Below are 123,647 nucleotides of genomic sequence, written 5' to 3'. Positions count from 1 at the left end.
TCTGTTCAAGATGTTACCGTGGTTGCCAGCACGTTCGTCCTTGCATCTGGTATTGTAGCTCAGGCTAAGACGCTGCGGCTTGCTGAAGAAGAGGAAAGCATTGCTGTCCACTGCACTCGGATAGACTGTGAGAGACGACCTTTAGACTAATAAATCTGTATAGCGTTCTCACACTGGATAGAATTGATTGCTGTTATAACATTTTATGTTTATTATTTGTTTACTTATTTTGAGACAGGGTCTCAATCTAGTCCTGGCTAGCTGAGAATTCTCTATGTAGAACAGGCTGGCCTTGGACCTGCCTCCATTTAAAGGCTCATACTCTGCTTTTTTTTTTTTTTTTTTTCCAAGACAGGGTTGCTCTGTGTAGCCTTGGCTGTCCTGGAACTTGCTCTGTAGATCAGGCTGGCCTCAAACTCAGAGCTCCAGTTGTCTCTGCCTCCTGAGCACTGGGATTATAGAGCAGGTACCTCTACCCCCTGGTTTCTCTAGTTATCTTTATGTTCTTATGTTCCTCTTTTATTTATGTGGGGAGGAGAGAGACCTATAACATGATTTTAAGTAGTTTGCATAGTGTCAGAATTGTAAAGAAATGATGTTTTGAGGATGCTGGGGATGAAACCCAGGGCCTTGCAAGTACTTGAAGCAACAATCGAGGCCCCAGAAAACCCAAGATTTTTAGGATATCCTTGAGTGGGAAACTTCAGATATACAAGACGAGAATCTTAAAGCTGTTTTGTGCTACCTGCAGATCATGGACTGAGGCAAGCATCACACCACTGGGTAGAAAATAAGCCGCTGTACAGTTAAAGGACCAAATGCTGGGCTTCATTCACGTTGCCTATAGGTCTTTCAATGTTTAAAAATAGGACAAAGTTAACAAAAACAGCTGTGTGCAGCAGAAACACCCACACAGTGTACTTTCAAATGTAGCAGTTTCTCATAGAACTACTGGCAGATGTGGGTGTGAAAAGAAAGGGAAGCATGCTCTATGGGCAGATGTGAGAAGATCCATGTCTGGAAGAGACCTTTGTGAAGGGACTGCAGAGCTCAGAAAGGTGTGTAAGACAAAGCAGCAGCAATCTGTGCCAGGCGACCCTGGAAGCTGTATGTGCGCCCTCCCCCAGAATTCATACAATTGCTTTCTTGCTTCATTCACTCAAGTATTTCAAATCATTTTTCTGTAGCTGTACTTCCCTAGGGTTTTCCTGAGATGGAGTAGTCTTCATAGTTAATAAATCATAACTTTCATTCTGGTAACTGTTAGCTTTTAATATATTTGTAATATTTATATTAATATTTAAAAAGTATTCCCAGCTGGGTATAATGACACACATTTTTAATTCCAGAATTCAAGAGGCAGAAGCAAGGGGATCTCTGGGTAGCCAGGGTTACCTGATGAGAACCTTTCTGAAAAAGAGCCAGGCCTCTTGGTACACCCTTTTATCCCCAGGACTTAGGAGGCAGTGACAGGCAGATCTGAGGTTGAGGCCAGCCTTGATACATAATGAATTCCAGGACAGCGGACTACATAGAGGCTGTCACCAAAAAAACAAGGAGGAAGATGATTAGGATACCAGGGACAGGTAGCTGGGTCTTTAAGAACACTTGCTGCTCTTAAGGATGGGTTCAGTTCCCAGTACCCAAAATCATACCTTCAGCAAATGACACCTTCTGACCTTGGGTCCTGCACACACATGTGCATGCACACACAATTTATTATGTTAAAAAAAAAAAATCTTTCTGAAAACTTCCAGGAGAAGTTATACATATGAATAGTATGTGTGTGTATAATATATACCTTTCCTTATTTGTTTATGGAAATACATGTATAAAATTCCTGTCTAGGTACTGCTGTGCCAGACTGTCCCTTCTTGTTGTGATGTACATTGACGTATCTACTGTGAGCTGCAGAGGTCTCCAATGGTAGTGCTTCTCCTGGCCTTTTAGTTCCTCCTCCAGTCCTCTGGCCACAGACTTGACTTTGGCATAAGAAATGGCCTTGTGGATCCAGGTCCCTCTTGTCACTGTTTTGATGCAGGAACCACGATGCCAGCTGTCCATGGCCCGCTTCTTATACTCAGCCTTGGCACAGGAGCAGTTAACTTGGTATGCTGGCTGAATTCAACTTCACTCACCATTTTCCTAGAGCTACCTGAGAATGCCTTCTTGGCGCATTTGCTGTGACACAGACCTAATCCCATAGAACCAAACTATCCTTTTTTTTTTTTTTTAAAGATTTTTTTTTGTGTATGTGAGTATTCTTGTCACTGTCTTCAGACAAACCAGAAGAGGGCATCAAGATCTCTTTACCGATGATTGTGAGCCACCATGTGGTTGCTGGGAATTGAACTCAAGAGCAGATGGTGCTTTTAACCACTGAGCCATCTCTCCAGCCCCTGAACTATCCTTTCTTAATTTAGATAAACACTGCCAAACCTAACCACCAGGAAAGTTGTGGATTGGCCAACAATACAGGAAACTTTCTATTAATCCTCATAACTATTCATTTTGTAGTAAATGTAGACTTATCATGTAGTAAGATTTAAAACCAGTTTTTTTAGGCGAAGAGCCTGTGTAGCCTGGAACCTACATAGAAGCCTGTATAGATCAGGTTGAGCTGCAAGACCAACCAGTGCTGTTGTTGGTCCAGTGCTGCTGCCTCACGTGTAGACAGGTGTCACCACACTAGGCTTCTTCGCTCAGTTATGTGAACATGTGTCTTGGTGGTGAAAAGCAGGTGCAGGAGCCCTGGAACTGGAGTCCCAGGTGTTCTGGGCCACCTAATGTAGGTGTCAGGATATGAACTCAGGTCCAGTAGAGGAGCAGCGAGTGCCCTTCTTACCTCTGATGCATCTCTCCAGCTCCAGGTTTATATACACTTTCGATAATACTTCTGTGAGCGCGAGATGAGGTTTAGTACAGCACTGACCTAGCATGCACAAAGCCCCCGACCATCCCCAGCACTATAAAAACTACATGACAATGCATGCCTGTAATCTCAGCACCGGGTTAGGCAGGAGGAGCCGAGGCTCATTCATCCTCAGCTACCTGGTGAGTTCAAGGCCGACACCTTACTGGTGACAACCCAGCTCAGGCCAGGAGCATGGGCACGTTGACATGTGGTAGGTGACTACAGTAGGTAGAGCTGCGACCTGCCCACCACCATTCACAGCCAGGATCACTGTTAAATATCACTGCTTATTTCAACATGTAAGAATCCCCGTTAGCTTCCCAGAGCAGCAGACGGACAGAGGACCTGCCTGTCACTTGTGGCCTAGTACAGTGGCTGCCCTAGGCCCTGGGAATAGATGCATGCATGACCTGGGGAATTTGGAGACAGAACCACACAGGATGTTTCTGTGACTTTGCTTGGTTCTTAGACTCAAATGCCTGTCCCTGATGACTGAACTGCACTCTAGATTAATATACTGATGAGGGTGAGCCCCTCAGAATGAGATTAGTGATCATTCTGGAGCTTTGTTGGAAACACAGGATGTACTGAAAAGATCAGAAAGGATGAGCGCCTGCCCACCTTCTGTGGACAGAGGTCCTAAGTGCCCATCTAAATTTAAGGTGAACCTTCTGTGAAACATCATTCTGTCTGGTCTTCAGCTTTCACAGCCCAACAAATAAAAGCCTGTGTTGAGGCCACGGATTTATGGCTTTTTTCTCTGGTGACCCCAAGAAGCCATGTGAGACAATTCTCTCCACACATCCACAGTCCTTTCCTCTATCACCCAGCCCCATCCTATGACATAGGCCCAGTGATGCTGGGGTCACAGGTCACTCACAGAGTGACTTCTCTTCCAAGTACACTCAAGGCATATCTCATAGGCATCTCTTTGTTGCAAACACTCTTGTTTAGTTCAATTTGTTAATAAGACCATTGGGTGTAAAGTTTAAAATAAACTAGATAATTTATTACACACTTCTGTCAAATTTGCACTTGTTTGAGGTAACATAATAAAAGTAAAAAGATATCGGTTGAGTCCCTTATCCAAAATAGTTATGCTGGAAGCGTGTCAGAGTTAAAGCTTTCCTTTGTTTAATAAGGACAGTTTGTTGACAACACTGACAAAGAACAGTGAGCTGGCCTGCTTTTTAGATTTTGGAAGGTCTGCTTATCGAAAACAAAATGTCCTAGAGCTCTGAGCTGATCTAGACACGAACTTGCTTTGTTTTATGTACACCCACCGGTGACACAGCGTTCTTAGTGCACCTGTGTTTTGACTGGGACCCTCAGGGAGCACAGCAGAGAACTCTGCACTCTTGCCATGTTCCCGCTCCCAGCTGCCGGCTGTGGTTGGGAACACTCACCGGTGTCCCTTCTTCAGAGCACAGATAAGTAAGTGGTCAGTGCTGCTGCTGTACTATACCTTGTAAGTCGGCCTGAGCGTGGAGTAGGTGTGGGAAACTGAGTGGCAGTGAACGGGGAGGAGCTTGAGCTCTGCTGTCCAAGAGTGTTTTCAAGACTGCTTTATTTGACAACACACAGTGACATGAATGCCGGCCGGCAGCCATCGTAGTGGGAAGGCCACACCAGCCAGCAGCCATCGGTGGGAAGCTCACACAGACACTCCCATGCTCTCCTCCTGGCAAAAGCACGGCTCACAGGTCTCAAGCAGACAGAAGTCACATCTTCCTCTCAGTGCCCATTTGTGGCAGAGTAAGTCCTTTGTGACTGTCACTGGAACTGTGTTTTCTACAACTGCTCCATGATTGTCATAGTTTTGCCGTGGCTGGCTTTCCTACTGGCTTCTTACCTCCTAGGACAGAGGCAGCTCATGAGATACTATGGTCTTGAGCACTGTCCACCCACTCATCACTCAGCTGGCTCCCGTGGGCTCTATTAGCCTGGACAAAGCCAGGGCCCACCTCTTCTAGATGCTCCTTTTTCTCAGGCTACAGCATCCAGACAGCTCTTAGCCCCATCATGTACTAGGACATTGAGATTAAGAATCCACCACAAGTTCTCACCCAGAGGGAGGGGTAAATGTCACCACAGCTGAGTGTGGCTGAGACAGGAGGGTTCTGAGTTTGAAGCACACCCCCTGCAATCCTCTCCCGCCCCTCCAGAGCCACAGAGTGAGTATGGCAAGGGCCTGGCTAGATCAATCTGGGACACAGTGTAAGTAAGATCTTGTCCCAGAAAATGAAAACAAGGCCAGATGTGACAGCACTAGGAGGAGGGAATAGGGTAGAAGCAGGTGGATGTCTGAGAGTTTTAGACCCTACATTAAAAAAAAAAAAAAAAAAAAACCAACACCCAAGAAGAAGAAAAAGGGGTGCTGGAGATAGTGCAGAGGTTAAAAACACCTGTCATACTTGCAGGACTGGGATTCCATTCCCACTACCCACATGACAGCTCTCCAGTTCTAGGGTATCCAATGCCCTCTGCTGGCTTCAGTGTACACTGCACACAGTAGTGTATATAATTACATGCAGGCAAAAATACTCATAGACTAAAAGAAAATCTTTTTATAAACAAACAAACAAAAAAAGGAAAAAAAATCAAAGACAGAACAGACCCTCCTCAGCCCAGCTAAGCACAAAGGACTGCACGCAGGTTCGGGCGGGGCCTGTGTGGCTGGCTGCGCTGTAGGACCGCCCACTCTGTCTGCTAGGATACTCTTTGCTGCACTTTCTGCTCTTGCCCTAACCCACCCTTGTTAAATCTCTCCGCCATTTCTCTCATGCCTCCCCTCTTCCTTCCACCTGCTTTGTTTTCCCTCCTCTCCCCTATGTGTTTTGCTTTTGAAGACAGGGTCTTGCTTTGGCAGGCATGGTACTCATTAGGTAGCCTAAAGCTGGCCTTGAACTCATGGCTGTCCTCCTGCCTCACCACCCAAGTATTATAAGTGGCACTTTTCCTTACCGCCACTCTGGCCTATGCCCAGCCTATACACACTAGAATCTACAGCTGCTCCTCCTGCTAATACTCTGATGCTTACACAACAGGGGGCGGGGTCTCAGCCTATCCCAGCGCACTTACCGAGTGTTTCTTCTAATTTGCTTGTGGCAGGCCCGTTCACATAATACACATACTTACTATCTCTAAAGAGAAGAAAAGCTGTGTTACTGTGTGACCTGCGGCAGAGACAGCTTCTCACTATAACGTCCAGGCTGCTAAAGGCCTGTGGCATGCATGGAGCTTGCTTTTTATCCTTCAGGCCTAGGGACAAAATCCAGACCCTCAACATGCTAGGCTCTACTGCAAAGGCACGACCATGGCCCTGAGCTCAGGGAGCTGAAAGGCCACCTGCTCCTGTTTTCAATGGAGGTGATACACAACTGTGAGAGTTTGGCCTCAAATGCTTGTTCACTCAGGAGACTCTAGACCAGTGGTTCTCATCCTGTAGATGGTGACCTCTGAGAGTCGAACAACCCTAACAGGGGTCATATATCAGATATTTCATAATGCCACCAAAACTATAGTTATGAAGTAGCAACAAAAATAGCTTTACAGTTGGGGTCACCACAATAGAAGGAACTATATTTAAGGGTCACAGCATTAAGAAGCTGAGACCGCTGCTCTACACACACATACACACTCTTATCACACAAGATGCAACTCAGAGTTTGGTTTCAGCTTTATCCCTGGGACTCTTGTTCAGTTAGGAGAATCTGTCCATGTCTCTCTGTCCATACCCTATACTTGTTGCTGTAATTAATCTATGAAATTCAGTCTGAGGTCATGGCAAACCTAGGCTAGAGTATGTTCTTGACTTTGGGCAGTGTGGGTCCCACAAGGGAAGCCCGGTGCTGCACTCCTAGGCCTTGCTCGGCTCTTGGGTCACACTTGTTACTCCTCATCTTGAACCCATCAGCATCCGGTACTTACATCTTCTTCTTTTCTACCACCCCGAGTCTCACAAAAGCTGCTAAGGCATTTTTCTGCAGTTCAGAAGACAACGCATCGTAACACTGAGAGGTACCTGTAAGGAGGAGAAGAGGGTAAGTGATCTTTCTATTGCTAGCTGAGAAACTACTACCCACAGAGATATGACTGACCTTGATCCAGAAGCTGACGGGTGAACTTCCTGGCTGCAACCAAGTATTCCTTCTCACTGAAGTAGTCCTCTTCATGCAAGAGGTATTTGGAAAGTAACTGATTTCAAGAGGGAGAATGAGGAACATAGAGAACAGGGGATAGGCAAAGGAGCACAGTGGCCACACTGCCTTCCTCACAGACACACACCCTCCACGGTCTGCACAAGTAACAGATCTCTTCAGTTTCCAGCAGCGTTTACAATCAGAAAAGGACAGTTGGAAATGACATTTGTTAACAGTTTAATTTCTCATCTCAGCTGATGGCAAGACAAACACTTCCAGCTCTCTCTATATTTAGTACTGCCTGGGGGGAGAGGACCTTCTGTCTCTTTGTCTTTCTTTTTAAATCAGAGTGCCAGGTCCTCAAGCATTGGCTGATTCCCAGTTCATCAAGTGCCCATGAAGGACTCTGAGGGTAGAGGTGGACAAGGTCGCCTTCCTGATTGCATCACCACTGCCACCACCATCAAAGCCAGTATATGAACAAAGAGCTGACAGACACCGAGTGCTCTCATCTGAAACGTCTGCACAGCCTACTATTTGCTGTTCAAATTCCCTCTCTCCTTAAAATCTGCATCACAGTGTCCCAAGCCTGTTGTGTCCTCCCCTGGGTGCTCTGAGCAGGACCCTGCTCCTGCTCTTCTCGGGATCACAAAATCATTACATCCTGTGCTCACTTAGTGACCAATATGTATCAATGCCAGCCATACAAACATGAGGCTGTCCCTGAGCAGACATGGATCTTCTCTATCGGGGCCCACTGTTCACTGACAAATGTTCACCATTCACACAGGAAGAAAGTCTTACAATATTGAAATGGGGGCACACAAAATTTGCAAGTTTTAAGTACCTGATATGATTCCACAAAAGGCTTAAAGAGTCCTGTGAGGAATTGTAATACAGCATTCCCTTTGTCTGTGAGGATGATGTCCTTTCCAGTCATCTGTATAACCTCAGTTTTACACAGCAAGTAACAGCCTTCCTCAAAATCCTGGAAGGGGAAAGGGAGGCCACACATACACGCTGTCTGTGCACCCTCAGCATCATTCATCCCACGGCTCCTCAGAGCCACCTGACTGTGCACTGAAGTAAGGAGCATTGGTTCCAACACTTTGGTGCCAAAGCTCAAACACAAAAACACAGTTTGTGCAACTGTGCCCTGGGATGTTCAGACAGATATCCCAGATGTTCTTCGTTTGCACTGCATACTTCCTTAAATTTAATAGCAAGTCTAGAAATACCCACAGGTAGACTTAGACTCAAGCTCTGCCTGCCCTCACTTCCCCTGCCCCAACTCCCACAGAGCACAGGAAAACCCTCTCCTTAGCAAAGACACAGAAACCTGTTGTACCTTCTTCTGTGGGCCTCTGCCCATGCCAGCAAATGCACAGAGCAGCTATGGGAGCTTGACACAGCTGCCCCACTGCCAGGCAGGACCACCACCACCCACTCTGAACCAGCCCAACAGGGAAGCACGGCAGTGGCAGGCTGCACTGACAGCTCAGAGAAGAACCCTCCTCTCCCAAAAGGGTCTCTAAGTCACTGATGAAACCTGACAAAGGACAAAACTAGTGTCTGATGAATTGAAGGCCCAAGAAGAAAAAGATGGGCCTCATGTGTCACCTCTGGAACATGCATGTGACATGGCGCTCTGGCTGTGAGAACTTACCCTGAGTGTGTTTCCTGGAAGGAAGATGAACTCATCTGAAAACACGTTGCGGAGGAAGGAGAAGCAGCTGAAGACATCCTCTAGAAAGAGGCCATTTCACAACATTAGCACAGGGCTTTCATCTTGCAGCCCTTCAAGTGCGCGCACGTAACAAGGGAAAACTGAGTCCTTGAAGTTTATCTCAAAGACAGACTACAGTCCAACAGTTTAAAAGGGCCTTGACTCCCTCAGTCCTGAAATGAGCACAATGCAACCATCCTCAGAAGTGCTTCCTTCTGAGCAAAGCGGGAAGGGAGCTCACCTCCCAGCTACCTCACTCTCCTGTCTCCCACTTCTTCACAGTAACTCGGCCACCCTATCTGAAGTCACTGCAGAAAACCAAACCCAGCAAGGAACTTGCCCAGAATACATGAAAGCTTGGGTTAGTCACCAGAACCCAAAGAGAGCAAGAAAAGAAAAAGCCAAAGTGTGCCCCCCGAGACCAACCCTAGGTCAGGCCCCACGATCCTCAGGCAGATCTGTTTGGATCCAGTCTGTATAACCTATTCCGGCCGTGATCTGATACCACTATGCACTGTACAAGGATGGTACCGGTATCTTATTGGCCTCATGTAGGTAAGGAGCTGTCACCACAGAAACATCATCATACCAGCACCTGGCAAAGGTGTTCCCAATGCAGAGCCTCTCTAGTAATGACATGGCTCCCTGGACATGTGTAAACCCTTCTGTATAAAAGGCACTGAATGTTAGATTGTTGTGCTTATGATTGACCGAGGCAACATGCTGCCACAAACGTGCGCATGGGAGATCAGAGGGCAGCTTTCAGTGGTGATTTCCACATTTGTGGAGGCACAGCCCCTCTTGACTGCTGCTAAGCTGCACACTCAAGTGTAGCTGGTACACACATTTAGGGGCATGTCTCCTGTCTCTGCCTCTTGTCTCACTGCGGGAACGCTAGGGTTTCATATGCATGCCAGCACACCTAGCTTTGTACCAGGTCTAAGAATCTCAACTCAGCTAATCACACCTGCCTGGCAAGTTTCCCACTAAGCCGGCTTCCTAATCCAAAGGTGCAATACGGACGAAGCAATCATTAGGTCTTTTTAGTTCCCAAGTTTCGTTTTTAACTAAAGATTTATTTTCATTGTATTCAATGTATATGTGGTGTATTCCCCATGTGTGCAGGAACCCATGGAGGGTAGACGAGGGTGTTGGGTCCCTAGAGCTAGAGTTGTAAGCAATTGTGAGCTTCCTGAGACCGGTGCTGGAAACCTAACTCCACTCCTCTGGAAGGCCAGACACACTCTTAACCACTAAGCCATCTCTTTTGTTGTTGTTTTGAAACTGTAGTCTGCTCTACACCCCTGGCTGGCCCTAAACTCCTTGAAGCTTCTACTGCCTCACCCTCCTGAGTAGATGGGGCTAAGCCACATGCTACTTTACCTTCCAACTCTAGACCTGTAAGTGGGCAGGGCAGCCTCCTTTTATAGAGAACAGACATGGTGGTACTACTCCTTCTGGGACCAGAGGGTCAGGCCTCTTCTGACACTGAAGGCCACACACCTACGTTACCTTTCCTGAGCCCAGGTGTCATGTGCAGAGCCACAGCTACTAAGGAAGGCCGGGCAAAGATGTTGAGCAGCTGGTTCCTGTAGGCCGAGCACATGAGGAGGGTGATGTGCTCGGGCACAATCCCATTGACCATTTGTGAGCTTCCAGAGTCCACTTTCAGAACCACTTGGTCCTTGACGAGGCCGGCCAGGTTAGAGTGCAGGAGGATGCTGGACTGGACCACTTCCTCAGGAAGTTTGTTATCTACAGAGAGAGCAACAGAGTGAACTCAAAAAGAAGGCAGCCACACATCCCAGAACCTACAGGCTCCAAGGCAGAATATATGATCTACACATCCTGTCCCTCTGGAACACGCCCAGCGAGCGATCTGAAGGTCACCTGGTGGGCAGGGCAAGCGGCCCCTCCTGCCCAACCACTACTCCCCCATCCATGAGCCAAGTTCCATTCAGTCCTCACCTTCCTGATAATCTCCTTTCCATCAAAGCCACACTCCAAAATCCCAAAGTATTCTCCATAACCTGGGTTTGTCTGCAGCTCTTGGGCCTCGACCCCAGCACTATTACCGTCACCCAGGCCTCAACCCCAGCACTATCACCGTCACCAGGGCCCTTCCCTCCAGGAGGCAGGAGAGCCCCAGATCAGCTTGTCCACCTCTGAGAACTGGGAGGCGCTTGGCCAGGTCACAACCTGGTCTCTCAGTGATCACACTCAAGTCATCATCCTTATGATTCTCAACTTACACCAATTACTGTCACAGACTCCTACCCCCAATTCTCCAGCACAGTATACAGAGTTCAAATGAGGGGTGTGCGTGACACACTGTGTGTGGAGAGGTCAGGGGACAGCTTTTGGGACTCGCTTCCTGTCTGCCAACTTTATTTTAAGGCAGGATCTCTCTCTTTTTAGAAAATATTTATATTTTATTTTAAGTGTATAAGCATTTTGTCTGTTTATAAGCATATCACACGGGTGTAGTCCCTGAGGAGGTCAGAAGAGGAGGCCTAGGCCCTTGGAACTAGAGTTACAATGCGTGTATGCGGCACATGGTGCTAGGGGTGAACGGGATCCTGTGTGAGAGCAGCCAGTGCTCCGAGCACTCAGCATCCTTTCTTCCAGCCTGACTCTGCAGAGGCCACCGTGCACTGCAGACTCTCCCAATGCTGAGCATCCATCCTGCTGCCTGGCCTGTGAGCTTCTGAGCAATTCTCCTGCCTCCCCACCCCACCTCCCCACCATCTGCCGATATGTACATAACCACGCCCATTTGTTTCCCTGGTTCTGGGGACTTAGCCCAAGTTATGCCAGACTTGTGTGGCATACACCTTCAGCCACTGAACCCTCTCCCTGGCTTTCAGTGAAGTGTTTACTGAGCTGCTCCTTTTCCTCCCCCCAACCCCTTTTTGAGACAGGGTCTCTTCATGTAGCACTGTCTGTCCTGGAACTTGCTATGTAGATTAGGCTGGCTGGAACTCACAGAGATGTGCTTGCCCGTCCGTCCGTCCGTCCGTCTGTCTTCTGAAATGCTGGGATTAAAAGCTGTGCAACACTATAGCAACTTCTCTTGTGGCAGCAGCGGCTTCTTCTTGTTCTTCTTTTCCTTCTCCTCCTTTCTTCTCTTCTTCCTCCTTCTTCTTTCTCCTCCTTCCTCCCTTTTTCTTCCCCCTCCTTCCCTCTTCTTTCTTATCCTCCTCCTCCTCCTCCTTGGTTTTTCAAGACAAGGTTTCTCTGACATTCACTGATGTCAGCCTGCCTCTTCAGTGCTGGGATTAAAGGTATGCACTACCACCACCCAGCTTTTCTTTTTTAAAAAACAAGATCTTATGTAGCCATGACTGGCCTTGAACTCTTGACTTCCTGCTTGAGTACTGAGATGATGGGAAGGCTTGCTCAATGAACTGGTATCAGAGCTACAGAAAGCCCTCAGCTGCTTACTCTACAGCAGAGTCTATGCACACGAGACATAGTAAAGAGGCTCAGGATGGAGCCTGGGGTACAGAGCACATACAAGGCCTTAGGTTCAATTTCCTGTACGAAAAATAACAAAACAAACAATTCTGGGGCCTGTGAGGTGGTTCAGTGGGCACAGGCTCTGCTATGCAAGCTTGGTAAACTTCAGCTCAATCCCAGAGACACACAACGGTGACAGGAGAGAACTGACTCCACAAAGTTGTGCTCTGGCCTCAACACCTCCTGTCACCCCAACAACAATTTTAAAAGTAACTACACTGTAGCAAATACTACACGTGCTGGGTATGGCGGCTCATGTCTGTAATCCTGACACCGGATGGCTGTTCCAAATTTTAGATGAGCCTGGGTTATACAGTGAGGTCTAGGCGAGCCCGGAGTGAGATCCAGCCTCAAACGAATAAAATCTGAGGCTACAAAGACGGCCCAGTCAGTCAAGTAGAACCTGCATTTGAAGAAGTGGCACACACCTGTAACCCAGCTGTGATCACAGAGGAGGCAGGGATAAGATCAGATTTGGGACTTGCTGGCTAGCCAGCTCAGCCAGATTGGGAAGTTCCACATTCAGTGTGGAGGCAGGAAGCAAGAACTTTGCCTCAAAATATAAAGCAAAAGCAAAACCTCCGTCACCAACTGTTGGCCTCCACAGGCTCATGTGAACACACACCAGTGCACACACAAAACACACCACAGGCTCATGTGAACACACAATTACACACACTAAACACACCACAGGCTCATATGCAACACACACCAGTGCACACACAAAACACACCAAAGGCTCATGTGAACACACACCAGTGCACACACAAAACACACCACAGGCTCATGTGAACACACACCAGTGCACACACAAAACACACCACAGGCTTATGAGAACACACACCAGTGCACACACAAAACACACCACAGGCTCATGTGAACACACACCAGTGCACACACAAAACACACCACAGGCTCATGTGAACACAGGATTACACACACTAAACACACCATAGGCTCATATGCAACACATACCAGTGCACACAAAAACACACCACAGGCTCATGTGAACACACACCAGTGCACACACAAAACCCATCACAACTCTTTAATTAAATGACAGTGAGTGTGGAGGGGAAGGTTCATGTTGTTCATGTCTGGTCTGTAGCTGCCAAGGCAATGGCACTGTAATCCAGGTTTACTCTCTAGAGTGAACTGGCACAGAAGCAACTACTCTCAAGAAGCCTCCTCACAGAGGTCTACTTTCTGCACTAGTGTGTGCCACTTCTACCTTGCTCAAAGCTCCGTGGGTGTCTCACCTCTAAGAACATTCCTAAACTAGGAAATGGAAAGACTTCCCTATGGACGTGGGCATCCCATTTACATACCAGGCCAAAGCAGGAACCCTCCAAACGCCTGGGTTAAGCCCTTCAGCCACAGAGTCTTCTCCACCAGGGCATCAAAGTCCATGGATAGCTGGTTCTGAAGTAGAATGGCGACTACCAGGAGCCACGGGCTCAGAGCCAGGTTCTCAATCTGCAGAAGCTGCATCTTATAGGCCACTTCAGTGACAAAGGCTTGCACAGCCTCAGGCTGCTTCTGAGGGATGCATCTGAAAGAAGGGGCAGAGCAGGTTGTAGGGTGGCCACACATACTCTGGGTGGGAGAGGATCGCAATGAAGACCTGTCATGGTTCTGCCACCAAAGTCTTTGAGAGCACATGCTGGCAGCACTCTCTGGCTTCACAAAGGGACCTGCACATGTCTCCAGAATATGCAGGCAACTGATATAAGAACATTTATTCCCAGTTCTAGGTAATAAAGGGAAAAGAGCAAACAAAGGCCCTTATCTTGCTTTACAAGGAGAGCGCGTCACTGGGACAAGCACAGCTGCTTGGACACAGATCTGTACTGAGAAGCCACATGGCTGCCTCCCACACTGCTTCTTCGGGGAGGCTGCAGAACTCCAGGAACTAGCCCACCTTCATCTGGGAGCAGGGGCTCCACAAACAACTATGAAAGAAGCTCTGGGCTCTGTGGCTTCTGGAGTAATAAGTGAGACTGCCTGCCAGGCACCTCACAGTCCAGGAGGCGCTACAGCTCCAGAGCCACTTGAGGGCTGGCTGGGCAGATGGTGTGTCTGCCTTTCTTCCTCTGGAGGACTCCTCTAAGTTAAAGAAAACACAAATGCTTGGGCTGGTGGACTGGCTCATTAGGAAAAGGGGCTTGCTGCCAAGCCTGACAACCTACATACACCCACACACATACAAAATCAATCAATTAATCCAACTAAAAGGAAATTGCAAATGTTCACCTGTGCCGTGAGCCTTAAAGAGCCAGTGTGTTTGAGAGCAGGGCACTATCCTGAGCACTGCCAGCTACTCTGTGCTCCTCCCAGGGTGTAAAGCACCGCTCTGGACACATGAGCTGGCCTGCTCATAATTTCCACAATCTCTGTGTGTGCTTCTAAACCAGGGCGCTGCTAAGCTGGCGGCCGAGGAGGATGACAAATCCTCTGGTTACACGTTGAAACACACAGCTATCTTTCTTTGTTTTAGGGAAGAGCACTTTGGGGGGAGGGGCAGATAATCCTTTTGTGTTTGCTTGTTATTATTTGAGACTGGGTCTCAGGTAAACCAGGCTGGTCTCAAACTTGCTATGTAGTTGAGGATAACCTGAATTCCTGCTCCTACTGCCTCTAATAGAACTCCTGAGGGCTAGGATTACAGACTTGCCCCACCATGCTGGCTTCAAACAAACATGAGGCTCTTTAACCGAAGCTTCTGCTGATGAACACATAAGCCAGGGCTCCCTAGCACCTGCTGGGAGGGCCCAGGCAAGATAAGGTTTGATCTCAGAGGCCGTCACCTCAAGAGTCTCGATTCACACTTGTGGAATTTACTTCTCATTTGTGTCAGGCATTAAAACACAGGCCTTGCACCTTGGCACCAAGTTATACGTGTTCCGACTGAGCCGGCCTGCAGCTAGAGAGCGCAGGGATACGGGGTCTCCAAAGTACACATGGATGCTTCCAAAGTTCTCAGAGAGAATCCGTCTAGCTTTCAACAATCCCTGGTGGCATCACAAGATGGGAAAAGAAAACAGGAGTAGATTTATAAATTAGTAGTGGATGTGTAAGCCAGGGTATTCTTTACACTCAAAGAAAATCAGATTTGGCTATCCTCACGTACAGTGGTGGATTCCTTTGGCTTGGGAATTCCTAGGAGCTCATAAGCATAAAGACTTTCTTCCAATATTTTATCATAACTGATGCTAATTGGGACAAAGTAGGTATCAAAAACTTCTCTTTTAAAAAATGGTTCCATCACAATATTCAGGAGACCTGTAAACACAGGAGAAATGTTTTGCCATGAATAATGAAGATCAGGGCACACAGGGCTTATAATACACCAGCCTCCCTCTTTTCTTCTCTGTACCCACAGCCTCCCACCCCCAGGGCTGAGAAGGGAATCCTAAGTCTGTGTCCAGCATCTCCCATCGTTGGCCAGTCTGTTCTGGCCCCAGTGAGAGAATGGCCCTGTGTGGAAGTCAATCCAGCAGCAGTTATGCACCCAGCCTTCCACACCCACACCTGAGCTGCTGCCCCTCACTAACTCACACCAAACTAACAAACTGGGCACGAGAGTTTACACTTGTCTTCTCAGCACTCAGGAAGCTGAGGCAGGAAGATGCCAGCAAGTCTGGGGCCAGCTAAAGCTATACAGTGAGTTCCAGGCCAGCCTGAGTTTCTAAGTCAGAAACTACTCCAACCATGTATGTGTACACATGAAGATTACAACAGCAGCCCATGTTTCCAGAGGAGCCCAAACTCCTTTAGTGATGCCATGAAGGTCTTCTCTTACTGCTTGTGCCTGGTACTCTGATTCTCTAAGCTTCTGCTCTATCCATTCCCAGCCAGGGGCCAAAAAAAAAAAAAAAAAAGACATCCAAAGTGCCCCAAACAGCTGTACAGGGAACAGTTCTAATCTCATCAGAGAAGTGAAGAATGTGAGTTCTGTCTGGTAGCTGCAGCAGCACCACACTGAGACCAGGGTCTGTCTGCTTCCAGTATATGAGAGACTAGTGTATAGGAGACTAGTACATAAGAGACTAGTATATAAGAGACTAGTGTATAAGAGACTAGTGTATACGAGACTAGTATATGAGAGACTAGTGTATAAGAGACTAGTGTATGAGAGACTAGTGTATGAGAGACTAGTATATGAGAGACTAGTACATGAGAGACTAGTGTATAAGAGACTAGTGTATGAGAGACTAGTGTATGAGAGACTAGTATATGAGAGACTAGTACATGAGAGACTAGTGTATAAGAGACTAGTATATGAGACACTAGTGTATAAGAGACTAGTGTATGAGAGACTAGTGTATGAGAGACTAGTATATGAGAGACTAGTGTATACGAGACTAGTGTATGAGAGACTAGTATATGAGAGACTAGTGTATAAGAGACTAGTATATGAGAGACTAGTATATGAGAGACTAGTGTATGAGAGACTAGTGTATAAGAGACTAGTATATGAGACACTAGTGTATAAGAGACTAGTGTATGAGAGACTAGTGTATGAGAGACTAGTATATGAGAGACTAGTGTATACGAGACTAGTGTATGAGAGACTAGTATATGAGAGACTAGTGTATAAGAGACTAGTATATAAGAGACTAGTGTATAAGAGACTAGTGTATACGAGACTAGTATATGAGAGACTAGTGTATAAGAGACTAGTGTATGAGAGACTAGTGTATGAGAGACTAGTATATGAGAGACTAGTACATGAGAGACTAGTGTATAAGAGACTAGTGTATGAGAGACTAGTGTATGAGAGACTAGTATATGAGAGACTAGTACATGAGAGACTAGTGTATAAGAGACTAGTGTATGAGAGACTAGTATATAAGAGACTAGTGTATGAGAGACTAGTGTATGAGAGACTAGTGTATAAGAGACTAGTATATAAGAGACTAGTACATAAGAGACTAGTACATAAGAGACTAGTACATAAGAGACTAGTACATAAGAGACTAGTATATAAGAGACTAGTATATAAGAGACTAGTGTATAAGAGACTAGTGTATACGAGACTAGTATATGAGAGACTAGTGTATAAGAGACTAGTGTATGAGAGACTAGTGTATGAGAGACTAGTATATGAGAGACTAGTACATGAGAGACTAGTGTATAAGAGACTAGTGTATGAGAGACTAGTGTATGAGAGACTAGTGTATAAGAGACTAGTATATGAGACACTAGTGTATAAGAGACTAGTGTATGAGAGACTAGTGTATATGAGAGACTAGTACATAAGAGACTAGTGTATGAGAGACTAGTGTATGAGAGACTAGTATAGGAGAGACTAGTGTATAAGACTAGTACATGAGAGACTAGTATAGGAGAGACTAGTGTATATGAGACTAGTGTATATTAGACTAGTGTATATGAGAGACTAGTATAGGAGAGACTAGTGTATATGAGACTTACCAAACTTAGGAGTCAAGGTCTTGGCTGCTCGACTCCTTGTCCCTTCCAGGAAAAATTCAACAGGAGCATAACCACTCTTTAAAAGAAAACACAACAAATACACAAAACTCATTCTCGATACTCAAATTATCCCAGGCCCCTTCTGTTTCCTCCACTTGCCCTCTGGTGTGTGTGTCTGTGAGAGAGAAAGGTGTGGGGGGACACCCAGGACCTCCCATACACTAGGCTTTCATGTCTGTGAGAGAGAAAGGTGTGGGGGGACACCTAGGACCTCCCATACACTAGGCATGCACTCTACCGCTAAGCCACATCCCTGACCTCATAAACGGCTTCTGATTCCTTATTCCAAGTGCCCCCACCCTTGACTAAACACTGCTTACAGCAAAACTTAAAAAAGGACACATCTCAGGTGAGGGAGCACTGGGGGCTGGTGGACTCCTTGAGGGAAAAGGCAGCTAGAGGTCTAGTCAGAAGAGAAGCGCAGCTCCGGGTCCTTGGAGCACCTGCATTTACCCGTAGCATGGTCTTCACGTATTCAGCGAATACGGCCCAGTAGAGTTTATTTCCTCCAAAAGTGCGTCGCATGAAGAAGGCCCCAGACATCCTGAGCAGCTCACTGACCACTCTCATTCCCAGGAAGTCTAAAACATAAGGAAGGGGTAGTGTGAGAACAAAGATGTAAACACCACTGACAAGTTCAAGAACGTCCCACGTGCCCTGTGACAGCAATACTGACACTTCTGAGATCAACTCTAGAAAAAAAGAACAGAGAAGGGTGAGAGAGAAGGCTCAGGGCTCCGTGTGCGTGTCCACCACACAGCATGAGGACCTCAAGTCCATCCCCAGCACCCATGTGACACGAAGGGTGGCAGCACAGGCGTGTGCTGCAGTGCTGGGGGGTGGCAGGGCAGTGGCAGCAGGACCTCTGGAGCTGACTGGCCAGTCAGTCTAGCAGAACCAATGAGCTCCAGGTTCAGTGAGAGCCTGTCTCTATAAGGTGTTGATCAACAGAAAAAACCACTCAGTGTTAACCTCTGGCACGCACACACACACACGCACACGCACACGCACATGCACATATACACAGACATATACACACATATACACATAGGTGCACATGTACATACATGAAAACACACACAGGCATTAAAACAGAAGATATCTAATGGAATTTGTAAGAGACTGTGGTAGATGCCTTCTGGGAGAGTGCCCCGTACCACTCTCGGCTCCCTGGTATTTTCAAACCACCAGGGACAAAGGCAATGGCAAGGCAACATGACAACAATGTCAGAGGCCAATATCCTCGCCATGCTCTGAAACGAGCATGTGGCATTCCCAATCTAGAGATCCATGACAACCTACCTACTCAAATCTCTCCACTACCAAGTAAAAATATCAACTTACTTTTAATGAAATGAATTAAATAAAGCAGATCTACAAAAAAAAAGGGGCAAGGCTCTCCCCGAGGTTTTAAATAATTTTCATTCTCCCTAATGTTTAAATCACTTCCTCATCTGTCTATGTACTAGGAAGTACGTTTTAAGTGTGTAAGTCCCTGCAGCTATCTTACTGATTCACTACTTTGATCAATACTAGAATCTCTACTTTCCTAGAGACCTTGGAAGGGAACCAGTGCAACCCAGACACTACAGATGAATTCTATAAAAGCACAGTCACACTTACAAAGCAGCGTAGTTTAGCGGGACAATGCTTGCACAGTCTACGCCCACAGTGTCAAGGCATCATGACACATGAATTCTATAGCACAAAAGCCAACTGTGTGGCTCACAGAACCAAGTGGAAGGCCTCAATCTGTAACTCTCAGATGAGTATCAGAGGAAAACTTCACTACACCAAATTTGGTAATGACTTCTTGGTTTTGACAGTAAATACACAGGAAACAAATGAACAGACTGTCTGGACTTCATGGAAACATACAAGCCCATGTATTGAAGGACAAAGTCAACAGAATGGCGGGGCGACCAGTGAGTGGAGAGGAACTGGCCGACCCTGTATCTGTAGGCAAGTGCCCAGGATATAGAGACTCCCCATAACTCAATGGTAAAAAGGTGAACAACCCGAAAGATGGGACACTGACCCACAAAGACATATCATGTCGGCACAGGGACCAGTATACCCAGTACCTGCAGAGCTGAGGCAGCAGGATCACTAGAGTTGAGAAATTCAAGGCCAGCTAGGGCCATAATAGATCCCATCTCAAAATTCAAACAACCAAATAATAACCCTGTTCAAACCAAACACCCCAGTGACTGCAGGAAGCACACAGATGGGGACTCAGTACCTCCGAAAACACATTAAAACCATGATGACCATATCACAGCATGGAGATGGTTACTACTGAAGAAACAGAAGTATGTACCCTGCAAGTCCTCATAGGAACACAGAGTAAATCCCATTCCTCGGCACTACTGCTGAGAGCACAGAGCAGTGAGGACACAACACACAAAGGGCCTCAAACACATAAAGCTCAGGTTCCCGCGTGACCAGAGGTGTGCTTGCTGAGGGTCAGGTGTATGTACTGTCCAGATGTTTTCTGTGACTTTGACACAAGAGACGTTTCTGGGAAGAGCAACTTGAATTGAGAAAACACAAGTCTGTAGGCCATTTTCTTGATTAATAATGGACGTGGGAGGGCCCAACACATTGTGGGTGATGCCATCCCTGGGCTGGTGGTCCTGTGTTCTGTAAGAAAGCAGGCTGAGTAAGCCTGGGGAAGCAGCCCCAACCGTGGCCTCTGCATCAGCTCCTGCTCCAGGTCCTGCCCTCACTGACTATGACAGTGAACTATTATAAAGCTGAGAGTGAGCCCTTTCCTCCCATGCTGCTCCCATTTCATCACAGCAGCAGTGACCTGACTGAGACCCAGTGTCACCTGAAACAACCAAATGACAGAAGCAGGCAAAGTGTTCACGGACAGGAAGGTTAAAGGATAACATTAATGTGGTATATACACACAAAGGACTACTACTCAGCTTTAAAAGGGAAGGGAATTCAGACACAGTGACACTGAGGCCATCATTTTAAGTGGAATTGGTCAGTCACTGCACAGCATAGGGTCCAAATGGGGCCACCACACCACGGCAGACAGGGACCCAGAAGAGTTGCTGTTGGCATCTTTCAAATTTTCTAGTATCTTGTCATTATTGCAGTGAGCGGTAAGTCTGTACAGGTAGAAACACGGATGAAGACTATGAACGCACCCATTCCCGCTGCGATCACTGGGACAGGTAGATCATAGTTGTAGAGAACAAAAGACAGCATGAGGAAGTCAATGTAGCTCCGGTGGCTGGGCAGCAGGATCACAGGGTGCTCCTGGACAGCTCGTTGTAGCTTGAAAAAAAAAATGTCAGATTTTCAAGAATTTCAGTTGTCATGTCACTAAAATCACAGCTTAAATCAGAAAACAGAGAAGTAAATCATGGGTGAGCATGGAGGCCCACACCTGAGAGGCTGAGGGAGCTCACACCTGAGAGGCTGAGGGAGCTCACACCTGTCAGTTCAGCATTTGGGGCATTTGGGAGGTGAAGGCTGGAGGATCAGAAATAAGGTCCTCCTTGTTTACTTGTGGAGTTCAAGACCAGTATAGGTAAGGTAACTGACCTTGACCACCAGACCCTAAGAGAATACGTTTATATGAAAAATCACAGCGCACAGGAGACGATGAGAGAAATGCTGGCTAGGAATCTAGATGAACACAGAGGAAAGCCTTCTGTTACTTTGTAACCTGTGAACAGGTGACACTAAGTGGTCCATAAGTCTTACTTGACTAAGCCAGAAGTCTGGAGGTCTGACATTAAAAAGGACAAGCCTGAGCTGGAGAGATGGCTCAGTGGTTAAGAGCACTGACTGCTCTTCCAGAGGTCCTGAGTTCAATTCCCAGCAACCACATGGTGGCTCACGACCATCTGTAGTGGGATCCGATGCCCTCTTCTGGGGTGTCTAAGAGGGTGACAACGTACTCATATACATAAATAACTATATGTTTGAAAAAAAAAGGACAAGCCTCAGACAACATGTCCTCTAGGGCCATCCTGGGTGCCTGACAACCCGCCCTCAGCATTCAGTCCGAGAGAATCATCCTAGAACCAATCATAGCACAGGATGAGCAAGCCTGTCAGTACCGGCGATCCTCACCTTTTGAATGCCGTCTTCATTCACACACACCTTTGAGAAGATCTGTTTAAAAACCTTGCTCAGAACAAACGCAAAGAAGCGAATGGCTCCTATGCGCAGCTTGTGGCTCATCTCCTCCAGGATCTCACCGGCTTCCTCTCGCAGGACGTCCACGCCCGTCAGGGACTCCTTGGACAGCTGAAAGGAACAACAGGGATGCGTTCTGAAACACAGAAGCCAGAGCTCCTTTCACTCAGACCACTGTGACTGATGGTGCACGCTCTGTGACAAGACCTGACCCAGGTCCTCTACAGTGCACAGGCTGACCTCAGCCTGCTGACGGACAGGACCATAAGGGCACTGCAGCATCTTCAGTGAAAAATGAATCAATTTAAGAAGGTCTAAAGGCTAGAAATTCAGAAAGAATCCACATGACTCTTGAGAAACGGCGACCCAGGCTGACATCTGGCATGTACACGCACATGACGCTGGCATGTACACGCACACTCACATGAGAACGAGCCTGCACACAGAGAACAGTGTTGCTGGATTCTTCATCTACTCCTTATCTGCCTAAACTTAATCCAGGAAGGAGGGTGGATAGCACCACCTCTCAGTGTGCTCCCTCATTTCCTCAGAGTTTATCTCAAACAATGACCCAGCAAACAAAGAACCACAGTGACCCGAGTCACCTAAGGAGTAGTAAGTAGGAGGCAGGAAGAAGAAAGGCCAGAGTAACTGCAAGGCAGGAACAGTAACTGCGAGGCAGGAATGACAATGGGGAGGTGAAAGTTCAAGCAAAAACCAACCAACCAACAAAAATGTTTTCAAGTCTGAAATCCCAACACTTTAAGAACCCAGACCTTGAGGCCAACCTGAACCACAAAATGACTGACTTGTGGAACTGAGGCTCCAGGGGAGTATAGAAGCCAGGCGTCACATACTGAGTAGTGTTTGTCAATGACTAACCACATACATTGATGAGAGCAATTCTGTATGATAACAACAGTGTTGAAAACTTCTCATCGCTCAGTGCCATCACAGCTGTCATGGACTCCTAGTCACCTGACTCAAATGTGTGGCAACCCACAGGAGCACCAGCCTGTACGGACAGAACCCAGTAATTACCCCAGCAAGCAATGCTTCAAAATGATAAACAACCAGGCTATGGCAAGTATACATACTGTGTGTGTATTATTCAAGAACACACCTTCTTATACATGGAGGAGACGGTTACTGTAAGTCCGGCTGGGGGTGCACACCTGTAATCTCAGCACTGAGGAGTGGAAACAAGAGGACTAGAGAGCAGACTGAGCCCCATGAGACTCTACAGCCTCCTCTCATGCACAGGGAAAACCATCACTGTAAACCCTGTGCACGGACATGGTGCTGGGGATTCAGCTGAGTTGTGGGCATCTGTCTGCCTATCATGTGCAGAGCCTGGATTTTACTCCTAGCAAAGAACAGAATCAAAACAAAACAAGCAGTGTGCTGCTTCCCTAGGGACACTCTCAGGGACAGACAGAATCACTGTCTTTCTCGATGATTTTCATCTTACATTTTGTTCACCTTGGATCAAGAAGTAAGTTCCACCATACATATGTATCCACCTAGCCTAGGCCCGGGGCCCTCTCTGGTTCCTAGCTTCACCTAAGGATGCCATGGGCCTTCCGCATGAGGATGCATCTCAGAACCCACTCCATCCCAACACAGCCATGTCTGACTGGAGTTAACTTCCTGCAAAGAATGCCTTGGATGCTCTAGGACTGTCCTTGAGCATGGAGTGGTGAGGAAACATTCTTCACTCACGGAACACCTCTAACTAGAGGACTGACAGCATCTCCATGGTGTCAACAGCTGAGCAAAGCACAGGGATTAAGGGCATGGCTCAAGGTCCATATTAAAGTAAAACCAGAGCAGTGCTCCTGCACCCCATCTGCAGGGCACAGCCCATGTGAGCATCAGAGGGCATGGCGCTACAGACAAAGCCAATCCCTTCCTCTGGCTTCCCTGACCACACTGAGCCCCACTCAGCCTGGAGCTCCCTGCGTTTGATCACAGCTGTCCTCTGTGCTGGTCAGACTGAACCTTGCAGCATTCTATGTGAACCTTCTCTCTGACCTCCTGTTCTGAAAACAAACTGTGGCTCCCAAGTTATGGGCTTCTTGAAAAGCTAGTGACACAGGATCCTACTACACTCAACATTTGAATGTGACCGACACAGAGGTGAGATGCAGGCGCAGGATTCCTCAGAGCGTCTCATTAAGTCTTTTATGCAGGGTCTGAAGTGATCTGTTTAGCTAAACTCCTTACCCTCTTCACTAGAGAAACCTGGATCTTTGTCAGACAGGGTTAAAAACAACCCCCTCCCTGACTCCCTACACCACGTTAGCTTTGCTGGAAGCTAACCGCACCTCAGGCTGTGGGGTCCTCAGGACAAGCTGTGTTTTATACACACCACACACTTGGCACCTTGTCACTTCTCCCCCGGCCTCCCAGTGTTTGTAAGACAAATGACAGCACATGTTTGAGTGCCATGTGGCTACACCTAAAAGTATACTTGAGATGATAAAATAAATTCAGGAAAACAGCGGATTAGGTCCTAATACATCGGAGGAGGCTGGCCGTGCCTGTGGAGCTCTGTCCTTACCTGCTTAATGACATAGTTCATCTCTTCAGAATTGAGAACAATGGTCTTGATGTCACTTGGCTTGCAGGGAGTGATTCCCCTATACAAGGGCGGCGTGTAGCACTTCATCGCAAATTTGAAGTCACTGACATGTCTTCTTTCCTCTAACAAATCTTCAAAATCATCCCACTTTTTGAGGTCTTTCTGTGAAGAAGAAAATGAAGGAAATTGAGGTGCCCAGTGGGAGAGGAAGAATTACTCAGGCTTCCCTCTGCCCCAACTGACACTGAGCAACAACTACCAGTGTCCTAATACCAGACTCAGACAAAGGAAAGTTGGCGCCATCACCATCTATAATTGTACTCAATTATTGTTACTGATTATTAGACAGGGCTTCATGTAGCCCCACCTGGCCTCGAACTCTCTATGTATCAAAAGACAACCTTGAACTCTTGCTCCTCAACTCCACTCTGGAAAGGCCTAAATGCTGGGATTATAGGTTTACGCCACAGGGAATGGTGAACAAGTGGTTTTGTTTTGTCGGAGCAGGGACTGAACCTAAGGCCTTTCCATGCTTTATAAGCACTGCACCACTGAGCAGATGGCCCACCAACCATGTTTCTGATGGCTACCATTGTGAACTCAGTACCACAGCTTCAATTCGTTTTGTCTGCCTCTATTTTGCTTTAAAAAATAAAACACATATCAGAAACTCCAAACTAAGTTGGGTGTGTTGGTACAAGCCTATCTAGTCGCTGCCCTTCAGAGGTGGGTAAAAACCATGGTTCAAGGCCAGCCCAGCCTACACAAGACTGTCTCAAAACAAAGTCAAATAAAACAAGGTGTCCACTCCACATCCCCCTGCTCAGCATTTGTGGGCCAGCTTGTTATCATCCACTAAACCCTTGCTCTCCCTTCAGAAAGTACAGGGTCCCCTTACAACAACGCTTTCCTGACACGTAATTAATAGTGGTGGTGATAATGACTGCGGTGAGCTCTGCCAGCTGCTAAGTGCCCGCTCTATTCTGAGAGCTTGACAGGCTGAAGAGCAAGTTCCAGTGCAAACTCCGAGCAGCTGTCCTCCATCCACAGGAATCCCAAGACGCAGTTACCTGCCTACTGACGGGCCCCAGCTTCCAAACAGCAGACACAGCTTGCTGGGACCTGTGGCTTCCTACACAGATTGTCATGCATGTTTGTGGCATCATACAAACGTGAAGTACTGACAGCACTATAGCCCAAAAGTAGTTTTTTCCTTTCTTTTTTCTGACAGCTACAGAAACATGTATGATCTACCTTTCGTCTTTAGCCCCATCCCTTTATGGACTGTTTTAAAACAGCTTAGTTGTTACATAATTACCATATTTCATAACATTTTCATTTTTTTTTTAATTACCAAAGTGACTTCTGCTCACTTAAAAATTCAGAAAATGCAGGCAAAGTCCAACCCCTTCTCCCCCCAAAATCTAACTTTCTGTGTAATCCTCTAATGTGGAGATTACTCTAAGGAACACTTGTCCCTAAGCACAAAGACCTGTGTCTCCAGCGGACACACACAGAGACTGTCAACCTGATTTCTGCCGTTACACTTGTGGCATTATTTTGTCTTCCTCTGTTTAAATGTCATTAGTCTCAGTGCGGCACACTCAGGTTGTAGTTCACTACTTGGAATTACATGAAAAGGCACAACTGTTCTTAAAGACAACCGCACGGGATTCGGTGTGAGCCTCTGCTTTGGCTGGGCCAGCATCTGTTATTCCTCTTTCCCTTCCTCCAATGGTTCCGAAATTCCCTGACTTTAGTATTGAATTCAGTGCTCTCTCATCAACAGCAATAAGAAGTCTACCTCCTTCCTCCAGTTCAATGACTTTTAAACTGGAGAGCCCCCACCCCACCCCTGCTGCCCCCAAAACTACACTGGCGTGTGGCTCACCTCCTCCAGCCCTCATCTCTTGGCCTTCCACAAATACTGGACACACTCACATATTCCACTGGATTTTGAATTTTGGTTTTATGGTGCTACAGGTGAGGCCTGGGCTTCAGCATGCAGGCTGGGCCATTCCCCTTGCCCAGCCACAACTGAGAACAGTCATGTGCTTCCAAATCCACTGCCAGCTCTCCCCCACCACACTTCTCCAAAGCCTGCCCACTGTTTGGCTCAGTTCTACAACCTGATTATTCTCCTGAGATCTTTTTTTTGTTTGGTTTTTCGAGACAGGGTTTCTCTGTATAGCCCTGGCTGTCCTGGAACTCACTCTGTAGACCAGGCTGGCCTCGAACTCAGAAATCCGCCTGCCTCTGCCTCCCAAGTGCTGGGACTAAAGGTGTGCGCCACCACCGCCCAGCTCTCCTGAGATCTTAACTATTAACTGTCATTTCACCTACACCTTGGGTATCACTCTCCCAACCCCCTTCTACTCAGCACCCACAGGCCCCGCCCTCAGTGAGGCTACCCGATCACACGCTGATGACAATGGTGCCCAGTCCATCCTCCTGCATGCCATCACATACTTCTCAAAACACAGGTTGTTCTTTGCTTTTCAAAATACTTAAATGAGTTCCACCTACTTAGAATAAGGCCATAGTCACTTTCAGAGTCAGGGAAGACCTGCTATGCCCAGCCCCTGTCTGCTTAAGATACAGCTCACTCACTGTTTACTCCCTGGTAAGTAAAATGCTGCCACAGGAAGCCTGACATGCTGGCATCCTTCTGACATGCTAGCATCTGTCTGGACCGTCCTGCCCCTCTCCTGTACCCACTTCAACGTCATTCCCAAGAAGGCCTTCTGGAGCTGCCACACTGACATCTGCACAGCGCCTCTCTGCCTGCTAGTCACATCTACTACATATGTCTCACACACTGTACTTGCCTATCTATGCATGGTAACAATTATCCCAAAGGCTGGACACATCATTACAACATCAGCATCTGGCTATGTTGCTAAATGTAGCCATCCTAACATAACACACACTTTTGCTTTTAAGACTCAAAAGCCTTCTTAAACTTTATAGTTTTCCTTAATAAAGTAACAGCTTTATTAAGCTCGGGACTCAAGAAACTACTATTAAAAAATGTAAGGGCAAGTGAGATCATAGAAACTTCCCACTCACACATGCCCTTAGGAGTTAAAAAAGGACAACATTATCATTATTGGGAAACTCGTTGAGGGTGGGATCCAGGACAACTAGGAACCCAAATCCAGAGGACCAGGAGATGATGGATGGATGGATGGATGGATGGATGGATGGATGGATGGTAGGTCTGACAACTCACCTACCCCCTACCCACATCCCCTTGTTCCCTAGTCTCTAATGATAAGTGCACATCTTTGTATGCACTCAAGTCAGCATGATGCCTACTACCTGCCCCTCCTATGCAAAGGATTACAGCATGCAGGAGCAGTACTTACTGCCAGCAACATTTGAATGGCTACTTACCCAAGAACACAGTGCAAATGCGAATCCAGTAGGAAGGTCTGGCTGAAGCATGTTCCCCACCTCAGATTGTCCCTTGGGCCCTCCCAGAGCCTCCCTCTCCACTACTTGCCTTCAGCAAGTAGCCCCTCAGAGCTCTCTGTTGACCTCAGATTGTCCCTTGGGCCCTCTCAGAGCCTCCCTCTCCACTACCTGCCTTCAGCAAGTAGTCCCTCAGAGCTCTCTGTGCACCAGGCCCCTTGCTATAGGCTAGGAATACACAATAACAGGGCAAGCAGACACTGCACAGAGAGAAACATGCCCTTCAGCAAAGACAGACAAGATCAGGTGGGAGTGACTCCACTGTCAGGCAGTGAGTGTGCTGGTCAGTGACCCCAAGTAGAGCCCGGGCTTTGGCACTGTGTGACAAATGCACTCCCATCAAGGTCAGCTCCTACCTCACCAGCACTGGCCAAGACACACAGCAGCACCAGATGACACAGGAGTGCAACCTTCCCCTAAGAGGATAACCTCTAGAACAGAGATAACAGCAGTGTTCAGTAAATACTTAGGAAACAGTGCTTAGTAATACTTACCTTTATTTTATAGAAAATGTGTTTAACTGTAATTTTAAGTGACTTAAACTTAATGGCTGTCTTACCAATAGGCTTACAAATACCACGAATCTTTAATAATCAGTCCTGGCCAACCAGTACAATGGCTGTTGTGACCCACCACAGAATCAGCACAAGGAGATAAAGTAGGCTCTTAATGAGGAAGTAATTCATACTGAGTAGTTCAGGCAATGTTTGCATTGGGTTCTTGATATTAAAAAAAGAGTCAGCAAGCTGGGCAGTGGTGGCGCACGCCTTTAGTCCCAGCACTTGGGAGGCAGAGGCAGGCGGATTTCTGAGTTCAAGGCCAGCCTGGTCTACAGAGTGAGTTCTAGCACAGCCAGGGCCACACAGAGAAACCCTGTCTCGAAAAAACAAACAAACAACTACAACAACAACAAAAGAGTCAGCAATGCAAAATTCTGATCACAGAGGGGACCATGAACATTTTAAAGAGACAGCAAACACACTTCCTTCCTATGAGATATAAAGCCATGGTGGTAAAACACAGAAAGCAAGACTAAACAGTGAATCAGAGCAGGAGCCCTTGCTAGGTCAAGTCAGTCTGAGATGGGACATACAAGTGCCTGGACCATTCACTGGACTCTTTTTGTTTTGCTTTTTGTTTGTTTGTTTGTTTGAGACAGTGTTTCTCTGTGTAGCCCTTGCTGTCCTGGAACTCACTCTGTAGACCAGGCTGGCCTCAGAAATCAGAAACTCAGAAATCCACCTGCCTCTGCCTCCTAAGTGCTGAGACTAAAGGCCTACGCCACCACTGCCCAGCATTTCACTGGACTCTTAACAAGCAAACAAGGATCTGGATTGTACAATTGGGGCACAGATATGAACACACACACATGTGCACACATACATGCATAGTCTCTTTGGAAGAGTGCACTTCTAGCTAGCTTCAGATGCATCCTACCTGCCAGTGGCTTGCCAAATCCACATTCTCAGTCACACTCTCCTCTTCTGCTTGGGTACCACATTCCTAACTCTACTTGGATGTAACTGGTCCAGATTGTGATAATCCACAGCTGACAATCTGACATCCTAGACTGAAACTGTTTTTAACCTGACTAGACCTGTTCCTCCCCCGCATTTCCTATCATTGAGAGATCAGCATCTGTCCAGTTGCCAAACCACAGGAACCCAACCACCTACTTCAGACTGTCCCCACTTTCCTTAGGTCTTAGATACAACTGGTTCCCAGTGCCAAGGATCTTCTGCACTAGGTATTTGCACCAAAACCATTATGCTTTGTGCTTCCCAGCCTCTGTGCACTGGCCATTTGTCCTATGCTCTCCAAGCCTATGGATCACATCTTCCCCAACCTAAGTTTCTTTAGAGTGAAAGATCTCACTAATGCAGACAACTATGCCAGAAGCCTAATGGTTTTCTTAGACTTTCTAGAGCATAAACACAGAGATTTAGTCCTCTATAAAAGCCATGAATACCCATGATGTGTGAAATAAGAGTTACTTATTTTATGTATATGAGCACTGTAGTTATCGTCAAACATACCAGAAGAGGGCATGGGATGCCACTGTAGATGGTTGTGAACCACAATGTGGTTGCTGGGAATTGAACTCAGGACTTCTGGAAGAGCGGTCAGTGCTCTTAACCACTGAGCCACCTCTCAAACCCCAAAATGTGTTGCCTAGGCTGACCTCAAACTCATGATCCTCTTGCCTCTGTCTCCTTCAGTCTTCTGCCTACTGGTGTGTGACACCACAACCAGCATGAAATTCTTGTAGACAATACCTTTTGCTATGTCTTAATGTTGTCTCGTGTCTTCTTCATCATTCTCTGCTCTGATCCATCTCCGTCCCCCAGGCCCCCAGCACACAAGGCCACGATTTTCTTAGGTAACACTGCAGCAGTCCTCACCTCCCAGAAACTCAGATTTGGTATCATCTTTTAGAAGCCTTCTCCAGTGCCCAAACCAGCCAGATGCCTCTTCCCTTGACTCCAACAACATTTAGAGCATGCTGTAATCACTGCACTTCTTTACCCAGCTTGGTTAGACTATGTGTTGACATTTACTATTTCTTGTGCGCTTAGAGGCAAGGCAGTCTTTGAAACTGAGACTAAAAACTGGGAGACTGCAGGCACTCCTAATGTTTGCATCATTAACAATGTCTTAATATTTCTAAAGAACTACAGATTAGACAGAGTATTGCACAACTAATACTGTGGTGGAGGAAGATAGGCAGCCTACCGTGGTCACCAGCTGGGCAGTTACAAACAACAGCCAGAGCTACTGTTATAGGCTGCTGAGCCATCATGGTGGTACACACCTTTAACGCCAGCACTCAGAGGCAGGTGGATCTCTTAGCAGAGTCTGAGGCCAAACTGGTTTACAAAGCAAGTCCCAGACACCCTCAGCAACAGAAAATAAACTCTGTCTCAGAAAAAGAAGAAAAAAAGGCTGCTGTCCAGCCTCAAAGGTGGAAATGTTCATGACCAAAATTTCATCATTAAAAAAAAAAAAAAAAAAAAAAACAACTCTTTTTTATTAACACATACAAGGAAAATTCCAATCAACACACAAACCCATTTAAAGGCCAAGAAGCTTAAGTTAGAGCTATTGTAACAATCTTCTTTCCCAACGTGTCTGCTGTAGAATAACAAACTAAAGATGATGCAGAACTGTGTGAAGTCAGTGAGAGAGGTTCCAGCCTTAGGCTTTAAGGCTACATACAGTTCATGTTAATCATAAATCTAAATTTCTTAAGGAACTTATGAAGTTTGCCCATGCCGGGCGGTGGTGGCGCACGCCTTTAGTCCCAGCACTTGGGAGGCAGAGGCAGGTGGATTTCTGAGTTCGAGGCCAGCCTGGTCTACAGAGTGAGTTCCAGGACAGCCAGAGCTACACAGAGAAACCCTGTCTCAAAAAACCAAAAAAAAAAAAAAAAAAAAGACATGAAGTTTGCCCACATTCCAAATGATGTTGTCCTAATCTCAAGGCAGCGATATTCTCTTAGGGTTTTTACTTTGCTCATGTGTGGTTTTTCCTCTTTGACCTTTCTACACAAGCTAACACAACACTGGAGTGAAATCAGAAAATGGTGTTAACTGCCATAGCATGGAGATATCCTTTGAAAGGCATTATTTGTCAAGAGTGGTGGTGTAGATTGCAAGATCCAGGAAGCCTGACTCTTCAGTGCTAGTGCCAAGCCAGAGTACAAACCAAGAAGATCTTGTTTCAAAAATAAATAAGATTTAAAAACAAAAAAACTCCCCCAGAGTATGGAGAGATGGCACAGGGGTTAAGAGTCATTCCTTTCCCAACACTCACCTGGCAGCTCATGATTTGTAACTCAATTTCCAGAGCTGGTTTCTGATGCACCAGACACCACGTGGTGCACATAAAATAAAAATAAGCAAATTTCTCACACACACACCTCCACCTCCCCTGCCCCTGGAATTGTGCAATCCCACCGAGTGAAAGGACACAAAAATTTCCACCTTGATAATTGCTCATGAATATTGTAAGTGACCGACACTCTGTTGGAAACCAAACCAGGCAAACCACCAGTTAAAACCAGAAGAGGAAGGGGGTGGGGGGTGGGGTGTATAGGGCAAGTTGGAATGAAACCAGTGGCAATGGGAATCCTATTCAGAAACTTGTGGAAATGTAACGAATAGAAGACAGTAATTTCCTGAGGTTCCAAGTCTTCCTAAACTAAGAGGGAAAAAAAAAAAAAAAAAAAAACCTCGACTCCGAATATTTCTCTCTCAGGAATACTTGAGGGAGAAGGGGAAAGGCGGGAGGTGGAGAGCCAAAAGTCTTCTCGGGCTGGGTCAGGACTAAGGTTACTCAACGGGCAGAATTCTGCCAACACATCCTCGGTGGACCGGGGAGGCTCCAATTCTCCCCTCATGTAGTTTGCGGGGGCTCCCGGCCCGGTGGGGAGAAGGGACAGAGGAACCACCATCGATATAAACTTGTAAAAGCAGACACGTTAACCGAGGCGCAGGCACATGGTTGCCGTGGATACCAAGCCAAGTACCCAAACCCTGTTCAGACGTGGGTCGGGACCCGCTCTCTGAGACACGGGTCGTGGGCTGGGGGCACAGGGGACGTCGCCCTGGGCCTTGGTCCCCCAGGCGCCTACCGCATAGAGGAGCACACTGCTAGGGCTGGCAGAGCCGACCGAGAATCGGGAGCTGGAGGAGCTAGGAACGTCCATGGCGCGGCTGCCGTCCCGGGCGGGGCCTGGGCTGGTCTGCTACGCGGCTGTGGTGCAGCCACTGGGGGCGGTTCTTTCGAACGGGGCGGCTCCCATCCGCCCAGGGTAGTGGCACTCCGTACGGCCACTGCACGGGACCCCGGGCACCGCCATCTTAACCAGGCCCGAGGCCGCGCAGGACCCGTGACGCACGCGCAGGAGCCGCGCCGGAAGCGGAAGTGGTGGGCTGTGTGCTGGATTCCGGGGTCCGTGCTGAATCCCATGGCGGCGGAGCGAGATTCGGACTCCCCCGAGCCTCCCGGTTCTGAGGCGCTCCTGGACGCCGTGCTGCGGACCCTCTACGACCTGGGTGAGCGTAGCTCCTGCGAGGAGGCTGCCAAAGGCAGCGAGACGCATCCCGAGGCGTCGGGACCACGGCCCACGTGGTGTCCTGGAGCCATGCCGGCCGGCTCTACCCTGCGGCGCCTCCCTCTCCGAGAGCTTCTCACCCACTTCTTGTCCGACATTTCGCTCTCCTTTTCCATGTACAGGAAAGAAAACTCAGAGCTGGGTACTAAAGGCAGGCCACCCGCAAAAGGACAGGCACTGGCAGGCTGGAGAGCTCACGTAGATTGCCTGACTTTTAGAACCAGACACGTAGCAAACTATTATTTTGGAGCGGTTACTCGAAATCGCTCACTTAACACGATTTAAAGAAAAGAAAAAGCTTGGAACTTGGAAGGACGTTCCGGGTGTACATGCATTTTGTGTGTTTCCCTTATTAACCGTCAGAGCAACCCTTATATATAATAACCTTAAAGGTTCCCCTTAAGTGCTCGAGTCTCAAGGTGTAGGGCCTGATGTCACATTCTGCACCGTATTTACTTCTCCGTTTTAGGTTCTCTGTCCACGGAGTGGAGGGCAGACAACTTTCACAAGTTTTAAGGCAGATTTTTAAAATCCTAGATACAGTTTATATCCACATAGGCTGGAATGTATTACGAGAGTTGCTCCAGTCACCTGGACTCTACCTACTCATTTTTATATCCATACTGACAGAGTTACATTGGCCACAGTACATTTTTATTGACTACACAGCTAGTGCTTAGAAAGCTCTTGTGCCCATACTGTAGCTCAGTAGTGAGGTTTAGAATTCTGGCTAAAATTTCAGGTCACTGTTGAGAGTCTGAGCAGAAGAAACAAACTGAAGATGAGAAATTGAGTAGAAGATAAAGGTATCCAAATTAAAGCAGTTTAGCTGGGTTCCCTTTAAATTTGAAACGGAAAGAAAACAGGAAGAACCCGGACATCTACCTGTAACCCTGCAGTGTGGTAAAAAGAAATGCGACTGTAGAGAGAGGCAAATGCTAATACGGTCCTGGGAACTATGGTGTTGATGGCACCGTGTAAGGAGCGTGTGTGAGGACTAGTGTAATGAGAAAACACAGGAGTCAGTTCTCTCCTACCATGTGGGTCTTGGGGCTCAAACTGAAGTCATGAGACCTGGCCCCAAGCACTTTGTTTCTTTGTATATATGAATGGATTCCTGTGTCTGGGCCACATTCAGCGAGATATTCCTTTGGTATTGGTGTTAATTAAAACTAAGATAATTTTTAAATTTTTTTATGTTGAAATAAACAGGAGAGACAGAAGGTGAAACAGAGCAGAAAAGGATCAGAAAGAGGAGAGAGAAGAAGAGAAACTCGGAGGCGATAGCAGATGTGTCAGCAGAGCAGCTTCCCCTGCCTGGATCTCCTGTGCGAGGCCAGAGGAAGAGTGCTTCCAGCTTTTTCAAGGAGCTCAGAGAAGAGCTTCAGTCTGCTCCCGCTGCCCCTTCAGAAGTCCCTGCCACCACGGCAGTCTCCCTCTCTCCCCTAAAGAACAACAGCAAGCTAGTGGAAGTGGTAGAGTTTCAAAGCAAAAGTAAAAAAAGAAAACCAAAGTCAGATGAAGATGAGCCGGCAAAGGTAATGGGTCCACTGGCCTATGCCTGTGTGGTAAGGGTGCCACGGTGAGCTTAGGCTCTACCTGGGGCCCCAGGGCAACCTTCAGGCCAGCATTTGGTAAATGACTCTCACAGGTCTCAGCATCTGGTTCTTACCCATCATGTGGGCCAACTGAGTAAGGTTGCCAAACCCGATTTCCCCAGAGGAAAAGTGGACACTATAAATCTCGTTATAGTTCAGTGGTTAAATTTATGACATTAGTACCTTGAGACCTAAGGTATACAAAAACACTCTTGCCAGCCAAGTGCTGATTGCTCAATACTTGGGAGGTAGCCATCTCGAAATCATGGAGCCAAGGTTGGTCTTAAGAGTTGCAGGGCTTGCCAGGCATATGATTATACTTGTGATCCCAGCACTCAGGAGGAGACAGAAGCAGGTGGGTCTCTATGAATTCAGGGCCAGCCTGGTCTACATAGTGAGACCCTGACCTCCTCAAAAGGAAAGGTTTCCGACTTTGATAAAAACCAGGCCTGCTTAGCTAGTAAGCCTTTGGTTGTCAGTGCTCAGAAGAAAACCAGTTTACCCTGCCACTCCTGCTGTGTGCTAGCAGCTATTTTAGGACATAGCATTGTCATAGCTATTATAGGACATAGCCAGTGCTGACCAAAATGTGCACCAGCCCTTGCTGGGAACTCACAGTCTGGTTGGAAAGTAACTTCCTGTGCAGTACTCTCCTTCAGATAGCTTGTTACCTCAAAGTCAGCTTGTTAAGGTTACCCCCACAAACGGTCTTCTCTGCCTCCCATTTCCTTGCAAGAAGAATATTCTAATGGATTTTTAAAAATTCATTGCTAAAAGCCAGAGAGGTGCCATTCTTTAGCCTTCCTCATGCCCCATAAACCTTTATCTATTTTGAAAAATGGAACTTATCTCATTGTCTTGAGGCAGCTGTTAGAGATTGCCCCAAAGCAACAGAGAATCACCACCAGTGGTTCAGCTGTAGAGGCCAGAAATCCAAAGCCAAGTATGGCAGGGCCACGCTCCCTTCCAGGACTCGGGTCTAGAGAAGCTTTCCTGCCTCTGGCCAGGGGAGCTCTCTGCACCCCCTGGCTGATGGTGGTGTAACTGTAGTCTCTGCCTTGCCTTTGCACGCTTGCTAATCCTGTGGGTCTAAGCCTGTTCCTGTACCTGTCTCTCAGGGTACCTACCCATCATTGGTTTTAGGTCTCCCACTAAATCCAGGATGTTCCTCACTCCCTGAGAACCTTAACTGCTCTCTAAGGTCCTTTCTGCAGATAAGGCCCCAGAAGCAGGTTTCTGAGACTGGGGCATGACCATTAGGTCACCATTGTTCTTCATGGCTGTGTGAATGAGTGTTAATGCTGTCGTTCACCACATTCCTACCATTTGAAGCAGCGTTGCCTGGACTGAGGTGTTCAGTGACACAGCTCTTGCCTGCCATTCTATTCGGGAGTTCGGGTTCCATACCCAGCACTGCAAAACACAAACAGGCCCGTTAGTGCTCGTGAGTCTAACCACCGTTTCATACCTGGCTGGCTCACCGCTCTTCTTTGGCTCATTAGGATGCCAGGCTGCAGTCACACCTGTTCTTACTTTAGGGATGGCTCTAAGTCAGCTTCCTACTCACGCTTCAGATATGAGCACTGGGACCTGTCATAGCCGCGCTAAGGAATGGCCCTTGACCATCTCCTCCTGTTTTAGGAACCCACAAGGATTTGTCTTTTCTAGTGTGCCATGGTTTGGGAATTCTCAGTGTTAGGTTTCAAAACTAACACGATCTGTCTCCATGCCCTTCCTTACTGCCTCAAGTCTCTCGGGCCCCAGCATCTTCTTGCCCCCTTCTAGAGTGGAAAGTTTGTCTATTAATAGAACGGGAAAAATAGCTGGCGTTGTGAGTCTGGGTTCCCGTCCGTCAGGAGCAGGTGCCTCGCCAGCCCTTTCACGAGTGTTTTCCTTCTACTTGGATTATCTCAGGAGCCTCTGTGTTTGAACTTGTTAAACTGGGTTATATTTTTCACTTGTTTAAATGTTCTCTGCCCTTTGAAAACGTGTGTGTGTGTGTGTGTGTGTGTGTGTGTGTGTGTGTGTACAGTGAAGGAGTCAGGTGGTGGACCCTGGAGAAACACACACACACATGCAAAGGCTGTGCAGTATGAGTATTGCAGCCTGGGACTGGGGGATGCCAAGCAGAGGGGGAGAATTCAGTAGGTGAGGCCCACAAGGTAACCATGCTATAGCTGTGCGACCTCGTTCTGTGAAAGCAGGGACACCATCAGAAAGCATTCCAAAAGGTGGGTGGCAGAGACAGTGACTGATAATGAACTCCATTGCATAGTCCTAGAATTAGAGAACTTGAAGAAGGAAGAGCTAGTGGTACGTTTTGGACAGTAATCCAGCTCTCTGGCCCTACCTACACCCAGAAAATGACTATTCCCTGCCCCCCCAACTTAGACTGACGTCATGAATTCTATGATGAAGCAGGGCTGTGCGTCCTTCAGGTTTAATAGGTTTATTTGGGCACATGGCACCATCTCAGTGCTGCTCTACTCCACATGGCTTTAGCCTGCAAATGCTCTTCCCAGGCTTCCCCACTTTGTGGTGTGGTGACTTCAGAAGTCCTTTCACAGGAAACTCACATGCCTGCTACTTGCCTGCTTACCTGTCCCAGAGATCGGCAGTGGAGTATGTGGCAGCCATCCTGTGGTTATAAACGTAAAGAGTTGTGAACAAAGACAAAACAAGTAGGATGCTGAGGGGAACAGGCTCTGCTCTAGGTATTGTGGTCAGGGAAGTGAGGCCCAAGCAGGTAATGCTCACTACTAAAGGCACTTAGAGGGGGAGAGGCGCACCACATAAGCAGGTGAAGAAACAGCCTTGCCAACCCTGTTGTGTGCCTGACTGATTCAAAAACCTGGAAGACAAGCAGGATTAGGACAGGGGGTACAGTGACCTGAGATGACATACAGAAGCTGGAAAGCTGGTCCTTCCCAGGTCTTAGAGGGAGCTATAGGACTTTATACTTTAAAGCACATGAAGACAGCCAGGGATGATACCTTCCACCGATCTTCCCTGAAGTCAGGAGGATCATCATGAAGTCAGTCCAGCCTTAATAGACCGGCCAGAGTTACAAACAAAAAAAGAATTCCAGGCCAGCCCGAACTACATGATGAGATCCTTCCAATCAAACCAAAGCAAAACAAAAATCATGTATGTGGAAAGCTGACAGAATTCCAGCAGGGGCAGGAGGTGATCTGATTCATGTTTTCAGGATACTGACCCTGGATGGCAAATAAATTATGACCAACGTTCTGGTTTGAAATGGGGTGGCCTGCCGGGCGGTGGTGGCGCGCGCCTTTAATCCCAGCACTTGGGAGGCAAGGCAGAGGCAGGCGGATTTCTGAGTTCGAGGCCAGCCTGGTCTACAGAGTGAGTTCCAGGACAGCCAGGACTACACAGAGAAACCCTGTCTCGAAAAACAAAAAAAAAAAAAAAAAAAAAAAAAAAAAAGAAATGGGGTGGCCTAAAGATTGGTACAGAAGATTGGTAGAAACAGTTGAGCCAGGAGAAGCTGAGCTGGGCAGGTAGGCTACAACAGTCAGTACAGTTTGGAGCTGTTAGTGCTGGGAAAACTGGGAGAAGGGTCTGCTGGGGAACCGAGGGGGGAACTGTTGGGAGAAATGTTTGAAGGGGCTGGGCTGCAAACTGGGAGACAGAAATAGGAAAAATAAATAAATTCTGGTCCTCCCCCCACCCCCGTGTGTGTGTGTGTGTGTGTGTGTGTGTGTGTGTGTGTGTGTGTGTGTCCCTCTATCCTCTATCCTTTCTCTCCTATCTAGCGTTAGAGGGTAAAATGGGATAAGGGTGGGGAGATAAAAGCTTGGGAGAAAAAAGGAACCCACAAAGTAGCGAAGACTGGCTACAAGTGACCTCAATGTAGGGCAGGCAGAATGGGAGGTTTGACTTCAGGTACCTTAGAGCAAAGGGGAGGAAAAGGTGGGATGGATACTTTGTTTCAAAAAGCTTACAGGCTGTTTGCTGGGGCTGTTGTTGGAATATGCCCCGTGTGGTTTTTAGCCCCAGTGGTTTGTTTGTTTTTTTTTTTTTCCTCATTTGGGGGCTATTTTGTTTTTAAAAAGGTTGAACAACCGGAAAAATTATGGATGGAAATGGAGAAGCTTGGGAATCAAAAAATGAAAGAAAAAAATGTCAAGAAAAGGGAGAACAGATAGGTAGGTTCATTCCCAGTGACTGAACCAGAGATGGAGCTTCTAGGTAGAGGAAAAGGAACTGTCAAAGGGCAGTCAAGTCACAGAAATGGAGAAGCAGGAGGGTAGGCCGATGAGACAGCCCTTTTCAGAAGACAGGGTTAAACCCGCAGCACCCTTTGAGGGCAGGCCGACCTGGGTCACAGAATCACCAACAGCATTCCCAGTAGTTACACAGCATATACCTTCTAATGGGGATGAGCCACTAGGTTGAATAGGATGGTGCCCTGTAGAAAGAGGGACCTAACGCTTTCTAAAGAGTCGATGATGTTTTATGGGGTGCACACCCCCTTTGGGAAACAGACTCTAAATAATTGGACTACTCAAAATGGAATTATTCCACAAGACTAGAGGAGACTGAAAACAACTATACTAGGAGGCTGGTCCTCAGTTGCAATGGTTGTCATGGTGGAAAGAAGATGCCAGACCAGCCCCAACACTTCTTTCTGGTTCTCTCTTGAGAGTAGCCGAGGGGAAAGAGCTTAGTTGGGAGTAAGGCTTGGACTTGAGAAATATTTAGGATTGCTGTTTAATAATAAAACTGACCTGTCTTAGGTCTACCTCACTTTTCTGTGGTAGCTGACCTGTTTGAATTCTTCTAAGGCTGGAAAACTTCAGTCTCTGGTGTTTAGCACCTCATAGTAAAACAGAGAGGGATTAAGTAAAGTAGCCTTTGTTCTATCTCTGCAGGAACTGCACAGCTCTGACTCCCAGCCTGCTAGTTGAAGTCTCAGGAAGAAAAGGAGGCACTTTGAAAAGACTTCAGCCTTTATTTCTAACTTCTTCAGTTCTCCAAAAAGTTTCTTTTTATTTATTTATTTATTTATTTTTGGTTTTTCGAGACAGGGTTTCTCTGTATAGCCTTGGCCGTCCTGGAATTCACTTGGTAGACCAGGCTGGCCTCGAACTCAGAAATCCACCTGCCTCTGCCTCCCAAGTGCTGGGATTAAAGGCGTGTGCCACCACCACCCGCCTCTCCAAAAAGTTTCTACAAAAGTTCTCCCTAAAGAGTTCTCTCTGCTCTCTTTCTAATTTTGCTTTCTCCTCTGGTTACGGTTTAACAATAATAATCTCAGTGCCTTTACTCCCAGTGCTGTGTCCGACAATGTAATCTTTCCTACCCTTCTGTACCTTTTCAAGGAGAATATATCACACGGTGTATCCAAGCATCTCCCTCCCCACTGTTTTTAAACCAGAGTTCACTAGAAATTCAAAGAAATTCAAATCATAAATTGAATAAGAAGTTTACAACAGAGAAAGTTTACCTGCATATCTATTAGGAAGTAATTATCTGGCTAAACATTCATTATCTGTTACTAGCTCAACCAGTTCATTGAAAATTAAAAACTATAATTTTTGTGACTAAGTTATTATTGAAGTTTTATATAGGAAAACACAGTCAACATTTTAGCTTCTGTTCTTGTACCTATAGTAAATTGTTATTTCCCTTTTTATGACCTTTGATTGTTTTACAACCTCTGGGAATGTGTTCTAAGTTGTAGGTCCCTGCTTGCTATCTCAGAAGCAATTAACTCATGACACTTGAAGATTGGCAGAGTTCTCATTGCAGGTCTCAGATTTCAAAAAGAGCTTTAATTATGAGAAATAGGGTCATTTGCAAAAAAAAATTGTGAACAAGGCATCTCTAAGGGCAATGGTTTTTCTAGATATAAGCCAGAAAGAAGTCCTAGGTTTCCAGGGATGTGCATATGGTGTAGCATGTGTTGCCACTGGACCAGTGAATCCAAGAGAGAGAGCCAAGGCAATTTCTTGGTGTTGGAAGAAAAATAATGGATAAAGTAGGTAGGCTAGCTCAAGGCCCTGCAGTAAAACATACAAGCCAGGAAATAACAAGAACCTCAACCAAGTATTGCAGATCTGCTGCATGCTAATGCAGATCTGCTGCATGCTAATGCAGATCTCCTGCATGCTAATGCAGACTCTGCTGCTCTAGGCTTGGCCAAGGATAAACATCTTACACTAGCCCCAAAAATTCAGAGTTATAGAATAACTACTGGAGTTTATGGTCCTTTGCCCTCAAGGACAGTAAGGATGAGCTTGGAAAGAAAGTTTGACTTTACAAGCATTTGTTGTGTGTCCAGGAATTATAGATGAGGATTTCAAAGGAGGAATTGAAGTAATGGCTTATGTGAAAAAGAGAGGTACAAGGTACAGTGGCAGGATTGCTCAGCTGCTGTTGTTTCCCCATATCAAGGGCGAAGCGGCTCAGTCGTGAGATCGGGAGGGTTTGGATGGAAGTACAGGAAAATGTGTGTGGGTGAATAGTTGTTAATGATGGGAAGGCCAACATTAAAGTTGCAAGTGAGTGACATTGAAATAGAAAGTCTGGTGGATATGAACTATATTATATTATCATTTCACAAAAACCTTCAAGGTTCGGGAAGCGGTGCTCACATTACAGCAGGAAGAGAAGCATCGCTGTTGGGTTCTCTCAACAGACATCTGTGAACCCTGGAAGGAATGGAAAAGCAAGACTGACAACAGTAGCATGGCTACAGGGACACCCAGGGCAGCTTCAAGGACGCAGACTTAGAAGCCACAGCAAATGGGGAGTGTGGGGGATTTACCTGGTGTGCCTGGGCTTTCAAAGGATCCCCAGTTGCTAGCAACTGGCCCTTTAAGAATTCTTAGCTCTTGGAACTGCTTGACCCTATGACCTACAGTGTTGGCTGCCTCTTGGATTTCTGGCAGCTGGATGGGAAATTTAAAAATCAAGCCGAGGTTTTGAAAGGGGACTGGGTTAGCCGTGTGAGAGGAGCCAGGTGGTACAGAACATGTTGTAGGAGAAGCTGAGCTGAACAGATAGGCTACAACATTTGTTATAGTTTGGAGCTGTTAGTATTGGGAAAGCCGGGAGAAGGGTCTGTTAGGGAAGTGAGAGGGGTAATTGGGAGACATTTTTGAAGGGGCTGGGCTGGAAACTGGGAGAAACAGCTGGGAAATAAATTCAACTCAGAGCTCGCTCGTTCTCCCTCCCTCCTTTATACTTCTCTCTCTCCTATCTCTTAGAGGAGTTAGCGAGTAGAACCAGGCTATTAAGGGTGGGAAAAAGAAGAAGCCACAAAGTAGCAAAGACCAGGCAGAGTTGGTCTGATTCATGTTTTTAGGATGCTGACCCTGGGTGGCAAATGAATTATAACCAACGAAGTGAGTGATGGGTTCCACTCAGCCGTCTGGGTTTGAGATGGGGCCTGGACTGGAGCTTAAGGAGCAAGTGAGAGAACCTGCCCTTCATCGGGAGTGCAGCTTCTTGAGAGGAAGGACATCTTGGGCTCTTAAACAGGGAGTGTGTCCATTCAGGTGGCACGTGGTTCCTAGGGCAGAGTCAGTGAGGTTGTCCCCATGCCCCTCGCCAGCTGCTTGATTTCCACTGTCACTACTCTAGGAATCAGAGTCCTCTTGATGACAGGGGCATGGCTGTGTGCGCCCTCAGGTGGATCTCTGAGTTCAGGGACAGCCTGGGCTACATAGAGAGATGAAAGATGGAGGAGCATCATCCTAAGCTCTGGTTTTGTTTCCAAGGCAGGGTCTCACTGTGTACCACTGATTATCTTGGAACTCATTATATAGGCCAACTAATCTGGAACTCCCAGAGATCCTCCTGCCTCTGCCTGCCACATGCTGGGATTAAAGGCGTGCAGTTACGCTGGCAATTTTGTCTCTTAAGTACAAGCCATACAGAAGAACATGATGTGGGGCAAGTCAGTGGGCCACAGGCAGGTTCACTGAGCCAGGAGCTCAGCTCCCATGTGGAGAAGCATTGTGACTGGATATCCTGCCTGTGCAGGGCAGGGATTGTGCCCTGAGAAAGCAGGAGAGCCACTTTGGCTGGCCCCATCATCCAGCAGGGAGCCCAGCATCTTTCCTAGAGGCTGCATGCAGTTTACAGCTCTTTTGTTGCTGTGACAGACCAAGGCCTGGGATTGGATGGTGGTGACTATTGTTGGCCAAATGCTTTTGTCTTTAACAGTAGTCTCCATAGGTCTCAAGCATCTGGTAAGTCTTCTGTTTTCTCTCTTAAATGCCAAATTCCCTTATGGGTGGGACCACTACTTGCCTCTGTGACTGGTCTGTTTCACAGTACGCTCACGTTCTTTGTGACATGATGGTATGTATGTGTGTCATGCTCTGCTCTTTTCTTTATTTTGTGTTAGCACTAAAGTGCTATGTGTATGAGGTGAGGCTAGCACTCTGCCACTGAGCTACACCCCAACCCAGGGTTTCCCCTTTAGAATATAAACCACATTTTAGGCTGGGCGGTGGTGGCACATGCCTTTAATCCCAGCACTTGGGAGGCAGAGGCAGGTGGATTTCTGAGTTCGAGGCCAGCCTGGTCTACAGAGTGAGTTCCAGGACAGCCAGGACTACACAGAGAAACCCTGTCTCGAAAAACCAAAAAAAAAAAAAAAAAAAAAAGAAAAAAGAAAAGAATATAAACCACATTTTAACCTGTTCATCTGTCAGCATACATCTGGGTTGCTCTTGTGCTCTTGTAGCTGTTGTGAGCATTGGTGTACAGATACCTTTGCAAGCCCCTGGCAGGGTGGAGCAACATAGTTGTATGCATACTTGGTCTCTCTGTTCTGAGGAGGTGACTCACTTTGTCCATTGCAGCTGCCCCATTTAGTATTTCTCAGCATCTTCGACAATACTTGATATTTTCTGTTTTGTTCTTTGAGGGAATGGGTGTTTTGTTTTTGATCTTTACTTTATACACATAGATAATAATTGTTGGGTTGTTTGTTTTGAGACAAGGTTTCATGGTGTAGCCCAGACTGGCCTCAAAGGAGTAGCCACTTCCCTGCCTCTTTTCCCCTGGGATTACAGGTGTGTGCTGCTGTACCTAGCTAATTGGTAGTTTCTAATGTGAATTTGTTTTCTTTGCAGAATAAAACAAAGGTCCTTGAGAAAGATGTGGGTATTCAAGAGTTTAACCTAGAAAAGGTAAGCATTTGCGGTAGCTTTTAGTTCCTCCTTAAGGCTTTCATAGAGTTGATTGTGAACTGACAGCTTTAATGCAGCTCTGCTTTCTGCAAAGTCCTGCCTCCAGGCCAGGGGAATGGCAGACCTAGTGTTGCAGTGGCCATGTGACTGAGTGCTAGTCATTTCCCAGCACCAGGGTGTCCACGGGACCCCAGGTTTCTAAGATGTCTGAGAAAAGGGCAGGAGGGAGTCAGCCCCTGAGACTGGGCACTGCTAACTGCCACTTCCGAAAACAGTTGCATCTGACCTGCTGTGGGCAGCATGGACCGGTAGAGAGCATCCAGTCAGAGTACAGGGTGCCACCTGAATCCCAGCTATGAGGGTGAACAAGGAGGCCGCACTGAGAGAGAGACAGAGAGAGAGAGAGAGACAGACAGACAGACACAGCAGTTCAAGAGCCTGGTGGTTTCCTCAGACACAGCAGCTCTGTGGGGCCAGTGTGGCTGAGTGGCTGTGTGGGAACAGCTGACACACTGCGTCTGACCTGTGCACCCACAGGCTCGGCTGGAAGTGCACCGCTTTGGGATCACAGGCTATGGCAAAGGAAAGGAAAGAGTCCTGGAACGGGAGCGGGCTGTCATGCTGGGCGCTAAGGTGAGAGGCTGCCGCTGTGGCCAGGCCTAGGGGAAAGGGACAGCCCAGGGGCCCTGGGACTGCTCTTTTATTACTGCAGAATAGAAGCTGATGATGTCTTTATTCCTTCTTTTCAGCCTCCCAAAAATACTTACGTGAACTACAAGGTTTTGCAGAAACAAATCAAAGAGAAGAAGACCGCAGCAGAAGAAGAAGAGAGAACGGTAGGTGTGGTCCGACTGCCTCAGGTCTGGCTGCCTGCTGGTGCTCCCTCACAGCTCGCCCAGCAGTCAGGACACCAGCATTGCCCCATAGGTGACCTCCCCACTCAGGTTATCTCAGCCAAGCTTCATCCGGCCAGCAGAGGCATCTGGCCTGGTCATGGGTAAGGCAAGGCTGACCTTGAGGCAGTGGCATTGGCATTGCCACAGTGTCTGTCAGTTGGTGCCGAGCTGTTGCCCCAAGGAAGCCCTGTCCTCCACAGGTCATGGCAGTGAGGGAAGCTACAACCAAGTCCTTGGGTTTTTGTGAAAGAGTCTCACTATGTAGCCCAGACTGGCTTAGAATTATCAGTCTCATGCCTCTGCCTTCTGAGTAGAGTCACCTGTATTCTCCACCAGACCCTGTCACGGGGTTGAAGGTGAAACTTTGTGGTTGATGCTTTTTTTTTTTAATGTATGTATTTTATGTATGTGAGTGCTATATTTGTATATAAATCTGCACGACAAAAGAGGGTATCAGACAAAAAAAAAAAAAGCATCACATCCCATGGGAATACAGTTATAGATGTTGTGAGCCACCATTTTGGTTGCTGGGAGTTGAACTCAGGACCTCTAGAAGAGCAGCCAGTGCTCTTAACTGGTAAGCCATCTCTCCAGCCCCTGGTTTATGTTTAATATACCAACTTGAAGATGTTTTAAATACATGGCATTCATATGGCTTTTTGTCACAAGCCCATTGCTATATTTTTGAGTATTCACTATCCATTACTGACATACTATCTTAAATTATAATGCAGGCACGGGAGACAGACATTTTCAGGAGAAAGAAGAGGAAAGGGAGAGCACAGGAGGACAGGTGAGTGGTGGCAGCACTGGGTCCCTCAGTGACAGAAGGACAGGTGAGTCCTGTAGAGAGGCCACAGAGGAGCTTGAGAACACTGCGGGGGTGAGCCAGGGGTCATTTCAGTGTGGTGACGTCTGTCAGGAATGGAGTGGAGAGAAAAGGTCACCCTGGATACAGTGTTCCACACCTTCCTGAAGTGTCTGTAGCCCTGCTTTTTGCTCTAACTGCTTGGCATCTTTCTCTCCCTTTCAACACAGGAGATCCAAGAAGTCGGCTCCCAGCATTTTGTCAAGTGGACGGGCTGGACAAGTTGGAAAATTCAGAAATGGGACACTGATTCTAAGCCCCACTGATATCAAGAAAATCAACTCTTCCAGGGTAGCTAAATGAAGTCTCTGTCAGCTCCAGAGAGAAGCAGGAACAGTGGCAGCGTGGGACACAGGACCCCTAACCCTGTGGCTACCCTTTCTTATTCCACAGGGTCTTTCTCATTTGAGCAGTGAGTCTGTGGGCAGGCAGCAACCCTGCTGAGGGCTGGGCTCCCCTCCCTCATGCTACACAGGTGAATGCATACACATACCTGTGCATACAGCCGGCAGCAACCCTGCTGAGGGCTGGGCTGTTCCCCGGACTTCCCTCCTATTGCAGGTTGCTGGTTGCTGGTGTCGGCACACTGGTCACACTCCACTTTTTTATAATTTTACTGACTCTTAGTGTCTGTGAATTATGCTGAAGTGTCTTTTGGCTCATGAAGACACGAAGCACACTTGTTATCCATTGGTTCTGTGGCAAAGCAATCTGTTGTCAGCCTGCCACATTGTAAATCCACTTTGTAAGAATTTCTAAAAATGCACCTCTGTAGTGTGAATGACTGGCTGTTAAGTAACACACAGGCAGTTCTAACTGGTTCTTCACACCTACTTGGAGCTGTAATCTAACAAGGCCATTTTATAGTGACGTTACCACTGCCTGGATGTCAGCATCTTCTCAGATGCATCTCCTGAGGTGCATTAAAGGAAAGTGTCCAGTGACAGGGACAATTCTGGCATTCCTCACCCTGGGAGTTCCTTGTCTGGCAAGCAATGCAGCACAGGCCTGAAAACTGTCAAGCTGTGATGGCTGTTAGGACATTGTCAGGACACTGAGAGCATCAAATACCTCACCAGATGGAATCCAATGTGCTGGGTAATTTTAAATGATTTTTTTCTTTCTTTTCTTTTTTTTTTTTTTTTTTTAAAGATTTATTTATTTTTTATTTCTATGAGTGCACTGCAGTGTAAGCCGCCGATCTGACGGCTGACTAAAACAGCGCCAGAGATCTGACGGTGACTGAACACTGAACACTTTGGAATTTGGCTCCAGCCCCTCCCAAACGGGGCATGCAAGTGAGGTACCACTAGGGTACCACGAACCTGACCAATCACCCCCTCCTGGGCGGGGTATGCTGATGTGTATGCTAATGAAGCACTGCAAATGGACCAATTGTGCACCTCCATGTGCTTATCTCCCCCCAGGGCTGGGGGTATATAAGCAGCCCGTTCTGGGCATTCGAGGTCTCTCCCAGAAATCTAAAAGAGTGCTTCTACAATAAAGGCTGTTGAGAAGGATCCTGTTTGTCGAGTCTTCCTTGCTGATCTAGCAGGGGGGGTGCAGGGGGAGGTGCGACACTGCAGCTGTCTTCAGTCTTCAGACACACCAGAAGAGGGCATCAGATCAGATTACCGATGGTTGTGAGCCACCATGTGGTTGCTGGGAATTGAACTCAGGACCTCTGCAAGAGCAGTCAGTGCTCTTAACTGCTGAGCCATCTCTCCAGCCTATGATTTTTTTTTTTTTTTAAGCTTATTTATTTGTAAGTAAGGGCACATGGGCCACAGTGTTTGTGTAGAAGTCACAGGGTCTGGTTCTCCCAGCCTTCCAGTCTCAGGAATTGAATTTGGGTGTCAGACTTGGCAGCAAGTACCTTCACCTGCTCACCCCCACCCCCACCAGCCCAACTTAGAAGATCTTAACAGGACAGCACTGGGGAGAGATCTCAGGGCACGAGAAGAGCTATGGAAGGTCTGCACCAGCAGACTCCATCTTCTCAAGGAGAGCCTGGTGGACAACGAGTACCACCACCATGAGACGGCCACCGCCAGGAGACATCCAGGCTTAGACAGCTGAGGACTGACAGCTTGGCCAGTGTCCCAGTATAAATAACTAGCTTTGGTTTTTTTAATATATTGTGTAAGTATTTGTGCTCAACCCTTAAGAAAGGCAGAGAAGCCTACTGTGTAAATACTTAAGGCTCAGTGTACTGACCACCAAGTATTCGAAAAACATTTCATAGGACAAAATGATCCACAAACAAACAGCTCTGTGTTCTGAGTAGAGGGTTAAGCGTGAGTCAGTGCCCTGGATGAAGATCCTGATGAGGCCCCCAGCAAAGTCAGCTGCAGCAGCGGCCCACAGCCCGAGGTAGCGCTTATCAGATATTCACAGTGCAGTTTATAACAGTGGGAAAATTACAGTTAGGAAATAGCAATGCAATAATTTTGTGGTTGGGGGTCATCACACCATGAGGATCTGTATTAAAGGGTCACAGCGTTAGGAACGTGGAGAAGTGCTGCTCTGTGGGAAAGCTGTCCTAACGGAAACAGGGTCCGGCCTGAGTTCTTGCTCTAGCCACACTACAGGCCCTGGCTTCAGTCACCTCCGGGTTTGGCCCATGCAGCTATGCAGGACACATGACACAGGCAGGGCTTGCTGAGAGGGAAGTGGCCTGCACAGGAAACTCCCTGTGACCAGGAAAGGACTACAGCCTGAGTCCTGACTGAGCCCCCAGAAAGTGGCCAGGCGCCCTTAGATAACGCTGTCTCAGCCATCACTGACTTGGATTGGCAAAGAAGCACTGATACTGAATTCTCAGACTGATGGGAAGCTGACATTACCCTGACTCCACCTGTCACACTCCCACAGCTAGAGCAGCACATGGCCCCAGTGCTTGCTGCAAGTCATGTGACTACCTCTAACTGCTATGACTTCTCCCTTCTGCTCTGCATAATCCACCTATCTCCTCAGCTTAGGTATTTTTTGGAATCCACACCACTCTTGTATCCTATTATACTACCCCATAATACTGGTCATACTCCACAGTTATGATTTGTATACGCTTGGCCCAGGGAGTGGCACTTGTAGAAGGTGTGGCCTTGTTGGAATAGGTGTGTCACTGTGGGTGTGGGCTATAAGACCCTCAGCCTAGCTGCCTGGAAGCCAGTATTCTGACAGCAGCCTTCAGATGAAGATGTAGAACTCTCAGCTGCCTGCCTGGATGTTGCCATGCTTCCATCTTGATGATAATGGGCTGAACCTGTAAGCCAGCCCCAATTAAATGCTGTCCTTTTATAAGAGTTGCCTTGGTCATGGTGTCTGTTCACAGCAGTAAAACCCTAACTAAGACAGAAAGCTTTTGTGCCCACCATAACCTTGAATAACAAACCCCTCCACAGTGCTCTTGTATCCTACACCATACCAACTCATGGCCATCTTTGCATGTTCGTGTATGTGCATACGTATGTTCACATTTGTGCACACGTGCACGCGTGGAGACTTGGAGGATAGCCACAGCTGCCATTCCCTAGGTGCTATCTACCTTGCTGTTTGGTTTTAAGTTTGTGTATAGGTGTTTCTACCTGCCACGGATGTCTGTGTACTACTTGCATGCTTGGTGTCCAGGGAGGGCAGAGGAGGGTGATGAAGCCCATGAAACTGGAAGCACAGATGGTTGTGAGCCACCATGTGGGTGCTGGGACTCCAAGTGACCAGTGCTCTTTCACTGCTGAGCTCTCTCCAGTTCCCCACCTTGCATTTTGAGATTGCCTCACAGTGGCCTGGAGCTGAGGAAGTAGGGTAGGCTGGCGAGCTAGTGAGCCCCGGGGCCCTACCTGTGTCTCTCCATCGTGAGCATTCAAGCTCTGGCCAGTTGCTTCTATTCCTTCTTCAGCTTGAAGATCAGTTTATTAAAAGGAAAACCAGTAGGACAGGCAAACTGAAAGTCTTGGCGGCTGCTGGAAGCAGGGCAGTGGATGAGGAGAGGGAGCCATGCCTTTTGAGTTAGGGTCCCAGAAAGCAGGCAGATTCAATAATAGAGGTCAGCAAACAGCCCCATGGGGCAGGGTAGCCGGTCCTTCAGAGGTAAGAAAGCCCAGAGGGTTTTAGCATGCTTAGGATTTTGACTGGTATCACACTTCTTGAGTTAGAACTCAGAAAAGCGGGCAGGTTAAACAAGCTCTCCAAGTGGCTGCCCCATCACGTTTTTAAATGTGAGTCTTAAGGACTAGAAGTATGGTTCTCATGCTTGCACAGTATGCACACTGCCTGAGCTATCACCACAGCCCCTTCCTGGTCACCTCTTATTAGTCAGAAGCATGTAGCCATGACCAGTGTCCCCATGTGCAGGGCTAGTAGTCACTGTGACTATGTGGACACATGTAAGTAAGACATAGGCAGTCCTGACAGACACTGAGTTTGTTGGCCATTGCTCAGACAGCTCCAGCTTCAGTCAGAAAGTCAAGATTTATGTAGGGTTGGCCGTTGTGATTATCTTGGGGTGGTCTTTTTAATCCCCACCCCAAAGAGATTTTCCCTAAAACTAAACAGGTTTTACAGAAGCTACAATTTGCAAGTTTCTGGTTAAGATAGTTTGACTGTTGGCAAACAACTTGCTATCTATGTGGGCATTGGTGGTGGCCAGTTCTCAAAAGACTATGTGTGACCCTTTCCAGAAACAAGGAGGAGTGAGCAGGTTCACAGAGTAGAAGCCAGTGGTTCCCGTTTGCTGAGCTGTCTCAGCTCAGACAGTTTCCCTCCTCCTCCTCCTCCTCTTCCTCCTCTTCCTCCTCCTCCTCCTCCTCCTCCTCCTCCTCCTCCTCCTCCTTCTTCTTCTTCTTTTTTTTTGTTTTTTTTTTGTTGTTTTGTTTTGTTTTGTTTTGTTTTGTTTTGTTTTGTTTTGTTTTTCGGGACAGGGTTTCTCTGTGTAGCCCTGGCTGTCCTGGAACTCACTCTGTAGACCAGGCTGGTCTCAAACTCAGAAATCTGCCTGCCTCTGCCTCCCAAGTGCTGGGATTAAAGGCCTGCGCCACTACTGCCCTGCCTGATTTCTTTTTTAAAATCTATTTTATAATAAGTCACATTTCATTTGAAAATGCATTGCTGTTTTGCCTGCATGCATATCTGTGTGAGGGTGTCAGAACCCCTGGAGCTGGAGTTAGAGACATCTGTGAGCTGCCATGCTTGGCTGGGATTTGAACCTGGGTCCTCTGGAAGAGCAGCCAGCATTCTTAACTGCTGAGCCATCTCTCCAGCCCCTCATTCTGTCTTCCTACTCTCACATAACCTAATATTTCCCAAGTAAGCTCAGTAATCATAATGTCAAAGCTTGCTATGTGTCTCTTCTCCGTCGAGCTCAGCTGCAAGTGTCTGAGCAGGTTTCACGGGGGCAGCAACTCTGGCCCGGTCTTCACAGACTCACTCAGTTATTAATTTGTGCTTCACCCTGGGGGTTCATGCTGGGCACTGAAGTCTCATGGTGAACATGAGGACCACAGAGACCGACATGTCAGTGGGCAGCTGGAATAACATGGGGAGTCAGGACAGAGCTGGACTGTCCAGACCTTGGAGAGCCGGGAAGAGCCACAGGGACCTGCAGTCTTCAGAGAGCCAGGGGTGGATGAGAAAGGCAGGGCTCTGTTATGCCTTTCTGTTTTGCTTTGGGTTTGGGTTTTTTGTTTGTTTGTTTGTTTTGTTTTGTTTTGTTTTGTTTTTGAGACCGAGTTTCTCACTCTGTAGCTAAAGATGGCCTGGGTTTTACTAGATAGCTCAGGCTGGCCTCAAACTCACAGTGACCCTCTTCCTCAGCCTCCTGAGTGATAAAATTACAGGAATAAGCCACTGTGCTCAGCTTTTTATTGGGTCTTAATAACTCCCTTGTTGGGTCCTGCTTCCTTCCAAGACCACTCCTGGGAAATAAGCTCCAACCTTCCCTCCCTTGAGAGCTTGCCTCCCCCAAAACACAACCTACAGCCACCCCACCCCACCTACTAAGCCTCATTCACTAGTCTTAGGAACAATTGGACAGAAGAGAGCTACTTAAAGGTGGTACAGGCCTTTAATCCCAGCACTCACGAGGCCAAGGCAGACAGATCTCCATTGAGTTCAAAGTCAGTCTAGTGTACATAGGGGATTCCAGACCATCAAGGGTTACACAGTGAGTCCCTGTCTCAAAAAAGTAAAAATTTAAAATATCACAGCACAAGGAAGGACATCCCGGGCAGATGTAATGCTCCAGGCCACACCGCTGAAGGACATGTGTTATCCCTGATGCTCATCTTGGAATGCTTTCTCAGAGCTGTTCTGGAGCCCAGGTCAGGTCTTCATGGATTTATCTCTTGTTTCCAAGACTGGGTGTCACCATCTAGAACAGGCTGGTCTTGAGCCTGCTCAAGTAATGATATTACAAGTGTACCACTGTACCTGGCATAACCCTATCAGGACTCTTAGATATCCCCAGTCTTCTTGATTTCTGTAAAAATGAGTCTGTGATGAGAGAGCTGCCTCAGGTGGTAGCGCTTGCCATGGAAGCATAAGGACCTCCGTGTGAGCCATGGAGCCTACACGGAGAACAGGGTGCACTGAGGATTCCAACAGTGTGTAGACAGAGACAGGTAGAGTCCTGGGGCTTGTGGCCCAGCCAGTCTAGCTGGATTTTCAAGAGCAAGACCCATTCAAACAAACAAACAAACAAACCTGTCTCTTGGCCAGTGGTGGTGCATATCTTTGATCCCAGCTCTTGGGAGGCAGAGGCAGGCAGATCTCTGTGGGTTCCGGGCCAGCCTAGTCTACAGAGCAAGCTCCGAGACAGCCAATGCTATACAGAGAGACCCTGTCTTGGAAAAAAAATTTTTTAAAGGGACCCATCTCAAAAAAGAAAAGTGGACAGCATCAGAAGAACACTTGAGGTGACCTACAACTTCTACATATATGCACGTGCATGTGTACACACGCACACACAAACACACAAATATGCATTTTTAAATGGAACTATCATTTCACTGTGGAAAATGGTGCTTTGTAATTTGAAACTATATCTTTACTGTGAGTTTTAGGAGCTGACCAAGTAGTCTGCCAGGGTCAGTCTGTGGAAATTCAGAAGTGGCCCCTCACCAGAGACCACAGAGCACATCTGTCTTCCAGTTGTTGGCAGTGTCAAAAGAATTTATTTCAAATCTGTTTAAGAATGTGGTAAAACTCAAGTTTTCCAAAAAGTAATACAGGAAGTTCAACCAACCCCCAAGGACCAGAAAACACGGTGTTTGCAATTCAAAAAATACAAACGCTTGTGGATAGCTCTACAAAAATTAGAAAAAAATTACTTTCCTAATTACCACTGCCCACCCGCCCCTCCGCGTTTTCAGCGAGACATAAACAGCCACAGGACCAAGAGCTGCCATCAAATACCAACCACTGGGGGACAGAATCGATTCGGTAGGGAGAGTGGGGAGAGAAGGCAAGGAGAGGGCGGGAAAACGGGCCAAACAACAGTACACAGCTTTCTGTTTCTGTTAAATTCCTTCGCCAACATTGTACACACACCGTTCATGCTCAGTGCCGTGCAGTGCAAAGGCAGCGATTCTATATCATGCATTCACGTTTTCTGTTGCGTCTGCACCCCACTCTCCGCTGGCGCTGAGAAAGTGGGGTGCTTAGGAAGTCCAGTCTCCTGGGGCTTTGAGTTGGAAGGGCCACCACAGGCCACTCCTGTAGCTCCTGCAGCTTTCTCAGGGCCTGTGTAGCCTCTGCTCACAGCTGTGCCCAATGGTGCCCAGGGCCCCCCTCTAGCCCTCCGACTTTGGGACCTTTCACAGAGTTGAGCTGACGACTGAGCTCCCAGTGAGCATCACCACTCCAGGAAAACATGTCACCTAGATCTGGGTCCCAGCTTCTCCCACTGAGTTCAGCCCTGTTCATGGAGAAGGTAAGGCTCCCACCCTTCTTAACTTATGCCAGGAGATCCTGGCAGCAGTTGTCTAAAATTGACTTGTGACCAGCCATCCCCTCGAGGGCCTAGTTCAGCTGCGTGTGGTAACACTCTCAGGTGACTTCCAAAGCCATCCCCACTGTTGGAAAACAAAAGTCAAACGCCATAGCTAGGGGGATTCCTAGAGACCAGAGCTGAAGGAACAGGAGGCAAAGGGCTGGCTAACATGTGTTCTTGGCTCAGGGGAAACCACATGCAGATGACTTTAGCATTCAGGAGCAGGCTGCTGACAGGTTTGGACCATCCGAGGCCCTGGAACATTATTCTAACTAACCCAGGCTCTCCACTAATGAAGTGTACTTGCTGTGGTCACGAGGACTGTCTGAAATGCCAGGCAGAAATGTGAAAAATACTGCCCTGGTCACAGGAAGCTTGGGTGAAGATATCGTGCTGAGAGGACACTAACAATCACCCAGGCTAGACCTTATTGTTGAGACTGTTCTGTGATCCACGCAATACAGAAAGGAGGTAGGTTAGTATGACCAGTCCTCTTGCAGGTAGGGATACTGAGGCACAGAACAGTTAGGAGATTCATCCCACGCAGGCCATGAGCCAACACCAAAGCCAGCTTAAGAGGTAAGTGGTGAGAGATACTCTACACTCTGGTCTCTGGTCATACCTCAAGCCGCTTTCCCTCAGCTGTCAGGACCCCCTTCAGCCAGGAGCCCATACCAGACTGGCAGTTACAACCTGCTTTTCCTGGGGTACCAGAGTTCCCAGGAATAGTGTGGACTTTGAAAGTCTTTTAATGGTATATGTAAGAATTCTTTAACTCCTTGAGGGCCCCAAATCCATTAAAGATGTCCTTGTTCCTGACAGTAAACTTTGGCCAAGAAAAGGGAAGTTCTCCTTTGCAAGGATGGAGGTGGGGGTTGGCAGACATGTGAGCCCTGTGAAGACCTGTGAAGAATTCTTAGGTTGGGTTAACACTAGGCCAATGGCTTTGGGACAGACCTATGTGACGCAGGAAAGGGTACCCACCAACACTATGAATGTCAACATCCAATGAATCGGCACGATCCAGATCCAGGTCAGTCCCAAGGGGGTATCTGGATGCCTTGAGGTATTTGGGGTTGTCACACTAACTGGAGGTGCTCTTGGCATCTGGAAAGTGGAGACCAGGGGTGCTTAATGCTCTCCAGCACTCGGGCCCCAGAGAAAGCCCTGGGTTCATTCTCACAGTCCTGTGATGGTGTCCTTCTTTGAGATCCCCAAATGATTTATCCACCCCCTTCATCTCTGCAACAGGCCATAGGGACCGGTAACAGCCTAGTGAAAGGCAAACCCAGACCACCTGCATAGAGTGAATCATGTCTCAGTCAAGGAGCAAGCCTTTCACTCACAGAATGAAGGCTGACATGCTGCCTCTGGGGAAGGTACGGGCACGTGGTCACCGCACTCGGGTCCTGACCTGAGAGGGGTTAGGGCACCTTTAACAAAAGAAAGGGCTCGGTGAAGTGGGCAACCCCCCCACTCCCATCTCTCACAGGGCTTCCCATGTTTCAGGGCTCACTCTGCTATCAGCGTATTGCTTCCTGGCTCTGGATTCCTTTGGGCTACAGGGCAGCTAAGGACATTTTGGAACCACAGAGCACATAAAGATCTGAAGGTAACAGCCTGGATCACATAGAGTGTGAGACTGCCAAGGTTGGTACTATGTTCTCAGTCAGGACAGAGGAGGAAAAGCCTGCACTGAGGACGCGGCTGTCCTGGTGTGAGTTAAGAGGTGCTCTGTGGAGGGTGGGTACTTGTCAAGGACATTCATTCAGGAGGGATTGGCATTCACTGACCCACCCAGAGAATAGGCTCCAGAGCTGAGTTTCTTTCTTGCAGACATTTGACAGACTTACCCCGAGTTCCTCCACAGTGGCTCACCAAGGAAGGCCTTATACCGATATCATTTATATACAGCAGTGACACCTCAGTGCCAGCTGCTAAGGGCTCCATGTGATAGAACCCCATGATCCCTCCGCCACTCCACTCGGAATTCCAGGGCCTTGCCATTTGTCCTGATTGCCTCAAACCCCAAGCGTGAGGCACTACCCCACCCTGCTCTCCTCTTTGCATTCTTGTCCCTGAAAGGAGCCCTGTGCAGAAGGAAGGGGAGAGGCGGCAGGGGAGAGCTGTGCAGGGCTGGCACCAGCATATTGCTTCTGGGCTCTAGTGAGCAAAGGGAGACAGTTAGCCCTGCCCACTTACTCTGCTGGGGGGGGGGGGGGGAAGCTGGTCCTCTCTTGCTCAACTTCAGGGAACCTCTTTAAAAAGGTCACCTGAATTGGGTGTGGTGCTCACCTCTGTAATTCCAGTACTCAGGAGGCTGAGGCAGGAGGACGGCTGTGAGTTCAAGGCTAGCCTGAGCTGTATAGTGAATTCCAGGCCAGCCTGGGCTACAGTGTGAGACTTATGTCTCAAACAAAACAAGAAGAAAAAGGAGGAAGAGGGGATGGAGGAGGAAGAGGAGGAGGAGGAGGAAGAGGAGAGAAGGAGGGAGAAGGAAGAAAAGGAAGAGGAGGAGGACGGGGGAGGAGAGGGAAGAAAAGTGGTCTCCTGAAGAGCTGGTGGCTCAGTGGTAGAGCACTTTCCTGACATGTGCAAGGCCAAGGTTGGGTTCTCCAGCACCAAAACAAAATAAAACAAAAGTCACCTGGGATTATGGCCACCTTCTTATCTCCCCAAAGCCACCCACAGGTGCAGGTCTGCTCAAGCGACTCCTGCTCCCCAGGAAGGTGACTGGCCCAGACTCTGAGAGATCCCCAGTGGCCAGCCATTCTGACCTGTTCTTACTCCAGGGTTTCGGGTTTCTCTCTTCCACAAGACAACCAAATACCTGGACCACCACCACCACCCCTGACCATGGCTACCCTTGGCTTCCTGGGTCCAGGAAGGCAGAGGCTCCTCCATGTTCTTCCCTTTGAAGTACCTGTCTCTCCCTTCCAGAGCTGTGGCTGTGAACAGCGCTGTAGGAAGGGGACAACCGAAGCTGCTGGGCAATGGAAGATACGGTGGCCGGGTCCTGTAGCTGCTCTGAGGACTCTAGATGGAGCAGTGAGCCGGAGACCATTTAGCAGGAAGAGAGTCTAGAGAGGCCCTGCGCCATGAAGATGGCTCCAGGGGCCAGTGTGGAGGCTGCGCAGTGCTGAACGGCTCCTGTTGACATCGGAGTATTTGAGGAAACAAGGGAGGGGCCACGAGAAAGAATTTTGAGGTAGGACTGGCGGGTCTGTGCAGCCCAGTAGTGGGTACTTGGGAACCGGTGCAGGGCCTGAGCACAGAGTCTGAGGAGGAAGCACAGTTGGGGTCGGCGTGCAGGTACATCAGATAAAAACAGCCCAGCTGGCAGGCAAGTCATTTTTTCTGTGTAAAACGAAACGCCCGACGAAATGAATTTTTTCCAAGGGATTGAACAAGGTTGCTACCAGGCAGAGCTGGAGACTGCAGGAGACAGGAAGTGAGCACACAGGGCCTGAAGGCAGGATGACTCTGTGTGGGGCTCCCAGGCAAGGGCAGTGCTGTTGGGGAGAAGGAAGACTCAGCTGCTTCCCAGGGGAACCTGGCTCGTGTGGAAAGAGAAGTTGTAGGGTGTCGCCATCTAGTTTCAGCCTTTCTCTGGGGCCTCATCTGTCTCATCGTGACAGAGCAGCCCCTGTTACCACCAGGGGGCGCTTCTCAGGTTCTTGATGCTTCAAAGAGGGCATTGGGTGAAGCCATAAGGGCTCACTGCGATGCAAGGTCTTCCTGTGCTCAAGGCCTAGCCTAGGAAGGCAGTGCAGATATATGTCCGTCAATTTCTGTGGAAGCAGATTCTAGAAAAAATAACCACTGTGCAAAGATGTGTCATTGTCTTGGATTCCAGTGTTTCCGTTCATAACTAAGAACTGGATGAATAAAATGTAATTGTGTGTGTGTGTGTGTGTGTGTGTGTGTGTGTGTGAGAGAGAGAGAGAGAGAGAGAGAGAGAGAGAGAGAGAGAGAGAGAGAGAGAGCAAGCGACAGCACATGGGTAATAATACAGACCCTAAGGAAGCTTTTCTGAAGGGTCCTAGCAGATTATTAATGATTAATGTCCCTTCCGAATTAGTTCGCAGTATATTGAAAACTGTACATCCCAGAAGCTCGAGGTCAGTTTCTCCCTGCAGAGGTAACAAGCTGCCAGTCTGGGACTCCAGAAGGAGCAGAGTCCTAGCAATTGGTTGGTTACACGCAGGCATGGAGTAACATCACAGCGCCTATCCATCCTGGGATACCAGTCTCGAAGTCTGCCTTCTTCTCTTCCTCCAGGGAAAAAAACAAAAAACAAACAAACAACAACAATAATAAAAAAAACCTTAAGAGGAAAACAAAGTTTTCAAACATAAGCCGGAAACAAAAGATGTCCATCTGGAGCACGGTCTTGAGTGCACCCTAGGGGCCATAGCCCTGTAGCATGGAGGTGAAAGGCCACTCCTGACATAGGTGGCCACAGTATGGTCATGTGGCTCGCATCTCGTTCATTCTCAATTCCCCCTAGAAAGTATCTTCAGATGTCTGCTGGCTGCTGGCACCCAGGACTTTCTGTTATGCCCTGGTCCTCCGTGAGGTCCTCCATCGCGGCCAGCTAGGCAGCGGGAGCCACCAGGCTAGTTGCCTGATAGCTTTGGCCGTCCTAGGTTTGTTGGCACCTCCAGTCCTGTGTGCAGGGTGACCTGGAAAAGATGAAACCAGCAGGGGTTGGCTCGGTGGCAGAGAGCTTGCGCAGTATGCACGCCCCGCCCCCAACACAGGAGGAAGAGGCTTGAGACGGAGGAGATAGAGGCGCAGGAACAAAGGGCTGGAGAGCACGGAGGCAGCACCGCGAATAAGTGCGGGAGAACTCGAATAAGTGCGGGAGAACTCGTGCTGCAGATTTTCTTACTCATCTGTTCTCCCCACATTGCTAGGGCCCATGGCACCTTGTGCTTTCCTGCCTCATAACGGGAGCTACGGTGATGAGCAGCTGGGTTCCCTGCTTGGCTAGAGCCGCGGAGCCCAGCAGCAGAGAGGTTCTGCTTCTCGCAGTCTCTGCAGTCTCTGCCTGCTGCTGTCTCTTCCAACTCACACTGTGACCCTCAAATCTTCCTTTCAAGTAACCAACACTGGACTGTTGTGGGACCAGTTGCAGGGCAGTAGACGCATGACAGGTCCCTTGATAGCTCCAGGGACAGAAGGAATCTGTTAGAAGCAAAATCTGGCCCGTGTCAGGAGCGCCTGTGCCATCCATTCCCCTGGGACACTGAGATCTTGCTCTTTCTAGGAGCCCCGCGGAGCCCGTTTGCTCCAAGTGACCACGGGGGAAGTAAGTACGGTACTTAGGACCCCCAACCACAAACACACACGATGCCCAGAGGCTAGCAGGCAGACTGCCTATCTGATGAACGAGGTGGCCAGTTCTCATTACAGTACTCGTTGTTCAGGAAGCAGAGAAGTGGCCGGGTCTGGGCAGGGCAGCTGTGACTCTGTGGGTACCTGCACGTTTCGGTTGAGGCTGAGGGCAGGCATGAAGACCCCGTCCACGTGGCTGAAGGCCGTGGGACCCTGCTGTTGCCCGTTGATGAAGAAGGTCAGAGTGTGCTTGTTCAGGTCTAGCAGCACGCCCACAGTGGCCCCTTTGCATACACCGCCTTCGGTCCTGGGAAGATAAGCCAGGAAAACCTGTCACCACACCCAGATCATGGCGTGACAGTAACTCAGGACACCCCAGAGGATGTTGAGAACACCTTCATTCAAAACTAGCCTCCAAGTGTGTGTGCACATGTGTGCGTGTGTGTGTGTGTGTGTGTGTGTGTGTGTGCCACGAGAGTAGGCAGTCCTAAAGGGCCAAGGCTACTCATCCCCTTCTTATCACAGCATCTGAGACTTACACACCAGGGAATGGGATTATGGCTAAGTGGATGCCCCCTGAAACCACAGGGTACCGAGCAAGGGCACAGAAGAGACGTGGTCATCTTTCCATTTGTAGTCCTGTGATGATCCTGAGCCTGATGGAGCTGCAGATACCAAGGCCCAGAGACATTTGAAAGGACATGTCCCTTTAGTTCCCTTGCCCAGAACCATCCCAGGGAACTGACAGCGTGTGCTGGAGAGGCATGCAGAACTGGGAATCAGGTTCTCTGTCTCAGATAGCACTCCACGGGTGACCGCTCTAGTTTTTGGAATGCTTGACCAATGTCGGGACTGTGGCATTTCTGGGATGGTAAAAATCTGTCTTTGAGTGGGGAGGAGCCTTAAGTGAAGGACCTGGAAGACTGCCTTACACCTTCTGTGCCCTTCAGAGACTTTCCCTTCATTAACTAAGGGCTCCCTTGACATTACCTTGCTCAGCCTGGGAGGAAACTGAGTCCCTGCTTGGAATTTAGCCAGGGGCAGAGGTGAGAAGTGATCCTGACATAAATTTTTTAGTAGGACCTGGTGGGCGGACCAGAAGCATGCTGTTCCTGCCTTAGGGCCAGGTGAAAAAGCGTCCAACACACTGGGCAGTTGGTGCAATTCTAATGCCGGCCACCAGGTGGCAGTAGTAATAAGTCTGACCTGCCGGCTTTCTTATGAACCCGCCCCCTAGGATCAAGGTCAGTCTGGGAGCAGGGTCTGGCTTCTGAGGAAGCTTTTACACGCCCACCTCCTCCGAATTAGAGACACTGGAGGAGTGCAAACAGATGTAGCTCCTCCCTCTGCTGCCTTTTAGCCGTTGTGTTTCTTATGGTCCTTTATTGGGAAGCCAATGGGCTGGCTAGCAAGGGCTCCAGAGTATTTGGGGACTATGGCAGCTTCTGCCCTGGGTATTGAGGGGTTTCCACCATGGTGTCCTCCATTTGGGTCCCCTCTGAATCCCACAGTGCCTTTCATTCTCCCCATGTCTGAGTGAAGTCCTGCCTGTCTAACCCTGCCTCATAGCCTGCAACAGAAACAGGGCTTTTGTAAAACTTGAGAGCGCTCGGTATCCGCACATCCTACTGTAACAAGCACCCAGTGCATGCTTGAGGTTATTACTGCCGCCATCAGACTGTCTACGTACTGGGCTTGCTCAAACACACAGGCATGGAACTGGTAGGCCAGGGTGGTCTTGGACCCTTTGTGGGTAGAGGTGGAGAGAGGTCACCTGGTAGAATAAATCCATATCGCCTGGTCGGCCTGCATCATCTGGCTGACCTTATCACTTAGTCTGCAGTACCTGGCCAGATTATTTTACTTGGTTAACCTGCAGTGCCTGGTAAGTTCTATGGACCAGCTTGAGAGTCTAGCTGCTGCCCCTCCCATAATCCTTTGGAGCAGAGGACATTACCAGTGAGAAGACAGTGGTCAGGTAGGTCCTCAGGCAAGTTCCCGGCCAAACTAGACCTGGCTTTCCTGGGAGAGAAGCTGGGTTACTCATTGTAAACAAAGCAGTCAGAGCTGCTTGGAAGAGCAACAAGAACAGAGGAGCTCTGGGGGCAGAACAAGCCTGCTGGGGAGCCCAGTGAGGTCAGCTCCTTGAGACTGGGGTTCTTTACTCTCTCCCTGGGGGCAGTGCCAGGGTCATTCCAGGCAAACCAGCAGCTGTGCCAATGACTTCTGCTCCCTCTGTGGGAAACAAGCATCCTATTAGCTCTGTGCAGTGACTCGGGCTTAGCACGATGGTTGCAGGGAAAACTGGACCGAAACCAGTAAGAAAACCACAAATTAAGCTCTCAGCAGAAAGCCTCTGAGAGGCCAGTTGGGGCCCGGGGGGAGGGGAGTGGAGAGCTACCGCTCCGGAACTGCACCCCACCCCATCAAAGTACTTTCGGTTATGCCACAGGCAAATGGTTGACTTCTCCCAGTCTTTCTCTAACCTCCCTAGGCACTACAGAACAAAGTGCCTAGAAACCGCTCCTTTCCCAACATCTGGGGACAAGCAAAGGGTCTACAAGATGCTTGTCCCCACCCCTGAATCCGTGGAGGGCAGGGAGCACGCACCTGTTGGTGTGGGAGTTACAGTGCATGAACCAGCTGCGGTTGTTGTCCACGTACATGGCCCAGGCCTTGTCATCCTTGCCCAGCATCATGTCCTTGACCACACTGGCCCTGGCCACCCCGAAGGCTGGGTCCGGGTGGTTGTCATACCGGTCCACGTGCAGCTCCCAGTAGTGTACACCTTTGGAGAATGCAGCTGTGCCTAGCACCACCCGGTCATCGTAGCTGCTGCAGGTGGCTGTCTGGTTGTCATTAGATAAGATGATGTCCCGGTGGCCAGAGTTGGGGTCAAAAGTGAACCAGGCCACTGGAAAGGAAGAAGGTCAAAAGAGCAGGCTCAAGAATCTCTCCATTTCCTCCCCGCTTCTCCCCCCAACTTTCTCCCAACACAACCTAAATTTTTCTGTATAGCCAAGGAGACTGACAGACTTACTTCTATCAGAGTCGACTCATTGAGGCTGGTGGTCTATGTGGGATACACACGCACTCACACACTCACATGTACACAGTCATACTTTGTGCTGATTGGTGTTTGTCAACTTGACAGACATCTGGGAGGGGATCTAGATTCAGAAAATGCCTCTATAAGATTTGCCCATAGGCAAGTCTAGGAGGGAATTGTCCTGACTCATGATTGATTGGGGGGGGAGCAGTCCACTGTGGGCAGTGCCTCTCCTAGGCAGGTGGTGCTGAGTTCTATCAGAAAGCAGGCTGAGCAAGCAGTGAGGAGCAAGCCAGTGAGCAGCCCTCCATGGCCTCTGTTTCAGTTCCTGCCCTGACTTCTGTCGGTGATGTTGTGTGAGATAAGAGTTGTAAGATGAAATAAATCCTTTCCTCCCCAGGTTGATTTTGGTCATAGTCTTTGTCACAGCAATAGAAGCATTTCCCCACCCCCCCACCCACCCCCACCCCCGTTCTACAGTTTCCCTTCCATAGATCCAGGCTTGCTAAGGAGCACAGACAGACAGGCCGATTGGCCCCAGAGCCAGGTTCATTCCCTGGAGCTCTGACTCCTACTATCTCCTCCCCAAAAAAACAATCCTGGCACTGTTAGAAGTGACAGAGGAAGTGGCTATTCACACACCTAGTAAGCAGGAGATTGAAACACAAAGAGGAGACAAGAGGTGGCCAAGGACACAAATCTTAAGCACCATTGAATGGTGGTGCTAGCTTCTTCTCCCCCCCCCCTGCCCCTATCCCCAGGATGGCACTGCTGAGGAGTGCTCACCATCAGAGGTCTGCAGGACCACAGTCTTGCTGTAGGGCCCAACACCTGAGGAGTTGAAGGCTTTGACTCTGGCATTGTAGGTGCTGTTAAAGTGAAGCCCGTCAATGGTGCACAGCGTCTCCTTGCCAACGTACACTTCCTGAAAGAGCAAGGACAGTCACTCAGCCCCAGAGATTCCAGAAGTTCCCCTGAGGTACACATCAAGAGCAGAAGTGCCTTCACACCAACTGGAGGACCCGATGAGAGAAGTTCCAACCTGTGCTGCTTACCCTCCTGGGGCCTGGGCTTTGCACAGTCCTCTCGAATTGCTGGCCCCTCTGTCTCAGGGGTACCAGGAGGATGGGGCTGCAGGGGTGAAGCTATCCTAGGATGTTCCCTGAAAGTGCTCTGCCTCCACCATCAGATGGCCAGAAGCCAAGGGAACGCCTGCCATGCCTCCTGCCCCTGAGATCAGCACCTTCTGCTCTGTGACCCTGCCTCTGCTGGCTTCTGGTTCTCTAAGATAGTGAGCTTCCCTGCACTGGATCTTCATTTTCACTTTCTAGGGTTTTACTTCATTCCCCACTCACTTCCAGGCTCCCTCTGTCCTACTAAGTCCCAGTATGTATTGGCTTGTTCTAACAAGATGTTACTCTATAGCCCAGGCTGGCCTCAGACGCTTAGCCTCTCAGTGCTGGAATTCCAGGCAGGAGCCACCACACCTGTCTAGCGTCCCTTTTCGTGTGTCTTCTGGAACCAGCAGCTTGCCATGTTTTGGGAGAACCCAGAGACCACCTTCTACTGCAGAACCATGTGCTGCCAAGACAGGAAACCGGCCCAGCCACCCTGGTGTCAGAGCCAGAAAGCCAGATTTAAAAAAGAAACCCCAGCAAAGGATTGTGTGGGTTAAAGGTGACGTGAGAAAGCCCAGGAAAGAATTGTGTGGTAGGAAGGTGTGGTGTGGGCTAGCCTGTACAAAGAGTACACATGTAGGTGGTGCTCTCTCTGAGTTGCCAGCTCACACAGACTCTTCTCCCTCAGGCTGTGGCCACAACCACCGTTATCTCCCAAGGAAGTGCTATCTCCCAAGAGCCTAGGCTGGCAGACTCTTTTTGTCTTTGTAGTCAAGGTGCTCTCTTAGGACAGCAGCTCAGGCCTCTGTGGAAAGCAACCCTGACCGGCAACAGCTAGCTCACCCGGAACTGCCCTCCATCACCGTCATCTAGCTCCAGGATGTAGCCGTCAGCAGGGCTGTGGGTGAAGGGTGGAGTCCTCCAGGCCAGGGTGACGCTGTTGTTCCGGGTGCAGCACTTCTCCAGCTGCAGCAGGGGTACAGGTGGCACTGTGACAGGGATCACTCTGGTCAGCACACAGAAGCCCTCCTGCAGGCCCCAGGCCACCCCAAGCCATGCAAACCCTTGGGACCTGTGCCCCGAGGAAGTCCTCCTTTCCATCTTCCCACCAAGAGCCCTGAGGTTGGCCCCTGGGCCTTGTGGCACACCAAGTGACTTCAGCATGGTCCATACTGCCTGTGTACAGCCACTTGTGTGGGCTCAGATGGCAGATGGCAGGAAACCAAGTGAGAGTCAGCCTGTAACTCACACTTGATCTGGGAATGGAGGTGCTTGGCTCAGATTTATTGCCCCTCAAAGGCCAGTGTATATATAGTATTACTATAATGTTGTGGGTTCCTTCCCACCTTAGACCACTTATGTTCCTAGATGAAAGACACACACACACACACACACACACACACACACACACACACCCTTTATATTTTGATATGCCTTAAACAGCACAACAGCCGGGCAACTGCCTAAGCTCCATGCTGTTAGAATCTACCTCCTGCTGGTGATAACTCGGAGTTACTACTTACTAATTTCTATGTTTCGTCTTGGCTGCTCCTTACCCAGTTGAGCAGCCCTCTGGGCCCTGTTCTCTTGGCCGCCTTACATGGCGGCTCTGCTTCTCCCTTCTGTACGTTCTTATGCTTCCGTGGCCACTATCTTCTCTCCTCTGGCACAGGCTACTAAGGCATGGTGTCAACCTCTGCCATGAACACTCCTAAGGCATGGAGTCTCCTCTCTCCTCTTCCTCTGGGTCCCAAGACTGGGAACCCTAAATCATGCCTCTGTCTCTCCCCCACAGCTATTGGCTGCTGGCATCTTTATTTACCAATCAGAATTAACTGGGGGCAGGTTCCCAGAAGCTGCATGCAGACCCTCTCCCGCAAACAGTTTTGGGGGATCCTATTAGCATTAGAATATAAGCAGCTACATTTGCATGTTAAAGGCTTGTTCCTGCTACCTCACTACAGGGAGATGGTAAAGCCTTTAAGAGGTGGGGACTAATGGTCACATAGGTGGTGTGCACATGAAGGAGACGGTGAGACCCTGGCTGTTTCCTCTTTCTCCTTCCGTGAGGGGATGGGCTCTGCCATAACATCCTCACCAAAGCGGCAGGTCAATCACAGACTAACACCTCCAAAAATCTTTCATCTTGTATAAGTTGATCATCTCAGGTGTGACAGAAAGGTCACAGGAAGGGTGGAACAAAGTACACAGGGAGTTGGAACCTTGATGGTAGCTTTGCAAGGTCAGGGGACTAGACCATGGCACCAGGCATGACCTCAGAGGGCTGGGTAGCTAACCCATAGACTGAGGAATTGAATCCGGCATGCTCTGAGCTCACTAAAGCCAAACAGGAGAACCTATATACATCCCAGTTCTGCGTAGGCTCAAGAGGGTCTAAACAGAGACATGAGCCACTCTGATCTGATTTAGAAGGAAAACCAACCAAACCTTGGTCTATAAACCTGCAAGTCTCATCTTCACTCAGAATGAACATATTGTCTCTTCAGGGCTAGCTGATGCCCAGGAAGGTGAGTCTGTGTCAAGAGCATATAACTGCTTCAGCCTATCCCTCCCTCTACTTGGCTGAAGGAGACCCTTGCCACTGCTTATTCCTCCCACACCCTAAAATTAAGACCTATACCCCCAAGATTCTTGCCTCAGAGCCCCCAATTTCCAGGACTACCTTCCTCAGCCAAAGCCCCTCCCCCCACCCCCGCCAGGCACCTGCTCCATAGGATTGTGTTTCATTTACACCTGGGCAGGTAGAATTTTCAAACCTTGCCCAGGTGCAACTTGAATGGGAGTGAGTATCAGGATGGCCCTGAATTCAGCGACATGGTCATCCCCTCCCCCACTGCACTACCTGCCTTCCCTTCTGAATGAGCCCTGGGCATCTTGGGGAAGAGGGTGCCTAGGACAGGAGCTCAGGTCTGTCGGTTTGTCCATCCGTCCGTCCGTCCTAAGCTCTGGGATCAGCTAAGCTGTTGTTCGGGTATCACTGACCTTGGCTGTGGGTCCCTGTCAGCTCCCCGAACCCAGCTCCTACCGACCTCCACTTGTCCACCCTGCTTTTCCTGTTCTTGAAACAGAAGCTTGTTCCTGCCTTGGGGCCCTGGCAGCCCTGCCCTCTGCCACCTGCAAAGTTCTTCCCTGTAGCTTCTCTTGCCCTCTTCCCTTCATCATTTGCTTCCTTCCTCCTCCCTTCTGACCTCCCTCCTCCTCTTCCCTCTTCCCCTCTCCTCCTTTCTCTCCTCCCTGCCCTCCTCTTCTTCTCTCCTCCACCCCTCCTCCTCTCTCTCCCTCCTCTCCTCCCACCTTCTCTTCCCTCCTCCCATCCCCTCCTCTTTCTTTCTCTCCTTCCCCCTCCCCTCCCTCCTCCCCTACCTTTTCTTTTCTCCCTCCTCTTCCTCTCCATTACTTTTCTCCTTTCCCCTCTCTCCTTTTCTTCCTCCTCTTCCTCTTCTCCTCTTGCTCAGATTACAGGAGGATGCTACCCCTGTCCATTCTGCTTTCTTCCGTTGACCCTTGGTCTACAAAAGGCAGCTCGAGTTTAGCTGTCACTCACCTGTCCTGGTTAGGACGTAGGATCCTCATCCCTGCTTCTGCCATCCTGCGTGACTGGCCTCTGTCACCACCACCCAGTTGCCCTTAGCCTGTGTGGCCCTTGGGGAGGTAGCCCCACTAAATAGGTCCGATCATGGCTCACCCTTACATTTCATCTGGACAAAATCTAGCTGGTGGATGGCTTGCAGCAGTGGCTCGCTGTCCAGAGTCAGGTCAAATTCTGCAGATACTTTGGGCTCCAGGGCACCTTTGACCCACTGCTCCTGTGAGGTCTGCACGCGCTTGATCAGGGCATCTGAGATCTTAAAGGGAGCACAGACAGAAGGGTTGAGTCCACAGATGAAGAGCTGCCAGCCTTTGTGGGGAAGGGCTCAGCTTTGTCTATAGCTCAGTGAAGGGAAGAGGAGGTGGACTGAGCCTGGACCATCATCGAGCCATGACCAAGCTTAAGTGACCCCTGACCACTTAGACATGCTGTGTTGTCTCAGCCAGAGTTCACCCACACAGGCATGTTAGTGTGTGTGTGTGTGTGTGTTAGGGTTGGAAAGCTCTGTTATGAAGTCATGGTGTTTTTTCAGATATACAAACATATCTGTCATACATCTGTCTGGCCGAGCTTCTCACTTTGCAAAGTGAGACACACTAGCAATTTGTTCTGGCATGTGAAGGAAGAACTTCCCATGTCCCCAAGTTCTGAGGCCCATGTCTTCCTGCTGTGTCTCCTCCCAGCTATTCTGCAGCTTCCTCTGCGAGTCCCTGCCTTGCCTATGGCTCTGCCTTCCCTTGCTGCAAAATCCTGCTTCCAAGACCTTCACAGATGTCCCCAAAGAGCCAGGATGCTATGCATCTTCTGCTTCTTTTTCTCTTTCTCCTCTTCTTTTTCTTCTTAGACTTACCTTTTCTCTTATGTGTATGGATGCTTTGCCTGCACACATGTCTGTGTGCCAAGTATGTGCCTAGTGCCCAAGGAGATTAGACAAGAGCATGGATCCTTAACTCAGACTGGAGTTAAGGATCACTGGGTATCACCATGTGGATGCTAGGACCCAAACCCGGACCTTCTGCAAGGGCAACAAGTATTCTTAAATGCTAAGCCATCTCTTCAGCCCTCATGTGCTTTTCTGGAGAGTAAGTGATGGGGCCCATCACTTCTCCCACAGGTAGATAGACACATGTCATGTTTCTAGGAATGCATGTCCTCGAGTTAGCCTAAATGCTGGAGCAATGTCCCCAACAAGGCTGCACCCTCTCTGTGGGAGAGTGGATTCTGCCCCTCTCCTCTCTGTGCAGTCTTTCCAGCTCACTGACATGGACCGTTTTCCCACCACTGGGAAGAATACTGAAGCATGGCACTTAGTCCCCAGAGACTCTAAAAATGCCTGCCCACTTCTCCTTTATGTCTGATGCAGAATTAGGGTTTCTTCTAGGGAAGGTCAGAGCCATGATGACAGCCTAGGCATTCTGTCCTCACAGAGCAAAGGAGAAGCTAAAGGGGTTCAAGTCCTAACCAGGGAGGAACACAGCCTAGAGCACGAGCTGGTTCAGGGAGAGCAGACATGGTCTGTGATTGTCCCACAGGGATGCTCACCTGCAGGAACCCAGAGGGGTCATCCTCCTTGATCACCTCCAGGCAGTATTCCATCAGGCCCGTGGACTGGCGTAGCTTGAGAGTGCAGTGATTGATCTGGTCCCAAACCATCTGCAGTGGAGAGAGAGAGAGAGAGAGAGAGAGAGAGAGAGAGAGAGAGCCCACTTGTGAAAAAAAGCAGTCGGGTTATAGCTACGGGTTATAGCTACAGCTCTTGAGTGGGTGCCTGAGCTTGAAAGGGCAGTGTTGAGCCACCCCACCCTCAGCTGCCACTCTACTCTGCTCCTGCGTTTAATAGTCATCCCCTGGGGAATTACCAGGCCCACTTCCAGTACAGCAAAGCTTCCTGAGCTCTCTCTCTCTCTCTCAAGAATTTCTTCCCCTTCCCTTCCCCTCTCCCTCCGGCATAGCTGTCTTTAGACACCCCATAAGAGGGCATCATATCTCATTACAGATGGTTTTGAGCCACCATGTGGTTGCTGGGATTTGAACTCAGGACCTCTGCAAGAGCAGTCAGCGCTCTTAACTGCTGAGCCATCTCTCCAGCCCACAACCTTTTCTCTTTAAAGTGCTGCTTTATGAGCCAGGTGTGGTACTCAGGAAGGCTGGGATAAATATTGAGTTTCATAGTTTGCAGCCACCAAAGACTACATAGCAAGACCCTACCTCAGAAAAACAGATACATTAAAATAGTGTTTTCTGACATGGGGATGTAGCTCAGTTGGTAAAGTGCTTCTTCTAGCATGCCCGAAGCACCAAATAAACTGAAGCACAAACAGTAGGTATGTGCCTAGAATCCCAGCACTCAGGAGGTGGAAGCAGGAGTTTTAAGTTTCAGCTACATATCAAGTTTGAGCCAGCCTAGGCTACCTGTTTGAAGCCAGCAAGGGCAACCCTAGACCGTCTCCAAAAGAAAAAAAAAATAGTGTCTGCTAATTGAGTTAGATGCCTTTAGCACAGAGCTCCTTGGAACCACTTCAGAGCATTCTGAGCCTTTGCCCAAGCCAAGAACTTAATGCCAGATAAAAAACAGGACTCAATGTTCCTTGGCAGAAATGTGAAAATGTCCCTGTGGCAGTTCCTGGCCACACAGATTGCTGATTATGGGTGCATGAGATATCAGAGTCTGAAGACCTGAGCCAGGCCAGACTGTTTCTGTCACTGTCCCATGCATTAGGCAAGATGAGCAAAGATCCCCCAACCTCCCATCCTGCCAACAGACCCAGGAGTCCAGAGCAAATGGGAGAGGACAGGCTGATTTGTAGGCAGCAAAGGCAGCTGCAGGCTTTGGAGACTCCCCTGCCTCCTGAGTGTAACTGGACGGGCCAACTCACAGCTTAAGGCAGTGCAGTCCTCTGTTGGGTGCCAACAATATAATAGGGGTGGAGAAAGAGGTCGCCCGGTTCTCACCTTCAGCTTGTGCTCCCTCTCTTTGGTCACCTTGGTGAGCAGCTTGGCTTTCTGCCGAGTCAGGGCATCCACCAGGGCGTCACACTGAGCCACCAGGCAAGCTTCATAGTCCAGCCCGTTTTCCTAGGGAAGCAGAGGCTATGATGAGCAGGCGTCGGCCTCTGTGGTCCAGAGGAAACAGTGTGAATCATGACTGTGCAATAAAGAGGGCTCCATGAATCGTGGCACGTCTACATGGCGAGACATTCTGCAGTCTGTTCGTAAAACGCTTAACGCCATGGGAAAGAGATCATGAAAGATGAATAAAGAAGAAAAAACCTGGGTGAGGCCAGGCATGCCTGTCATCACAGCACCTGAGAACCTGAGGCAGGAGGATTGTGAGCTGAAGGCTAGCCCAGAGACCATGTCTCGAAAAAGGAGGGGGAGGAGAAAGAGGGAGAGAAAGAAAAACAACAGGACATAAGTTGTTCACAGAATGATCCCATATACAATGAGTGTGTGTATATGTGTGTGTACGTGCGTGTACGTGTGTGTGTGTGTGTGTGTGTGTGTGTGTGTGAGAGAGAGAGAGAGAGAGAGAGAGAGAGAGAGAGAGAGAGAGAGAAGCGTGGTCACCTCAGATGGAGGATGTTGGTGTGCTTCTCAGTTCTATCTTTCAGACTCTAAAATCTCTGTAACACACACTTTTGCATTTTGTAATTAGAAAAGGTAAATCAAACAAAGTAGTGTGAGTCTGTCTGTCTGTCACCTGCCTCTGTTTCTCTGTAACACACACTTTTGCATTTTGTAATCAGAAAAGGTAAATCAAACAAAGTAGTGTGAGTCTGTCTGTCTGTCTGTCTGTCTACCTGCCTCTGTTTCCAGGCCTCTAGAATCTGGGTAGATAATGGCTTCTGGCTATGAGCTAAATTGTGCCCTAGGATTGATTCTGAATCATAAGCCCCAGGACCACACAGTGTGGCTGTGTCTGAATCCGGAAGTTAAAATGAGGCCATCAGGGTGGCCCCAGTCCAACCTGACTGGTGTCCTTATAAGAAGAAAAAATCAGGACACAGACATGCACAGAGGGACAACCACACGAGGACACAGAGAACTGCCATCTGCCAGCCAAGCAGAGGCGCCTCGGGAGGAGCCAGCCGGCGACCTTGTGCCTGCAGCCTCTGAACTGAGTTCATTTCTGTTGCTGCCTCTGCTCCATCTCTGATCTCTTCGGGTGGCACTCAGAGAAAATGGATACATCTGTGTGCATGAAACTTAAGTGGTGTTTAAGCCTGTGACTTAAGACTGCCTGTGGGGATAGAGCAGGTGGGTATTACATGTCTATCATCTTAGCCCTTGAGAGGCTGAGGCAGGGGCATTGAGAATCTGAGGCCAGCTTGGGTTTCATAATGAGACCATATATACAATTTATATATATGTATATGTATGTATATGTATACACACACACACACACATACACACATCTATATGATGAGGAAAGGTACGAGAGGAATAGAATAAAGAAGAAAGGAATCAGGGCCCTCAGTCCTGTTCTCCAGCAAGGCCTAAATGCTCAGGGCCTCCCTCTGTGCAGGTGGATCCTCTATCTGTGCTCATGCTTGAACTCTCTCTCCCCCTTGCATACAGCTCACTGAAGCAAGACTCACTGATTTCTGTATGTTTGTCAGGCTCAGCATGGGGCATAGTATAGACATACAGAATACACATTTATTTAGGAAACGAGGTGTTTATATTTTTATTTGAATACACATCTATATTTTGATTTGAGTGCACAGGCGTGCCTAAGTACCAACAGCGTTACCTGAATGTAAACAGGCTGAGAGTGGCACCTTTAGCACCACAATTGTACCAACCAGACAGGTCAACCCTCTTAAAAAACTCATTGTGGATAATTGCTTGTCCTGAGACTTGCCCTCCTTCTCTCTGTGTTAGACAAACAGCCGCACTGTCTGTCTAGCATCAGACTTCACTGACCTGGATCTGCTGCAGTATGTTCTTGAGCTGAACCAGAAACTCCTTTGCCTCTTTGGCCTTATCTGAAACCCCATTTAAGGCCTGAGACAGCTGGGCCTGGAAAAGACACAAAGGAGACGTCAGTTAGTATGGAAGGCATGCCCCTGCATCAGTCAAGATAGCAAGACAGATCTGAGTTGTCCTCACTTAAAAAGTGGCCATGACTGACTCACAGGATAGACAATACGTGTTGCTTTCCTTTTGCTGTTGCTGTTGTTTACTTGAGGGACTGGGAGGAAAGCTGGGGACCTCATACATGCTAGGTAGATACTCTGTATCACTGAGCTGCGTGCCCTGACCAACAAGTATCTATTTCCCAGAAGACCTTGGTGAGTTACTCTAGTTTATTTCTATTGCCGTGGTAAAGTAACCCAACAATAAGCAGTTTATGGGAGAAAGCTTGCATTTGGCAATTTCATATTAACAGGTTACAGCTCAGAGAATAATAAATGCATGGATCCGTGCTCACTGGCTTCTGGCTAGCTTCTTCCTCTTTTATACAGTTCAGGACTACTTGTCTAGAAAATGATGCCGCCCCACAGTGGACTAGCTCTTCCCACATTACTTAGTTTGACAAAGCTACCACCACACACAGAGAGAGACACGACCAGAAGCCAACACAAGGTAAGCAATCCCTCCTTGAAAGACTGTCTTCCAGGGTGATACTAGGTGTGACAAGTTGATTCTTAAAACTAACCAGCACGTGAGTGTTGCTCTGTCAGCTGATCCCAAAGCGACATTAAAGACTACTTGAACTAATTATTTGAAACTAACAACCGGCCCCTGGCGGTTGCTGCACTCTGAACAAAAAGGCAAACAGGCCCTTGTCTGGCCAATCTGCTCTCTTCCTGTCACAGATCCATCTCCTATCAGTAGTACTGTAAATTTTTCAGACTCCAGTCAGACTCCAGCCACTACCTACATCCCACACAGCCGCCTTTTCTGTCACTGAGGACAGGACAATCTCCCAAACCAGGCCCACATGTTTGATTTAACTCAAGCCATATTTTTTCAAAGTAAAAATGTTGAACGTGGAACAAAACTGAACCAGAAAGGCTAGGACCTCTCCCTCTTCACACCCCCTCCCTTCCTATGTCAAGCTGGGGAATCAAATCTATCCCTTCCCTTCCTCTGTTTCTTTGTAACTGCTCAACCTAGAAGGCTCACCATCCCTGCTTCCCTCTGAGGGTGCCTGGGATGCCCAGCTGAGTTTCTATACACAACTGTGATACATTAGTATCCACTCAGGAATGAGCCAATGAGTGTATTGTTAGGCAGTCCAGATCTGCACAGAGGATCAGTCTCCAGAAACTTCCTTAGAAATACAATTGTCCTCTGTTCCACCCTAGAGAGACCCAAGGGAAGCCCAAGATTCTGGACCTAACCCTTCAGCAGCTTCTGCTGCTGTCTCAGACTTAACAGTCCCTGCAGCCGTGGCCTCAAGAAACCTCTTATAAAGCAACTTTGGAAGCAAATCTAGAGACACAGGGTAATGCACAGAAAGCAGAAGCACCTAGGGACAAGAGCTCAAGCCAAGGGAAGGTGTGGGCTGTGACCTTCTCAGAGAATTCTGGAAGCTGTCTTCAAGATATAAACCAAGCTGGGCATGGTGACCCATGCCTGTAATTCTAGTATTCAGTAGGATGAGACTGGAGGATCACAAGTTCAAGGCCAGCCTGGTCTTTATTGTGACACTCTGTCTCAGTAATAAATTCATTGAAACAAAACAAAGAAAAAAACAAACAAAACACCTGACTAGGGCTCTAGGCAGAACAACTTTGTTAAACATCCTAAACTAACCATCAATGAGATAAACGACTCTTTAGTTATTTAACTGAAACCAGCTACATCTGGCCTGGAAACTGCCACATTCTTCCTCACACTGTGTCCTTGTGAGCAGCCTTTCCAATGCCCAGTGTTCCTAAGACTAGTTACCCGTTGGGTCACTGCAAGGGTTTAGTGGTTAGGCAGCTGCAGGGAAGACTTTGAGGGAGACCAATTTTGAGTTTTGAGTGCGGATGTTTTGGAGGGCCACCATAGGAACCAAGACCCAAGAAAGAGCTTTACACCTGTAAGCCTACCACTCAGGAAGCTGAGACAGGAGAATAGCTGTGAGTTCAATGCTAGCCTGGGTTACATAATGAGTTCCAGGCAGCCTGGGTTACAGAATAAAACACACTCTCAATCAACCAATCAACCAAATAAACAAATAGAGACAACCAGCTTTGCCCTCTGTCTGATTTGCCCATGTGTATATCAAAGGATCTGTTGCTACCTGACATGGCTTCTTTTCTCCCTGTTCTGGGTTCTGGGTCTGGTTCTCCCTCCAGCCTGGTTGAGGGGACTCAGATCTCGGCAGTCCTTACTGTCAAGCTATCCTCCCGTATTGGCTTTTCCTGTGACTAAATTGTTTGGTCTGGAGAGATGGAGACCCTGCTTGTCTCATCTAATAAATATTTGGTGAACAGATGGTTTAGTTTTGCTTGGACAGCAGGTCAGGGAAGCTTCCAAATTGTACAGAGACCCAGCAGCGAGGAGCTGACCTCTGTAGCAGCTTTCTGGCCAGCATTAGTACTAAGATGGCCCTGAGTTCCACTTTTGACAGTGTGAAGGCGCTTACCCAAGGGCCCTCACTTGCCCTCAGACTGCTGAAAACATTACCAAGCACATATGCCCTGACAGGTGCTGATACCTTTAAGCAGTGGTCCTCAGCCTTCCTGAACACTGCAACCTTCTAATACAGTCCTCATGTGGTGGTGACCCCCCCACCATAATTCTTCATTGCTGCTTCATAGCTGTAAGTATGCTATTGCTATGATTATAGTGTAAATATCAGATATGCCTGATATCTGATATGCTATGGGGAGCAGACAGAAGGCGGTTATCATCCTTTCAGCCATCTTGAGTCATATACCCTGATAAGAGATGTGATTACAATAGCCTACAACAGCTGAGCACACTCTGATAACATCTTGGTTTAGATACCTTGGGTGTGTGAGATTAAAGGTGTGTGAGATTAAAGGTGTGTGACTTAAAGGTGTGACTTAAAGATCAGATTTAGAGACAAGACCTAAGGGCATGACTTAAAGGTGTGACCTAAAGGCACGGCTTAGAAGTGAGACATATAAAAGGCGAGAGGCAGACAGGAGAGTTCAGCATAATTAGGACAGTACAACAGAGAACAATTTGGAGTAACAGAGAATCAGACACTTCAAGGAGTACAACTAGGAACTAGGAACTCAAGACTTGGGACTTGGACTAGGAAGAGAGACTGAAGAATAAACGGGATTGAATCACACTCTGTCTGGTCTCCATTCTTCGAGTCCATCCTCACTCTCTCTCTTGCTGAACCCTGACCCGCAGACCAGAGCGGTAGCTTGGGCCGGGAAACAGTGGCCGCCAAGCGTGGAGTGAAAAGGGCCGCAACATTTTTGGCTGCCCAAAGAGAGGCTCCAGCTCAGGCCTCAACAATATGCTAGCCCTGTGAAAGTGTCACTTGACTCCAAAGGAGTTGAGATCCATGGTTTGAGAACTGCTGTTAAAACCGTCACCTCCAAAGGCCTTTGCCACATTTAACTGAAGCAAAAGAAACAGATTTTAAGTAAAATCCAACCACCTAGAAAAACTCCCAGAATGAAGATACACACCGCTACTCTGTTTTTTGGCTGCTGAGATGTGAGCTCAGGTCCTTGTGCTCCCACCATGAGCTTAGTCATCTCCCTAGTCACAATCTCGTCCCTCTTTTTCTTTCAGGAATTTGTCACAGTGACAAAAAGTCTGACATAGTCACACAGGAGAATCACATAAAGACTGAGTTACAGAACTACCGTCCATGGTATTGCTGGACCAGATCCTTCCTGGATCCTCGGGGGCATGGGGTGGAGGGGCAGGTGCCTATTGACACCTTGGTTTCAGCCTCCAGCCCCAGCAATGTGGAGGATGGATCTGTTGTTTTAAGCTACCTGGTGTGCAATGACTTATCAGGGCAATTCCAGCCAATGAACCCATTTAGTACAGTCTTTTCTTCTAGCACTAGCCCCTCATGAATATTCATGAGATAGAATCACAGCATATGTGTACTTTGTCCTCATAACACAAATGGACATGGAGCTTTCCAGAGGAGAGGCAGGCCAAGTGCCTGCACCTTTGACAGCATCCTGCCAACTCTTTCTGATTAATCCACACATTAACCTGAGGCACACAGAAGTTCAGAAACTTTCTTGAAGACACAGTTTCAAATGAACCAGATCTGGGTTTGATATTGTTTCTGTTACATTGTTCAGTGGCAGACCATGAGGTTGGAACAGCTCTCTCTAGGACAGCAGTTTTCAATTTGTGGGTCGTGACCCTTTTGGGGGGAATCAAATGACCCTTTCACAGAGGTCACTTAAAGCCATCAGAAAACATGGATGTTTACATTACTATCCATAACAGTAGCAAAATGAAGTAGCAACAACAGTAATTTCATGGTTGGAGTCACCACGACATGAGAACTAAACTCATGTACTAAAGGGTCACAGCATTAGGAAGGCTGACAACCACTGGTCTAGATATTCACTGAATGTGGCATGGCCCCCAAGTCAGCCCCAGGAAACAGGACAATTAGGGCAAGCCAACGTGCTTCTAATTCTCACAAGAGGGCACTTATGGCAGATGTCCAGTCTAAGCTCCACCACCAGAGGGTGCTGAGGTTAGACTGCTCTCCTGCAGCATCTGGGCAGGGAAGCAGTCTCCAGCACTCTCAGCCTTTATACTTGCAGTAATAATTGTGACAATGTCAGTGACGGTGGCGTGGTGACTTTTGTGGCTTTCCTTCCTGTTACTCGAGGCAGACATTGTGTTAAGTCATTAAAGTGCATTGTCTCTGGGCTGGGGAGATGTCTCAGAGCAAGCATGGGGCCCTGAGTTTGGGACCCCAGCACCTATGGAGCGAAAGGCATATTCCCCTTTTTTTGGGGGGGGGGGTTGGGGTTTGGTTTGGTTTGGTTGGTTGGTTTTTTTTTTTTTTTTTTTTTTTTTTTTTTTTTTGTCTTTTGGTTTTTTGAGACAGAGTTTCTCTGTGTAGCCCTGGCTGTCCTGGAACTCACTCTGTAGACCAGGCTGCCTCGAACTCAGAAATCTGCCTGCCTATGCCTCCCAAGTGCTGGGATTAAAGGCATGTGCCACCACTGCCCAGCGAAAGGCACGTTCCTGAAGCTCATTGGCCAGACAGCCCCATCAATAAGCTGCAGGCTCAGTGGTCTCAAAAATCAAAGTGCAGAGCCCTTGAGGAAGATACAGACAGGATGTGGACCTCTGGCTTCTCTACTCATCCCAATACATGTGTACTCACATGCACAAGTGCACGCAAGAAAAAGCACATTGTCTTGTTTAATACAAATGGCAAGTGACTGCACTCCAGCACACCATCTCTGTAACCTGCTTCCTCTGCCTGCCCCAGCCTCCTCTATCCATGGGGCATACCAGTACGCAAACTTACACCCAGTGTATTCTCTGGGTCAAGAAGACAGAAAAGTCACGTTATCATTTCCCAGCTGCCTCCTGTCCTCTGGTGAGATCAACTGATTGCTTCTGACACAGAAAAAAAAATCAAAGGCAGGCAGGAGAGAGGGAAGGAGGGAGGGAGGGAGGAGAAACAGAAAGGGGCAAGCAGGAGGTGGAGAGAAGGAGAGGGGTAAGGAGAGAGGAGAGAGAGAGGGGAAAGGGAAGAAGGGAAGGAGGAGGGAAGGGAAGGGGGAGAGAGGGTGGGCCATCAGTGAGTTCACATTGCACTGAACTGTGTGCACCTTGAAATATGTTCGACTGTTCCCTTGTCTTCTCACACCCTGTCCTGTGGTGACCCTCCCTTTGTGAGTCTCTCAGTTCCAGGAGTCAACGAGCTGTTAATAGTGTCTGCTCTGAAATAATAAGCTACGGTACTGACATTAGCATACATTCCAGGGTTACATCTTATTCACTATTCAATAAAGGTTCTCGTGGTCTCCTGAGTGCCTGCTGTCCTGCTGGGTACTGGAGTACAAAGGCACAGTATGGTGTGATCCTTGCTCACAGGATTCTTGAATTACGCTGTTATTTCTGTGTGTGCTGTATAAGGATGAGTCGGAGATGAAGAGAGCATGCCAGGCTCTGTTAGCTGCGTGGCATCATCGACAGGTGTGGATAATATGGGTCTAATTAAGATGGAATTCTATTTTTAAAGCCGGTTCTAGTGTTAGAATAAATGCTCACTGGAGACCTTGAGAATATTCAAACGGTGGGAAAGCCAAGTGAAAATGATCACAAGTCATGCTTGCAGACCAGAGAGTGGCTCAGGCCATATCCCACCAGCAACGAGAACAAGCCTGGAGGGGAAGTGTCAGGCGCAAACCCCATACCATAATCTCAACCTTAGCCATAGCTAGACCACATGCCAAGCAGAGGCAGGTGAGGTCCTCATCACCCCCAAACCAAAACAGCTTCTCTGGGACTAGGCAGGTTATAGTTTTAGTACCTTAAAATCAAGAGTGAGCTCTCTCTGGTTAGGCTAGCTCAAGTCTTGGTATCTCAAAACCAAACACCCACTTGGATCGGGTCTTGGAAACAGTAATAGAATTGCTTCTGTAACAATAATGACTAGTGAAACGTTGTTGCAGTTCATCTTCTGTGGTCAAATTACCTAAGTAAGTAAATAAGTAAATAGTACCTGCCTCTCTGCTTAGACAACTCCACCCTTCACAATCCACCTCCCCCTGCTCCACTGAACCCTGACTCCCCCCCCCCCCCCCCCCCCCCCCCCCGCCCCTCTTCTCTTCTGTTTTACTCTGAGGACTGGCTCCATGTGTGTTCAGTAGTATGTGGAGTGCTACTGATCTTTCTTTCTTTTTTTTCCTCCTCCTTCTTCTTAATATTATTCTTACTTATTTATTCTTGGTTTTTTGAGACAGGGTTTCTCTGTGTAGCCCAGGCTGTCCTGGAACTGCTCTGTAGACCAGACTGTCCTCAAACTCAAGAGATCTCTCTGCCTGCCTCTGCCTCCTGAGTGCTTGGATTAAAGACATTCACCACCCTGTTTGTTTTTGCTACTATTCTTGGTTTCGTGTCCATACTGTGATGTGAGCCTCTTGGCCACTCGAGTGACTAGAGCTAACAACTATTTAAAATCAACCTCTCTGTGGCTGGTCTTTTTCTACTTTTTGGGTTCTTCTCTTTTCCACCCTTCCCCCCGACCCCCAACGCTAGATAGAAGAGAAACAAAAGGATAGAGAGGAAAGGGGGGCATTATCCTTAGCCGACTTCCTGCTGATTAGGGGCTTTGAGTGAGTTCCCCAGGGCAAGTTTGATCCTCACCATCAGGATATCTAAATTTTTCTTTGCACACAACTACTTAACAAACCACGACCAGCACCAAACAACAGCAACCAATCAAGAACCAAAAACCCACCACACCAACAAACAGGGCTCTAGCATTAAATACCCTCTGAAAAAGCTCCCAGAATTCTAAGCAACACACAGTCTCAGAAACTATCTGCCGCTGGCAAAGTCACACCCCAGCTAGAGCACAAGACAATCCATAGTCAGGTGCTGTGGACAGTCTGAAGTAGTTCCATATCTCACACCTGGGATTAAAACGAAAATACTTTCTTATAATAATTCTGTATTTTCTAAAGAGACCAAAATTCCCAAATTGATATACCTCTTCATCAATCTCTTAGGTCCCTCTTCGAATTTCCTTATTGAGCCCCATTTTCTTAGGTCCCCCTCCTTCATTTCCTCATGAAGCCCCGTTTTCTTAGGTTCCCTCTCTGCCATTTCCTCATGGATCCCCCTTTTCTTAGGTCCCCCTCTGCCATTTCCTCATGGAGCCCCGTTTTCTTAGGTCCCCCTCCTTCATTTCCTCATGGAGCCCCGTTTTCTTAGGTCCCCCTCTGCCATTTCCTCATGGAGCCCCCTTTTCTTAGGTCCCCCTCTGCCATTTCCTCATGGAGCCCCGTTTTCTTAGGTCCCCCTCTGCCATTTCCTCATGGAGCCCCCTTTTCTTAGGCCCCCCCTGCCATTTCCTCATGGAGCCCCCTTTTCTTAGGCCCCCCTCTGCCATTTCCTTATGGAGCCCCATTTTCTTAGGTCCCCCTTCACCATTTCCCCATGGAGCCCTCTTTTCTTGCTTCTTTTCTCTCCCTACTTCTGCTCCATTAGCTTGGAAAGTGATTGAGACATTCAAAAGGGGTCTTCTGCAAGGCCGAACAACATGATGAAAGCATGTAAGAATTCCTTCCACAAAGGCTCTGTCAGTTCTCCAGTGCTGTTTAAACTAATGATCTATCTTCCTTTGCCTCTCAAGCTGGATGCCCCTTCTGCGTGGCTCCTTGGTCTGTCTGCGGACGTTTATGTAAGTTCCAGGTGCTAAAAGGGTGGACGATAACTCATTTTCTCATTTTTTTAGACACAGTGTCATATTTTAAAATATCCCTCTAATTTGTATCAACATATCAGTACCAGGTCCCCTGCCAGTAGATGGTTTTGTAAGCTATAGGTATGGAGCCTGGCTGTGTGAATGGAGCTGTGTCATGACCAATGCCCAGCAGCGATGGTTACAGTAAGAGAACCAATTGGGGAAGCCAAAGTCTTCCTTCCAAATGGGCTGATGGGCTGCAGGAACCCTATGACACGTGTAATGTCAGATGGTGACATGCCGTCTGTACTGGCACAACTGTAATTTTAGAGTCTGGTATCCACTGCTGGGAAGAACAGCTTTTTTCCAGTGACAGTAAAGATCCTGACTTCCTGTTGTAAACATTCCGAGTGTATGTATGTCCGTATGTGTGTGTGTGTGTATGTATGTATGTATGTATGTGTTGGGAACCGCAGTGAGCATGTCAACATTCGCCATTCCAAGATGGCTCAGACATCCTGTCCTCCCACTAGTAAACAACTGACTGCGCAGGTGCAAAAGGCAGAAAGGCGCCAAAGTCACTGCCCATCTGGGGGCGTAATATGGGGTGATGAGTGAACAGCCAATCGGAAGTGAATACGTCACTCTAGGGTGTATTTAAGCTGTGCCTCTTCCTGTCTTTTCGTCTTTCCACTTGCTTCTGCTGTTACAAGTAAAGCCTCGTCTGTGGTAATACCCGAATACTGCCTCACGTGTCTCTCTTTCGCGGGCGAAGGGGACATGAGAGGCGCACGCAACATGTATGTATGTTTTGTGACTGTCTCTGGGTTGCTGCTACAGGGTAGGAACTTCTAAGGGTGATGTTCAGAGGACTTCTTGCAAGCTTTGGTTCCATGCAAGCTCATGGCAAGTTTTGCTTCTCGGTTCATCTGTTTTCTTCAAAGGGAGTTTAAGGCAGACTGTAAGAGTCTATACAATTCAGGAGAGCATAACCACTCAGGAGCAGAGAGAAGACCACTCGTAGCTGAGAAAAAAATCAAAGAAAAGTTCTCTCTTTCTGGGTAAGAAGCAGAGATTGACCTGGGAGCACACCCTGAGAGGCTCCTTGCTGTGAGAAGCAGGCAGGACAACAGAGAACAACGCTTCAAGGTGGGAGGGGTTAACGCTTGACACAACCTGGGAAAGAGCCAGTCATCCACAGACGTTACCCAGACCATAACACAAAAGACAAGGAGAAACAGAACTATGAATCTGAGGAACACAAGGACTGGCAAATTATCTAATACACATGCCACTGGAATCCAACAGGGAGGAGAGAGGTGAAGGGACGGAAATATAAGAATATAGAAGAGTAATCAAATGACACAGTACAACTCGATAAGACATCAAAGCACAAGCCTAAGATGCTGAGGGCATCCCCAGCAGGGTGTGCCCTTTCTCCTGACACACTTGCCCACCTACAGCTCCATGGGTTGCAACAGCTCCTAAGTAGACTTCCTGCTTTCTTATTGTTCCCAGAGATCAGAATGACCTTCTTAGTAATAAACACCGCATGGCTGGAAAGATGGCTCAGCAGTTAACAGCATTTGCTGTTCTTTCAAAGGACCCCAGTACTGTTACCAGCACTCTTGTCTAATGGCCTCCAACCATCTCTAACTCCTGCTTCAGGGAACCTGACACTCTCTTCTGGCATCTACCTGCATATACATACAAATGCACATATACAGAGAGGAGAGAGAGAGAGAGAGAGAGAGAGAGAGAGAGAGAGAGAGAGAGAGAGAATAAAATAAATTTTTTTTTTCCGAGACAGGTTTCTCTGTGTAGCCCTGGCTGTCCTGGAACTCACTCTGTAGACCAGGCTGGCCTCGAACTCAGAAATCCGCCTGCCTCTGCCTCCCAAGTGCTGGGATTAAAGGCGTGCGCCACCACCACCTGGCTAAAATAAATATTTTAAATAAACAAATAAACATCACTACCCAACTTAGGCCCCTCCAATGGCTTCCATGAGCCCATCACCCTGTCCTTCACCGTCAGACCCACAACCTTACATCTTCAGACTCTTGCCTGTCTCTCTCTCTGCCCGTTACCTATTCACACACACTGCAGACTCTTCCTGCCTTCGGTTAGGTTCTTGCTTCCTGATTCCCGCTGCTTTCTAGTGTGCATAACTGTTGGGGGCCGACTTTTAGCAGAAAGTGGCTATCAGCTTGGCAGCCATCTTGAGCCATATACCATGACATGAGACTTGTATTACAATAGCCTACAACAGCTGAGCACACTCTGATAACATCTTGCTTTGGATACCCAGGACTTTCCTTGGGTGTGTGAGGTTAAAGGTGTGTGAGATTAAAGGTGTGTGACTTAAGAATGTGACCTAGAGATCAGATTTAGAGACAAGACCTAAGGGCATGATTGAAGGTGTGACTTAGAGGCATGGCTTAGAAGTGAGACATATAAAAGGCAGAGGCTGATGGCAGAGAGATATACTCTTTAGGGAGACTCTTTAGAGAGTACAGCTAGACTTGGGACTTGGACTAGGAAGAGAGACTGAAGAATAAACAGGATTGAATCACACTCTGTCTGGTCTCCATTCTTTGAGTCCGTCCTCACTCTTTCTCTTGCTGAACCCCTACCCTCGGACCGGAGCGGCAGCTTGGGCCGGGATACAGTGGCCGCCAAACGCGGGGCAGCCCAGGCCTCAACATTTTGCTTGGGCTGCGACATTTTTTTGGTGCCTGAACATGGGCTAGTGCAATCCTCAACATTTTTGGCACCCGAACAGGGACTAGTGCGATTCCCAACACATAACTCCTTCTGTCTTCAAATCCCAGGTCCCACCTGAAATTCAGCATCCTTGGGATGACTTTTTTTCCTACCTTCTTCACCGAAGAAGCCCACTGAAGTGTTTGTGAATTATTTTATTCACACTTTAGGATATAACACATAGCCAGAATTGCCCAGCATTATTTACCCACTTGATTATCTGCTTATTTTGTTTTTGCTGTGGTAGATGTGTGTGTGTGTCTGTGTGAATGTATGTATGTGTCTGTGTGTGTATGTGTGTGTGTATCTGTAGGTGTGTGTCTCTGTGTGTGTATCTATGTGTGTGTATATGTGTGCATGTGTGAATGTATGTATGTGTGTATATGAGTGAATGTATGCATGTGTGTGAATGTGTGTATGTGTGTACATATCTGTAGGTGTGTGTCTCTCTGTGTGTATCTATGTGTGTGTATCTATGTGTGTGTATATGTGTGCATGTGTGAATGTATGTATGTGTGTATGTGTGAATGTGTATGTGTGTGCATATCTGTAGGTATGTGTGTCTGTGTGTGTGCACACATGTGCATTTGTGTGCACACAGAGGTCAGAGGACAAACTTGACCTTCAGGCACCTTCCTCCCTCCTTCATTTGAGACAGAGTCTCCTATTGGTCTGGACCTTTGTCTGGATCTGACTGGCTAAGAGACCTGTCTGTCTCAGCCTCCTACTTCACAACTGCTATGATTACAAATATAAGCCACCAGACCAGCTTTTAATGTGGATCCTGCAGACTAAATTCAGGTTCTTGCCCTTGCAAAGTGAGCGAGTGCCTTACTGAATGAGCCACATCCTAGGCTGTGTGCCAAGGGAAGATGACAACTCCCCTGAAGCCTTAAGACACTGGAGGGCACAACTCTCTCATGGGCAGACTGTAGTGTAGCTGCTCCCGGGAGGCATAAACTCAGAGAAGGAAGTGAGATGCAGAGCTAGTCAGCTCTGCCTAAAACAGGAAGTGGCAGCAGTGGCTGACAGCTCTGTGCTTAAGCAGTCCTCCAGATGGCAAGGATCTGCCGAGTGACAACCCGGCTTCCTTCTTTCGCGAGGAAACCTTCCTGGTTAATCACATTTCATTAAATCTCCTAGTTTTGTAGACATTACCTAACCAACTAGGATCAAAGACTGCAGGATTGGGTTAAGTCCAAGAATTTGCCTAGCACAGCCTTGACCTAATTTTTAAAGAGGTCATTGTTATTATTAACATGTATTATGAATAACTGAATGTGTTTATGTGTGACTGTGGGTGCCCCCAAGGAGGCCAGAAGAAGTTGTCAGATGTCCTTGAGTGACAGATGTTTGTGAGCCACTGAAGAGAAATGCTAAGAACCCAGTTCTGGTCCTCGGCCAGAGGAGGGGAGGGGGAAGCTCTTAATCTCTGAGCCCTGTCTCCTGCCCTTTGACCTATTTTTTTAAGCCATCCCCTTTGGCCTATTTTTTTATTTTAAAGCTGTGCACCACTTGGGCAGACTTTCAGACAACTGGTGTGCCGACTACCTCCTGTTTCCTGTTCTGCTGAATAAAGGTGAGAGTACCCATACCTGTCTCCACTCTTTACACTGGTTGTCAGCTAGCTCTTATTTCCCTCATCTGTTCAGGGACGTCAGACGTACCCATTTTCTCCACAGGTACGTCTACGTTGCTATTGCTGTAACCCGCAAAGATGTCGCTTTCTGTTGCGCTTTTATTGTGATTCAAAGTCTCCATTGAGGAATGATAGAGAACTGCTTTGTTCTTGAAGTTTCTGTTGTCACTGTGTGGTACTACAGGTCACACCCAGAGCCTCATACATGCTGGGCAAACACTACCACTGAGCTGCACCCTGGCCTTGCTTGATGGTGCATTGTTTGTTTGTTTGTCTTGTTTGTTTGTTTGTTTGTTTGCTTTTTGAGACAGGGTTTCTCTGTGTCCTAGAACTAGCTCTGTAGACCAGGCTGGCCTCAAACTCACAGAGATCGGCTTGTCTTTCTCTATCTTCCGGGTGCTGGGATTAAAGGCGTGTGCTTTAATCTGGCTTCTTCATGGGACATTTTTAAACAAACATTTTATGACTTGCTACTCAAGCTCGATAAACCCCTTCCCCTCAAGTTTCCTCGTCTGAAAGTGAAGAGGCTGCGGCTTGTGAGTTTGGAAAGAAAACACAGCTGACGAGAGGCAGCTCGGTTGGTAGAGCGCTTGTCTAGCACACACAAAAACCTGGGCTCAAGCTCAGCACCCCAAAGAGTAGGTGTGGTAGCCCAAACCTGTCATCCCAGCACTCAGAAGTGGACTCAGGAGGATCAGGAGTTCAAGGTCATCCTCAGCTATATACTGAGTTTGAGGTCAGCCTGGGACACACTGCTGTCAGTCCACAGTCTGTGTGGTAAAGTCTGTGTGCAGGTAGGGTTTCCAAGTGGGGCAGAAGTTCAAGCACCAATAGCAAACTGATTCCTTTTGATCCCCAGGAGGCAGCAGAAGGCAGTAAGGAGTGCTTCCCACCCTCTTCAGAACAGAGGCCCTGAACTCCCTACTGGCTCCCAGCACCCAGAGCCAGCTGGACACGGGTCAAAACTCCTAGAACCCCAGGGGCTGAGGAGTCCGTTTCTAAAGGACATACTTACTTTCCATGTGACCTGCAGGGACAATCACAGATCAGACACTTTAGAGCCCCATTGAGGTTTCTGAAACATGAATCCTGACTGGGCCAGGCTTCAGTAGAGCCTTGCATATCCTTCAAGACAACCGTGCAGGGCTGCGGACTGCATTACCAATAGCCAGGTCAAAACGTGTTCTTCTGAAAAGGCCACACGCTCACTAGTTCCAGTTTCATAGGCCACCTGGCATCTACTGTCCCCACTCAAACCTTCCAATGCCAATGATCATAGGTCAAGGTCAACAAGTGTAGCTGTTTCTACAAAACCTGCTCCACACCCCATAATGCCTGAGGTGGTCCCCAGAGCCATTGTTCCATATCCCATAATGCCTGTGGTGGTCCCCAGAGATATTTCTCTATTTCCCATAATGCCTGGGGTGGTCCCCAGAGTCATTGCTTCATACCCCATAATGCCTGAGGTTGTCCCCAGAGCCATTGCTCCATATCCCATAATGCTTATGGTGGTCCCCCGAAAATGCTATTGCATTTTTCATAGGCTCTCTTCTGTTTCTGCCACTGTGCCACACACTCCAGACTGGCTGGTCTGGGGGTCTCAAGTGATTCTCCTACCTCTCTGTCTCCTCTTGCCCAGAGGAGTGCTGGGATCACACACAGCATGTGGTCTCCTGTTTATAATGTGAACCTACAGGCATTATCAACATGTAGGCAGTGAGGTAAGTAAGAGAATGTTCATGGACATGGAGGTAGTGGCAGCCATCTGTAATCTCAGCACTCAAGAGGCTGAGGCAGGAGGATTGACACGAGTGTGAAAAATCAGCCTGGGCTTGCGGGTTGTTTCTTGTCCTGGCAGTGCTAGCTGTCTCCTCCCTTGTATGTAAAACTCCTTTACTACATTGATCAGACCAGGTGTTGAGGACCCCAAGCCCTTGGAAGAGCCCCAAGGCCCCAGAGGATAAAGCCTAATGTTTCCCGAGTTTTGTAGATCACACTGTCCCTTGCTCAGTGGAGGCCAGGTCAGCGGGCATCAGAGATGTGTCCTCTACTGCAATTCTGTCCTGCGGCTAGCCAAGAACTCTTGGCCTGACCTCAGCAGTACTCTGTAAATTTACGATCTCAGCTCAGGAATCAACGTCTACCTTTGTCCTGCTCCTTTGAGACAAGTCTCACATACCAGGATGTCCTTGAACTTCTGATCTTCCATCTCCCCCTCCCACACCCTGAGATTATAGGCTTGCATTAATATGACCAGCTGTGTGGTGCTCAGGATGGAACCCAGGGGCTTGTGGGTGGTGAGTAAGAATTCTACCGACTGAAGTATAGATCCAGTCTGCTCTGTCTCTCTATCTCTGTCTATCTCTGTATCTGACTGTCTTTCTGTCTCTGTCTCCTATCTGTCTGTGTCTGTCTGTCTATCTATCTATCTATCTATCTATCTATCTATCTATCTATCTCTCCGTCTATTTCTAACGCTATCTATCTCTATCTTCAGGATCTCCCTATGTAGCCCAGGCTGGCCTTACACCTGTCACATCCAATGTTTTCAGACAGGACTAACCACTCACATCCTACAGCTCAATGTCCTCCTTGAAGTAGGAATTTCAGATGCAGCTAGGAAGCACCGAGGCCTGTGATGACCTTTCACCTCTTGCAGAAGTGGGATGGTGGTGCAGGGTGAAGCTCTACTCCAATGGGCTGAAGGGTCATAGCCCTTGGTTGAATGCTCACATCAGAAGTTCGCTGAAAGGGTTAATCCACTTCCAGGAGAACCACATAAAAATGTGTTTCGACAAGACCCACAGGTTCCCATACTGTTTTTAAAAGGTGATAATCAGCAGGTCTCAGTGTCACCTAAAGTCTCCGTATTTGAGAATCACTAATCAGATGACAAGCTTCACGGTGCCACAGAAAAATTAGCACAGCTGCACAGAAGGAATCTCCGGCCTCAGAAACCTAGGCCATGCTTCTGGCGGCGGATTCTGTGATGTTTAGACGAGAACAGGAAAGAGCCTAGACTCTAAGGCTTACTGGGAAACCTACACCACAGTGGGAGTCTGGAGTGGAGGTCCTGGCTTATCTTTCAAAATCGGCTCACGGTTCACCTGGTGGTCTCAGGACCAACGTCAAAGCTAGATACTGTGTTCAGCTGTGATCCCTCTCAGTCCTGCTCCAGCCCCAAGTAAGATTCTCATTTGGAAGGGTGTCGTGTTTTCATACAGATATGTGCACATGTATACAGGAAGGCCAGAGGTCAACACTGAGAGTCTTCCTTGACTATGCTCCACATAGTCTGGAATTAACTGGTTTGTCTGGGCTAACTGGCCCATCCAGCACTAGGACTCTCCCATCACTACCTTCCTAGTGCAGAGATTACAGATGTCTGCTGCTGTGTGTTTCCCTTTTTAAACCCAGGTGCTGAGGATCTGAATTCAAGTCCTCAAACCTCCACAAAGCCATGTCTCCAGCCTGTTGTTTTGTTTTGTTTTGGACTGTTTGAGTGTTTGTATATATGGGTAGACGAAAAGGGGGTATATATGTACATGTGTGTGCATGCATTTGGAGGCCAGAGGACAACCTCTGGTTTCATTCTCAGGAGCCTTCCTCCCTGAGGCCAGCTGGTCAGGGAGCTCCAGGGATCTTCCTGTCTCCATCTCCCTTCTCCCCCCAACACTGGGATCACAGGTGTGGACTACCATGTCTGGTTTTTTATGTTGGGTGCTGGGAATCAAACCCAGGTCCTCATAGTCTCAAGTCAAGTACTTTGACCACTGAACCGTCTTTCCAGCCACTCTTGTTCCCCCAGTGAGATGCTTTGCACTCTAGTTTCCCTTGAAGTTGGAAAGGAGAACCTGCCTGCTCTGTCTCCGCCTCTCTCTCTCCCCCTTCCTTCCTCTCTCATTGTGTCTCTTCTGGATTCAGGAGGATACCCTAGCTCCCAAGGGCTGGAGCAATAGGTACAAGATTCAAACTCAAGATCCGCACAGTCGTATTCCCACAGGTGACGCTGCCATGACAACACTGCTGCCCATGGTGCAGGGCAGAGATTCATGTGTTTCTCTGGTGTTCTCATTACCAAGCAGAGTAATTGAGGTTGACAAGAGAAATATTTATTAAACTGCTGTTGCCACCAAGCCAGGAATGACCACTGATATTTTTCCTTGGACCTTGAAACCTTAGCCCATTATCAAACTTATTTTTCTATGCAAGATATTTCCTCTCTCTCATGAATTCAAATTCTCACCTCAGCTCTCTGGTTTGGGTAACAGGACCCCGAATTAGTCTTGGCCTTTTAGACTATAAAACCATAACAGATCATGAAATCTGAATGGGACATTTCAAACCTAAACTTCTTTAAAAAAAAAAAAAAAAAAAAAAAAAAAAAGGTGTATGTGAGTCTCACATGCGTGTGCATTGGTGCATGTGAATACGTGTGTGAATGCCATTGACCGAAAAGGCCAGAAGAGGGCTCTGGATTCCCAGGAGATGGAGACCGATGTAGGTGCTGGGAACCAAATTCTGATCCTCTGCAAGAACAACACAGTCTTACCCACTAAACCATCTCCAGTTCTTCTGCAAGAGCAACGGGTGCTCTTAACTGCTGAACGGTATCTCCATCTTTTTTTAATTTATAAAATGATGTCTACTCACTTAAGAGATGAAACAAGAAGTCAGCTGCACTGACTACCACGCAATATGCATGTGGTGTGTGAGACCCTAACTTGGGGCAAATGTTTCCAGTCATTAAAGTATAAACAATACCCCACAGAGAAAAGGAGATGGCTCCGTAGGTAAAGCACCTGCTACCCAAGCAAAATCTCCAGAACCTATACAGGCTGAGTACAGGATCACTACATGTCTGTGATCCCAGTGTGAGGCAGGCAGAGACAGGAAGATCCCAGGGACTCACTGACCAGCCATCTTGGCTCATCTGTGAACTCCAGATTCAGTAAAAGACCTTGTCTCAGAATGTAAGGTGGGGTTCTATAGAGGAGAGTTGGACACCAACTTTTGTCCTCTACAAGTGCATGTGCAGGTGTGTACCCAGACACATGTGCACACACACACACACACACACACACACACACACACACATTCAATAAAATAAATGAAGCAAAAATTAAAAGGAAGCACACGAAGGCCAGCATGCTGGGAAATGGCTCGGTGAGTAAAGGCACTTGCTGCCAAGCCTGATGACATAACTAAGCTCGATCCAACAAACCCAGATACCGACACACTCACACCTTGGCACACGTGAGTATACACACACACATAACGAACAACAGCTCTAAGTTTAAAAAGCATACCAATTAAAGAAAACTGAAATAAAGTCAGAAAAATATATTCAGTCAACAGCTGCTACTTTCTCCAAGTCAACGAGGCTGAAAGAACAAGGTGCTGCCCCTCTGTAGCCTTCCACAGACCCATGGTTTAAACGTAAATACCATAGAACAGTAAATAACATTGGATGGCTTGAGTACCACACGGGGGCCTGTGCACAGTGGGTTATACTTAACCCCTTCCCACAAGAATCCAAGCTAGACGTTACTTACAGAGGGCTTAAAGTTAAAGTACCTTAAGCACGCACACACAGCCAGTAACTTGCAAGGCTGAGATGTGGAAACAAGGCTGTGGGACCCTAGAGCAGAGCTTCTCTGAGGGGGAACAGTTCATGGCAGGGGGATGGATTCTCAACTGTACTGCAGGATCGATAGTGTTGTTGGCCAAATCTCCAGACCTTGCAGAGCATCAGGGGGAGCTGGGTGAAAGTGTACATTGTCCCTGCTGAGAACCCCTGCTCTAGGACATTAAACATGTTTCCTTCTCTGATGTGGATTTCTAAAGGGTTCTCTATTTACCTTTTCCCCTATATTTTTCATATATATCTGTGTGTTGCAGCTCATGTCTGCAACCCCGGTGCTCAAGGAGGATGGTTGTGAGTTTGATGCCAGCCTGAATTACCCAGTAAGTAAAAGAGGATCTGGGCCGGGCGGTGGTGGCGCACGCCTTTAATCCCAGCATTTGGGAGGCAGAGGCAGGCGGATTTCTGAGTTCGAGGCCAGCCTGGTCTACAGAGTGAGTTCCAGGACAGCCAGGGCTACACAGAGAAACCCTGTCTCGAAAAAACCAATAAATAAATAAATAAATAAATAAATAAATAAATAATCTTTTAAAAAAACCTCTAAATATTCAATTATCATAGCTATACATGTTTATTGTAGCAGATGAAAGTATATAAAGTAAACATAGATAAGGTACATCTCTATCTATAAGGTACCGGCTGCGCTGGGCTGTTTGCAGTTTGTATGATGAGGTACCTTTACTAAGCTGCTTTGCTTTCCCACGGCTCTACTGTGTGTAACTACAGGCAGTAATTCTTGTTGGACGGTCTGAGCACCTCCTACACCCTCCATGGTAGGTTTCTGAAGGAGGGGTGTGTGAAATGCACCATGAACAAGTGACTCTAACCTGCTCATTTAAGGAGGTACTGAGGCCTGCCACACAAGGATGCTGGACAGAATGTCAGGTGAGGAGCTGTGCCCTGACCTTGCCTTGAGGGCTGGCGAAGGGCCAGGCAGACCGTCATGGCTTTAGGAAAAGAAGAGAGCAAAGTACCAGGTCTAAGTTGCTAAGAGTAGCACTATCCCTGGCCAGTCCCCAGTGGGGAAGGCTATAGGCAGATGTGCTTGGTCTCTTAGTAAAAACCTGGTCTGCCATTCCTCCACAGCTTCAGTAACAGAGCTTCAGGCAAGAGAAGGACTCTAGGGGAAACCATGCTTCTTTCCTGGAAGGAGCCCCCCCACCCCCAATCTCTTCCATAGCCCAAGAGACATTGTATCCTTTCTACAGGCATAGAGGAATTCTGGGCATAGAACTAGCTGGAAACTAAGTGAAGGAGGAGACATTTCTTCTCTGGAAGCTAAAAAGGAAAAGCAGGTCTGTTCAGTGAAGTGAAGCTGGTGGAGGCTACGGTAGAAGAACAAGGCTCCAGGGTCCTTGAGCAGGGCTGCTGTCTCCCAGCCTTGGCAACGAATTCAAGGAAGACTTCAGATGGGTTCCTATGGCCAGCTAGTAACAGTTTCACTTCAAAACCTGTCTCTCCCTTACAAGAGGGAAGGGAATTCTGACAGTGTGCCTTAGACTTTGGGTGAGAGCCCTGTTTCTGTGCTTCGGGAACCCTTTGCCTCAGAAAGGAAACTTAACAAGTCGTTTTCATAACCCACCAATCCAATACCCAGTGCAAGGTACGTGGTCCACTGAGTGTAGGTCAGATAGCGACTGCTGGGATCCTTGGATGGATGGATGGATGCATGCATGCGTGTATGTATGAACATACAGATCCATGAACATACTGGTGATAGACAGGTGTACGCATGCATATGCGAATAAATGCATTAGATGCATGAAGGGTTGGATGGAAGTATGGGTGGATAACTATACCCAATGTATGGATAGATGGATGCATGCATAGACTGATGGAAAGATGAACACGTGGGTGGATGGATGAACAGATGGATGGATGGATGGATGGATGGATGGATGGATGGATGCATGGATGCATGGATGCATGGATGCATGTGATTCCTGTTTGGCACTCAGGCCCACCCTTTAGTAATTCTCCAAGAAGGGGTCCAGAGAATCTCTTGACTTCCACCCTGGTTGGCATCGCCGCACAGACAACGCTCACCTTGTGCTGTTTCCACGTTGCTCCCAGAGGCTTCACCTCGTGCTTGCCATGCCTGCCTTCCTCCAGACACATGTAGCACACCGGGCTGCGACAGCTCACGCAGTACATGCTGTAGTTCTCCATCTCGTGTTCGGGGCATGTGGGGAACTTTCGCGGCGCGCTGGCCCCGGCACCCCCTGGGCTCCTGCATCCTCCTGCGCTGGAGGCGGTGGAAGTGCCGGCTGAAGCAGGGGTAGCCTCTGGGGGTGCGGGCGGCGGCGGCGGCTGAACTAGCCGATGCTTAGCGAAGGGGCCCCGGGACGGGTGGCACTTGAGCTGGCAGGTGGCGCAATAGAGCACGTCGCATTGCTCGCAGAGAGTGGCTGCCGGCTCCGGTGGGGTGCGGTCGCACAACTGGCAGATGGCCACCGCCGGGGCTGCAGACGCCCCGGCAGCAACCCCACGGCCCTGCTGGTACCGCTGCACAATGCCCTCCAGCAGCCGGTTGCGCTGGAAGCCTCGCAGGCCGCGGTGATCCAGGGAGGCGCTGCGGTGGCACTGCGGGCAGGTGATGGAGCTGGAGGACGAGCAGAGCGAGGAGCAGGCGGCGCCTCGGGCCGCGGCGGCAGAAGAGCCCGGGGGCGCAGGCACCATGGGCAGCACGCGGACTCCATTGGGGGACTTGAGGCTGGGGGTGTAGGAGCCATAGCCGCTGTCAGTCTCGCTGTACAAGCTCAGCTTGTCCGCGTGGTCTCCGCCACCAGCCGCCCCGCCGCCCAGACCTCCGGCTGTGCTAGCTCCCGCACCTCCGCAGGTCGCGCCGGCGGCTGCGTCTTGATCCGGAGGGGGCGCGGCGGCGGCAGCGGCAGCGGCGGCACCCCGCGAAAGAAGGAGCGGCGGAGGCAGGTGCTGCTCGCCGTCCGGGGTCTGAACCGCGATGGTGCGGGCGCACGGCAAGCAGACATTGTGAGAGCAGGGCAGGATGATGGGTTCCCGGAACAGGGATCCGCACACTGGGCACTTCAGCTCCTCATCCATCGCCGCGCCCGCGGCCGGAGCCGCTCGGGACCAGCCAAGAATGGTCAAGGCTCCGGAGACAAGCGCAGCTGGGCGGGCGATGTCAGCGCTCTCGAGTCAGGAGGCGGGGGTATTACGCGGGCATGCTATCTTCACCCGAGGGTGGCACGCCCCCTCTCTGTCCTCAGGCCACCGCCCTAAGACGCTTGGCCGCCAGAGAAAGGAGGGGTCTTCACCTCGTGAGAGCGAGGCTCCCTCACCAGAGGCGGCCGTATGAAGGTGGCCGGCAGCCCTCGCGGTGGCCTCCGAGGTTGTCCAGATGGTGAACAGGCAGCAGCCGCGCCGTCCAGGGTACCTCGTGCCTCCACTCCACGAAGGACTAGTGACCCGCTACTGTGAGCCAGCAAGGCTACTGAGCCCTGCTCTGCAGTGCCGCTGCCCCAGTCTTCCTTCTGCGAGCGCCCCGCCCCTACCCAGCTCTTGGCCAGTGGCCGAGCGACAGAGCCCAGGGCTGGTTCAGCACCACCAGACGGTGGACAGCGCCCGCGAGGGGATGGGCAAGGAGTCCGCGCCCGCCCCTCGTGCGCATCCCCTGCCAGGCTGCGGTGCCGCCGTGGCCACCTCGGCATCCCCCGGCCCGGAGACCGTCGCCGTCCCGCTGCTCGGGCCGCTGCTCTCGGAGCTGCCTCCTCGCAGGCCGGTATTGAGAGCAGCGTCCCTGGCTCCCCTCGCGGGCTCCGGTTCCTGCGGCGCCCCTGACCTTGGCCGCGCCACGCTGCAGCGGCGGGTGGGGGCGAGCACCCGCTGGCTCGGGAATCCCCTCCCGGCCCGGTCGCCTCCCGCGCCCGCCCGCCCGCCCGCCGCGCCGCGCGCCCAGGAGTTGTAATTTCCAGAGCGAGAGTAACGGGGTGGGGGGGGCGGGGAGCCAGGCGTCAGCTCAGCGAATGAGGGCTCGCTTCTGGCGTCTGGCAGTCAGGGGCGGGTCGGAGGGCTTCTCGGGGAGGATCATTGTGGAGAGCTGCTCGGATTCGGATGGAGACAGCGCGGTGAATTAGCACGGCGCCCCGCCCCGTTTGCCAGAGCATCCCTGGCCAGCTCCTGCCCTGCCCACTCCCCGCCACCATGAAAGCGTAAACAGCGGTCCTAAAAGGCCTGTCGCTTGGAAAAGGCCCCGCAGCACAGCGCGACAGTCGCTTTCTAAATCTATTCCCCCCCACCCCGCCCCACAAAAAGCTTTCAAGGCACAAAATGTCGGACAGCCTCTCGCCAAAGGGCGAGGTATGATTTACGCATGGTTCCACAAGCCTTTTTTTTTTTTTTTTTTTTTTGGTCTCCTCGGTTCTACAGGAGCTGGTTGTGGACGATAAGGCCCGGAGCAGCGAGGACTTGGCGAGGACACCGTGAAGGTTGCCAGATACAACCTCCCCAGGCTGCTCGCGGGTGGGGAGAGGCAGGAGGCGGCGAGCAGGTGTTTGCTTTATGAATGGGAGCTTCCTGCAACGTCGCCGCCCGCGCTCCTGGCTGCTCCGCTCTTCCCGCCGTCTGCCGGGTTGTTCCGCGCCGGGTGGTGCCGGCTGCCCAGAGAAGAGAAGAGAGTGATGCACTTGGAGCTAAGGGCGGGCCGGATAAGGGAAGAGCGGGCTGGGGAGGGAAGCGCGCGCGCAGAGCGAAATGCGCTCCGCGCGCGGCCCTCTCTTCCTCTGCGATTCACGCTGGCTTGGAACAGACAAGGAAATGGTCGATTTAAATGTGTCAGCCAGCGTGCTGACTCGTGCTTGTAATTCTAACACTTGGGAGACCGAGGCAGAAGGATTGCTATGAGTTCGAGGCTAGCTTGGGCTACATAGTAATTTCCAAGCTAGTCTGGGTGTTACATACTAAGACTCTGCTGGACGAAAACAAACAAACAAACAAAAGCAGCAACCGTTGCTCAGACTCCTGCTGAAGGAATGCAGGGCCCAGCCACTGCCAGCATTTGGAAAGTCAACAGGAGGAGAGAATGAAGCCACAGACTAAGGAGGCAGCTGCCTTGGCCTGGCTTCATGCCTAAGGGAGAGAACCGCTGGTGGGAGGGATGTCGCCAGGAAGGCCATGGCAAAGCACCCCAATGAAGGACTCCCCGGGGTTCTGCAGCTCGCTTCCACCTGCCTAGTCTGGAAAAAAAAATACTATAACAATACATATGTGTTCGTGCCAAATTGTCATGGTAAATGCTGTGGACTACTTTCTAAGCATCCCAGTTCAGTTGAACGGCGTACAGAAGTGTGGCTCCATGTTTAAGAGTAGGCTCCTGCTAAACCACAGACATCACAGGAGCCCTGCTTCAGGAGGTAGTGCTGTGCCCGGGGGCGAGGGGGGGGATGGAGGCAGCACTGTCCTAATCCACTCTCTGTAGATGAGTACTTCAGTCACCTGGTCCTGCCCACAATACATTGAAAAAGAAAATCTTTAGAAAGTCGCTATTGATCCCAAGGTCTAGGAGAGCCAGTGCTCGGGTTACTGAAAGCTCTTCAAGAAGCTCAAAGTGGTGGCGCGCGCCTTTAATCCCAGCACTTTGGAGGCAGAGGCAGGCGGATTTCTGAGTTCGAGGCCAGCCTGGTCTACAGAGTGAGTTCCAGGACAGCCAGGGCTACACAGAGAAACCCTGTCTAAATCAATCAATCAATCAATCAATCCTTCCTGCTGAACCCAGCTGCCCAGTTCAGTCCTGTCCCTGGGACCAACTGGAAACCAGACCTCGTAAAAGCCTCATGATTCTATAGTAAGCACAGTAAGTGACTCCTGTTTCTCTTTGTCATTTTCAGACCAAGTCAGCCTCCTCAGGCTTGCTCAGGGCGGCCCTTCTAGCCAGAGTGTGTCTCTCTGCACGAGCAAGACACAGTGAGAAACCACTCCTAGCTTGGCATACAGTAAGCAGCGTACACACGACATCTCAGGATTTGGAACACTGCAAGGAGAAGACAGCCTGGGCCACAGAGGGGGACCCTGGCTCCACAAACACACACACCAACCACAAGGCCGAGCCACAAAGAAGCAAGCAAACCTCTTTTACATCCAAACAGATCACTCCGGCATCTCGCCATGTCCTCAGTCCCCACTGCTCGGTTCTGTAGCTCAAGTCAGCTCAGCTGTGTGAAAAGCTGGGACCCAGGCTCTGCCTAGCGAAGGACAGGCTTCCTGCCATTCAGCCTGTGGTCACTGCTCCAGTCAGCTCTGCTGCTTCTCACACGTAAAAGTCCTGTCTGCTGCAGTGGTGCCATATGTATACACAGAGTGCCATATGTATACACAGAGTGCCGTATGTATACACAGAGTGCCGTATGTATACCCAGAGTGCCATATGTATACACAGAGTGCCGTATGTATACAGAGTGCCATATGTATACATAGAGTGCCATATGTATACATAGAGTGCCATATGTATACACAGAGTGCCATATGTATACATAGAGTGCCATATGTATACCCAGAGTGCCATATGTATACCCAGAGTGCCATATGTATACACAGATTGCCATATGTATACACAGAGTGCCATATGTATACACAGAGTGCCATATGTATACCCAGATTGCCATATGTATACCCAGAGTGCCATATGTATACCCAGAGTGCCGTATGTATACACAGAGTGCCATATGTATACACAGAGTGCCATATGTATACACAGAGTGCCGTATGTATACCCAGAGTGCCGTATGTATACATAGAGTGCCATATGTATACACAGAGTGCCATATGTATACACAGAGTGCCATATGTATACCCAGAGTGCCGTATGTATACCCAGAGTGCCATATGTATACATAGAGTGCCATATGTATACACAGAGTGCCGTATGTATACACAGAGTGCCGTATGTATACCCAGAGTGCCATATGTATACCCAGAGTGCCATATGTATACCCAGAGTGCCATATGTATACATAGAGTGCCATATGTATACCCAGAGTGCCATATGTATACCCAGAGTGCCATATGTATACACAGAGTGCCATATGTATACACAGAGTGCCGTATGTATACACAGAGTGCCATATGTATACCCAGAGTGCCATATGTATACCCAGAGTGCCATATGTATACATAGAGTGCCATATGTATACCCAGAGTGCCATATGTATACCCAGAGTGCCATATGTATACACAGAGTGCCATATGTATACATAGAGTGCCATATGTATACCCAGAGTGCCATATGTATACACAGAGTACACTCTAGAGGCCTGTGAGAGGAGCCCTTGCTGAGCAAGCCTAGCTACTTGAGTTTGAGCCTTAGAACCCAGGGAAAGGTGGGCAGAGGGATCTAACGCTGCAAAGTTGTCTTCTTACTCTCACAAAAGTGCCTACACACACACACACACACACACACACAGATACACACATATACACACACATGCACACATGCATACACACATACACACATGTGCACACACATACACATGCACATATGCACACACACATGCATGCACATATATACACATATACGCACACATGCACACACACATGCACATATATATACACACACATACACACATGCACACATACATACATATATACATACATGCACATACATACACACACACACAGAATTAAGAGTGTTTACTGCTTTTGCAGGGGACATGTGTTTAGTTCCCGGAATGCGGACTGAATTGCTCACAACTACTTAGAACTCCACAGAGCTGGACTTCTAGTCTCTCCATGCACTTACCCATACCCCTAAAAATTTTAAAGTGATTTATCCCACTTTGAAAATGACTTTCATCTCAAGGTTAGAGGCTCACACCTCTAATCCCAGGAATCAAGAGGCTGAGGGTGTAGGGTTGCTGTGAATTTGAAGCCAGTCTGGTCTACACAATGAACTCCAATCTATCTCAAACACCACCAACAACAATACTCTCACAAAGAACTCTCACCCAGTATTAGTGTTATAATCCATTCCCCAAGTCACTACTAGTTGATTTTTAAAAGATTTTGCTTTTATTTTATGTATATGAGTGATTTGCCTGCATGTCTACAGGTGCATGCACTCCCTGTGGGGGCCATAAAGGGCATCAGATGACCTGGAACTGAAGCTAGAGTTGGTTGTGAACCACTTAGTAGGAGCCGGGAACTGATCCTGGGTCCTCTGTAAGAGCAGCCAGTGCTCTTAGTCACTGAGCAATCTCTCCAGCCCAGCTCTGGCTGTCCTGTAACTCACTCTGTAGACCAGGCTAGGACCTTGAACAAAGAGATCTGCCTGCCTCTGCCTCCCAAGTGCTGGGATTAAAGGTGTGAACTACCACCACCTGTCTTTCTAGTGTGTTTTGAAACTCTGGGCTTTGTAGCAGCTAAGGCAAGTAACAATATTCACAACAGTATGAAACCATGTTCTCACACAGAACCCTATCTGTTTTCTACGACATGGGGAGCAGGCATCTTCATCCTTCCAAAGTGTTCAGATATGGGTATTTTTACACATTGATATTGACAAAGGAAGTGCTCAACAAATGACCCACACTTCTTTTCCCAGCTTTACCTGGGGCATTTCTTGGTGAATGGTTGTGCAAATCACATTAGTAATTAACATTGCACAACCCATAGCCACCGTAGCAGAGGAAAGTAGACTCTGATCACTTCAGATAACCTGGTTTTTCACTCTCAAGTGTCCCACTAACCCTCCAGAGACAGGTTCCTGTTACCTCCTCATAAAAATAGCACAGACAACTTAAATAATGCACTCCAGCCAACAGAGCAAAGTAGAGAGAGAGAGAAAGTGGTCCTACTATGTTGCCTTCAGAACCTTTTCAAATTTAAGTTGCAGTTGAATGGAATTTAAGGCTTCCTCCGTAGAAATCGATGTGGTCTCAACTGTAGATTCTAAATTCTCAACCAAATTCTAAAACAAATTTTAAGTGAAAAGGCGTGGTTTTCACTATTTTGCATTTCAGTTTTACAGTTATTGTTTGGTTCTGTTGCAAAGTAGGGGGAGGGTTTCAGAGAAATTAGAGACCTATATAACCCAGAAATCTGTGGCTTACAGTGGTGTGTCTAAGCTCTTCATGAGTGCCTGTCTGTGCCTTGTAAGCCCCAACAGCTCCTCTGGATCAGAGCTACATCATCACTGGCTACGCAAAGAGCAGCCGACATCTTTCCCAGATAACAGACTCTAGTAAATACATTTACAGTCTAGTCACCTACCTCTAAACATTGTTGACTACTGCATAAGAGTCTTATTTTAAGAGTTTAAAATTTCCAATTATGTGTATGCATGTGTGTCTGTGCCTGTGTGAATACGGTTGCTTGTAGATGCCAGCAACTGTACTCACTGGAGTCTCTTGGATCCCCTGGAGCTGGAGTTATAAGCAGTCAGTGAGCTGCCTGATGTGGGTGCTGAGAACCAAACTGCAAGTCCTCTACAAGAACAGATGCACTCTTTGTTATTGCTATTTGTTTTTTTGTTTGGCTGGTTTTTGTTGTTGTTGTTGAGACAATGTTTCTCTTTGTATCCCTGGATGTCCTGGAATTCACTCTGTAGACTAGGTTGGCCTCAAACTCACAGATAGTCACCTGCCTCTGCCTCCTGAATGCTGGGATTGGTGAGCAGACACAACTCTGAGCCATCCCTCCAGCCCCAAGAACCATATTTTAATTTTGTGCACACATGTACATATAGTGTGTGAGCTGTCGCATAATGTGCTCACAGGGACAGAGATTAACTCAAGTATCTTTTCCAGTTGTTCTTTACCATTTTTTTTGGACAAGGTTGGTCACTGGCACCGGTTGGCCATTTAGTTCCATAGATCCTCCTGTCTCCACCTCCCCAGTGATGGGGTTACAAGCATGTCATCATGCCTAGATTTTTTTTTTTTAATGTGGGACTTGGGAATCAAACTGAGGTCCTCGTGCTTTGGGGGAAAATATTTTACCGATACAATCATCTCCTCAGACCACCCGTTACTAAGCCATGCCCCAGTCTGAGATCCTTATTCTTTGTGAGATCTGGAGATCCGGCTTCAGAACACCTGCGTCTCCTGCAGCATCTTCTACAAGGAGAGACTTTGAAACCAGATCCCAGGGGAAAGAAAGACATTTCCATTTTCCAGGCCCTTTATGTCTCCACAGAACATCTCTCTACTGCATAAAACTACCATTACTAACATCAGAGCATTGGCACAACCTGGGTTCTGAGTCCTCTCCCAACCTCAGATGTTGGCAGGGAGGGCTGCAGTAGCCTCTGTGTCTTCATGGTACTCCTTCATTTCTCTTGTTTGATCTTCACACAACACAACCTGGCCTAGGAGATGGTGAAGGGTGGGCCCCGACTCTGGGGTAAAGTTCTTGCCTGCCAACCTAATTGTAACTGACAACCAACCTAGGTAAGGTGACAGACAGTTTGAATCAAGGGTGGGATCCTGACACAAGTAGACCAGTCAGAATCCTCTCTCGCACAGGGTTAGAAATTGCTGTCTGGCATGGGGGCAGGGGATGGGGGGACTCTAGCCTGGCTTGAGCTGCAGTGCCACGTCTTGCCTCAAAAGGTAAAGCAGAGGGGTTAGAGAGGTAACGTAACTGGAAGTGTGCTCATGGGAATCTACATTCAAATCCCCAAACACTGTGTAACAAGCATAGCGTAGCAGAGCACGCCTGTGATCTAAGCATTAGGGAAGCAAAGACAGGGAAATTCCTGGGGCTCAGTGATCAGTCAAGTCTAGCTGAATTGGTGAGAGAAAAGAGGGGCCTCCTTTCCCTGCATGTCTCTAAGACCACCAAGGATCCTCAGGTTCGGTGACGCCTACCCCCACGCTCATCTATCTTCTGTCACACCCACCTTGGCTCTCACCCTGTCCCTTGCTTGCCTCCTCTATCCTGCTTGCTTCTCCCTCTCCTCCCTTGTGTTCCTAAAACTACCCAGGGCAAGGTCTTTTGAAGGAACACGTGGGGGTGCACCTGCCTGTTCAGGCAATCCAGGGGTGCCCTGCTTGCTGCCTGAGTCAGAATGCCAGTGTTTCTGCTCAAGGTGTATCTGCTAATTTTTAACCTTGACTCTTGCACGGTTTTCCGCCCACAGCTTCCTGGCTCCCCTTTGCGCCCGTCTAGCCACTCAGTTTAATGGAAAACCATTTGCTCCGCTGGGCTTTGAGCTTCCTCTCCCTGACCACACCAGGTGCCGGGCTTCACCATACCCTTGTCTCTGCTCAGTGTCCTTTTGGACAGGAAATCAATGAGATCTGAGGAGGCATTTGGGGGTGTCTGTGGGTCTAGCAGCACCTTCACTAAAACAAAGAGTGAACCCTGAGATTGTGAGCTGTGTGTGTGGGGGGCAGGGGGACCATTCCGGAGGGTGCCAACTACTCATTCCCTTGTAGGAATAACAGTGATAAGAGAAGAGTGTGAAGCAACTACTTTACCTGAATGTTTCCTCTACCAGGCTTTACCACAGGGACAGACTCCTTTTGCCATCTGCCATAGTGGTAAAGACTATGATAAAACAACAGCACATCTCCATGATAAGGAAGTTACCACACACTCCAGCAGAGGGACAATGGGTCCTCAATGTCAATCGCATTTGCTTGATTTCTGCCCAGGGAGCCTCAGGCTTTGCTGAGAACCTGACAGCCCCCATCCGCCAGCCCAGGTCTGAAGGCAACATGGAGGTGGAGACCACTGGAACTCTGGCCTTATTGCTCTCTGGCCGGGAACATTGTGACAGGATGCTGAACCTCTAAGAGACTTGGCTTCCTCGGCTATAAAATGCAGACAATAACAAACAAGAGTTGGGACATTTGGGCGACATGATTTAGGAACTTGAGACCTGAGTGTGCTGTAGAGGTAAGGAAGTGCCTCTTAGCTCTCCACCCTAGGTCTGTCACCTGTGTGGTGGGAACTGTTGAATGGTTGAACGTCAACAGATGAGCATGAATCAAGCACGGCAGGTAGACTTTCGACTGGAGCGTTAGTTGCAATCCAGCTCAGGGAGAAGTGAGCCAGCCATCTTGATTAAGAAGGAAAGGCTGGCCAGCTGGCAGGCCAGACGTATCAAGTGGAGAAAAGACAGTTTCAGCTCAGGAAATGCCTGGTGTCTCCTCCTAACAAGAGACAAAACCAGTATGAGCGATGGACTCATGAGAACAGAGATCAAGATTGTATTAGTATTGTTACATTTTTGTTTATTTTGGGTGCACGGGAGGGGCACACATGAGTGCTATCACACGTGTAGAGGCTACACACAGACGGTGAGAATTGTCTCTTTTACCATGTGGGTCCCAGGGATTGAGTTCCAGTCCTCAGGCTCAGCTGTAGGATTTCCCTACCCGAACCATTTGGCCAATTCGCTGGCCCTGGAGAAAGGCTTAAACAAAAGGAAAGAAACACGGGCAGTGTGTAGCAGATCTCCATGCTCCCAGCACTTGGAAAATGGAGACAGGGTCTCAGGGAGTTCAAGGTCATCCTTAGCTACATATTGAGTTCTAAGCCAGCCTGGGCTACACACAATCCCTTCTCAAAATTAACTAATTAATTTAAAAATAAAACGGAACAAAAACACAGCCATGAGGAAGACAGCCCTTTAAGTAAGTGCAGCATCTCTAGATCAGGGCTGAGCACACTGATTTATAAAGCATCTGGTGGAAGGATCCCGCATAAAGAAATTATGACCAATTAATACTTGCTCATATTTTATACACATGGGACAGGGCAATGATTTTAAATGTTAAAAGAATCTCAATAATTTTAAAGTCCCAATAATTTCTCTTCACCCTCCTCCCCCCACTCACTTTCAGTGCCTGTTACAAGGAAATTATTCTCTATGGAATCGGGGAGAAAGAACGAAGGTAAGTCTTGGCTTCTGACTCTCTAGTATGGTCTTCGAGTCTATCGTGTAGACAATACGTTAGGACAAATACTCTCCCTAAAGCCTGAAGTTTGAGTAAACAAACATCCAGGGTTTAAAATAACTCAGTACATGCAACCTACATGCTTGGAGACTGTGAGATCAGACTCTGTTCTTTATGCCCAACAACAACAAAAAAGCAAAGCCCAAGCAAAGGACAGAGGCAGGAGGCGAGAGCTAGACAGTGGAGACATGGGTGTGTCACTAGGACAGAATCCTCACAAGGGCTCTGGGAAGGGTCGCCAGTGGAAGCCCCTTTAAAACCAGAGTTCAGTTGGTCTCCTCAGAAGCCAGAGAGCAGACAGGAACTTAATCTCACTCAGCTTTATTGAGACTGCTGCAATCTGAGATTCACGGTCTGTCTTAAATCCCATCTCCAGCCAGCAGATTATATAAGGAGAGGAGGGTGTCCCAGACAAACGTGTCAATAACTCCTGAGCTCAGCCTTGACCCTTTGGTCAGCCACGTTTCTGAGACTTAGGATGCCTGTACTTCTCTCTTCGTCTCTCCTCCCTCTTCTCTCATTCTGTGGGTGTTTGAGTGCAGGTGTTACTTCTTGAAATGCAGGGTCAAGTTAGTTTCTGTTGGTCTCTGGTTTGTACTCTTCCAGGAGCATCTGAGCTGAGGGTTTAGCTCAGGACAAACTAAACATTAATGACATCGCGCACTGGATCCTTTTTACAGTGTAAAGTTTCTGTCTTTACTATACAGGATATGAAAATACCCCTGTCTCTCCTGTCTCCTGTCCACGCCACAGAGACTGGAAGGCTTCCATGCCACAATAGAATCACAAGCTCCATCAGGGACCCAGACTTGCTCTGGGGTCTTGGGATTGAAATGCTGTGACCTAGACCCAGGCGGTTGGCTCAGGTGTCACATGTTCCCTACACACAGCCCAGAAAACCTGGAATGTCTTTTGTGTAGCTCAGAGAGAGCCCAGAAAGTTGACAACACCCCCCCCCCCAAATGGCTTTCTGCTTGGAATCTATGAGAATCACATGACAAGAAGCCAAGTTAGAAAGCAGCTGTCTCAGCAGACACCTGTGTGTGAAGGTGACAGTGGCAGAAGCTGGGAGCTCAGCCCACCCACACAGAGGCATAGATCACAAAGGAAAACCTGCAGTTAGGAACCCTGCCCCAGAAGGGGGCTGGGGGATGGAAGATTCACCTTGTTGACCACGATGTAGAATGGCGGTTGATAAGAGCTAAATCCTTAAAGACAAAGCAAAAAGTCCTCCTATGGGGCTGGAGAAATAAGGAGAAAGGCTAAGTACGTCCTGGACAAGCATAAGGACCAAGTTAGATTCCTGGTAACCAGGGAGAATAGTCATAGGTGTTTATAATCCAAGTTCTGGGGAGGCGGAGGCAGGGGCAGCGGCAGGGGCAGAGAGGTGGCAGAAGCAGAGGCAGGTGTATCCCTGGGGCTTACTGTCTAGCCTGTCCAACCAACTCACTGAGAGACCTTGTCCCGAGACATATGGAGGAGGGACTGGTGAGATGGCTCAGCAGTTAAGAACACTGACTGCTCTTCCAGAGGTCCTGAGTTCAATTCCCAGCAACCACGTGGTGGCTCGCAACCATCTGCAATGGGATCTGATGCCCTCTTCTGGTGTGCATGAAGAGAGCTACAGTGTACTCACATACATAAAATAAATAAATAAATCTTCAAAAAACATTAAGGTGGAGAAAGGTGGATGGCACTTGGCATGACACCTGGCCTCCACACATACACCCGAGCACACACTCACACACACAGTTTTTCCTTCCCTGGGTGTGTGGTGTGAGGTTCATGTCTGACCTAGAGCTTCCACAATTTAATTTCAGGAATGGAAGGGAAGGAGGGCAGGCCGTGTCTGCTCATCTATGAGTGACCCTGAGTGCAGGCAGTGTGACCTACGCCTCCGATTTTACACCACTCTGTCTCTGGAATTGTGTGTGGCCTGGCTATATGTGTTTGTGATGGAGGCAAAGACAATTCCGGTCTTCATAGACCTCTCCGATGAAGAGGTGGAGGCTGGGGATGGAGTTCAATCCACAGGATGCTCTCAGCACGAAGGACGCCTGGGGGATTGAGCCACTGCACTGCAGAAGCCAGACTCGGTGGTGCATACCTCTAACCCCAATGCTCTGGGAAGTGGAGACAGGATTGGGAGTTCATGGTTATTGTCAGTTACATAGTGAATTCAAGACCAGCCTGGGCGACAATAGCTCTGTCTCAAAAGTTATAATGGAAGAACAGTTTTATGCGGAAGGGAAACATTGCTTAAAGAATGCAGATAAGTAAAGCAAACTCAAGAGGAGGAGAGCCAGATTAGTCTTCATCTACTGAAGAAAAGAAGTCAAAGTGAAATACAGACTCTGCAGTCCGTCTGTCCGCTGTCCATCTGTCCTCACTGGCAAAGGCCACCAATGCTTTTTAAAAATGATACCAACTTTATATAAATTTGTACCAGACCTACAAATGAAGGCACGACTTTCCAATTCTGTTTTGTTTTAAGGTTTTATTTTTCATTATTTGTCTACGTGTGAGTATACGTGTGAGTGTACTTGTGAGTTCAGGTACCCATGGAAGCCTGAAGCTAGAGTCACAGGCAGTTGTGGGTCACCAGCTGTGGGCTCTAGGAACTGAACTCAGGTCCTCCATGATAGCAACATGCTCCCTTAACCACCGAGTCATCTGTCCAGTCTCCAGCTCAGCTTTTGTCTTGTTGAGACAGGATCTTGCTGTGTAGTCCAGGCTGGCCTAAAACTCACAGAGACCTACATGTTCCCACCTCCCAAATGCTGAGACTAAAGGTGTGAGCCATCACGCCTGGCCCAGCTCAGGTTTATAAGACCAGTGTCCTATTTACTATTGCTGTGATGAAACACCATGATCAAAAACAACTTGGGGAGGAAAGGATCTATCTGAGTTATGCTTCCACATCTGGCTTTTGCTCTACAAAAAGAAGTAAAATGGTAGTCATCTCAGTAGATGAAACGGTATTTGGCAAAACCTAAGATCCGCAGATTAAGATCTTTTGACTGACCAAGAGTAGAGGAGAGTGCCTTCAATTTAATAACATGCTTTTGTGGAACAAAACAAAGCAAATGAGTTACCGTGAAAAACTGAGTGCTCACCCCAGGGTGTGTTCTGGGGACGGGTGGTAAGGCGGTCAGAGGACAATGTCAGGAATCTGCTCTCTTCTCCCTTCTGATTCCTGGGGGTCAAACTCAGGTCATCAAGCTGGAAGCAAGTACCTGTTTATTTATTTGTTTGTTTTTGTTTGTTTGTTTGAGACAGAGTTTCTTGTGTAGTCCTGGCTATCCCGGACCTAGCTCTGTAGACCAGGCTAGCCTGGAACTCACAAAGATACTCTTGCCTCTGCCTCCAGAGTGCTGGAATCAAAGGCGTGCACCACCACCTCCCAGCACAAGTACCCTGATACGATGAGCTATGTTGCTGGATACCATTGAGTTTGTTTGTTTGTTTGTTTGTTTTTTAAATAGGGGATAAAAACAATTCAATAGAAAAATGATGTTCTTGATCCAGCAGGTTAGAACAATGAATGCCCATGCGTATAAGCCAGACCTCTACTCTGGCCTTGTGTTGTGTAACTGAATTGACTTTACACTGCTCTTCAGTCTAGATGTAAGTTATATGCTAGAACAGTTAGGGGAAAAGAGCTTTGAGATTTTTTTTTTCACAGAGAAGGCAAAGATTGCGTGGCTATATAAGAAATAATACCCACAATTGGCCTTCATCACAATTTAGAACTTCCTGTTGTTTCAAAAGGCACCGGTTTGGTTTTATTGGTGTTTGTTTAATGAAGAAACGCTAGGCATGGTGGTACATTTACAACCCAGCACTTGGGAGACTGAGGCAGGAGGATGAGGAGTTCAAGGCCAGCCTGGGCTCCACAGCAAGAATCTGGTCTGCAATGGGGAATGTCACTCAGCAATAGAACATGTGCCTAGCAGGGGGGCTCTACCCTCTACTACCACAAACTAAACAACCAGGACAGACTATGAAACAGTAAAAACATTTACATGTCACATTGTATTACATTACATCCCAGCCCTGGGGTTGAGCTCATCCAGAAGGTAGGGGTTGGGTTCTTTGGCCTGCCACAATAACTGGTTCTTTCCCTAAACATTAGTTATCAGATAATTACACATTTAAATGGTTGCTCTTTTGAAAAGGATAAAGTTATTTAATTTGGCACCGTCTTGGAGAACCCGGATACCTTTCTGTCATAGGGTCTCATGGCTTTGTGCTGTACGCCGGCACAGGATGAGGAGGCACCAGGCCAGCGTAGTTTGAAAGGCTACCTCGTGCCAAACACATGCTAGATATCCCACACATATGGAGCATCGGAGGCAGCTGATCCACTTGATGTGGGAGGAATGCAGCCAGCCTGCCAGGGGCAGATCCAGTGCATAGAGCTGTGGGCAGGGTCAGAATGCAAAGCTGGGTACCTCTGGATTTCTGTCCCCGACACAACAAAAGAAAGAGACACAGATATGTGGGTGAAGCCGGGAGGCCAGGAGTGGTCCCTCCCTACTTGAGGGTGAACATCCAGCTTCCCTGTTCAACGGGAACCGGCTATCACAGCATCAGATGGAAACGTGGGCATTCCTGTGGATAAGTCAGGAGAAGGTGCCACTCTCAGGCATGGCTTGGGACTGGAACACTGGTCCCTGCAGCTGTTGAACACAAGAGAGAGATTAAGGTGGGCTTAGGAAGATGCCAAGGGTAGCAATGCCTAAGCCTCCCATGGATGCAGAACATCCTCCTGCCTCGGAGACGCTTCAGGCCAACACCCAGGCAGAGATGAGAGTCTGGCCCTTCAGAGCACCACCGTTCAGTTTACCCCCAAGTTGTCCTCCGCTGTCTTCTAAATACCTTAGGACATTCCACCCACCTTTTTCTTTGGTCTTTAGTGACAAAGTTAGAAGGATCTCTTTTCCCACAGGGTTGCATTCTGTGTCCCTGTTTGAGGCTGTTGAAGCAAAGTCAGAACCAGCCACGTCTCATCACTGAGATGAGCCTATGTTTACAGCTTGGGTGAGGGCTTCTGGCCTTGGCCTTGGGTGGAGGACACCTCGGACACTCATCTCCTGGGTAAGTCTGTATAAGAAGTGTGGCTTCAGAGCTGCTGAGTGCAGCTCCCTCCTCCCTGTCTCAGCAAAGGACCAAGTTAAGATTCTCCTCACTAAAAGAAAATATGCACGCTATGCAAAAAACGCCAACGATTCCCTAAAAACTTGGTTAAAAATAAACAAATTAACTGAAGTTGCAAGATACAAAAGTAACACATAACAGCCGGTTACATTTCTTTTTTAAAAGCTGTTTTTGCATTGATTGATTGATCGATCGATCGATTGATTAATTGAGACAGAGCAAGCACATGTGTGCAAGTGTGTGCTCATGTTTGTCTACAGTGTTCCTGTAGTCCAGCAGAGGGTCAGACTAGAGTTACATATGGTTGTGAGCTGCCCAGTTCAGTACTGGGACATGAACTCAGTCCTCAAAAGAGCTGAAAGTACCCTTATGCATGGAGTCATCTCTCCAGGCTCTCTCTGCCCAACAGCATTTTTTACATAAATAGAAATAATCTAAAATTCATATGAAATCTCGAGAAATTCTGAGCAGTCAAAACAATCTTGGAAAAGAACAGCTTGATGTCTCACATTTTCTAACTTCGAAACTCACTACACAGCTACCTAAGTCAAAACAGAGTAGTGTTGGCAAAGAGACAGAACAAAAAGACAGGCACCAGGAACTGGGCAGAAGGAGCCTCCCCCGACCACACGGGTCACACAGATTGAGGGGCTCCGGTGAGCCTTGGGGACCCAGTGTGGAGTTGAAGTAATGCCCCATGTAAGCCCTGTGCGCTCTGCTCAGCTGCGTTTCCTATACTGGTTTGTGCTGCCCCCCATTGTACAGGAAGGAAGGTACAAAGTCCTAGGAAAGCCACTGTGAGTCAGGCTCCTAATGAGGCACCCTGTAGCTGAGGCAAGGCCCCCTATCTGTGGTCTAACTTGTGATGGAAACCTTCAGGGCCACTTCACCGGAGAGCAAGTGTACAAGCGAAGACAAAGAAAACAGGCAGACAGAGAGCAAATGTATGAGGGGTGGAAGGTGGGGAGAAACAGAAACAGAGAGACACACAGAAACCGTGAGACAGAAACACAAAAAGAGGGAGAGAGTGAAGAATAGACAGAGACAAAGAGAAAGAAATAGAGACAAGGAGACAAATGCAAAGACAGATATAGAGACACACCCCAAAGAGAGACAGAAACCAAGAGAGAACTAGAAAGAGGCGGGTGTGGCTAGCATTAGATGCTTCTCGAGCTTGCAAAGCCATAAAAACAGAAAGAAACACCCAGAGAAAGAGACAAAGAGAGAGGCAGATGGAGACAAAGATAAAGACAGACGTAGACAAAGAGATAAATACACAGACAGGCAGAAACAGAGACACAGGCCAAGCCAAGGATGGTGATGAGGCAGTCCTGAGAAGTCTGGGTGATTCGGCTGAGGGCAACATCATTATCACAAAGGGACCAAGTCTGGATTGAGAGCAGCAGAGCCTCTAAGAGTAGAAAGCTGCTGACTGGGGAATGACCTCATTGAGAAGCTGCTGTCTGAGGCAGGCTGCTATTTATAGCTGAGCCTGAACCTTCCTGACAGGGAGACAAATCGCAACCTCTGTGTCACCCGGGAGGCCTAGCGTGCTTCCCAAGTCAGGGGCTAGAGAGGCAGCCAATCTCTCTTTGATTGGCAAGCCACTCCCTTCCTCTGCCTGGGATGGTACTCAGGGGATATAGCCATTACATGGAGATGAGAGGCTACAGAACCCTCTGCATATCATCTTAGCTACACACACACACACACACACACACACACACACACACACACACACACTCACACACAAGCATCAAGATGCACACCAACCTTGGTGCTCTTATGTCGGGCTGTCTTCTATAGAGATCACTTTCAACAACCTCCCATCTTCACTGAAACCAGCCGAAACCAAATCCACAGGAAAAGAGGAATTCTGAAAAACCACTTGCAAAGGTCAAAAGAGAAGACGGAGCCTGGAAGACGGTACAGCCTCTGAGCGCTCTTGCAGGAAGAAGCCCGACAATCTAAGTTCAATTCTAGAGCCAATGAGGCTGAAGGAGGAGAAAACTGGCTCCCCTAAGTTGTCCTCTCACTGTGGCACCAGCATGTATGTACAACATGGCACATACATGTTTACATAGCTGGGCACACAGACATGCACATGCATATATACAGAAGCATACATGTACACCAATGTATGTGTACTCACTTACACAACCACATAGCACATAAATGTGCATAGGCATGTATTCTTACACATGTGCAAGCAAAGCTCTCATGCAAGAACATATGTGTACATAAACACACACACATGCATGCACATGAGCACTTGCACAAATGCATGTGCACACACATGTATACATGCTGCTACATACATACCAGCACATACATGTTTACATATGTTCACACGCACACTCATACTACCCCATACTCATGTACATTCACACACAAGCACACACCTAGTCCAGCACATTGAACAGCACACACATACATCACCAGATTGTCTCCACTGCCTTTCCAAAGAAATCTCAGTTTTTAAAATTTAAAGGTCTGATATTCCCGTCTGGACATCCATCCACGTGCTGCAGAATGCTAGCCAGCTTCAGCCCAGCATGGTGCCTGCCAGACAAGCCCTGTCCTCCCTGCCCAGCATCTCATGGGACCTCAGCATCCAAAGGGTTCTGCTAAAGGGTCACCAGTGTGGAGGGAGGAGCAGTGAACAGAGACTGGCTGACCTTATCCTAGAAGAACACCCGGGAGATGGCATCAGGTTCTGGTGAGTGATGAGGAGCTTGTCCCTTCTTTTATTCTTTGTGTCTTCTGTGAAGGTGTTCTTGGAGGATGGCTCTCCAGTATGAACTGTCTGCCATTTCCCCTAGACCTGAGAGTCAGAGTTCCCAGCTGGAAACAGGAGTATGGGAAATTTATGTGATGCTTTTAGCAACTTTATTTCTGTAGCAGTCCCCTCAGGGATGAGAGAGAACCCGTGAGGAGAGAATCCTGTGTTTAGCTACAGCAAAGCAGTGTCCTTCAACATTGTCCCAGGTTGGGGGTGTGGCTCATGGGAAGCATGCCTGTCCATATATTTGGAACCTTAGTTTTGATCTCTAGAATTGCACAAAACTAAGCTGCAGAGCTGGGTGTGTGTGGCTTGGTTGGCAAAGAGCTTGTATGAGGGCACGAGCACCCCAGCTCAGCCCCTAGCACTGATGTGAAAACCTGGGCATTGTGAGCTAATCCTAGCACTGGGGAGGGGTCATCCCAGCAGGCAGCAGGGTCCCTGGGACTCACAGGCCATTCAGCCTAATGAAACTGGCAAGTCCTGCATCCCAGCAAAAGACTTTATGTGAACAGCTTGTGAGAGATGACATGAATTTGGTCTCTGGCTTCCACATGCACGTGCATGCACACATACATACACAGGCATGCACAGACATATACATCATACACAAGCATGCACAGACAAAATAAATTAATAAAATTATTAGTTGCTTTTCTATGCTATTTTTGCTATGAAGAGACACCGTGACCAAGGTCCCTTTGTATATCCCCTTAGCCCTTGAAACCTCCCACAAAAGAAAACAAACAAACAAACAAACAAACAAATCTCATCATGGGCTAGAGAGACAGCTCAGCAGTTAAGAGCACTGACTGTTCTTCCAGAGGTCGTGAGTTCAATTCCCAGCAACAACATGGTGGCTCACAACCATCTGTAATGAGATCTGTTGCCCTCTTATGGGGTGTCTGAAGACAGCTACAGTGCATTCATATACATAAAATAAATAAGTCTTTAAAAATCTCATCGTGGAAGTTGTAATGTGTCACAGTGTGCCACGCAGTACACTCTTTTGTCCACACATTTTTGCTTGTATATGTTTATTGCAGTGAGTCATTGGTCTGGTTCAAGGCGTCTGGCTTTTGCTAGACTATCAATACTGGATCCTCACCAGGACTTCTCCTGGATATCTTGTTATTGCCCTGTGTCATGGAGACACTGCAGCTTTTGGATTTGCAGGACTTCATGTGCTCTTACAGTTCACAGATGAAGTAGACTTTGGGGTGGGCCAACTCAAAACCCCGGATCTGAGCCTAGGGTCAGCCAGCCAGCTTTCCCACATCCACACAACCATGGAGAGCTCTCCAGCATTGCCCTGCCTAGCTCACCCGGTGCTGCAGCCTGCAAGGGACAGGGCCAGCTCACACATACCTTTGCCATCCAGGCAGGCTTTATTGAGCTACCCAGGTGATGTGCAGGGCCTGATCTCTCAAGTGCTGCAGCCGGTGAGGAGAAGGGCCAGCTCTCCTGTTCTCCTAACCCTGGGGTCATATCTCCTGCCTGCTGCAGGCAGTGAGGGGGGTGAGGGCATCTCTCCCTTGCTCACATTACCACCACACTGCAGACAAAGGGTGGGACCATCTCTCTCATGCTCCCTCAGGGCTAGCTCACACTCGACTTCAGCACCAGGGCCAGGTCTATGTTCTGCGAGGTGTGGTGCAGAGTCTGCTCTTCAGAGTGCTGCAGCCAGTGAGGGGAGTGACCAGCTATGCACAGCCTTCGGACATCAACATGGTCCCAGGCAATGGCCCAGACCAGGGATGTCTACATGGCCTTAGGTAGCAATATGAGCTATGGACATCGACACAGAGCCCTGCTGCTGCATGGCCACAGACCCAGACATGGCCCTCAGCAGGAGCAGCAGTACAGGCCAGGACTTCACCATGGCCGCGGATGGCAAGACCAGCTACTCAGCACATCAGGCTATTCCTCTCAATCCCTGTGTCTCCAGTCTGTCTCTCCTCATAGTGCTCAAACCATTCTGTTTCCCTTTCTCTCCCATCTCTCTATCGCATAGTGGCTCCTGCTGTGGGTGGGCCATGTTGGGGGCAGGCCTCTGGGTGTCTTCCCCGTGTAGACTTCTGCAACCTCCAAGCCCACTCCCAGTGACACACCTCCTTCGACAAGGCCATACCTTCTAATCCTTCCCCACTGGGGACTAAGTATTGGAACATATGAACTTATGGGAGCCATTCTCATTCAAACCACCACAGTGACACTATCCAGAAATTGTTCTGTAAGAGGATTTACTTAAGGGCCTTTATCCGAGAGGTCACCAGATATCTAGGCATTCTATTCCAGCTCTCTGAAAACATCCACATGTTCATTCGTACAATGTGACTTAAACTACCTCCCCATAGGGAACTTGGGGCTTTCTAAGCACTAAGCAAGTTCTCTACCACCAAGCCACACTGTGTCCTCTTTATCTTTTAAGATTCACATTGAAAGAAAAAAAAGAATTCCCTTTTGGGTCCAGGGGGGGATGCTCAGTAGTTAACAGTGCTTGCTGCTCTCACAGAGGACCTGAGTGGTTCCCAGCACCCATGTTGGGTGGCTCCAACAGTCTATAACTCCAGTTCCAGGGGAATCAATGGAGATAACCATCTTCCTGGTCATTCCAAAACGCTACAGAGATAACTTTCAGAACTATAAATCAAGCATTTCCAACACTGTTTTACGTTTGGAGGAAGCATGGCAGATAACAATGAAAGCAAAGCTATAATGAATTAACTCCTAGGTTCACAGAGCTACAGAGAAACCAGGATTCAACTGGCAGACCCTACCTGCCCTCTACTCTCTTCCTCTCTTACTACAGCACAGCATCCATGTCTGACTCCCCCATTCCTGAACACACTTGGGCTTACATGAAGCCCCTTTGCCATTCTAAACCGCCCAGAGGCACACAGACATCTCAACCCTTCTCTTACTTTCCAAAGGGAAAACCTTGACTTTGCATCTGGGAGCTCTGGGCTATGAATCTGTGCTGTGTGCACAGCACCCTGAGAACCCAGCAGGGGGCGCCCACAAGCACTTGCTCTAGCTCTAGGCAGCCAGCTAACCCCACTGACTCCAACACAAAGAGCGACCAACCTACAGAAGGAAAAGCAAAGGCTTCCTCCATCTGACTAACTGCCAGCCATCCAAGGTTCTCGTGTTGGTCATTTGTGTAGGTCGCTTGTGACTTGGCAAAGGCAGTTGCTCAGAATGTTCACTGACCTGCAGACCTTGTCTGCTCCTTGCTGTGTGGGATTTTGCAGCTGCCTCTTCTCTCCAGGGACAATCTCCCGGGACCACCTTGGACTAAAGAAAATACCGGGCTGTCCAGCAGATTGCCTGGACACCAATCACAATTCCAAGTGTTACATTCAAATCCTAGAGGGAGAAGGAAGGGTTGGAAAACTAGCCTCACTCTCCTGTGTTTGTGGACCATGTGCAGCTTTTTGGACAATGTTTATGCCCAAGTCTCTATCCTACTGGCATGGGCAAGTTTGCACTGTCCAGGGTCTTTCCTTGCCTTGGGCTTTTTTCCAACAAGGATGCTGAGGGTCCCTGGACTCCTCACAGGCCTATCCCTACTCTATGTAGCCACTAAGTGCTGAGAGGCAGAGACTTTATTTGTTTGTTTGTTTGTTTGTCTGTCTGTTTGTTTGTTTGTTTGTGAGAGGGCTGCCCGCCACTGCAAGTATAAAGTCTGAGAGACCTTTAAGGATTCAGTGCTTTTCTTCCTCCCTCCACCTTGTGGAGTTTTGAGGTTGAACGTAGGTAGTGTTGCTTGGTGGCAAGTGCCTTTACCCATGGAGCAATCTCCAGGGAAAGGCTGGCTTCCTCATTCCCAGCAGCAGAGGAGACGGAGCTGTTGTGTGGGTACAGCTGTAGAGGTGTTTGCAGAGAGCAATGATTGACATAGGAAGCTCCCAGGACCATCGGGTTGGGCTTCTACAGGAGCAGCTGTGGTCTTGTTCTGTGCACAGAGGCTGGCCAGATCCCTTCCCTCCTGGGTTCCTCCTGGAGTCCTGCGAGGCTTGCCCTTGTGGCAAGTTTCATCTTGCACAGACATTCCTCCAAGAGTTTGAGGTGGGCCATTTCTGGGAGATTTTGGTCCACAGCCAGTCCATTTGCATAGTTTTAGTCCAAGCCCACTGTTTCAGGAAATACTGGAAAAGGCCCACTGTAAGTAGAAATTCGGTTTCAGAGGTCAAGTAAGGATGCTGGCCCAGATCAGAAGAGAACAGTTGGACCAGGGATCTAACTCAGTGGACAGTGTGAACTGAAGGGCCCAGAAGAAAAAGGTTGGAAGAAAGGAAGGAAGGAAAGAAGGAAGGAAGGAAGGAAGGAAGGAAGGAAGGAAGGAAGGAGAGAGAGGGGGGAAGGGGGAAGAAGGAAGGAGGAAAGGAAAGGAGGGAAGAAGAGCTGTACTCGTGTCAAAGTTTCTGTAACGCTAAATGACTGAATTCAGGGATTACAATGTTTCCAACCAGAGCCAAAGCATTTGGCGCTATTTTTAGTTCCTTTGAAAGCCATTAACCACCTATGTCTGACTTAATATTGTTGTGCCTACTGTGTTCATAGCAGACCACACAGCAAACCAAAGAAGGTGGTCACGTAGCACCTGAAACCCGGAACAAGGCTGTCTTTGTTACTTTTCTATTACTGTGATAAAACACCAGGACCAGGGCAACTTAGAGAAGGAAGGGTTTATTTGGCCTTATGGCTCCTGGGGGGATAAGAGTCCATCACCTTGGTAACAGGGAAGTATGCAGTTGGCCGGCTGGAAGCTGCCTGAGAACTGAGGACTCACAGTTTGAACCATTAGCTGGATGGTGGGAGGCTTTGAAACATCAAAGCCCATCCTCAGTATGGTACTTCCTCCAGCTAGACCACGCCTCCTAAGCCTCCCTGAAGAGCATCACCACTGAGGACCAAGTACGCAAATGCTTGAGAATGTAGGGTACATCTCATCAAAACCACCACCCAAAGACTTCTCTGCTTCGTTCTAACTCACCTGCCTGTATCCCCCACCATATTTGGCAAACTCTTTGATTTATGGCTTTTTTATCTTTTATAGCTAATAAGATCTAATGGAACCCCTTTCACGGTGGAACATGAAATCTCAGGTAAACTTGAATCTGTGTTCCTGGCCCTGGGCACTCATATTTGACTCCAGAATAAACTCTCTGTTACCCACTTTGAAGTGAGAGCTGTTTTTGTATTCGTGCTTAGCATGCATGCAGCCCTGGGATGTAGCCCCAGGACTGCATAACCAGGTGTGCTGGTGCATGTCTGTGAGAGGTTATTTCTCTGCTGCTGAAGTGAGCCAATTCAAGTCAGATTAGATTACATTAAAGCCAGGTTTGTTTGGAAGCTGCTCTCTGGTGAGTTCACTGTCCCTAAGGATTGAGGCCAGGGGAGTAACCATGGAGGAAGGGGGAGCGGGAAAAGAAAGAGAGAAAGGGCACAGAAAGAGAAGGAGGAGGAAGAGGAAGAGGAGGAGGAGGAAGAGGAAGAGGAGGAAGAGGAAGAGGGGGAAGAGGAGGAGGGGGAAGAGGAGGAGGAGGAAGAGGAGGCAGAAGAGGAGGCAGAAGAGGAAGAGGAGGAGAAGGAGGAGGAGGGTAGAACCCCAAAATGTCTAGATTGCATAGGGAAGAGCCACTGGAGGAAGGGCAGCAGCCCCTGTGCTGAAAAGTTCAGTGTGGGGGCAGGGTATGCCAGGTAGGGACTGAGGGATGCTGGGAAAACCTGGAGGCCACGTCTGCTTTGGTAAGTAAAATATGCACCTCAGTTTCTTGTCCAGGGGTCAGAAACCAAATAGTCTGCAATCCTAGCACTTGGGAGGTGGAGCCAAGAGGATCAGAAGTTCAAAGTCATTCTTGGCTACATAGTAAGTTTGAGGCCAGCCTGGGCTACCTGAGACTTCTATCAAAGGAAGAGGGAGAGTGAAGTGACTCAGTGGTCAGAACCACAGAAAAAATTACTTGACAAGTGACCCTTGTTGGCCACCCCTTCCAGCACCCTTAGCATCTCAGGGTGCTGTATCACTAATTGGGGACATTAGGTCAGTCAAGGGACAACATGACAAGATCCCTCCTCACCAGGTTCAAGCTGCTTTAGTGATCCCATCTCTGGGCATGTAGAAATTAGCAGGCAGAGCAGCAGAAAGCCGGGCAGGGTGGTGTTTTATCTCTGGATGGGAATGTTAAAATTGCCTAGAGGGAAAAGGAAAGTTGGGGGGGGGAGAGAGAAAGGGAGGAGATAGAAAAATAAAAGAGAAATGAGTCCAAAATTATGAACTATACTGAGAAGAAAATAGATTACATCCCAGATGACCACACCTGTGCAAGTCATTTGAAATCAAAGCCCTGGGTTTTCCGTTAGCAAGCACACTCAAAGACAGCAACGGTAGTTAGAGCTCCTTCCGGCTTCCAAAAGGGCCTTAAACACACCAGTCGGAAGATGGACAGAACCGTCTTTCAGTAGAAACTGATTAGAGAAGCTGGATATTCCCCGCCTCCCTCTAGGCCAGGCAGACAAGGGAAACATGTCAGCACTTGCCCACTGTCCACTTCATGCCTTCCCCTACCACTAGATGCTGTTTATTTGAGGCTCTGACTCTGAGGTGACATGTCACCAAGCTTCCACGGAAGGAAATCCGAGAACTGGAGCAGGGGGAGAGGTGTACTGCAAACACAGCCGCTTCTGTCCATGGCCTTTCCACAGATGACCATGTCTCCCTGCCCGTCCTTGAAGGCAGCTCTGTCTTTCTCCTGACTCAAGCAGCCACTTCCTGTGGCACAGAAGGATGGAAGGCAGCCATCTCTAAGCTGGCTCCCCTTGAATAGATCACACTGTGAAAGCATAGTTGGCTAGACCCCTCCCCCACTCCAGCCAGTGGCTGGGATAGAATCCTTCTTAGCTGTTTTTCCTGTTACTGTTACCAAATACCTGGCCAGAAGCAATGGAAGCGAAGAAAGCTTGTTTGTTTCAGCTCAGATTCTACCTGTGCAATCCATCATGGCGGAATAGAGACAGCTGGTTACATTGTATCTTTAGTCAGGAAGCAGAGAGAGAGAGAGAGAGAGAGAGAGAGAGAGAGAGAGAGAGAGAGAGAGATGAAAGCTGCTACCCAGGTCACTGTCTCCCTTTTATTCATTCAGAATAAAAGGCCCAGGTCATGGTGTTGCCTACTTTCAGAGTGCATCTTCCCCAGCAAGCTTTTCAGGAGACACCCTGGCACACAGAACTAGGAGGTGTGTTTCCGTGGTGATGCTTGCTGGTAGCACGCTCACTGTTTGCACAGGTGCTTCTCTCTGTAATGTCCAAGTTCCTCTTCGCAGAAGGACTCCAGTGTTGGGAGCCGACTTTTAGCAGAAAGCGGCTAGATTATCTTTGCAGCCATCTGGAACCATATACCCTGATAAGAGATTTGGTTTTCAATGTCCTACAACAGCTGAAGCACACTCTGATATCCCACATATTTTGTGTTGCTGTTTACTGCCCCCAGCTGCAAGGCGCACGTAGTAGCCAAGCCTGCAAGGCATGCGGTTCACGTGCTGTCCACGTGCTATCCAGGCCATACATGCTTATAAGGTGCACGTGCTATCCACGCCTGCAAGGCATTGCGGTGCACGTGCTATCCATGCTATACATGCCTGTAAGGCTTCCGTCATATCAACACCTGCAAGGCACATGGTATCCACGCGCCTACAAGGCACGTGGCAAAGCCCCACGGCACCACAAATATTGTGACTTGTACTCTGCCTCAAGGCTTTGGGGCTAAGTGCTCTGGTCAAGAGAGAGAGTGGGGCAACGGGGGCAAGAGACGCGAAGAATGGGACAAGACAAGGTGTGATCAAGTCTCTTCCCCTTTATCCTCTCTCTCTCTCTCTCTCTCTCTCTCTCTCTCTCTCTCTCTCTCGATAGACCCTGACCCTCGGATGGAGCGCCAGCTTGGGCCAAGACACAGTGGCCGCCAAGCGTGGAGCAGAGCAGGCCGCAACATTTTGGCCCACAAAGCCGGGCAGTACGGGCCGGGACACTCCAGTCCTCGTGGATGGTGTTCCCTTGGTGTACTTTCTTCATCTTGATCACCCCTCGGAAGTTCCCTTCTCCAGATGCCATTTCATGCTAGGGAAATGGCCAATGACCTCAGCAGGGATTTGATGGAGAAGACAGAACTCCAACCCTGAACTGAGGAAAGTTTCAACTCTCTTTTGACCCTAGCCCTTTCTAATATGAAGAATGCCTTTGAGAGCTGAAATCAGAAGTCCATTTGAGGAGCTGAGGACCACCAGCTTGGGGGGGGGTCTTCCATCTGTTCAGTGAGAACAGGCTATCACAGGCATTGGATGAGGCCCAAGGAGACCACTGAGAGGCACACTCTGAATGTAGTTGGTGAAGTGCTTGCTAGGCAAATGTAAGAACCTGAATTCAAACCTCAGAGCCTGTGTAACAGGCTGGTCATGGCAGTGTGTATTCGTAATCCCTGCACTGGGAGACGGAGACCGGAGGAGCCCTGGAGCTTGCTCTCCAGCCAGCCTAGCTAAATTGGTTAAGCTCCAGGTTCAGGGAGGGGACCCAGAAGGTGGACAATGACCACAGAAGACAACTGGCCTTGATCTCCACAGCTGGACACACACACACACACACACACACACACACACACGGCATTTCCATCCAAGGTAAGCCAGGAGATTCATTTTCTCATGTGACACTCATCTTACTTCATATTGACACTCACAAATGAATGTGTAGAAACAATGACTAAAGAGTAAACGGGTTCCCCAATCCCTTAAGGCCTCTGCAGACAGAAAGCCTGGAAAAGCCACCGATGGGCTTGAGGCTCAGAAGTTGTGGCTCATGGGCTTGAATAGCCGTCCGTCTGTGAGTGGCAGGGTCTCCCATTCAGAGATGTACATGATTTCTCCTTCTCTTCTTGTTTGTTTGTTTGTTTTTTAAGACATGGTTTCTCTGTGTAACCCTGGCCATCCTGGAACTTGCTTTAAAGACCAAGCTGGTCTCAAATTCAGAGATTCACCTGCCTCTGGCCCCTGAGTGCTGGGATTAAAGGTGTGCGCCACCACCTGGCTCATTGTCTCCCTTCATGGTGACACTTCTCTAGTCAGGCTCATAAAACCCAAGGAACAAAGGCTTTCGAGAAGGACACATAGGGTAGAGTTAAGAGGATTCATTATGGTGTGAAATGTCCTCCCTTCTTCCCCCCTTCCTTCTCTCTCCCTCTTTTCTTTCACTCTCCATCTTAATTACTGTTCTATTGCTGTTAAGAGATACCATGACCAAGGCAACTCCTATAAAGGAAAGCATTTGTGTGTGTGTGGGGGAGGGGGTAGTTGCATGGGGTAGGGTTGTCATCCGGCAAGACGCATGGCAGTAGGTAGACAAGCATGGTGCTGGAGAAGAGTCTGAGAGCTACATCCCAGCAGGCAGTAGGCAATGAGAGAAAGATTGAGTGTGGGCTTTTGAAACCTCCAGGCCTACTCTTAGTAGCACCTCCTCCAGCCAGGCCACGCCTCCTAATCCTTCCCAAACAGCTCCATCCCCGGTGACTAAGCCTTCAAATAGATGAGCCTATGGTGGATATTCTCATTCAAACACCACACCCTCCATCTTCTCCTCCTTTCTGCTTCCTTTTCTCCTTTTATAACAGGATCTTCTGTATCCGAGGCTGACCTTGACCCTTCTATGTGACTGAGGATGACCTTGAACTTCTGGCCCAACTGCCTGCCTTTCCCATGGAATTATGAGTTGGTATCAGCATGCCTTGTTTTATGTGAGAATAAAGTGTCAACTCAGGGCTGTGTGCACGCTAAGAAAGCACAGCTGAGCTCTATTGCAGCCTGAAAGTTAACTCATCCTCGCCTTCTCTTTCTTATCAAGCTGCAAAATGAAGCCAGAGCTCCTACATACACACACACACACTCAGACACACACACACACAGGCACACACACACAGACACACACAGGCACACACACACAGACACACACTCAGACACACACACACACTCAGACACACACACACACACACACAGAGGCACACACACACAGAGAGACACATACACAGACACACAGGCACACACACACAGACACACACACAGACACAAACACACTCACACACACACAGATATACACTCAGACACACACAGACACAGACAGACACAAGCACACTCAGACACACACAGACACACACAGATACACACATACACAGAGACATAAACACACTCAGACACAAACAGACACACACAGATACACACATACACAGAGACACAAACACACTCAGACACAAACAGACACACACATACACAGAGACACAAACACAGTCAGACACAAACAGACACACACAGACACATACAGACAGACAGACACACACACACTCAGACACACACACACACACACACACACACACACACACACACACTGCATGAGCCCTCTACCACAGAGCTGTATTCCAAGACATCTTTTTTCACTAGTCTGTGTAGTCTGGCCTTGAACTTGAAATTCTCCTCTCTCAACCTCCCAAGTTAGCTAAGGCCACCACCTGGCTCATTGTCTCCCTTCATGCTGACACTTCTCTAATCAGGCTCATAAAACCCAAGGAACAAAGGCTTTCGAGAAGGACACATAGGGTAGAGTTAAGAGGATTCATTATGGTGTGAAATGTCCTCCCTTCTTCCATTTGTTGAGCAACCACAAATACTAAATCTATTTTGTTCTCAAAGATTTAACCCCCCCTTCAGGAACTAGAAAGATGGCTCAGAGGTTAAGAGCACTGCTGTTCTTCCAGAGGATTTGGGTTCAGTTCCCAACACCCATAAAGTGGCTCACATCATGTGTAACTCCAGTTCCAGGGGATCCAGCACTCTATTCTGACCTGTGAGAAACCAGGCATGCACATAGCACATATACATACATGTAGGCAAATACTCATATACATAAAATAAAAACATATAAATCTGAAACAAAACAAAACTAACAAAAACCCTGTAACCATCAGGCCAGAATTGAAAAAAAACAAAAACAAACAAACAAACAAAAAAAACCAACAACAACAACAAAAAAAACTTTAGCTTTGTGGAATCTCCCTCACCCTTACCACTAACAACTCCATTTTTTTTTTTTTGGCAAAATAAAACTAAATAATGCTAAGTAGCTGGACTATCAGCTGAGCACAGAAGTTTATGTTTATAACCCAGCACTCAGAAGGAACCCCTAAGTTAAAGGTCACCTGGGCTGCATGGTAAGACCCTGTCTAAACTAAATGAATGAATGAATGAGCAAGCCTAAACTAAGTACAGGAAGGTAACTCTGAAGGTCACATGTTGCCAGACTCTGCTGCGTGACAGGTCTAGGCAAAGGTAGATGGACAGAGAGTGATTTGACGACCTGGGTTGTGGGAGGGGAGACAAAGCACAGACAGATGAGAGACAGCAATTGCAAACCCACAGCATACTAAAAACCATTCAGCTGTGCCTTGAAAAGCACATAGGTTATGCCTAATATTGTTGATTACCAAAGATCATATCTCATGAGTGACAGAAAAGTGTTTCTTGTGGCTGTAGAAAAAGAACCCCGACTCTAGCCTGCAGCTCCTAAGAGGGCCCATCCTAGGTGCAAGCTGGTAGCATCGTGCTGTGTAATCGCAAGGCAGTGAGAGAATGAGGCTCTCTGCCACCAGCTCTTTGATGTTCTCTCCCTGCCCTCTTACAGGATCTGATCCAGCAGCGCTCAACCTTCCTAGCTCTGTAATCCTGTAATACAGTTCCTCATGTTATGGTGATCCACAGCCATAAAATTGTTTTATCTCTGGCTGGAGAGATGGCTCAGAGGTTAAGAGCACTGACTGTTCTTCCAGAGGTCCTGAGCTCAATTCCCAGCACCCACATGGTGGCTCATATCCACCTGCAGGGAGATCTGCTGCCCTCTTCTGGCCTGTGGACATATATGCAGTATAGGTAGTAGCAAACAAATCTTTAAAAAAATACTTTGTTGACACTTTATAACTGTAATTTTGCTACTGTTACGAGTCATATTGTAAATATCCGTTTTCTGATGGCTTTAGGCAACTCTTGTGAAAGGATCATTTGATCCCCAAAAGGGTCACAATCCACAGGTTTAGGGGGATCATGACCCATAGGTTGAGAACTACTGGGCTATACAACTCAGTTTTAGTCTCAACTGCTCCAGGCTCCACTCCTGCATGGATTCTGGATGCACTTCATTTGTATTTGGTTAAGGGAATAAGGTGAAAGTAGAGAAAGTCCAATTTATAATCTCAAATGGGCAGATGGAATGTTGGTGATGTCAAAAAGAATACCTACCTTTTAAATAAAATTTGATTATATTCTTATTATTCCCATCTTTGAGACAGATAAAAGTGGCATCCTTGGTTCCTAATGTCAGAGGACAAGCTTTAAGCCCATCACCTACACACATATCTGTGCCTTGGGTAGTCCAGTCATGAATTCAATATATCTCTAGTTCATAGAGATGGAACTTCAAAGGTGTGTTCTTCCTTATGACCATGGGTGAAAACATTGTAACATGGGGTGGGGGGGGGGGGGAAATCTCATGAAGATCTTTGGGAGAACAGCTTTGGAAAGTATCAGAAATTGAGATTTTATTGACATTTTTAT

General features: G+C 48.3%; 3 protein-coding genes across 5 annotated transcripts; 1 reads left to right on the top strand and 2 right to left on the bottom strand.

The window, feature by feature from the left end:
- Nucleotides 1-4,464: 4,464 nt before the first annotated feature.
- Gnpat (glyceronephosphate O-acyltransferase) lies at nt 4,465-32,794 on the bottom strand. 2 transcript variants are annotated; one of them, XM_034522232.2, is made up of 16 exons: nt 32,650-32,794; nt 24,522-24,704; nt 21,893-22,069; nt 20,959-21,088; nt 18,251-18,378; nt 17,738-17,813; nt 15,432-15,583; nt 15,182-15,312; nt 13,630-13,853; nt 10,286-10,537; nt 8,723-8,802; nt 7,904-8,044; nt 7,015-7,111; nt 6,845-6,938; nt 5,996-6,057; nt 4,465-4,769 (listed from the first exon to the last, which is right to left on the bottom strand). In XM_034522232.2, the coding sequence occupies exons 1-16, from the start codon at nt 32,722-32,724 to the stop codon at nt 4,726-4,728; spliced, it is 2,046 nt and encodes a 681-aa protein (XP_034378123.1). In that variant the 5' UTR covers nt 32,725-32,794; the 3' UTR covers nt 4,465-4,725. The 2 variants fall into 2 exon arrangements, with proteins under 2 accessions (XP_034378123.1, XP_034378124.1); XM_034522233.2 differs by having other exon boundaries at nt 10,295-10,537.
- Nucleotides 32,795-32,853: 59 nt separating this feature from the next.
- Fsaf1 (40S small subunit processome assembly factor 1) lies at nt 32,854-47,184 on the top strand. The gene is made up of 7 exons (XM_034522230.2): nt 32,854-33,073; nt 34,345-34,670; nt 43,844-43,900; nt 44,438-44,533; nt 44,650-44,736; nt 45,531-45,589; nt 45,835-47,184. The coding sequence occupies exons 1-7, from the start codon at nt 32,986-32,988 to the stop codon at nt 45,965-45,967; spliced, it is 846 nt and encodes a 281-aa protein (XP_034378121.1). The 5' UTR covers nt 32,854-32,985; the 3' UTR covers nt 45,968-47,184.
- A 4,522-nt stretch (nt 47,185-51,706) lies between these two features.
- On the bottom strand, nt 51,707-93,999 carry Trim67 (tripartite motif containing 67). 2 transcript variants are annotated; one of them, XM_034522619.2, is made up of 10 exons: nt 92,194-93,999; nt 71,695-71,790; nt 69,721-69,843; nt 68,311-68,421; nt 66,865-67,024; nt 64,002-64,147; nt 62,827-62,965; nt 61,602-61,905; nt 59,136-59,298; nt 51,707-58,336 (listed from the first exon to the last, which is right to left on the bottom strand). In XM_034522619.2, the coding sequence occupies exons 1-10, from the start codon at nt 93,208-93,210 to the stop codon at nt 58,271-58,273; spliced, it is 2,325 nt and encodes a 774-aa protein (XP_034378510.1). In that variant the 5' UTR covers nt 93,211-93,999; the 3' UTR covers nt 51,707-58,270. The 2 variants fall into 2 exon arrangements, with proteins under 2 accessions (XP_034378510.1, XP_034378511.1); XM_034522620.2 differs by having other exon boundaries at nt 66,871-67,024; nt 92,194-93,998.
- Nucleotides 94,000-123,647: the final 29,648 nt, after the last annotated feature.

Source organism: Arvicanthis niloticus, chromosome 18, assembly GCF_011762505.2.
Source record: "Arvicanthis niloticus isolate mArvNil1 chromosome 18, mArvNil1.pat.X, whole genome shotgun sequence".
NCBI classification, from domain to species: domain Eukaryota; kingdom Metazoa; phylum Chordata; class Mammalia; order Rodentia; family Muridae; genus Arvicanthis; species Arvicanthis niloticus.
This window is presented reverse-complemented; position numbering and strand designations above follow the sequence as displayed.

Excerpts from the sequence above, each read along its gene's own strand:
- Gnpat (XM_034522232.2), bottom strand. The coding sequence starts at position 32,724 with ATGGACGTTCCTAGCTCCTCCAGCTCCCGATTCTCGGTCGGCTCTGCC. Across the intron at positions 18,379-20,958 it reads AGTGATCGCAGCGGGAATGG|ACTTCCTGGGAATGAGAGTG; the intron begins GTGCGTTCATAG and ends CTTATGTTTTAG. Across the intron at positions 13,854-15,181 it reads ACGTATAACTTGGTGCCAAG|ATGCATCCCTCAGAAGCAGC; the intron begins GTGCAAGGCCTG and ends CCCTTCTTTCAG.
- Fsaf1 (XM_034522230.2), top strand. The coding sequence starts at position 32,986 with ATGGCGGCGGAGCGAGATTCGGACTCCCCCGAGCCTCCCGGTTCTGAG. Across the intron at positions 43,901-44,437 it reads AAGAGTTTAACCTAGAAAAG|GCTCGGCTGGAAGTGCACCG; the intron begins GTAAGCATTTGC and ends GTGCACCCACAG. Across the intron at positions 45,590-45,834 it reads GGGAGAGCACAGGAGGACAG|GAGATCCAAGAAGTCGGCTC; the intron begins GTGAGTGGTGGC and ends CTTTCAACACAG.
- Trim67 (XM_034522619.2), bottom strand. The coding sequence starts at position 93,210 with ATGGATGAGGAGCTGAAGTGCCCAGTGTGCGGATCCCTGTTCCGGGAA. Across the intron at positions 67,025-68,310 it reads ACCCCTCTGGGTTCCTGCAG|ATCTCAGATGCCCTGATCAA; the intron begins GTGAGCATCCCT and ends GCTCCCTTTAAG. Across the intron at positions 59,299-61,601 it reads TGTAACTCCCACACCAACAG|GACCGAAGGCGGTGTATGCA; the intron begins GTGCGTGCTCCC and ends TTATCTTCCCAG.